The sequence below is a fragment of the Miscanthus floridulus genome, chromosome 9, assembly GCF_019320115.1.
Source record: "Miscanthus floridulus cultivar M001 chromosome 9, ASM1932011v1, whole genome shotgun sequence".
Classification (NCBI taxonomy): domain Eukaryota; kingdom Viridiplantae; phylum Streptophyta; class Magnoliopsida; order Poales; family Poaceae; genus Miscanthus; species Miscanthus floridulus.
The window spans coordinates 58,709,828-58,854,006 of NC_089588.1; the positions used below are offsets into that span (position 1 = coordinate 58,709,828).

The window sequence follows — 144,179 nt, forward strand, 5'->3', positions numbered from 1 at the left end:
TCTACAAATGATAAATCTTGTAAAACCTAGCCAAATAAGTTACTGCCTCCTGTCAACAAATAACAAGCGGCATTTTGTACATCTCAGTGCGGTCTTATCGTGATCTCTGCTAGTGCTTTTTTTGTAAAATATTTATAAAAATAGAAAATTTATTTACTCTTGCAAAACTACAATTCGAGGAAAATCTATTCATATTATTTGCAATAATTAAATTCGACTATTTAAGTTTATTATTGTTGACTTTTACCTAATTAAAAACATCGCTTATTCGTGCCTAGATTAATGTAATATTTCTGAATGGAGGAAGTAAATTAGTTACAAAATGATATATGCATGCCAATGATCTTAATAGGATATTAATTGCATGACAGCAACAGAGTCAAATGAAACAAAAACTGGACTGCACATCTGTCGATCGAGCAGCAGCCGGCGGCTCCGGCGGTTAACTAACCACCCTGATGACGATGAAACTTTGTGTTGTGGGTGTGTGATGCAACTATACTCGAAAACCGACCAAATGGAGCACACCTACGTACCTGCGAGACTCCCAAGCACGAAACCTCTAGTAGAAAATATAAATTCACCGATCGAGCTGATGCATGCAACAAGGTCTAACTAGGACGCACCACCAGCTCAGCATGTACAGCAATTGCTCGCCAGTTGATCGTCTGCAATTTGGCGACCATCACAAGCAATTCCTTCGCAGCATTGACTAGCTAGCGATCGATCCCCAAGTCATCTCACAAGATTGATTTTTCTCGTCCTCATCCAATCATATCAGAGCTGCTATAGAAATTCTTATTGTGAAGTCGAACGCATGAAGCGATATCAGTGTTGTTGTAACCATCACTGCCAGTTAGAGCCATGAGCCAACAGTGTTGGACTGCTCAACACTGCCAGCTTGAGCCATGAACCGACAATGTTCTCTTGCTCGACACTGCCGGTTTGAGCCATGAACCAATAGTGTTGGACTGCTCAACACTGCCGGCTTGAGGCATGAACCGACAGTGTTCTCTTGCTCCGCACTGCCGGTTTGAGCCATGAACCAACAATGTTGTCTTGATCAACACGCCTACTTCAGCCATCAACCGACAGTGTTGGTTTGCTCAACACTGCCGGCTTGGGTCAAGAACCGACAGTGTTATCTTGATCAACACTGCCGGCTTGAGCCATAATCCGACAGTGTTGGCTTGATCTACACTGCCGGTTTGGGCAAGAACTGACACTCTTGAAGCAAACGTCACTGTCGGTGAGGACTACAAACCGGCAGTGTTATTCAACTAGACACTATCGGGTGGAGCCACGAACCGACACTATTGTCTATAAATCAGTGTCGGTTTTTAAGAATCGACAGTGATGTCAACCCCACATCACTGCCGGTATGCCACTGTCGGTTCAAAATCCGGTAGTGAAGGGGGTTTTTGAACCAGCAGTGATGTCCAGATCTAGGGTAGTGTTCTGTTTGAACCAAGAAATGAAATCGGACATTCCATTTTCCGCACCCTCTCTAAGATGGGTCGAAGTTTCCTGCGGGGTAGATTCCCTTGATTCACGCCAGAATCGTTCATGAAATTTCCTGTACCAACGAGAAACAAGGGAGTTGGACACATAATTGTGACTACTTGAGAAAAAGTTTGTTGAGAACTTACAGCATGTACGGCTCCACTTCAGATAGGTTGGTTAACACATATAGCATAATAGTGCGTCACTCTTCATGTTTCAAGGTCTTGTTAGTCGCACCAGTTGCACTTCCTAGTTGCCCTCGGAAAATGCTAAGGTTCCATTCATCTTCGTCATCATTGTAACAAGGGGGTGGATTATACACGCTAGGAAGGTTGTCAGCATAGTATTTTATTGTGAAGTTTGACACCTCCTCTAGAATGTATGCCTCTGCTATGGATGCTTTAATTTTGCATTTCATCTAAAACAATAAGGCATCGCAAGAGAAATCATTTCAGATAGTAAAAATGACATTAACCTGAATGACAGAGAAGACGTGGTAAACAAAAATCCATAGGAAAGGACAAATTGGCAACACCATCATACCAGCAAGATCATGCATATATACTGGCATAAACATGTCCAGTCGTCCACAACAACTCTGACAATCATAACCAATAATAATGATGTAACAGTGTTTGCAGATTGTACTCAACCCCATAGCAGAACAACATAGCGTTGGCACAGGTGCTACGAAGCTTTACTGAATTTACATAGAGGTATCTACTGATTCCAACAAATTCCATCTAATTGAAATTGTCTTGAACTAGCCTCAATCTGAATAGGAGTTAGGAAGTTCCTAATGAATTCCCTGGATTCTCTTATTGCATCTACTACTTCAGAATGACATCTAGCAAGCAAAATTACTAAGAACAGATCATGCAAGATCAAACAGCTTCACCAAGCAGAGGCAGGGGCGGAGATCACTTGCGTGGCTTGTGGTAGGCGGGGTAGAGCTCGCCCATGTGGCGCGCGGGGCCCAGGGGCGGCAAGGGAGGCCGGGCGCCGGAGCCTGCGTTGTCGGTGCGCGATGGCCGAGTGTCGGGTGTGGGACGCCGAGGGTCGGCCGCGAGGCGTCAGGAGCCTGCGTCGTAGGTGCGCGGGGGTGGGCACCGGGGACCGGGCACGGGTCACCGGGAGCCTGCTTCGTCGGCATGCGAGGGCGGGCGCCGGGTGCGGGACGTGGGGGGCCGGTCGTGGGGCACCGGTAGGCTACGTCGTCGGCGCACGGGGGTGGACGCTGGGGGGCCGGACGCGAGGCGCGGTACCGGCGGCGGGGCCGGTGGTATGGTCTGGTTTGGGCGCGACAAAGTGTTTGAGTGTGTGCGTCTGTGTGTTGCGGGGTGCGGGACTTGGGGTGGTTACGAGGGAGGTTTGCCGAGTGCCCGCGATCTAGCACTCGGCAAACCCCCGTTTTGTTTTCTTCATTTTCAAAACATAAATGACTGTGCTTGTGTGGGGCCCGTAAGGCTGTTTGTCGAGTATCCCAGTTCTGACTCTTGGCAAACTACAGGTTTGCCGAGTGCTATATAGCGGGCACTCGGCAAACACGTTTTATTTTTTTCCCTATTTCCAAATCCTAAACTACTATGCGTGTGTGGGGCCTGTAAGGCTATTTGCCAAGTGTCACAGTTCTGACACTTGGTAAAATACAGGTTTGCCGAGTGCTAGATCGCGGGCACTCGACAAACACGTTTTATTTTTTTCCCATTTCCAAATCCTAAACTACTGCACGTGTGGGGTCCGTGAAGCTATTTGCCGAGTGACCTAGGTCTGACACTCGGTAAACACTAAATTCCTTAAAAATTAATAAATTAAATAAATATAGCAAACGGATCCAGAAATATACCAAATCTTTACATGGAGTACCACATGTTGTATGTAGAGAGTAAAAAAAGTTTCATGGCCAGAAGTGAAAAAAAAACTTATTATTTCATGCAGTTGTAGCTCAAATTCAATGTATATCAATTAAAATTCTATAATTGCTCTTAATAAATTAAAATTATCAAATGGATCAAAAAATTTACCAAAATTACACATGAATCAATCTATGTTCACTATTGCTTATACAAAAAGCTTTGAAGTCAAACCCTAATTCGACCGTCACTTTGACTCCAAATCTTACCGAATCCTTCTCAACGCTACAATTCTTCTTCTGAGATACTTCAGTTTGTAAACCTCGTACATGACAGATTTTCTAAAACCTTCTCAAATTTTTACCACGACCTCCACGTATGATATCAGGAGATCTTGACAAATCTCATGATTTTCAGACTTCGTTTGCTTTTATTAGAATCTAAAAACCATTCGGCCACACGTTCGTGGTCGTGTTTCCTGAACAAGATGTTCAAAATTTGTTTTTATGTCCTGGGTAAGGCCTCACACCAGACTCAATAACATGGATATCATTTTTATACTCAATTTATTCTATTATTTGAATCACTTGCCGTTTAAATTTGACTTATACTAAAAAATTCCTTGAAAAGCAATAAATTAATTAAATATAGCAAATGGATCTAGAAATATACCAAATTTTAACATGGAGTACCACATGTTGTATGTAGAGAGTAAAAAAAGTTTCAAGGCCAAAAGTGAAAAAAACTTATTATTTCATACAGTTGTAGCTCAAATTCAATATATATCAATTAAAATTCTATAATTGCACTTAATAAACTAAAATTATCAAACGGATCAAAAAATTTACCAAAATTACACATGAATCAACCTATGTTCTCTATGGCCTATACAAAAAGCTTTGAAGTCGAACCCCAATTCGACCGTCACTTTGACTCTAAATCTTACTGAATCCTTCTCAACGCTACGATTCTTCTTAAATACTTCGATTTGTAAACATCGTACATGACAGATTATGCGAAACCTTCTCAATTTTTAACCATAGCCTCCACGTATGATATCAGGAGATCTTAACAAATCTCATGATTTTTAGACTTTGTTTGTTTTTTTTAGAATTTAAAAACCATTCGGCCACACGTTCGTGGTTGTGTTTCCTGAACAAGATATTTGAAATTTCTTTTCATGTCCTGGGTAAGGCCTCCCACCGGAATCAATAACATGAATATCATTTTTCTACTCATTTTATTCTATTATTTGAATCACTTGCAGTTCAAATTTGACTTATACCAAAAAATCCTTGAAAAGCAATAAATTAAATAAATATAGCAAATACATCCAGAAATATACCAAATCTTAACATGGAGTACCACATATTGTATGTAGAGAGTAGAAAAAGTTTCAAGGCCAGAAGTAAAAAAACTTATTATTTCATGCAGTTGTAGCTCAAATTCAATGTATATCAATTAAAATTCTATAATTGCACTTAATAAATTAAAATTATCAAACAGATCCAAAGATTTACCAAAATTACACATGAATCAATCTATGTTCTCTATTATCTATAGAAAAATCTTTGAAGTCAAACCCCAGTTCGACCGTCACTTTGACTCTAAATCTTACCGAATTCTTCTCAACGAAACGATTCTTTTTCTGAGAGACTTCGGTTTGTAAACATCGTACACGACAGATTGTCCAAAACCTTCTCAATTTTTTACCACGGCATCCACGTATGATATCAGGAGATCTTGACAAATCTCATGATTTTCAGACTTTGTTTGCTTTTTTAGAATTTAAAAACCATTCGGCCACATGTTCGTGGTCGTGTTTCCTGAACAAGATGTTCGAAATTTCTTTTCATGTTCTGGGTAAGGCCTCACACTGGACTCAATAACATGAATATCATTTTTCTACTCATTTTATTATATTATTTGAATCACTTGCAGTTCAAATTTGACTTATACCAAAAAAATTCTTGAAAAGCAATAAATTAATTAAATATAGCAAACGGTTCTAGAAATATACCAAATCTTAATATGGAGTTCCACATGTTGTATGTGGAGCGTAGAAAAAGTTTCAAGGTCAGGGGAGGCAAAAAACTTTTTAATTTGCCGAGTGTCAAAATAAAACACTTGGCAAACGAACCAATTTGTCGAGTGCCAGATAAAAACACTGGGCGAGTGTCACTAACCGACACTCGACAAAATTCTAATGGCCAACACCCTGGTTGACGGCCATCACATGTGGCGGTCTTTTACCGAGTGTTTATTCTTTGTCGAGTGTCTTGTTGTTGTTTGCCGAGTGTTTTATTTCCTGCACTCGGCAAATAAGTTTTTTGCCGAGTATATTTATTTTGCCGAGTTTTTACCTATAGGAACTCGGTAAAGATACTGTTTGTCGAGTGCCCGAAGGAATGCAGTCGGCAAACCACCAGGCACTCGTCATATATACTGTTTCCGGTAGTGATTCTATATTCAGTTTTGTTCTACAAATGATAAATCTTGTAAAACCTAGCCAAATAAGTTACTGCCTCCTGTCAACAAATAACAAGTGGCATTTTGTACATATCAGTGCGGTCTTACCGTGATCTCTACTAGTGCCTTTTTTGTAAAATATTTATAAAAATAGAAAATTTATTTACTCTTGCGAAACTACAATTCGAGGGAAATATATTCATATTATTTGCAATAATTAAATTTGACTATTTAAGTTTATTATTGTTGACTTTTACCTAATTAAAAACATCGCTTATTCGTGCCTCGATTAATGTAATATTTCTGAATGGAGGAAGTAAATTAGTTACAAAATGATATATGCATGCCAATGATCTTAATCGGATATTAATTGCATGACAGCAACAGAGTCAAATGAAAGAAAAACTGGACTGCACATCTGTCGATCGAGCAGCAGCCGGCGGCTCCGGCGGTTAACTAACCACCCTGATGACGATGAAACTTTGTGTTGTGGGTGTGTGATGCAACTATACTCAAAAACCGACCAAATGGAGCACACCTACGTACCTGCGAGACTCCCAAGCACGAAACCTCTAGTCTCCTATAACTAAAAAGAACAAAGCGTGAATATTTTTTGGTGCGACATTCCAACGTTTCATGTCGTCGTCCTGCCGTCCCCGTGCCGACAAGTGGGCCCTGACGTGCGCGCAACTCCCCGCTCCCCATCCCAGCGCCGTTCGAATCTCCCCCGCCTCCTCTCGACCTTGCGACATCGCAGGCGCCACCGGTCCGACGCTCTGCCTCCCCCGCCTCCCTCGACGTTGCGATGCCGCCGGGCGTCACCGGGCTGACGCTACGCCTCTCCCAGCACCGTGCACTCCACCCTTCCCTCTTCTCTTCGCTGCTGGCCAGACGCTGTCACGCTGCCCGCATCGTCCTATCCCAAGGAGGCGGAGGGCGCGACGAGGCCGGGGACGTGGAGGGCGACGACCAACAGCGGCCCCTTCCTCCCTGGGTGCGGCTTCCTCAACGGTGCCCCCACCCCCAGTTTGACGCGTGCGCCGCGCGCCTTCCCGGCCTCCGCCCATGGCATACGGTGGCGGGTTTTTTCGCGAAGTATACCTGCCCGTCCGTACCCACCGTTCGCGCGCCGCCACTTCCGCACACGTCGCCCCCTCTGCGCTAACGTCGGTTTCTTCCCCGCGTGTTGCCCCTCCGCGCTGGTGGCCTCCGCTCGGCGAGGCCGCTTTCGGCGCGTGAGACTTGGCGGCGCTGCCCCTCCCGGATGCGGCAATCACAGGTCAGATTTATTAATGATTTCTTGTTTCTTCATGGACTTGTAGGATTCTGAATGGAACCCCTTTTTGAACTCTGCAGCTTCGAAGATGACCTTATTGCTGCTGTTGGAAAAGGAGAGCCTGCAGTAGTGATGTTCGAGTATGAATTTAGGTAATTCTTCATGTTGCTATTACAATCAGGGGTCAGATTTATTGTGTGAATTCCTCATGAGTTATCTGTATCCATAGAAAAGTTTTGTCCATAGATCAATATGCATCATATTATAAAAATATTGACCCCATGGATCCTTTCAAGACTTGAAAAGTTTGGCAAGCAGACAATTACATGTCTGCGAAAGGGCACCCATCATATGATGTTTATTCAGAGCGAGTTAATGGAGTGTTTGTTGTCGGTGATCCTATTGACTGGGGAAGAGATCTACATGTACTTCTTTCATGTATGTGCTTCACTAATAGAAAGCCTTCTTGGGCTTCATCTGTTTCATTTTCACATAATATCTTAATGTGTGATCTATAAACATCTTTGATGATCTTGAATACAAGGTAAGATGATATGTCAAGAATGGTGCTATGGGATGGGTGCTTTCAGGATAGCGTTGGAAAGCATCTTCAATCAGTATGCCATTTTTATATTTATGATATATACTTCAAATTTATAAGCATGGATGCGCAGCCACCTTAATCATTTTCTGCTCGCTTAAACAGCTAAGTCCAAACAGGTTTCCAACTGTTTTACTGGTCTGCAGGCCATCGAGTCGAGGAGAAAATCTAAGTGGTTTCCTTCCCTATTGGTGCACTTTTACTTTGTCAAATTAGTCAAACATGTTCAAAAATTATATTTATTTATCTGCACAAATCTTAGTAGATGACATGCAGGTTCTTTATCTGCATAAATCTTAGTAGATGGCATACAAGTTACGTAGAAGTTCAAACTGTTTGATTTGTAATTGACAACCCGTATAAAGAATGATTTTTGCTACTTCATATTCCAGAGATATGACAAATCTGCAAAAAAAACTATTTATGCTGGTATACAATTGAGAAAGGGATGTAATAGATTAATGTTTTTTTTTCATAGCCATGGACTTAGATTTTGGATAAAACTGACGAGTCTTATACCCTGTATTCAGTTCAATAGATCAAAGCTACCAATTTATGTTCATTTGAACCTTGCTCACTAGCGCTTAAAAACTTATTTTTTCTCATAACTTGGGAAAAAACATTTCAACCTTGTCATTCAGTAGCATTCTTTTGACAAAAATGCCTTGAAAAATATTATCTCATTGTACATAAGAGACTAGAAGGGCGGGCCTCGTGCAAGCGGTAGAGTCTTACCGCCTGTGACCGGAAGGTCCCGGGTTTGAGTCTCGGTCTCCTCGCATTGCACAGGCGAGGGTAAGGCTTACCACTAACACCCTTCCCTAGACCCCGCATAGAGCGGGAGCTCTCTGCACTAGTTACACTCTTTTTATTGTACATCAGAGACTACCTACTATAGATAATCAGATGCTTCTGTATCTAAAAAAAGGGTGTACCCAGTGCAGAGAGCTCCCGCTCTGTGCGAGGTCTGGGGAAGGGTGTTAGTGGCAAGCCTTACCCTCGCCTGTGCAATGCGAGGAGACCGCGACTCAAATCCAGGACCTTCCGGTCACAGGCGCTAAGACTCTACCAGTTGTACCAGGCCCGCCCTTCGTGCTTCTTTAACTCACTGGTCCAAATTTTTTTTGGATTCCATATGATATGCTAATTGTTGAGATACCGGGATATCTGGCTAATAAAGGAACAAAAAATCCATTCATGCTTTAACATGATAAACAGTATGTGCGCCTTATGATTTAGGTGTGTTGACCTCCATGCACATATCATATGTATTTCAGAATTGTTAACCGTTTTCTTTATAATTTGCAATTGGCAGAGCTTGATCATAAATATGCTTTTGGAGGCAGACCAAAGCTTTACTTAAATGATACATGGTCCGTAGTTGTTAAAAGTCAAATCCTTGCTGGCAACTGAGGGAGGGCTCACTACCGGAAACCGGCACTTTGCCGAGTGCCGACATGGTCCGTAGTTGTTAAAAGTCAAATCCTTGCTGGCAACTGAGGGAGGGCTCACTACTGGAAACCGGCACTTTGCCGAGTGCCTGCGGCACTCGGCAAAGCCCGAAATACACTCAGCAAAGGCTTTGTCGAGTGCCGCACTCTGCAAAAAATTAATCGGCAAAGAAGCCTTTGCCGAGTGCTTTTTGTCGGGCACTCGGCAAAGCCTTTGCCGAGTGCCGGAAAAAGCACTCGGCAAAATGAAAATACGAAAAAACCCGAAAAATAATAGCAATTTTTTTTCGAGGGAGGCCGCCACCGGCCAGCGCCCGTCCGTCTAGCGCCACCGGCCATCGAAGTCGCTGCATTTTTTATGCAAAATTCGCGGCTAATGCGGCCGGCGGGATTCGAACTCACGACCTCTCCCTCACGTATCTGCTGCTCTACAACTACACTACACTGTCACTTGTGTCTAGATTCCGTTATCTATCCTCATATATTATACTAAGCCGAGAGTAAATTGCTTGTTTGAGGTCCTAAACGAATTCAAATCAAAAAGTGGTCAACTACAAAGTTTCATAACTTTTCGAGATCTACAATTTTTATTTAGGAAGTTTTTCCATCCAAGGTAATTTGAAAAATTCGAATTTCAAATTTGAGAGATTTAAACGTAGTTTTGCATGATAAGATGATCTCAAATCAAAAAGTTGTCAACTACATAGTTTCATAACTTTTGGAGATCTACAATTTTCATTTAGGAAGTTTTTCCATCCGAGGTCTTTTGAAAAATTCAAATTTTAAAATTTTCAAATTCAAACGTCGTTTTTGCATGACAAGATGATTTCAAATCAAAATGTTGCCAACTACAAAATTTCATAACTTCTCAAGATCTACAGAGTTTATTTTGGTTATTTGTTCATCCGACATAGTGGTAGTAACATTATTCACAAATCATATATATCTCTTTTCTACTTTCATTAAACTAATATGAGAGATGTAGATTTTATGAACAACGTTATTGTCGCTTTGTCAAATGAAAAAATAACCAAAATAAACTTTGTAGATCTTAAGAAGTTATACAACTTTGTAGTTGAAAAGTTTTTCATTTGAATTCATTTAGGGCCTCAAAAATTGCTTTAAAAAATGATTTGCCGAGGGCAAAAAAAAATGGACACGGCAAAATGCCTCTTTGCCGAGTGCAAAAAAAAGGCACTCGGCAAAGACGCATTTTGCCGAGTGCCAAAAAATGGCACTCGGCAAAATACATCTTTGCCGAGTGCCGAAAAAAACACTCGGCAAAGCTATCTTTGCCGAGTGCAAAAAAAAAAACACTTGGCAAAGCCGTCTTTACCGAGTGCTCGATAAAATACACTCGGTAAAGCTTTCGGCACTCGGCAAAGTGCCGATTTCCGGTAGTGGCTGGGAACTTTCAAAAGTGGGCTGAAAGGACCTATAGCAAGTACTTGAATTCATTATGTATTGCTGGCATGATAGATGTGATTTGACGAAGGAAAAAAACTATAGCAGTTCTTCCTAGAATTTTAGATTTCTTGCCTGTCATCCGTTGCTATTTGGGGTGCAATCCTGTTGTTACTGTTTCACATATGAACATAATAAGAATGAAAAACAAAGAGAAACTGGATACATGTGGTACTTTGTGTTTTCACATAAGAGTCTGAACTACCTATTATTGACATACTAACTCAAGTGCAGAAAGGTCAAAAACTTGTAAATGAAAAGATGGAGAACCCACATGACGGAGAACACGGAGGAGGTGGAGAGGAGCCCAAGGGTGCAGTTGTTGCGGATGACTGTAAACATTGAAGCTATGCCGAATCATAAGCGACAGTGGTACCAAGTCCGCTCCAAGGCTTAGGGATAGAACACACCTGTTTTCTCAATCATTCTTATACTTTTCTTGTGAAACATAATTTATTGAATGTGTGTATGTAATCCTTTTGCCATGAATAAATTTGTATGGTACACGTGTGTTATAAGGTGGACAAAGCTTTATTTTGTGGTTTCCTAAGAAGATAGTTTTCCTTGTGATATGGTTTGAAGTTTACTCTAGAAAATTTCCCCTAAAATGGCATTATTTACTCTACTTGTGCATTTATTTCCATGTGTATTAACATTTGCTTCTATTTTCATTGTAATCCATTTATCTGAACAATGTTTGAGGTGATGGCATGGTTACAGTTTTTAGTAGCTTTGCGATTTTGTTCGAAGCTATGAGATGATTGATGTCTTGCAATGATCCTTTTATTAATTTAGTTTTCTATCTATGTTTAATTGTTTATTCAATCTATTTTATAGGCACGCCACGCCGGTAGATAGTGGATGACAAAATTCAAGCATCCATAATTTATCTCCTTGACTTTGAGCATGAATTTTATTTTATTTTTTAATTGATATATTGTCCTTTTGTTTTTAATATAGCGTTAGCACGGGCATGCACGAAAAACAAAGATGTCTTTACATTACAGAAATCTTTCAAGAAGATCATGCATAGATTATTCTTGTATTGAATATTATATATATACAATCACCTAATTATTCTAATTAAACTACAAAATTTTGAATTAGGATACGAGGTAAGACATGCAAACAGATATTTCAAAACTACCTCTGGAGTCCAAAGAACTTAATAAATAAATCCTTCTGAAGGCTATGCAAATTCTCTCTAATCTTTCATTTGGTGTAGTTAGTGTTATCATAGTACATGCATGTATTCATGGGAAATAAATCGTGGACACTTTTTGGTGCGACATTCTAACATGGGTCCATCGTCCTGCCTCTGTGTGATCCGATGTGCGGCATGCGACAATCGTACAAGGCTTCCACCAAAGGTTAGGCAACTCCTTCAACCCTAGAAATTATATCAATTAATTGTTGAAGAGAACGATGTAGGGTAGAGATGCCAATATCCTTGAGGTAGATCACATAAAGGATGAGAGTCCCGACTCAAACTTATATCTGATCATGGTAATGTTGAATTGCTTTGCATCAAAAGCATCGGCAATGATAAATGGGGACGTAGGTTTTAGTATGCATAGTGGAGGAAAACTCAACCTTGGCCTTCTCAGCAGCTTTTCTGAGCCTTTACAGTGCTAACTTGTCTTTACTCACATAGTCGAGTGGTGCATCATAAAATTATGCAACACTAAGAAAAGTGTCACCATTAATTGCATTGACCTGAAAAATGTGTCGAAATTAAGAATTACAACACCTAATTCAACATATTGGAACAGACACTCAAGTGGATACCTTATTCTACAATATATGTCTGTGTGGAATAGTCCTAAAGCCACACATATTTATACGGTGAGTATAACATACTTTGTTTTAAGATTTTATGAGAGATTTTTAAGACACGCAGTATTATCTATGTGACAGGCACTAATATTTACATATATACTCGAACATGTGTGTACAGGATTATATGAAGATGCAGTGAAACTTATTCATCAATTTATTGGCGCATGAAAGAAATGGATATCGGAGAATTCTTTCTGCCGATATAAAATATTATCTTAACCGTATCACGAAAAAGTCTATACCGTAGAGTTTGTGAGCCTGCGACGTCGCGCTCTCCGTGACTGTTTTAATTTCATGAACTTTGCTTTTTAAATTAAATGTAACTTTAACGTCGATATTTAATTTAATAGTATTGTTATCTTATCGTACGATCCATGTGTTTTTAATATAAAAGATTTAGTTGTTCCGTAGCAATGCATGGGCACAGGCTCGCTACCTAGTAGAAAATATAAATTCACCGATCGAGCTGACGCATGCAGCAAGGGCTAACTAGGACGCACCACCAGCTCAGCATGTACAGCAATTGCTCGCCAGTTGATCGTCTGCAATTTGGCGACCATCACAAGCAATTCCTTCGCAGCATTGACTAGCTAGCGATCGATCCCCAAGTCATCTCACAAGATTGATTTTTCTCGTCCTCATCCAATCATATCAGAGCTGCTATAGAAATTCTTATTGTGAAGTCGAACGCATGAAGCGATATGGGAGATCGGCCGGATGTATAAATACATGTACATGCTAACCATGCAAGATATTCGGGAGTAGCCGTACTGCAACTGCAATTAGTCTAGCTCTGCAAGAAGAGCATTTTGATAATATTTGGCATTTTGGCAGCAAGCATCTAGCCATGCCGTCGCTTCAAGCGGTGATGGTGCACGGCGGCGAGGATAAGAAGGTCGGCGACACGAATGGAGCGCCGCCCACCTACACGCTGCATACTCTGGTGAGCCTCCTCCGGGCGCGGTCGGAGCGGAGCACCAAGGCCGAGGAGAAGGTGGAGTGGGTGCGGTCGCAGCTCGTCGGCCACGACGCCGAGTTCGAGACGCCGTTCGGCCGCCGCGCGCTCCTCTACGCCGACCACACCGCCACCGGCCGCAGCCTCCACTACATCGAGGACTACATCCTCAAGAACGTCCTCCCCTTCTACGGTCAGCGTGCATGCCTCTTCACTCCCCAAGCAACACCGTCGATGCATGAGCATGGGCATGGCCGCATGCGTCTCGATCATCATAAACAGGAAGATGTTGTCGACACTACATGACAGATGCATGGCTGTGTGTGCAGGGAACACGCACACGGAGGACAGCTACGTGGGCAGCAAGACGACGCGGATGGCGAGGAAAGCGGCGAGCTACATCAAGCGGTGCATGGGCGCGGGCCCCGACGACGCGCTGCTCTTCTGCGGGTCGGGCGCCACGGCGGCGGCGAAGCGGCTGCAGGAGGCGATCGGGGTGGCGTGCCCGCCGGCGCTGCTGCGGGCGCGCGCTGGCGCCGGCTCCAGCGCCGCGCAGCAGCTGCTGCGCGCGGAGGAGCGGTGGGTTGTGTTCGTGGGGCCCTACGAGCACCACTCCAACCTGCTGTCGTGGCGGCAGTCCCTGGCCGACGTCGTGGAGATCGGCGCGGGTGCGGGCACCGACGGCGACGACGGGCTCGTCGACCTCGCCGCGCTGCGGCGCGCGCTGGCGTCGACCGAGTACGCCAACCGCCCCATGCTGGGCTGCTTCTCGGTGTGCAGCAACGTCACCGGCGTGCTCACCGACACCCGCGCCATCGCACGCCTCCTGCACCAGCACGGCGCCTTCGCCTGCTTCGACTTCGCCGCCAGGTACGTGTTGTACTCTCTAGGTGCCTGTCCACGATGTATAGAATAGTAGTTTGATTTGAGGTATAAACTTCGATCAAGTTCTTTTTAACATATATATGTATATACTTCTAAAATTCACGGTTGCACCTCAGCTAGAAATTAAGAATTGTTCAGGTTTTCTTTGTTTGTAGCCGTGAATTTCTAGGCTCGTACGTGACAGTCGTGACAATATATGAAGTATGAACACACCACTTAATAGTCTGACACGCATGCATGATGGCCACAATTAAAGTCCTTGCAGCTATACAGTTCAATTCCAAATGCAGGCAGCAACTCTCGTTTTGTCAATGTGCTATAGAATATACACGTGAGGTTTGAAACTTGACGCCATAGAACAATTAATGCAAATGTAAGCACCTGTATCAGAACGAAATTCAGTCCACACTGCATTTCTGCAGCTTGATCCATTCAGCGGTCCGGACCTGATGAACAGAAAAATCAAGCGTCATTCTTTGAATAGTAATAACAACTAGGCCAATTTGATTTCGAGATTTGATTTCCTCACCTGCACCTAGGAATGAAAACGGACGGAAACGGGCGGAAAAACTCCTCTCATATTTCCGTTTCTATATTTTTAGCGGAAAAGTGATTGGGTTCAGGAAAAAAAAACGGAATTAAAAACGGATGGGGATATGTGGAAATACGGAAACAGACAAATACGAACGGAGAGCCAGAAAAATAAGTTAGAATAACATGATCAAATATTCTTAAGTATATATGAACAAAGTCACAAAATAATATACACGTACGAAATTATCGGTCTAATATTCACTAGTATACCATATGTTGACATGTTAACATGCATAATTTATGATTAGTAGATCTATGAACATATCAATTTCTAGACATATCTCACGTAGATTAAAAACAGGATGAAAAACGGAATAAATACGGGTCAATTCTGGATAAAAACGGGATCTTGCGGAAACGGACGGAAAAAACCCCTTTCCCGTTTCCGTAAATACAGAAATGGAATCCCACAAATATGAAAATGGACGGAAGAAAGTAGAAAACGGAACGGATCGGAACGGGATTTTTTCCATCCGTTTTTCAACCTTACCTGCAGCTGCAGGCGCGCCCGTTTAATTCATCACACGTTATATAGTAGTTAGATGAAGTTGCTGAAATGTTTTTGCGTCTGGTTTCCGCATCGTTGAAGCAATCTCATACATATTTTCCTTGCCCGGCTTTGTTTTGTTAATTTTATTTCCAAGCCAATTAGAAGGAAACTGAGCCAGAGGTCAGCATCGCAAGTCCAGTTCGTAGCTCATCCGACAGCGAAAGCCATTGACCTCTACCTGCTACATGCATACGCGTCACAACTCAGAACAGAAAACCGATCAGAACATAGCCTCGCTCTCTCAAGAAACCACAAAGGCCTTCAATGGCCGGTGTTGCATTGCATACGCCGCGTCAGAACTCAGAACGCGACACATCTCAATATTGTTGTTTCTGCACCGACACAACTACGAAAACCAAGATATATACGCAGTACGAAAATAAATAAATAAATAAATAAGATGGCATTTCTACTTGTATATTGTACATGCGTCAGCAGTGTACCTGTGCTCACGTTTCTGAACAGCGGGCCCTACGTTGACATCCCCGTGTGTCTGAACAGCGGGCCCTACGTTGACATCGACATGCGGTCGGGGGAGATGGACGGCTACGACGCGGTGTTCCTCAGCCCGCACAAGTTCGTCGGCGGGCCGGGCACGCCGGGGATCCTGCTCATGAACCGGGCGCTCTACCACCTCGCCGGCATGCCGCCGTCCACCTGCGGCGGCGGCACCGCCGCCTATGTCAACGGATTCAGCGAGGAGGTGAGTGAGACCACCAACGACAATCGAGCCGCCGTGTGCTTCTGTACTTAGCCCGTGTTTAGTTCAAAAGAAGTTCCAAAAAAGTGCTTAGGTCACGAGTTCACTGCGACAGGGCTTCACTTAGGCCACGAGTTCACTGCGACAGGGCTTCTCTTAGGCCACAAGTTCCACTACGACGAGGCTGGATCATGAGGCTCATTGGATGCTGCCGATTGATGCTGCACAAAGAAGAAGAGATTGGCATGTGTGAGACAAGATTAAACAACACTAGTAGTCTTTTTTTCCTCAACTGTGAAGGCTAACAGCAGCTAATGATGCAACGGAATCACAATATTACAAATTACAAAAAACAAAAACCCAAATCCTTCACACAAATGGACTGGTGATGGCATAGCTTTGTACCACTCAAATGAAACTTTACATGATAATTCAGACACAGAAAAACTTAAACATGGCAACCAGCACACACGTGTACCACTGACTACCCCAAATTTTCTGAAACTCAACGAACCTGGTTTATCATGTAAAGTTTCATTTGAGTGGTACAATGCTATGTCATCACCAGCCTATTTGTGTGAAGGATTTGGGTTTTTGTTTTTTGTAATTTGTAATACTGTGATTCCGTTGCGTCATTAGCTGCTGTTAGCCTTCACGGTTGAGGAAAAAAAAGACTACTAGTGTTGTTTAATCTTATCTCACACATGACAATCTCTTCTCCTTTGTGCAGCATCAATCGGCGGCATCAAATGAGCCTCATGACCCAGTCCCGTCGCAGTGGAACTCATGGCCTAAGTAAAGCCCTGTTGCAGTGAGCTCGTGGCCTAAGTACTTATGATTTTATTTGTATTGTGGATTACCTGTGACTACTTGTGGTCATGAATGAACCTACTTGTGATTCTGAAGTTTATTTACATCTATGTGTTGTCGATATATCTATATGAACTGTCTGTTATGCCTATTTTGATATATTTCATTTCAGTTCCTTAATCCACTTGCTAGACTGATCTGGAACAAAGCTAATGCATAGCTGTTTATATTATTTTACTGCTGCATCGTATCAATATAATATTCAGTTGATAGGTAACAACTACTCCGCGCCACGCCGACCGGCAGGCTCTTGCATGACCTCAGAGCTCTGAATCTTTCTCAGAGTAAACGCAGCATGGCCATGGCAAGCAAGCAACCAACCAACCATTAACACTCGTTCATGCCGGTCTGCCACATGCCATGCGTATGCTTGAATTTTTGCAGCACACTGCTGACTCGATCTCTCGCTTGCAGATCACACTATCCAGGTCACGCTACACACCTGTTATAGTATAGTAATCAAAGCTGCTTTCTCCAGATAAGAGAGATACGTGCGTGTACGAAACAAGTCGGCCGGCCGCTAGAAAAACAAAGCAGTTTTCTGGAAACTTGGGAAATTTTTTACTGAAACGATACCATCGGAGTTGGTACTTGGAAGAGTGAGGAGAAGGGACCGGTGATTTCATCCAGTGCCGTCATCACGGCATGCGACCTCAACGGGTGCCTTCTTCCAGGATGTTTGAAACTTTGAATGGTTCGGGTTTTTCTTTCAAACAAATGCTTTGAACCGTTCGCTGCTCAGATTACTCAATTATATTGTGCCCGAAAAAGAGTGAACCGATCGTCACTGTCGGCCGTCGTCGCTGCTGGTTTGTATGAAACGGTTGTGATAAATCTTCAGTGCCGATTCTTAGCTTTAAAATCATAAAATAATTGGGGTCCAAAAAACCGGCAGTGAAGGTCATCATCAGTGCCGCCTAGTGGCTCGAATCGGCAATGATACATCACTGCTGGTCCGTGGCTTGAGCCGGCAGAGATAGCTGCACACTACAAAAGACGACGTCCTCTTCCCTCATCCCTCCCACTCCGAGCACACTCAGCTAAGGAGGCGCCTTTTTCCACCTCTCCCTCCATTGTTGTGGTCATTTTTCACCAAAATACTAATGGAATGTCTTGGACTTTGAAGCATAGATATGATCTTCTTGCTTTAAGGTTAGTAACAAGTATCTGCTCCTTTGAACTTGTAGCTTTTCAATTTTTTATGGATAGATTGATTGATTCTCATGCTACTTACTTCTCCAGCTTGGAGAGCACTTTTCAATTGGATTTTGAGGAAGGAATTCAAATCACGGTGAATCCATCTTTTAAAATGTTGGTGTCTATGAACCTAGTTTAGTTTCTAGCAAATTACATGGTGGTTTTGATGATTGTTAGTATGTGATGCTTTAGTTCTTGTATGTCCTAGAGTTGAGTTTTTTCAATAGGGCTACCAATTTTTATTTTTACGAGCACATCCATGTGACACCTAGTAACCCATTATTTTTAGCTACAATTATTGTTCATGAAGGCTCCAATTTTTATTCTCCTATAATTAGTCTCTCTATTTTTTTGTGACACGAAGTAGAATAATTGTTCTTCAAGAGGGGGCTACCAATTCCAATTTGATGAGCACATCCATGTGACTCCTAGCAACCCATTGTTTTGAGCTACAATTGTTGTTCAATTTTCCTATAATTTTTCTGTGCAGAGATGGATCAAGGGTAGATGTACGGTCTGCCATCTGCAAATCTGCAGTACTTGACGGGCATCAACACCTTCATCACAGCTGCCAAAGCTTATGCTAGAAATGGACAGCTTGTATTCTACCCATGCAGAGATTGCAAAAATCTCAGGAAATTTGTTAACGTGGAGCAAATAATATTGCACTTGGTTACTAGGTGGTTCGTGAAAGACTACATGATATGGAGTAAGCATGTGAAGGTGAGAATGTTCGGCAACAAACCTTTGATGATGTGATCATACATGACGTAGCCCCCTAAGGCTATTACTAACGAGGAAATGGGTGTCAACACGAAACCTATGGCTATCAATGATGACACCCACTTCTAGAATAAATTAGCTGACGATATGACGATGGCCATCACTACCACAAAACAGAATAGCCTTGAGGGTCGAAAACCCTCATGGAAAGTAGGAAAACCGCCAAGAAAATAATTCCTGGTGACCAACACTCAAGGAAGGACTGTCAAAAGATTTGTCGAGTGTAACACTTGATAAACAACACACGGCATCTACAGTGTCGGCAAATGCCTCTTTGCCGAGTGTTTTCTATTGGACACTCGGCAAACACTTTGCCAAGAGCTAAAACCGACGCTCGGTGAAAAAAAAGTAACACGACGGCGCGGAGACCGTCACGGCGCCTTTACCGAGTGTCAACTCCCAGACACTCGGCAAACCTACATCCTTTGCCGAGTGCCAAATCCCAGACACTTGGCAAACTTTCCTCATTTTGCCATCTGTCAAATTCCAGGCACTCAGCAAAGCTTTCTCCTTTGCCGGGTGTCAACTCCTAGACACTCGGCAAAGATTCCTCCTTTTGCCATGTGTCAAAATCCCCAGCACTCGGCAAAGTTTCCTTCTTTGTTGAGTGTCAACTCTGAGACACTCGGCAAAGGCTGGCCCAGAACGTACTAATGTTGGCTTCTTTGCCGAGTGTCACAGTGCAGACACTTGGCAAAGAAGCCTTTTTGTCCCGGAAAGCACAGATTTTTGCCACATGTCTCTTTTTGCCGAGTGTATTTTCATGACACTCGGCAAATAGGGCTTTTGCCGAGTGTAACACTCGGCAAAGCTACCACAAATAATCAGTTTATTTATTTCGGTCATAATCACATGCCACATTCAAATAAACATCACATCCATCACAGATAGTTCACAATAGGCATCACAGACATTTCATATAGATATATCGACAACACATTAATGCAAATAAACTTCAGAATCACTAGTAGGTTCATTCACAACCACAAATAATCACAGGTAATCCACAAATGCAAATAAAATCACAAGTCTACTTAGGCCACGAGTTCCACTACGACCACATTGGGTCATGAGGCTCATTTGATGTCGTCGATTGATGCTGCACAAAGGAGAAGAGATTGCATGTGTGAGTCAAGATTGCACAAAGGAGAACAGATTGCTACACAACTAGTTGGTAACAAACATATAGCATTAGTCACTAAGTTTCTAGTGCCTGGGCATTTTTGTAAGATTGATTCTGCATAAACTAGAAACGGAGATTATAAGGTTGTAAAGCGACTCACAGTGTCTAAAATAGTGTTTGGAGTAGGTTGAGGAGTAGGGATTGACATTGGTGGTGGAGGTTGACCGATTGCAGCATAAACACCCCTCATATATTCAAACATCTGTTGCTCATAAGTTTCTAGTGTCTGGGCATTTTTGTAAGATTGATTCTGCATAAACTAGAAACAGAGATTGCTACACAACTAGTTGGTAACAAATATATAGTATTAGTCACTAAGTTTCTAGTGTCTGGGCATTTTTGTAAGATTGATTCTGCATAAACTAGAAACGGAGATTATAAGGTTGTAAAGGGACTCACAGTGTCTGAAACAGTGTTTGGAGTAGGTTGAGGAGTAGGGATTGACATTGGTGGCGGAGGTTGACCGATTGCAGCGTAAACAAACCTCATATATTCAAACATCTGTTGCTCCATTCTCTACCGCTCTACCTCCATCCTCTGTCATTCTACCTCCATCTTTGCCTCTAGCTCCTCCCGACGCCTTGTTTCTTGTTCTAGCTGAGCCTACAATATTTCATCCCAATGTTACAATGCAATGCAAAAGTATGTAAAATGAATGAATGATGAATAAAATAGAAATAACCTGGAGAGTGTAAATCTGGAACAGTGTAGAGTCCGGCCGTGGGCGTATCGCCGCACTGGAACCCATGCTCCGTGCTCTAATCTAGGAGAGAGTAGGAGTACTGGCCGTGTTGATTGTGCCATCGCCAATCCAGAACCGGCCATGCTTCTTGCCTCCTTCTGCCCTCATGACCACTTCTCCATCAAGGTCATGGGCGCTCGGATCATACTCTAGGCCATGGACCACCCTTGCCATCGATGGGTATCCATTGAGGCGGCTGTGGATGGACTCGTTGTTGTACGTCGAGGGCGGGTCCTCCGGGTTGTAGGCGACATTGGACGTCGCCTTCCCCTTGTGGGCCAAAGCATATGACACAAACTGGGAGGAAGGCTTGCCACCATGTGCCACCGACTGCAAAAAAAGCAATATGATTATAAATTATGTAGATTTCAGCGTTAGAATAAAGAAATGAATTCACGTACCCATCTAGCCGCGTATTCTGAGTGGTTGAGGTTGCCTTGATGGTGTGGTGCACCCAGCATCAACAAACACCGCTCTCGGCAAGCGTTGTGATTCTCCTCCCACGCGGGGATGCACAACCTATCCACCATCTAGGCCCAGCACTGCAGATCGTAGGCGCACCACCATGGAGGCACCTATGTCATCAAGTATATGACATATAAGAAGATGAAATAAGCGTAATTAATCTTAGAAAAAATAAGTATTAATCTTCTATATTTACCTTCTGGTATTGTTCTGAGGTTAGGCTCATGGTTCTTGCCGCCCTTTTAGGGATCCTCTCTCTAAAAATTTCCGCGTGGTATTGGATCATGGCCTGGATGTGCGCCTCGTAGTGCATGTCCTTGATGAGTTTCTTGGTGGCTTTATCAGCCATAGCATCCACCTTGGCCTCATATCCCTCCTCGCATCTATAGAAATCCTGCATATATATAGACGTGATGTATCCTGTCATTATTTCAAGAATATCCGATCAATGCGATGTATTGAGCAATGTAGTGTGAGAAAGATTTACCCAAAGGTCGGCCTTGACACGCTGCGCCTTGTCGGCGAATACCCAGCCATCCCGATCAGGGGTGTCGGGGACGACGGCATAGTGAGCCCACGTGTAGGTTGGCTCGACGGTTCTGCCAAACTGCACCAGGCCAGAGAACTTTTCCTTGATCAAAAGACCAAGGATGCCATTCACATGGCGTGCGTGATGACCCCCATCGACCTTCCTCCAACCCATGCCTAAGTGATTAGATAAATTATTAGTTTCTATTGTAATTTTGAACATATCAAATGAAAAATTAGTGATAACATATAAAGTTACTTACTTGTCTCCATCGGGTAGAATCAGCGGTCGTCTCAAGAGGTATCGGTCGCCTTGGGAGGGTCAAGGGACCTCGCAACCACACACACGACGAATTTGAGGAAGAGGTACCCCCTGTCTCCTCCTCCTCCACCCTTGTCTCCTCCTCCACCCCTACCTGCTCCTCCTCCACCTGTACCTCCTCCTCCTTAGAGGATGAGTGAGCGGAAGGTAACTCAGACGGCGACGAAGGTACATGCAATGGTGGCCTCGTCTTGCCTCCACCCTTCCCTCGACCTCTGGGTCTACCCTGAGGTCTCTTCCCGGATCCCTCAGCTACATCAGACCCTTTACACGTCGTTGTCGCTTTTGAGTAAAGCGACGCTATCCTCTTTGTATCGCCCACCATTATTCAATTACCTATAATTAAAAAGAGTAAACCAATTAGCACAGATAATACATTAAAATAGATTCAAAATAAACAAAACATACTTAGAAAATAGCATGGTATGACAAATAATTAATCAATTAGCATGGATCATACATGTATTAGAAATAATCATCATGATCGGGATTAGCTGGATCATAAGTCTCATCATCACTATCATGCATGTCGATATAATCATCCTCGTGTTCTGAAGAAGGAATGTGGTCATCGCCATCATTGCTTAGATGTAATCGCTGAAGTAATTCTAAGTCCTTCACATTCTAAACCTCGTCTCTGGCGTCCTCGTCAGCACCACTTTCATTGTCTACTTCCATACCCTGAGCTTCGGTTAAGTCTATCTAAAAACTCCCTTCGAGCCCATCTTCTTGAAAGAACTCTCCGTCATATGTGTTGGGGTCTATGTTGTAATCTTGATTGTTTGGAACAGGTAGTTTACCGTGTGGCGATACCTTGTACACAACATCCCAACCCTTAAGATAGTCAATAGTTTAGCACGGGTATGAGAGATAATAAACTTGCGTGGCCTATTGAGCCACAATATAGATATTATCTCCTGGTAAGATGGATGATTGTCGAATTTGGACTAGCCCAAGATTAGGGGTCCTCCTCACTACTTCGGGATCAAACCAATGGCATTTGAATATAACGGGATTAAGAGGTTTGCAACCATAAAACATGAGTTTATATATTTCTTCAATTCTTCCATAATACTCAACCCCATCTAAGCCTTGCGTAAAAACTCTGGTATTTGTTGTTCTTCGATTGGGCCGACTCTGCTCGTGTCTTGTTGTGTGAAAGAGATATCCATTCAGGTCATAACCGATAAATGACCTGACCCTATAGGCACAATCATCAGGAACCTGTCCCAACTCGGCACTCATAGACACATCAGTTTGTCCCTACAAATTCAAGCAGGGTAGTTCGTTATATTAGTCGCATGTAAGAGCAACTTGTAATGTCTAACTAAGTACGAGCCAAATTGGATAGTACCTTCCACTACGCCAGATTTGCACATCACTGTCGGCCTCATCACTGCCGGATTTGTGAGAACCGACAGTGATGTACTTTCACTGCCGGTTATGAGCTTGAAAATGAAAAAATGATTGGGGCTAGACTAAAACCGGCAGTGAAGGATCACATCACTACCGGTTTGTGGCTTGAACCGGTAATGTTTTGGCAGGTACTCATCACTGCCGGTTTAAACCAAGAGCCGATAGTGATTGGGCACTATCACTGTCGGTTCTAGCCAAGAGCCGATGGTGATAAGTCTACAACACAAAAAGGCTACAGCCATCCTCTTCTTCCTCCCCTCTTCCATCCCGAGAACAGAGGCGTGCTTTTGGGCCCTTCCCTCCATTGTTGCGGCTGCTCTTCACCATGAAGCTAGTGCTTGGATTTTGAAGAATGGCTTGATCTTTTTGCTTTAAGGTTAGTAACAAACATCCACTCCTTTGATTTTGTTGCTTAATTAGCTTTGTTTTGATGGCTATATTGCTTGATTCTCATTCTAGTTCTTTCTACATTCTAGAGAGCACTTTTCCATTTGGACATTTGTGCAAGGCTCAAATTGTGGTGAATCCATCATCCAAAAGGTTGGTGTCTATGAACACATTTAAATTCCTAGCTAATTATTCCATGGTGGTCAAGATCATCATTGTTAGTATGTGATGCTATATTTAGTTCTTAGAAGTAGAGTAGAGTAGTTGTTCTTCAATATTGTGCAATAATTGTTTTTTACTATGATTTTCAATTTATAGGGTTCGGGGCTGCCAATTTCAATTTTTCAATAATTAGTGTACAATAATGTTTTCCAAAAATGGTACTTTCGAGCTACAATTGTTGTTCATGAAGCTCGATTTCTTATTAATTCTTTGTAATTACTGTCTCAGTATTTTTTTGTGCAGAGATGGATCGAGAGTGGATGCATCTGTCCTGAACGGACAAGCGGTACACGCATGGCGTTAGCCAGTTTATCACCGATGCCAAAGCCCATGCTAGGAATGGGAACCCTGTCTTCTGCCCATGCAAAGATTGCAAGAATCATAGGAACTTTCGTCAAATTGAGTCTATATGATCACACTTGATTACCAAGGGGTTCATGCCAAACTATACGATATGGACTATGCATGGCGAGGTTGGTGTGAATGTTCTGCAGGAAAACGATGATGATGTGGACATGCTTGACGTAGACATCCACGATGCTGACGAGGAACCCGGTGTCCACACGGAACCTATGGCCATAGTTAATAATGTGTTTAGGAACACGCTAGCTGACGACACCGAGGATAACGATGGCATTTCTCAGCTGCTACATAATGTAGAGGTCGGATGTCTTAGTGAAAGATAACTGAGAAAGCTAGAGAAAATGAGACAAGATGGCAAAACACCATTGTACAGGAATTGTCCAATAAGCAAACTAGAAGCCGACATCATGCTGTTAGAGTTCAAATCGACAAACGGATTGAGCGATAAAGGCTTCGATCAGTTGTTAGCTATAATAAGGAAAATACTCCTAGAAAAAAACGAGTTGCAAGAAAAGACATACTTGGCCAAGCAAATGATCTGCCCCATCAGCCTCGAGGTTGAAAAAATCCACGCATGTTCCAATGATTGCATATTGTACCGTGGAGAAAAATACAAAGACTTGGACAAGTGCCCCAAGTGTGAAACTCCACGGTATAAGGAAGGACCATCAGATGAGGGTACCAAGACCAGAGGAGGTCCCGTAAAGGTCGTTTGGTATTTCCCTATAGCTCCCCGGGTGCATAGGCTGTTTGCATGTGCAAAGTCAGCCAAGCTATTGCGCTGGCATGGCGAAGAGCGTAAGAAAGATACAATGATGAGGCACCCCGCCGATGGGCATGACTGGAGGACTGTCAATACTATGTTCTATAAGGACATCGGTGGAGAGGTAAGGCACCTTTGGTTTGCTTTGAGCACAGATGGGATGAATCCTTTCGACCAGGTTAGAAGCTAATCATAGCACCTGGCTAGTGACGCTCTATATACAACCTTCCACCTTGGGTCTATATGAAGCGGTCGTACATCCAGATGCCACTACTGATCCAAGGGCCAAGACAACCTAGGAATGACATCGATGTGTTTCTGGAACCAGTGATCGATGAACTAGTGGAGATGTTTGAAAAGGGTGTGCCAGATGTTTGGGACGAGTACAAAAAGGAACATGTCACGATCAAGGGAGTACTTATCGCTACAATCATCCGACCTGCCAGGTCGAGGTTCGTTGTCCGAAGAGAAGACAAAAGGCTATACTGGATGTGTCGAGTGCTTGGACGACACCGATGCGGTAAATCTGCCAAATAACTCAAAGACAATTTATATGGGACACTGTAGGTTCCTACCTAAGGATCACCCTTACCGCAGGAACAGAAAAGATTTCAACGGTACTATTGAGAAATGCTTAGCTCCAAAATATCGAGATGGGCTTGTGATACTTCGAGAACTCAACAAACTGGAGGTTGTCCTTGGGAAGGGGGATAATGCAGTAGTAGTGCCTGATGGGAGCATTTGGAAGAAAAAATTGGTTTTCTGGAAACTACCTTACTAGCCATTTATGAGTGTATGCCACTGTCTTGATCCCATGCACATCACTAAAAACATATGCGCTAACACTCTTAACACCTTGATGGACACTGGGGGGACATCGAAGGATTCACTAGCCACACATCTAGACATGCAACACTTGGGAATCAGGAAGGAGTTGCATCCTGTGGAGCTAGAGAATGGCTAGTTCGAACTTCCGGTTGCATCATGGACATTGAAGAAGGAAGAAAAGTGTGCGCTTATTTCTTTCTTCAATGAACTCAAAGTCCTGACGGGCTACTGTGCGAACCCGAAGAGGCTAGTGAACATGAGAGAACTCAAGTTCAACTATGGCCCTATGAAGGCCCATGACTGTCATGTCATTACGACTCAGCTGCTCCCTGTTGCCCTGCGTGGTATCCTCCCCCCAAAGGTCCGCGCCCCAATCATAAAGCTTTGCTCGTTCTTCAACATGATCTCAAAAAAGGTCATTGATGTGTCCGCGCTAGAGCAGCTGCAGCGGGACATAGCCGAAACTCTCGTTAGGCTTGAGATGCATTTCCCGCTGACTTACTTTGATATCTCATTGCATCTGCTCATTCATCTTGTTGACCAAATTAGAGCCCTTGGCCCAATGTACCTGCATCAGATGTTCCCTTTCGAAAGATTGATGAAAGTTTTAGGAGGTATGTTAGGAACAGATTCAGGCCAGAAGGGGGCATGGTTGAAGGATGGTCAATGGAGGAGGCCATTGAGTTCTACACATATTATCTGGACATCAAAAGGGTCGGAGTTCCAGAATCTCGTCATGAGGGAAGACTACGTGGCAAAGGAACGGTCGGGGAGAAATCTGTTATAGTAGACGACTTTGTTTCTTTCAGACAGGCATAGTTTGCTATTCTCTAGCAAGTCGAGGGTGTGATGCCATACATTGACGTGCATAGGCAATCGCTGCAAACTCTATATCCGAGCAAGTCACAGGATTGGCTGGATAAAAAACATAAGGAGGAATTTGTCAGCTGGTTGCGACATCGCTTGCTTGGAATAAAGTTGGGTAATCAACTGGATGCCATAGCCAAGGGACCTTCGAGTACATATCTTAAGTACCAAGGGTATGAGATCAATGGATTCACATTTTACACAAAAAAACAAGATGGAAAGAGCACATACCAAAATTGTGGTGTTCGTTTTGATGCTCATGACGAAAATGGCAATGTGTAGGCGACATACTATGGTTTCATAGAGGAGATATGGGAGCTAGCCTATGGTCCATTGAAGGCAGCTCATTTTTGCTGCCAGTGGGTCCGGCTCGAGGAAATCAACACTGACAGCGAAGGGTTTACTACCGTTGATCTCATGAAGACCGCATACAGAGACGACCCGTTCGTCCTTGCAAGAGATGTTATGCAAGTCTTCTATGCAAGGGACAACAAGACAAAAGGAAGGCTAAAAGTAGTCCTAGAAGAGAAAAAAAGATTGTCGATGTCGATGGAGTGATGGACGAAGAAGACTATAGGGGCTATCAGGAAATGCCTGTATTCAGGGCGAACGTACCCCTACCTATCCTTCAAGAGGGTGACGAACCTGCTTAAATACGAATTGATCACAATGAGGCCCTCATTTTTGATGCACCTAAAGATAGTTAGATTATTATTAACTATTTAATCATTATGCAGACGTTGTATCAGTAATTCACACTGAATATTTAATTTATATTTTGTGCGCACCTCTACAATTTAATTATTGACTATGTAATCAAATATTAAGATGATGTTCACAAACACTATTATTTTATAATTATAGACCATTAATTTATTATCATAGAATTAAATAATCAAGACACAAATTTTTGTGTTATTTTAGAATATAAACTAACTGCATTATTTCTATTAATAAATAAATAAAGATAAGTAAACTAAGTGAACTCCCTATTCTAGCTCAGCGGTTAAGGCCGCGCACTCTATACTTTGAGACCCGCGCTCGAATCCCAGGTGGGCCAAACTTTTTTATATATTTTACATAAGGCTGCGATGACAGGCTCCAAACCGACACTATTTTTTTTATATTTTTTTACCTAAAGTTGGCCGCAGGGCCCTTCACTGCCGGTTTTGGGTTCAAAACCGGCAGTGATATCTTCTATCACAGTCGGTTGCTCAAACCGACACAGAAGGCCCAATTCACTGTCGGTTTTTAAACTAAAACCGACAGTGATGTGTAGATGCTCCTCACATGCCAACAGTGCTCCCATGACCAAAACCATTGGAACACTGCTCCCACCTACCCCGACAACTTTAGTTCAGAAATAAAAATGTACCACGACTGCTAGCCCCTATAAAATGGCCCTCGGCCAGGAGCTAGCCTCTCCATGCATGTTGGTTTCAGCTAGGCCTTATCAGCCATGATACAATGTTTTCCTCTCACAACAAATCATAGATATCATTATGCATCGTAGTCCACCAAAATGATGCACACATGAGGTACTAGAAGAATGCTACTGAAGATAGAGCAACACCGAAGATTGGAGATGCCACGAGGTTCATAGAGCCATCCGCTGTGGTGCGCTCTGGACTATATGTCTAGAGAGACCTGGTGTGCTCTGGGCAATTTCCCGTCTCGGAGCGGCATTGGTTCATCGGTGCGGTGCCGAGCTGAATCCGATGTGCTTTGGACTGTATCGAGAAAAAGGCCATGTACAGCAGAGGCATGGATTCATCGATGCCACCTTGTCATCTCTGACCGGTATAGCTCGTAGACCACCTCGGTGTTGTTGTTTGACCCTAGTTGGTGCTAGAAGAATGCTATTGAGGTGGCTAAATTATAATGTGTTGATACACATTGATGGTAACATTGACCTGTACGCAAATAGGTCTTTGTTATCGTATATGAAATTTTAGTGTAAGGTCTTTGTTATCGTATATGTAACTTATTTCTAATTTTTTTGTAATTTTTTTATGTATTTCATTACTATCTAAATAAATATATCATTGTTGTTAAAACTTTCCCACTGTAATATCTAAATAAATATATCCTTTACTTATATGCACATTCATTGTCGGTTCTATTTAGAAACCGGTAGTGATAGTCACCTTCACTGTCAGTTCTATTTAAAAACCGGTAGTGATAGTCACCTTCACTGTCGGTTCTATTTAAAAACCGGTAGTGATGTCCATGCCCCCTATATAAAACAAACTGCTGGCCACATACATCGATCCCACCCACCCACGAACTCTCTCAGTCTCATTTCTCACGTTTCACTCTCACTTCTCAAGACATCCACTCTCTCTCTACGTGATTTGGTCATGGCTCCTGCATTTTTCAATGGTATTGATATGTTGTCTTCTCCAATATTCTATCTATATTCATTTGATCTATATTTATATTCATGTTTCTTTGCATTCTACATTTATATATATTCTTATTCCTTGCATTCGAACTATATTTAATTATGTTGCCACATTTTACTTGGAGGAATTTTTTGTGCATATATTTTAAGTTCATTTTTTTTACATTTTATCGATCAGGTGGTATGAACAACGGACCTCCCCCACCACAAGAACCAGGTTTCCACCCTGGCGATGAGCCATTCACTCCTAACGTGGCCATTCCACGGTTCCCTGTTCTAGCTATTCTATGAAATATTTTCTAACATCTTTTGTTTTTTATGCTAACAAATAACTGTAATTAGTTTAATATCATTGTTGCATGCATATATATGTCGCAGACTATATCCCCAATGGATTGGCTGCGAACAGCACTTAGCTGGTTCTTTATCTCGGACATCATTGAGAATACGACATCTAATGCAAGTGGTCGGCTATGGACGTGTGAAGTCAGTTTTTTCATCCCTGTGAGGGGTTCAAATCATCGGAACCATATCCACGGGACCAGAATACCGAGCTCGGACATGATAAGCGCCCAATTAACTGCTGTGCACATTTGTTTAGAGGCACTTCGACGTATTTGCTATGATATGCCTGATTTCTCGCACTTCAAGGCACTTGCTCTGAATGCTGATGATATCCCTATCCCGCAAGCAAGCGAATGGTTTGCAAGCTACAACCATGCGGATGTGGTAAAATGGTCACTTATACCTGAGTCGTGGTTATTTGTTGTTTAATATTGTAACAACATTCTCTAATTTTTTTCTTTTTCTCCATATATAGATTGCGCTACAGGACCTTACCTATGCTGCATGTGGCTTGTGGGCCGTTCTAGACCAAGCTACGGAGCAACTCGGGTACAATTGGGAGTTCTGTAATGGAAATCTCGGCCAGCTCACTACAGAAGGACGCCAGTACTACATAAGGATTACTAACAGGGGCAGTGGTCGTTCAGTAGATTACATCTATGGCCAACCATTTTTTCGGTATTGTGAGGCACGAGAGAGTGCACTCATACGGGCATTGGACTTCATCGATACAAGCAGATACATAATCCGTGACATCAATTACCATATGTGGCTACAGAGGCATGTTAGTGTGCGTGGCCCGATCGATCCCGGCAGTGATTCTGATAGTAATTAATGTTTATTTAGTAGGTTTTCAAGGTCGTAGTTTAATTGGATTCTAATTTTAATATGTACGGCTTTGTGTGTTTAATTACTGTCATGCATGTAATTCGTGTAACATTTGTTGTGCAACTAGAAATATACATTCTGGTATCGTATTTGTCTCAAAAATTTTCTCAGGCTTGCACGTGCCATGTGTGAAGTAAACACCAAGTTTGGGATTTTCCAGAGATGGTTTGCTACTTTCTGAGGTTTAATTGAATTTCCGTGCGACGAGACCGTTTAATTATAGGTTGAACTGAGTCCTACCCACGAAAAGATCCGGAATGGTGCCAAACTTTTACACAGTCTCTAATGTGCCCTAGGGATAAGAATTTTGTGGGGGTGGATGAAAAAATCTATTGGGTCCAAGATGAAATTCACCCTCTTTTGTCTCATTGGGCACAGAGAAAAATATAATAAATAAAAAATAATCAGAAAAACCTAAGATCCTGTGTGTGGTCTTAATTTGGGTGTACAAGTTTGCCAAAAAAAATTTCCAAGCCATTTCAACATAGGTGGTGTATACATGCTTCACAGAGGTACATGTGCCCTTTCCTCGAACCATGACTATACATATAGGTTATCAAGGTTTCTGTGGTTCATATGCATTCTGGTGTCGTATTGGTCTCAAACTTTTTCTCAGGCTTGCACATGCCACGTGTGAAGGAAACACCAAGTTTTGGATTTTCTGGAGATGGTTTGCTACTTTCTGAGGTTTAATTGAATTTCCGCGCGACGAGACTGTTTAATTATAGGTTGAACTGAGTCTACCCACGAAAAGATCTGGAATGGTGTCAAACTTTTACACAGGCTCTAATGTACCCTAGGGATAAGAATTTTGTGGAGGTGGATGAAAAAATCTATTGGATCCAAGATGAAATTCACCCTCTTTTATCTCATTGGGCACAGAGAAAAATATAATAAATAAAAAAATGATCAGAAAAACCTAAGATCCTGTGTAGGGGTCTTAATTTGGGTGTACAAGCTTGTCAAAAAAATTTTAAGCCATTTCAACATATGTGGTGTATACATGATTCACGGAGGTACATGTGCCCTTTCATCGAACCATGACTATACACATAGGTTATCATGGTTTATGTGGTTCATATGCATTCTGGTGTCGTATTGGTCTCAAACTTTTTCTCAGGCTTGCACGTGCCACGTGTGAAGGAAACACCAAGTTTTGGATTTTCCGGAGATGGTTTGCTACTTTCTGAGGTTTAATTGAATTTCCGCGCGACGAGACCATTTAATTATAGGTTGAACTGAGTCTACCCATGAAAAGATTCAGAATGGTGCCAAACTTTTACACAGGCTCTAATGTGCCCTAGGGATAAGAATTTTGTGGGGGTGGATGAAAAAATCTATTGGGTCCAAGATGAAATTCACCCTCTTTTGTCTCATTGGGCACAGAGAAAAATATAATAAATAAAAAAATGATCATAAAAACCTAAGATCCTGTGTGGGGTCTTAATTTGGGTGTACAAGCTTGCCAAAAAAATTTCAAGCCATTTCGACATAGGCGGTGTATACATGCTTCACGGAGGTACACGTGCTATTTCATCGAATCATGACTATACACACAGGTTATCAAGGTTTCTATGGTTCATATGCATTCTGGTGTCATATTGGTCTCAAACTTTTTCTCAGGCTTGCATGTGCCACGTGTGAAGGAAACACCAAGTTTTGGAATTTTTCGGAGATGGTTTGCTACTTTTCTGAGGTTTAATTGAATTTCCGCATGACGAGACCGTTTAATTATAGGTTGAACTGAGTCTACCCACAAAAAGATCTGGAATGGTGCCAAACTTTTACACAGGCTCTAATATGCCCTAGGGATAAGAATTTTGTGGGGGTGGATGAAAAAATCTATTGGGTCCAAGACAAAATTCACCCTCTTTTGTCTCATTGGGCACAGAGAAAAATATAATAAATAAAAAAAATAATCATAAAAACCTAAGATCCTGTGTGGAGTCTTAATTTGGGTGTACAAGCTTGCCAAAAAAATTCAAGCCATTTCGACATAGGAATACATATGCTTCTATTTATTTAGTATGTAATATAATTTTTTTAATATATATAAACATTACTATCGGTTTCAATAAACCGGTAGTGATGAGAAAAAACCGACAGTGATGCTTTTTATCACTGTCGGTTGATTTTGAAAACTGGCAGTGATAAATAAAAAATTAAAAAATAATTGTGCCAGCCCTCGGGCTTGAGCTTGGGTCTCGGACTACAAAGTTCAGACACTTAACCGCTGCGATAGTATAGGATGTGTGTCTAGTTTATTTATTTTGTCTTTTTCACCTTTACACCGCTTAATAAATAATAAAATTATACCAAAAAATTGGGGTGCCTGGGATTCGAAACACGGGTATCGGGGGCTAAGTTGCGGGGTCTTAACCGTTGTGCCAGTAGGAGGTATTCGAAAGGAGATGAAAAGATAATTTACTTATGCTGTAACTGCTACACTGAAATCACTGCCGGTTTAAAGAATGGCTTGGTAGTGATGTACTCCCATCACTGCTAGAACACAAACATGCTGCAACACGGTATTTCTCAGCACCAAGGTGAAGATGATCAAATAAAGGATTCGACGGCATAGTTTTTTGAGCACCAGTAAATTATTACATTGTCCTAAGACATAGATTAATCACTAGTGCTACTAATTATTGCCGGTGCTGCCTGCGTCATTGTCCCCTGCTGGCGGTGCTCCTCTTCGCGCTTCTTTCGCTCAGCCCTGCGCCAGTGCCGTTCCGCATCCATCGCGAGACGCCGCTCGGTCTCCTGCTCCTGGTGGCGGCGGCGCTCCTCCTCATCACGGCGGCGCTCCTCCTTGGAGATCTCAACGACGCGCTTCAGGATGCAGTCGTCGGTCTCCTTCTGTGTGATGGCGCAGAGGTGCCTGTCCTCCTCCTCCTTTCGAGCTGTCTCCAATGAGTTGAAGACGACCTCCTCCACCGGAAGAGGTTCCGGTTCCTCCTCCGATGCGGTCTCATAGTCCGGATCGTCTTCGAGGTTCGCCTCGAGGTCCGATTCGGACGACGGCGTCAGTGGAGGCATCGGAGGGCAGCGTGAGGATGACGGGTTCAGCATCACCCATGTTGTCTTCAAGCGACGAGGCATTGTGGCGGCGGGTGGTCGTCAAGGGCCGGAGCGAGGTGTGCGTGGGAAGGGTGTGCTTCGCTTTCTTGACGTGCTGTGGTGCAATGGCGGCCGACTGCGTGCATGGTGGCCTGGCTTATATAGGCGTGTTTGTGGGTGGAACTGATCACGGTGCAATAACTCCCACCCCTTGGAAGACGGAGCGCGCCTGCGTTGGGAACGCCATTGAACCGCCATTGCGCATGCGTTGGGAAGATGGAGCGCGCGCGCCTGCGTATGGGAACCGGTGCGAGCAGCGTGTCCGGGGAGTAAACGTGGCGTCTCTTCATGGGGAACTGAAGGGCCATGACCAGTCCAAGGATGGCGTCTCTTCGTGGGGACTCCTCGATAAACAACGGCGCTTCAATCTTCATGGGAACCGTGCGACCAGTGTGGCGGGGGAGTTGAAGGGCCTATGTGCAAAGCAGGGACAAATAATCACTCAAAGGAATAAATTCCTTCAAACTCTCCGAAATCTGGTAATATCTCAATGGTTTGTCCGCTGCTCTAGAACTTGTAGGTTTCGGTTCGAATCAGGGATGCAACACAATTTTTTTGCATTTTCTTTCAATTTATATTCCTGCATCACTGCCGGTTTAAAGAATGGCCCGGCAGTGATGTACCCATAACAGTGTCGGTTCCTCGTTAAAACGACAGTGATGGGGGTATATGACTGCCGGTTCTAGTTAGAACCGGTAGTGATGAGATCTGGTATAAAAGGCCACCGCTGGTTGAAATTATCCAAATTTCAACCTCCCGCCAACCGTTCCCCGCGCTCCTGTTCTTCGACACCGACGCCCGTGCACCGCCCCACGCCGGATCACCCGTCCACCGCCCCCCGCGCCGCTGTTCCCAGCCCCGCGCTCCTCTTCTTCGACGCCGAGGCCCGTGCACCGCCCCACACCGGAGCAACCGTCCACCGCTCCCCGCGCCGCCGTTCCCAGCCCCGCGCTCCTCTTCTTCGACACCGACGCCCGTGCACCGCCCCATGCCAGAGCACTCCCCACGCCATCCACCGCCCGACACCGAAGCACCGCTGAGGCCTTTAGGAGCGTCCGCGGACAGCTGCTTTACCACCCACATGGTGAGTGCGTGGCTCACTGCCCGCTAAGTGTTAGATGAAATGCCCGCTAAGTGTTCTATTTGTGTAAGAGTTAGATAAGAATTTCTGGCTGATTTGTCCCACAACTGCTTACTTGAATCAGTAGAGGCTTTTCATTTACCAAGTACTACAACTTATTGTTTGATATGATAATTTACTTGCCATAATTTATGTTACTGCTACTTTATTGCAATGCTAGCATACAGTTTGATCATGAATGTCTAGTCTGTAGTGCCACCGATGCTCAATGTTTTTGGATGTGAGGATGGAGTATATATATTTTAGACCTATAGAACTAATTTTTTTAAATAGTTTTAAAGATGAAGAATGTATGCAACTCTAATATTTTGATAGGGTCCTACTTTATTTGACTGGTCATGTTGGTTAATTACAATGACTTGCCTATTTCTTTCTGTTGTAGATGTTTTGCTTTGACCTTTCATCTAATATTTTCTTATATATACTACAAGAAATTATTTATTTCTTGTATAAGTTTTAGTATATTTTAAAAATAATGCTATTTTCAGAGACCTGTTGTCATAGTCCTAGACCGCCAAATTACACTATAGCAATATTTGATTGTTTGGGGATTCAATCTTAGGGGGAATGTATAGCATGCTTAAAAAAAGGCATCTATAGATGTTTGTTCTAGAAAAAAAGTTAAAAACAACTTTTAAAATTGGTTTGACAGTAGCAGCAAGTATGATTACTAAACCATATTGATCTCCGAATAATAAACAGTCCAATTATTGAGGTAATTTTTATCATTTCGAGGATAAAGAACATTAAATAGAATTAGTTTGGCCATATAACTTGAATAATAACTCTTGTTCAGTGAGTTACCATTACCACTTACCGCATGCCTAATTTACTTAAATGTATAGGCAACCATGGCATGGTATGTAGTGCATGTTGGTCACATGCCTGGGATTTATCGAACCTGGGAAGATTGCTATGCTCAAGTCAATCATTACCCTGGTAATTTGCATAAAAAATACCACACAGAAGTTGAAGCTTTTAGAGCCTACTATAGTCATCCGGCCTACCTTGCAAACCATGGGCAACCGACCTACTATGGTCCAATGAATGCAAACCATGGCCATCCGCTGGCACTGGATATCGAAGAGAAGCCACCCACCGGAGGTGTGAAGATTAGGAGAATTGCTCATTGGTCTTGGAAAGATGTCATGCTTTTATTTAAGGCTATGGTCATTGCTTTTCTTATTTGGAAGTTGATGTAGGCTTAGTTTCGTAGAAGAGTAGGTGGACTTTATTGTATGTGGTCAATCAAACAATGAATTTGTTCTAGGTGAACATATGCTATTATTAACTTTGTTGTATGTGGACTTATTATTAGACTTTGCATTAAACATATTATATATATACATATGAACATATGCTATTAGTAGTTGTCCGCGGCCAAAACTAACCACGATCGTGTCACAGCCATGACTCATCGTCGCCTGTTACCCCATCGCCAAAGAACTAATCGGCAACAAGAAGCGGTAGATATCGCTGGGACGGGAGAGCCGCATGATCCGACAAATGGTGGCGGTGTCAATCAGGTCGGTAAGAACGAGCAGCCATGGACCCCATCCAGCCTGCTCGATCTGGGTCAAAATGACCAAGATGGCTAGGTAACTTTGGTATCATGTCACTATGTAGCCACACATGCTAATCAATTGAGAGGGTCATAGCTTACTTGGTGTCTCTAGCAGGAGTCCTCCACCGGCCAAGGAGCCAGAGGGTTCGGGTAGCAGGAAGGCCAGATCCAAGCGAGGCGTGTCAAAGGTTCCTATTGGTAGGAATGCACACTGGCACATTACTGAGTTCGATGAATTCGGGGATCCACTCTCACCGCCTATAGCTTTGACCAAATACAAGACCATCCTCGGGTTACTTGTTAGGGACTTCATCCCGATTAAGTACAGAAAGTTGATTGGGAAAGATGATGACCGGTGGAGGGTTCCCAAAAGCGAGAAGGATTACATATGGGATGTCAAGATCCCAGAGTATTTCACTTTCCCAGCCGAGTATGACAGGGAGTTAGTCAAGAAAAAAGCAAAAGAAATCATGGGAACATGCTTCAAGAATTTCAAGGGGACATTGCACAGGAATTTTGTCCTCCAAAATAAAGAGCTAGATTTTGATGGTGGACAGTTTAGCAAGCAGAAGGACTTCTGGTAGGCTTTCAAGGAATACAGGTTATCCAAGGACTACTTAGAACTGAGCAGGAAGAATAAGGAGAATTCACAGAAAGCGACAAATCCTCATCATCTCGGCTCTTGTGGCTATGCCAAAAAGATGCTAGAATTTGAAGCAGAACTTCAAAAGATGGATCACCTTGCTGAGGAAGGCATTCAGGTTGAGACCGCCGATTGGGAGCCTAGATCGGTAATATACTGTATGGGGAGGAATGTATGGCACGGGAGCTTTAGCTCCTCAAATGTACCCATGAGCGAACTCAAACAAAGGATCTCCTAGGTAACTAAGGAGGTGAGGCAAGGGACTCGCACTTTTAAAAGGGAGAAAGATGTGCTCACCCAAGTGCTCAGAACCAAGGAGCACCCTGGTCGCACTAGAGGAACCGGTGTTGTTCCTTGGAAACTAGCATTCCCCCAAGAATCTAAGACTTACCGGAGCCGCTCAAGGGGTAGAGAGGAACATGAGACAGAGTATTTGAGGAGACTAAAAGAGATGGAAGACAGAATGGAAGCACGGATTGAGGCGACCGTTAAAGCGTGAGTCGAGCAAATTTTACTATCCAAGGGGTCAGCAGTACCATAAAACCCTACTCCTACTGCCTTTAGCCCACAGTTTAGGGGTCGTAGCAGCTGCGGATTGACCCCGCTCGATGAAGAAGAGGCGAATGTGCCTCATCTGGTGGACGGCATCACTGAACCCGTCAATGTTAGGTTGTACATTCATCAGGAATGGACAAAGGACAAGGTGGCGCTTGGCCAGGCCTGGCCTATGGGAGACGGGACAATGAATGGCTACCCAATTCCACTAGGGTACGCTCGCTTCACCATTGATAGAATACTTGATAAGAAGTATAATAAGATACCCATTGAGTACCCCATAGCGGAAGACATGCTGAAACTTGGTCATAACAAGGGCTCTCAAGTGGCCTAGCACAAGCGCTTCATTAAGCTTGACCACCAATTGTCCTCTGATGATAAGGACGACTACAAGTCTTCACCCACCTACGATGATAACTCACCATCTCCCAACAGAAATCACTCCCCTCCTCATCCGGAGCCATCACCCCTGAGAAGACAGAGGTCTCCTTCTATTCCTCCTCGTCCGACTCCATCTTCATCAGCCCCGAGAAAAGAGACTCCTCCTCCTCCTCCTCCTCCTCCTGCTCCTCGTCCAACTCCATCTTCATCAGTGCCGGGAAAACATAATTCTCGTCGTCATCCTCCTCCTCCTCCTCCACCTCAGCCCAAAACAAGATCAAGGACATCCTCGCAGTCACAGAAAAGGTCCTTGGATTCAGTCGCTATTGCTCCCAAAGTGGACCAACAGAAAAGAAAAAGGTCGTTCAATGGTAGCGTTACCTCCTTGATGGAAGAAAAATTTACAGAACATGTCAAGAAGGAAGATTGTATTAGTTTCTTCAATCTTTGTGCCTCACTGCCTTCGTTTATGTTGAAGTCCGAATTCGAAAGGCAAACACAGAATAAATATGCTACAACAAGAGATGAAGAAATACATAATAAAGATTTAAGGAACATACAGAAGTACGTCGAAGACAACCTAGGATTAACCATGGAAGAGGACACGACCATCTATTATGATGTACAATGGACGGCAACACCAGCAATGAAGTATGTAAGGGGCAATTTTTTGGTTCACGATCATGAGTATAAAAATCTGACAACATATATGCACCATTTACATGAATATTACATGGCTCAAGCAACAGAGACGGACAACTTTGGTTTTGAGGTTATTATCCGTTCGCCACATGTTTTCAATTATCCTGAAGAAGAGAAGTTCGATGTCGAGTGGGAGTGCTTGTTCCAGCTATACCAGAAACGCGATCTCAATGTTCAACTGTTGACGCTGTGGACTATGTAAGTATCCTACACGCACGATATTACAATTAACTACTCTCTCGATACACAAATTATTAACTTTTGAGCACTTTCCATGATTTTATGTAGGTGTATAGAGAAATTTTGCATTCTAAAAAGCAAATGGGATTACATAGGCTTCTTGGACCCCATGCGAGTCAATGAGAGGACATGTCTAGGCCTCTATGGATGTGATGTGGAAGACCTGAAACAGAGATTGATTGCTGTTTTCGATGAATTCACGTTGAAGAAGAAAACCCACATACTTCTAGCCTACAACTGTGAGTATGTGTTCTCGGCTTTTAATTTTATGCTTCTTTTTTCATTAAGATTATTCGATAATTAGGATTCTGTGATTGCAGCAACCATTTCATCTTCATTTGTGTTAATCTTGCCAAAAATCTGCTCGAGGTGTGGGACTCAAAGAAAAACCATTTCATCATCTGGATGCACTGGTGTCAGTGCTGAATTAGTAAGCGATCCTAATAACATATTATTTTCTAATCACATATACCTGCTTTCTAATGTTTCTCCTTTTAATGTTGCTCAGTGTCTAAAGAAACCATATCGGTGGGAAGCCGGTCCCATTCAAGGTTGTCGAAATGGAGGGGAAGTACCTATCACAGTCGGCGGGAAACAATGAATGCGGGTTTTATGTAATGTGGGCAATGCTTCGCTACATCGGCGGGAAATTGGAAGAAGCCGATAAGTTGGTGTGTATAATCCCCATTTCATTTATGTCTGTTAATAATTCAACAAAATGATTTACTGTTCCTCTTTGGATATCATCTTTTTTGAACGACAGCGTAAGAAATTTAAGCACGAAAGGCTCCTAGAGATGGAGATTGTTGCACTACAATCGGAGCTGTCAAAATTCATCTTAGCCGAGGTATTGAAAAAAAGATGGACTATTTTCCATTGCACAATCCATGAAGTACAAGGACCAGTATGGCCCAGAGCGGCTCGCCAGATTATTGTAAGAAGTCTGAGAACATTTCTTTTTTGTTTTGAGGGATCGAGATCTAGATATAACATTTGAACTGTAACTGTAACGTTTGTAATGTTTAATATTTATGGGCCTATCGTCTACGTAGCGTATATAAAGCGAAACCCGATCCCACGAAAAAATATAAATTAAAATAAATTATAAAACAATAAAATGCAAATGGGCCATCACCATCGGTTAGCAACAAACCAGCAGTGTTGTTGTAACCATCACTGCCAGTTAGAGCTATGAACCAACAGTGTTGGACTGCTCAACACTGCCAGCTTGAGCCATGAACCGACAGTGTTCTCTTGCTCGACACTGCCGGTTTGAGCCATGAACCAATAGTGTTGGACTGCTCAACACTACCGGCTTGAGGCATGAACCGATAGTGTTCTCTTGCTCCGCACTGCCGGTTTGAGCCATGAACCAACAATGTTGTCTTGATCAACACGCCTACTTCAGCCATCAACTTATAGTGTTGGTTTACTCAACACTGCCGGCTTGGGTCAAGAACCGACAGTGTTATCTTGATCAACACTGCCGGCTTAAGCCATAATCCGACAGTGTTGGCTTGATCTACACTGCCGGTTTGGGCAAGAACTGACACTCTTGAAGCAAACATCACTGTCGGTGGGGACTACAAACCGGCAGTGTTATTCAACTAGACACTGTCGGGTGGAGCCACGAACCGACACTATTGTCTGTAAATCAGTGTCGGTTTTTAAGAACCGACAGTGATGTCAACCCCACATCACTGCCGGTATGCCACTGTCGGTTCAAAATCCGGTAGTGAAGGGGGTTTTTGAACCAACAGTGATGTCCAGATCTAGGGTAGTGTTCTGTTTGAACCAAGAAATGAAATCGGACATTCCATTTTCCGCACCCTCTCTAAGATGGGTCGAAGTTTCCTGCGGGGTAGATTCCCTTGATTCACGCCAGAATCGTTCATGAAATTTCCTGTACCAACGAGAAACAAGGGAGTTGGACACAGAATTGTGACTACTTGAGAAAAAGTTTGTTGAGAACTTACAGCATGTACGGCTCCACTTCAGATAGGTTGGTTAACACATATAGCATAATAGTGCGTCACTCTTCATGTTTCAAGGTCTTGTTAGTCGCACCAGTTGCACTTCCTAGTTGCCCTCGGAAAATGTTAAGGTTCCATTCATCTTCGTCGTCATTGTAACAAGGGGGTGGATTATACACGCTAGGAAGGTTGTCAGCATAGTATTTTATTGTGAAGTTTGACACCTTCTCTAGAATGTATGCCTCTGCTATGGATGCTTTAATTTTGCATTTCATCTAAAACAATAAGGCATCGCAAGAGAAATCATTTCAGATAGTAAAAATGACATTAACCTGAATGACAGAGAAGACGTGGTAAACAAAAATCCATAGGAAACGACAAATTGGCAACACCATCATACCAGCAAGATCATGCATATATACTGGCATAAACATGTCCAGTCGTCCACAACAACTCTGACAATCATAACCAATAATAATGATGTAACAGTGTTTGCAGATTGTACTCAACCCCATAGCAGAACAACATAGCGTTGGCACAGGTGCTACGAAGCTTTACTGAATTTACATAGAGGTATCTACTGATTCCAACAAATTCCATCTAATTGAAATTGTCTTGAACTAGCCTCAATCTGAATAGGAGTTAGGAAGTTCCTAATGAATTCCCTGTATTCTCTTATTGCATCTACTACTTCAGAATGACATCTAGCAAGCAAAATTACTAAGAACAGATCATGCAAGATCAAACAGCTTCACCAAGCAGAGGTAGGGGCGGAGATCACTTGCGCGGCTTGTGGTAGGCGGGGTAGAGCTCGCCCATGTGGCGCGCGGGGCCCAGGGGCGGCAAGGGAGGCCGGGCGCTGGAGCCTGCGTTGTCGGTGCTCGATGGCCGAGTGTCGGGTGTGGGACGCCGAGGGTCGGCCGCGAGGCGCCAGGAGCCTGCGTCGTAGGCGCGCGGGGGTGGGCACCGGGGGCCGGGCACGGGTCACCGGGAGCCTGCGTCGTCGGCATGCGAGGGCGGGCGCCGGGTGCGGGACGTGGGGGGCGGTCGTGGGGCACCGGTAGGCTACGTCGTCGGCGCACGGGGGCGGACGCTGGGGGCCGGACGCGAGGCGCGGTACCGGCGGCGGGGCCGGTGGTATGGTCTGGTTTGGGCGCGACAAAGTGTTTGAGTGTGTGCGTCTGTGTGTTGCGGGGTGCGGGACTTGGGGTGGTTACGAGGGAGGTTTGCCGAGTGCCCGCGATCTAGCACTCGGCAAACCTCCGTTTGTTTTCTTCATTTTCAAAACATAAATGACTGTGCTTGTGTGGGGCCCGTAAGGCTGTTTGTCGAGTATCCCAGTTCTGACTCTCGGCAAACTACAGGTTTGCCGAGTGCTATATAGCGGGCACTCGGCAAACATGTTTTATTTTTTTCCCTATTTCTAAATCCTAAACTACTATGCGTGTGTGGGGCCTGTAAGGCTATTTGCCGAGTGTCACAGTTCTGACACTTGGTAAAATACAGGTTTGCCGAGTGCTAGATCGCGGGCACTCGACAAACACGTTTTATTTTTTTCCCATTTCCAAATCCTAAACTACTGCACGTGTGGGGTCCGTGAAGCTATTTGCCGAGTGACCTAGGTCTGACACTCGGTAAACACTAAATTCCTTAAAAATTAATAAATTAAATAAATATAGCAAACGGATCCAGAAATATACCAAATCTTTACATGGAGTACCACATGTTGTATGTAGAGAGTAAAAAAAGTTTCATGGCCAGAAGTGAAAAAAAACTTATTATTTCATGCAGTTGTAGCTCAAATTCAATGTATATCAATTAAAATTCTATAATTGCTCTTAATAAATTAAAATTATCAAATGGATCAAAAAATTTACCAAAATTACACATGAATCAATCTATGTTCACTATTGCTTATACAAAAAGCTTTGAAGTCAAACCCTAATTCGACCGTCACTTTGACTCTAAATCTTACCGAATCCTTCTCAACGCTACGATTCTTCTTCTAAGATACTTCAGTTTGTAAAACCTCGTACATGACAGATTTTCTAAAACCTTCTCAAATTTTTACCACGACCTCCACGTATGATATCAGGAGATCTTGACAAATCTCATGATTTTCAGACTTCGTTTGCTTTTATTAGAATCTAAAAAACCATTCGGCCACACGTTCGTGGTCGTGTTTCCTGAACAAGATGTTCAAAATTTGTTTTTATGTCCTGGGTAAGGCCTCACACCGGACTCAATAACATGGATATCATTTTTCTATTCATTTTATTCTATTATTTGAATCACTTGCCGTTTAAATTTGACTTATACTAAAAAATTCCTTGAAAAGCAATAAATTAATTAAATATAGCAAACGGATCTAGAAATATACCAAATCTTAACATGGAGTACCACATGTTGTATGTAGAGAGTAAAAAAAGTTTCAAGGCCAAAAGTGAAAAAAACTTATTATTTCATGCAGTTGTAGCTCAAATTCAATATATATCAATTAAAATTCTATAATTGCACTTAATAAATTAAAATTATCAAACGGATCAAAAAATTTACCAAAATTACACATGAATCAACCTATGTTCTCTTTGGCCTATACAAAAAGTTTTGAAGTCGAACCCCAATTCGACCGTCACTTTGACTCTAAATCTTACTGAATCCTTCTCAACGCTACGATTCTTCTTAAATACTTCGATTTGTAAACATCGTACATGACAGATTATGCGAAACCTTCTCAATTTTTAACCACGGCATCCATGTATGATATCAGGAGATCTTGACAAATCTCATGATTTTTAGACTTCGTTTGCTTTTTTAGAATTTAAAAATCATTCGGCCACATGTTCGTGGTCGTGTTTCCTGAACAAGATGTTCGAAATTTCTTTTCATGTCCTGGGTAAGGCCTCACACCGGAATCAATAACATGAATATCATTTTTCTACTCATTTTATTCTATTATTTGAATCACTTGCAGTTCAAATTTGACTTATACCAAAAAATCCTTGAAAAGCAATAAATTAAATAAATATAGCAAACACATCCAGAAATATACCAAATCTTAACATGGAGTACCACATATTGTATGTAGAGAGTAGAAAAAGTTTCAAGGCCAGAAGTGAAAAAAACTTATTATTTCATGCAGTTGTAGCTCAAATTCAATGTATATCAATTAAAATTCTATAATTGCACTTAATAAATTAAAATTATCAAACAGATCCAAAAATTTACCAAAATTACACATGAATCAATCTATGTTCTCTATTATCTATAGAAAAATCTTTGAAGTCAAACCCCAGTTCGACCGTCACTTTGACTCTAAATCTTACCGAATTCTTCTCAACGAAACGATTCTTTTTCTGAGAGACTTTGGTTTGTAAACATCGTACACGACAGATTGTCCCGAAACCTTCTCAATTTTTTACCACGGCATCCACGTATGATATCAGGAGATCTTGACAAATCTCATAATTTTCAGACTTCGTTTGCTTTTTTAGAATTTAAAAACCATTCGGCCACATGTTCGTGGTCGTGTTTCCTGAACAAGATGTTCGAAATTTCTTTTCATGTCCTGGGTAAGGCCTCACATCGGACTCAATAACATGAATATCATTTTTCTACTCATTTTATTATATTATTTGAATCACTTGCAGTTCAAATTTGACTTATACCAAAAAAATTCTTGAAAAGCAATAAATTAATTAAATATAGCAAACGGTTCTAGAAATATACCAAATCTTAATATGGAGTTCCACATGTTGTATGTGGAGCGTAGAAAAAGTTTCAAGGTCAGGGGAGGCAAAAAACTTTTTAATTTGCCGAGTGTCAAGATAAAACACTTGGCAAACGAACCAATTTGTCGAGTGCCAGATAAAAACACTGGCGAGTGTCACTAACCGACACTCGGCAAAATTCTAACGGCCAACACCCTGGTTGACGGCCATCACATGTGGCGGTCTTTTACCGAGTGTCTATTCTTTGTCGAGTGTCTTGTTGTTGTTTGCCGAGTGTTTTATTTCCTGCACTCGGCAAATAAGTTTTTTGCCGAGTATATTTATTTTGCCGAGTTTTTACCTATAGGAACTCGGTAAAGATACTGTTGTCGAGTGCCCGAAGGAATGCAGTCGGCAAACCACCAGGCACTCGTCATATATACTGTTTCCGGTAGTGATTCTATATTCAGTTTTGTTCTACAAATGATAAATCTTGTAAAACCTAGCCAAATAAGTTACTGCCTCCTGTCAAAAAATAACAAGTGGCATTTTGTACATCTCAGTGCGTCTTACCGTGATCTCTACTAGTGCCTTTTTTGTAAAATATTTATAAAAATAGAAAATTTATTTACTCTTGCGAAACTACAATTCGAGGGAAATATATTCATATTATTTGCAATAATTAAATTTGACTATTTAAGTTTATTATTGTTGACTTTTACCTAATTAAAAACATCGCTTATTCGTGCCTCGATTAATGTAATATTTCTGAATGGAGGAAGTAAATTAGTTACAAAATGATATATGCATGCCAATGATCTTAATCGGATATTAATTGCATGACGCAACAGAGTCAAATGAAAGAAAACTGGACTGCACATCTGTCGATCGAGCAGCAGCCGGCGGCTCCGGCGGTTAACTAACACCCCTGAATGACGATGAAACTTTGTGTTGTGGGTGTGTGATGCAACTATACTCGAAAACCGACCAATGGAGCACACCTACGTACCTGCGAGACTCCCAAGCACGAAACCTCTAGTCTCCTATAACTAAAAAGAACAAAGCGTGAATATTTTTTGGTGCGACATTCCAACGTTTCATGTCGTCGTCCTGCCGTCCCCGTGCGATCCCCGCGCCGACATGTGGGCCATGACGTGCGCGCAACTCCCCCGCTCCCCATCCCAGCGCCGTTCGAATCTCCCCCCGCCTCCTCTCGACCTTGCGACGTCGCAGGCGCCACCGTCCGACGCTCTGCCTCCCCCGCCTCCCTCGACGTTGCGATGCCGCCGGGCCGTCACCGGGTGACGCTACGACCTCTCCCAGCACCGTGCACTCCACCCTTCCCTCTTCTCTTCGCTGCCGGCTAGACGCTGTCAACGCTGCCCGCATCGTCCTATCCCAAGGAGGCGGAGGGCGCGACGAGGCCGGGGACGTGGAGGGCGACGACCAACAGCGGCCCCTTCCTACCTGGGTGCGGCTTCCTCAACGGTGCCCCCCACCCCCAGTTTGACGCGTGCGCCGCGCGCCTTCCCGGCCTACCGCCCATGGCAATACCGGTGGCGGGTTTTTTCGCGAAGTATACCTGCCCGTCCGTACCCACCGTTCGCGCGCCGCCCACTTCCGCACACGTCGCCCCCTCTGCGCTAATGTCGGTTTCTTCCCCGCGTGTTGCCCCTCCGCGCTGGTGGCCTCCGCTCGGCGAGGCCGCTTTCGGCGCGTGAGACTTGGCGGCGCTGCCCCTCCCGGATGCGGCAATCACAGGTCAGATTTATTAATGATTTCTTGTTTCTTCATGGACTTGTAGGATTCTGAATGGAACCCCTTTTTGAACTCTGCAGCTTCGAAGATGACCTTATTGCTGCTGTTGGAAAGGAGAGCCTGCAGTAGTGACGTTCGAGTATGAATTTAGGTAATTCTTCATGTTGCTATTACAATCAGGGGTCAGATTTATTGTGTGAATTCCTCATGAGTTATCTGTATCCATAGAAAAGTTTTGTCCATAGATACATATGCATCATATTATAAAAATATTGACCCCATGGATCCTTTCAAGACTTGAAAAGTTTGGCAAGCAGACAATTACATGTCTGCGAAAGGGCACCCATCATATGATGTTTATTCAGAGCGAGTTAATGGAGTGTTTGTTGTCGGTGATCCTATTGACTGGGGAAGAGATCTACATGTACTTCTTTCATGTATGTGCTTCACTAATAGAAAGCCTTCTTGGGCTTCATCTGTTTCATTTTCACATAATATCTTAATGTGTGATCTATAAACATCTTTGATGATCTTGAATACAAGGTAAGATGATATGTCAAGAATGGTGCTATGGGATGGGTGCTTTCAGGATAGCGTTGGAAAGCATCTTCAATCAGTATGCCATTTTATATTTATGATATATACTTCAAATTTATAAGCATGGATGCGCAGCCACCTTAATCATTTTCTGCTCGCTTAAACAGCTAAGTCCAAACAGGTTTCCAACTGTTTTACTGGTCTGCAGGCCATCGAGTCGAGGAGAAAATCTAAGTGGTTTCCTTCCCTATTGGTGCACTTTTACTTTGTCAAATTAGTCAAACATGTTCAAAAATTATATTTATTTATCTGCACAAATCTTAGTAGATGACATGCAGGTTCTTTATCTGCATAAATCTTAGTAGATGGCATACAAGTTACGTAGAAGTTCAAACTGTTTGATTTGTAATTGACAACCCGTATAAAGAATGATTTTTGCTACTTCATATTCCAGAGATATGACAAATCTGCAAAAAAAACTATTTATGCTGGTATACAATTGAGAAAGGGATGTAATAGATTAATGTTTTTTTTCATAGCCATGGACTTAGATTTTGGATAAAACTGACGAGTCTTATACCCTGTATTCAGTTCAATAGATCAAAGCTACCAATTTATGTTCATTTGAACCTTGCTCACTAGCGCTTAAAAACTTATTTTTTCTCATAACTTGGGAAAAAACATTTCAACCTTGTCATTCAGTAGCATTCTTTTGACAAAAATGCCTTGAAAAATATTATCTCATTGTACATAAGAGACTAGAAGGGCGGGCCTCGTGCAAGCGGTAGAGTCTTACCGCCTGTGACCGGAAGGTCCCGGGTTTGAGTCTCGGTCTCCTCGCATTGCACAGGCGAGGTAAGGCTTACCACTAACACCCTTCCCTAGACCCCGCATAGAGCGGGAGCTCTCTGCACTAGTTACACTCTTTTTATTGTACATCAGAGACTACCTACTATAGATAATCAGATGCTTCTGTATCTAAAAAAAGGGTGTACCCAGTGCAGAGAGCTCCCGCTCTGCGAGGTCTGGGGAAGGGTGTTAGTGGCAAGCAAACTAGAAGCCGACATCATGCTGTTAGAGTTCAAATCGACAAACGGATTGAGCGATAAAGGCTTCGATCAGTTGTTAGCTATAATAAGGAAAATACTCCTAGAAAAAAACGAGTTGCAAGAAAAGACATACTTGGCCAAGCAAATGATCTGCCCCATCAGCCTCGAGGTTGAAAAAATCCACGCATGTTCCAATGATTGCATATTGTACCGTGGAGAAAAATACAAAGACTTGGACAAGTGCCCCAAGTGTGAAACTCCACGGTATAAGGAAGGACCATCAGATGAGGGTACCAAGACCAGAGGAGGTCCCGTAAAGGTCGTTTGGTATTTCCCTATAGCTCCCCGGGTGCATAGGCTGTTTGCATGTGCAAAGTCAGCCAAGCTATTGCGCTGGCATGGCGAAGAGCGTAAGAAAGATACAATGATGAGGCACCCCGCCGATGGGCATGACTGGAGGACTGTCAATACTATGTTCTATAAGGACATCGGTGGAGAGGTAAGGCACCTTTGGTTTGCTTTGAGCACAGATGGGATGAATCCTTTTGACCAGGTTAGAAGTAATCATAGCACCTGGCTAGTGACGCCTTGGGTCTATATAAAGCGGTCGTACATCCAGATGCCACTACTGATCCAAGGGCCAAGACAACCTAGGAATGATATCGATGTGTTTCTGGAAGCAGTGATCGATGAACTAGTGGAGATGTTTGAAAAGGATGTGCCAGATGTTTGGGACAAGTACAAAAAGGAACATGTCATGATCAAGGGAGTACCTATTGCTACAATCATCGACCTGCTAGGTCAAGGTTCGTTGTCCGAAGAGAAGACAAAAGGCTATACTGGATGTGTCGAGTGCTTGGACGACACCGATGCGGTAAATCTGCCAAATAACTCAAAGACAATTTATATGGGACACTGTAGGTTCCTACCTAAGGATCACCCTTACCGCAGGAACAGAAAAGATTTCAACGGTACTATTGAGAAATGCTTAGCTCCAAAATATCGAGATGGGCTTGTGATACTTCGAGAACTCAACAAACTGGAGGTTGTCCTTGGGAAGGGGGATAATGCAGTAGTAGTGCCTGATGGGAGCATTTGGAAGAAAAAATTGGTTTTCTGGAAACTACCTTACTAGCCATTTATGAGTGTATGCCACTGTCTTGATCCCATGCACATCACTAAAAACATATGCGCTAACACTCTTAACACCTTGATGGACACTGGGGGGACATCGAAGGATTCACTAGCCACACATCTAGACATGCAACACTTGGGAATCAGGAAGGAGTTGCATCCTGTGGAGCTAGAGAATGGCTAGTTCGAACTTCCGGTTGCATCATGGACATTGAAGAAGGAAGAAAAGTGTGCGCTTATTTCTTTCTTCAATGAACTCAAAGTCCTGACGGGCTACTGTGCGAACCCGAAGAGGCTAGTGAACATGAGAGAACTCAAGTTCAACTATGGCCCTATGAAGGCCCATGACTGTCATGTCATTACGACTCAGCTGCTCCCTGTTGCCCTGCGTGGTATCCTCCCCCCAAAGGTCCGCGCCCCAATCATAAAGCTTTGCTCGTTCTTCAACATGATCTCAAAAAAGGTCATTGATGTGTCCGCGCTAGAGCAGCTGCAGCGGGACATAGCCGAAACTCTCGTTAGGCTTGAGATGCATTTCCCGCTGACTTACTTTGATATCTCATTGCATCTGCTCATTCATCTTGTTGACCAAATTAGAGCCCTTGGCCCAATGTACCTGCATCAGATGTTCCCTTTCGAAAGATTGATGAAAGTTTTTAGGAGGTATGTTAGGAACAGATTCAGGCCAGAAGGGGGCATGGTTGAAGGATGGTCAATGGAGGAGGCCATTGAGTTCTACACATATTATCTGGACATCAAAAGGGTCGGAGTTCCAGAATCTCGTCATGAGGGAAGACTACGTGGCAAAGGAACGGTCGGGGAGAAATCTGTTATAGTAGACGACTTTGTTTCTTTCAGACAGGCATAGTTTGCTATTCTCTAGCAAGTCGAGGGTGTGATGCCATACATTGACGTGCATAGGCAATCGCTGCAAACTCTATATCCGAGCAAGTCACAGGATTGGCTGGATAAAAAACATAAGGAGGAATTTGTCAGCTGGTTGCGACATCGCTTGCTTGGAATAAAGTTGGGTAATCAACTGGATGCCATAGCCAAGGGACCTTCGAGTACATATCTTAAGTACCAAGGGTATGAGATCAATGGATTCACATTTTACACAAAAAAACAAGATGGAAAGAGCACATACCAAAATTGTGGTGTTCGTTTTGATGCTCATGACGAAAATGGCAATGTGTAGGCGACATACTATGGTTTCATAGAGGAGATATGGGAGCTAGCCTATGGTCCATTGAAGGCAGCTCATTTTTGCTGCCAGTGGGTCCGGCTCGAGGAAATCAACACTGACAGCGAAGGGTTTACTACCGTTGATCTCATGAAGACCGCATACAGAGACGACCCGTTCGTCCTTGCAAGAGATGTTATGCAAGTCTTCTATGCAAGGGACAACAAGACAAAAGGAAGGCTAAAAGTAGTCCTAGAAGAGAAAAAAAGATTGTCGATGTCGATGGAGTGATGGACGAAGAAGACTATAGGGGCTATCAGGAAATGCCTGTATTCAGGGCGAACGTACCCCTACCTATCCTTCAAGAGGGTGACGAACCTGCTTAAATACGAATTGATCACAATGAGGCCCTCATTTTTGATGCACCTAAAGATAGTTAGATTATTATTAACTATTTAATCATTATGCAGACGTTGTATCAGTAATTCACACTGAATATTTAATTTATATTTTGTGCGCACCTCTACAATTTAATTATTGACTATGTAATCAAATATTAAGATGATGTTCACAAACACTATTATTTTATAATTATAGACCATTAATTTATTATCATAGAATTAAATAATCAAGACACAAATTTTTGTGTTATTTTAGAATATAAACTAACTGCATTATTTCTATTAATAAATAAATAAAGATAAGTAAACTAAGTGAACTCCCTATTCTAGCTCAGCGGTTAAGGCCGCGCACTCTATACTTTGAGACCCGCGCTCGAATCCCAGGTGGGCCAAACTTTTTTATATATTTTACATAAGGCTGCGATGACAGGCTCCAAACCGACACTATTTTTTTTATATTTTTTTACCTAAAGTTGGCCGCAGGGCCCTTCACTGCCGGTTTTGGGTTCAAAACCGGCAGTGATATCTTCTATCACAGTCGGTTGCTCAAACCGACACAGAAGGCCCAATTCACTGTCGGTTTTTAAACTAAAACCGACAGTGATGTGTAGATGCTCCTCACATGCCAACAGTGCTCCCATGACCAAAACCATTGGAACACTGCTCCCACCTACCCCGACAACTTTAGTTCAGAAATAAAAATGTACCACGACTGCTAGCCCCTATAAAATGGCCCTCGGCCAGGAGCTAGCCTCTCCATGCATGTTGGTTTCAGCTAGGCCTTATCAGCCATGATACAATGTTTTCCTCTCACAACAAATCATAGATATCATTATGCATCGTAGTCCACCAAAATGATGCACACATGAGGTACTAGAAGAATGCTACTGAAGATAGAGCAACACCGAAGATTGGAGATGCCACGAGGTTCATAGAGCCATCCGCTGTGGTGCGCTCTGGACTATATGTCTAGAGAGACCTGGTGTGCTCTGGGCAATTTCCCGTCTCGGAGCGGCATTGGTTCATCGGTGCGGTGCCGAGCTGAATCCGATGTGCTTTGGACTGTATCGAGAAAAAGGCCATGTACAGCAGAGGCATGGATTCATCGATGCCACCTTGTCATCTCTGACCGGTATAGCTCGTAGACCACCTCGGTGTTGTTGTTTGACCCTAGTTGGTGCTAGAAGAATGCTATTGAGGTGGCTAAATTATAATGTGTTGATACACATTGATGGTAACATTGACCTGTACGCAAATAGGTCTTTGTTATCGTATATGAAATTTTAGTGTAAGGTCTTTGTTATCGTATATGTAACTTATTTCTAATTTTTTTGTAATTTTTTTATGTATTTCATTACTATCTAAATAAATATATCATTGTTGTTAAAACTTTCCCACTGTAATATCTAAATAAATATATCCTTTACTTATATGCACATTCATTGTCGGTTCTATTTAGAAACCGGTAGTGATAGTCACCTTCACTGTCAGTTCTATTTAAAAACCGGTAGTGATAGTCACCTTCACTGTCGGTTCTATTTAAAAACCGGTAGTGATGTCCATGCCCCCTATATAAAACAAACTGCTGGCCACATACATCGATCCCACCCACCCACGAACTCTCTCAGTCTCATTTCTCACGTTTCACTCTCACTTCTCAAGACATCCACTCTCTCTCTACGTGATTTGGTCATGGCTCCTGCATTTTTCAATGGTATTGATATGTTGTCTTCTCCAATATTCTATCTATATTCATTTGATCTATATTTATATTCATGTTTCTTTGCATTCTACATTTATATATATTCTTATTCCTTGCATTCGAACTATATTTAATTATGTTGCCACATTTTACTTGGAGGAATTTTTTGTGCATATATTTTAAGTTCATTTTTTTTACATTTTATCGATCAGGTGGTATGAACAACGGACCTCCCCCACCACAAGAACCAGGTTTCCACCCTGGCGATGAGCCATTCACTCCTAACGTGGCCATTCCACGGTTCCCTGTTCTAGCTATTCTATGAAATATTTTCTAACATCTTTTGTTTTTTTATGCTAACAAATAACTGTAATTAGTTTAATATCATTGTTGCATGCATATATATGTCGCAGACTATATCCCCAATGGATTGGCTGCGAACAGCACTTAGCTGGTTCTTTATCTCGGACATCATTGAGAATACGACATCTAATGCAAGTGGTCGGCTATGGACGTGTGAAGTCAGTTTTTTCATCCCTGTGAGGGGTTCAAATCATCGGAACCATATCCACGGGACCAGAATACCGAGCTCGGACATGATAAGCGCCCAATTAACTGCTGTGCACATTTGTTTAGAGGCACTTCGACGTATTTGCTATGATATGCCTGATTTCTCGCACTTCAAGGCACTTGCTCTGAATGCTGATGATATCCCTATCCCGCAAGCAAGCGAATGGTTTGCAAGCTACAACCATGCGGATGTGGTAAAATGGTCACTTATACCTGAGTCGTGGTTATTTGTTGTTTAATATTGTAACAACATTCTCTAATTTTTTTCTTTTTCTCCATATATAGATTGCGCTACAGGACCTTACCTATGCTGCATGTGGCTTGTGGGCCGTTCTAGACCAAGCTACGGAGCAACTCGGGTACAATTGGGAGTTCTGTAATGGAAATCTCGGCCAGCTCACTACAGAAGGACGCCAGTACTACATAAGGATTACTAACAGGGGCAGTGGTCGTTCAGTAGATTACATCTATGGCCAACCATTTTTTCGGTATTGTGAGGCACGAGAGAGTGCACTCATACGGGCATTGGACTTCATCGATACAAGCAGATACATAATCCGTGACATCAATTACCATATGTGGCTACAGAGGCATGTTAGTGTGCGTGGCCCGATCGATCCCGGCAGTGATTCTGATAGTAATTAATGTTTATTTAGTAGGTTTTCAAGGTCGTAGTTTAATTGGATTCTAATTTTAATATGTACGGCTTTGTGTGTTTAATTACTGTCATGCATGTAATTCGTGTAACATTTGTTGTGCAACTAGAAATATACATTCTGGTATCGTATTTGTCTCAAAAATTTTCTCAGGCTTGCACGTGCCATGTGTGAAGTAAACACCAAGTTTGGGATTTTCCAGAGATGGTTTGCTACTTTCTGAGGTTTAATTGAATTTCCGTGCGACGAGACCGTTTAATTATAGGTTGAACTGAGCCTACCCACGAAAAGATCCGGAATGGTGCCAAACTTTTACACAGTCTCTAATGTGCCCTAGGGATAAGATTTTTGTGGGGGTGGATGAAAAAATCTATTGGGTCCAAGATGAAATTCACCCTCTTTTGTCTCATTGGGCACAGAGAAAAATATAATAAATAAAAAAATAATCAGAAAAACCTAAGATCCTGTGTGTGGTCTTAATTTGGGTGTACAAGTTTGCCAAAAAAAATTTCCAAGCCATTTCAACATAGGTGGTGTATACATGCTTCACAGAGGTACATGTGCCCTTTCCTCGAACCATGACTATACATATAGGTTATCAAGGTTTCTGTGGTTCATATGCATTCTGGTGTCGTATTGGTCTCAAACTTTTTCTCAGGCTTGCACATGCCACGTGTGAAGGAAACACCAAGTTTTGGATTTTCTGGAGATGGTTTGCTACTTTTTGAGGTTTAATTGAGTTTCCGCGCGACGAGACTGTTTAATTATAGGTTGAACTGAGTCTACCCACGAAAAGATCTGGAATGGTGTCAAACTTTTACACAGGCTCTAATGTACCCTAGGGATAAGAATTTTGTGGAGGTGGATGAAAAAATCTATTGGATCCAAGATGAAATTCACCCTCTTTTATCTCATTGGGCACAGAGAAAAATACAATAAATAAAAAAATGATCAGAAAAACCTAAGATCCTGTGTAGGGTCTTAATTTGGGTGTACAAGCTTGTCAAAAAAATTTTAAGCCATTTCAACATATGTGGTGTATACATGATTCACGGAGGTACATGTGCCCTTTCATCGAACCATGACTATACACATAGGTTATCATGGTTTATGTGGTTCATATGCATTCTGGTGTCGTATTGGTCTCAAACTTTTTCTCAGGCTTGCATGTGCCACGTGTGAAGGAAACACCAAGTTTTGGATTTTCCGGAGATGGTTTGCTACTTTCTGAGGTTTAATTGAATTTCCGCGCAACGAGACCATTTAATTATAGGTTGAACTGAGTCTACCCATGAAAAGATTCAGAATGGTGCCAAACTTTTACACAGGCTCTAATGTGCCCTAGGGATAAGAATTTTGTGGGGGTGGATGAAAAAATCTATTGGGTCCAAGATGAAATTCACCCTCTTTTGTCTCATTGGGCACAGAGAAAAATATAATAAATAAAAAAATGATCATAAAAACCTAAGATCCTGTGTGGGGTCTTAATTTGGGTGTACAAGCTTGCCAAAAAAATTTCAAGCCATTTCGACATAGGCGGTGTATACATGCTTCACGGAGGTACACGTGCTATTTCATCGAATCATGACTATACACACAGGTTATCAAGGTTTCTATGGTTCATATGCATTCTGGTGTCATATTGGTCTCAAACTTTTTCTCAGGCTTGCATGTGCCACGTGTGAAGGAAACACCAAGTTTTGAATTTTTCGGAGATGGTTTGCTATTTTCTGAGGTTTAATTGAATTTCCGCATGACGAGACCGTTTAATTATAGGTTGAACTGAGTCTACCCACAAAAAGATCTGGAATGGTGCCAAACTTTTACACAGGCTCTAATATGCCCTAGGGATAAGAATTTTGTGGGGGTGGATGAAAAAATCTATTGGGTCCAAGACAAAATTCACCCTCTTTTGTCTCATTGGGCACAGAGAAAAATATAATAAATAAAAAAAATAATCATAAAAACCTAAGATCCTGTGTGGAGTCTTAATTTGGGTGTACAAGCTTGCCAAAAAAATTCAAGCCATTTCGACATAGGAATACATATGCTTCTATTTATTTAGTATGTAATATAATTTTTTTAATATATATAAACATTACTATCGGTTTCAATAAACCGGTAGTGATGAGAAAAAACCGACAGTGATGCTTTTTATCACTGTCGGTTGATTTTGAAAACTGGCAGTGATAAATAAAAAATTAAAAAATAATTGTGCCAGCCCTCGGGCTTGAGCTTGGGTCTCGGACTACAAAGTTCAGACACTTAACCGCTGCGATAGTATAGGATGTGTGTCTAGTTTATTTATTTTGTCTTTTTCACCTTTACACCGCTTAATAAATAATAAAATTATACCAAAAAATTGGGGTGCCTGGGATTCAAACACGGGTATCGGGGGCTAAGTTGCGGGGTCTTAACCGTTGTGCCAGTAGGAGGTATTCGAAAGGAGATGAAAAGATAATTTACTTATGCTGTAACTGCTACACTGAAATCACTGCCGGTTTAAAGAATGGCTTGGTAGTGATGTACTCCCATCACTGCTAGAACACAAACATGCTGCAACACGGTATTTCTCAGCACCAAGGTGAAGATGATCAAATAAAGGATTCGACGGCATAGTTTTTTGAGCACCAGTAAATTATTACATTGTCCTAAGACATAGATTAATCACTAGTGCTACTAATTATTGCCGGTGCTGCCTGCGTCATTGTCCCCTGCTGGCGGTGCTCCTCTTCGCGCTTCTTTCGCTCAGCCCTGCGCCAGTGCCGTTCCGCATCCATCGCGAGACGCCGCTCGGTCTCCTGCTCCTGGTGGCGGCGGCGCTCCTCCTCATCACGGCGGCGCTCCTCCTTGGAGATCTCAACGACGCGCTTCAGGATGCAGTCGTCGGTCTCCTTCTGTGTGATGGCGCAGAGGTGCCTGTCCTCCTCCTCCTTTCGAGCTGTCTCCAATGAGTTGAAGACGACCTCCTCCACCGGAAGAGGTTCCGGTTCCTCCTCCGATGCGGTCTCATAGTCCGGATCGTCTTCGAGGTTCGCCTCGAGGTCCGATTCGGACGACGGCGTCAGTGGAGGCATCGGAGGGCAGCGTGAGGATGACGGGTTCAGCATCACCCATGTTGTCTTCAAGCGACGAGGCATTGTGGCGGCGGGTGGTCGTCAAGGGCCGGAGCGAGGTGTGCGTGGGAAGGGTGTGCTTCGCTTTCTTGACGTGCTGTGGTGCAATGGCGGCCGACTGCGTGCATGGTGGCCTGGCTTATATAGGCGTGTTTGTGGGTGGAACTGATCACGGTGCAATAACTCCCACCCCTTGGAAGACGGAGCGCGCCTGCGTTGGGAACGCCATTGAACCGCCATTGCGCATGCGTTGGGAAGATGGAGCGCGCGCGCCTGCGTATGGGAACCGGTGCGAGCAGCGTGTCCGGGGAGTAAACGTGGCGTCTCTTCATGGGGAACTGAAGGGCCATGACCAGTCCAAGGATGGCGTCTCTTCGTGGGGACTCCTCGATAAACAACGGCGCTTCAATCTTCATGGGAACCGTGCGACCAGTGTGGCGGGGGAGTTGAAGGGCCTATGTGCAAAGCAGGGACAAATAATCACTCAAAGGAATAAATTCCTTCAAACTCTCCGAAATCTGGTAATATCTCAATGGTTTGTCCGCTGCTCTAGAACTTGTAGGTTTCGGTTCGAATCAGGGATGCAACACAATTTTTTTGCATTTTCTTTCAATTTATATTCCTGCATCACTGCCGGTTTAAAGAATGGCCCGGCAGTGATGTACCCATAACAGTGTCGGTTCCTCGTTAAAACGACAGTGATGGGGGTATATGACTGCCGGTTCTAGTTAGAACCGGTAGTGATGAGATCTGGTATAAAAGGCCACCGCTGGTTGAAATTATCCAAATTTCAACCTCCCGCCAACCGTTCCCCGCGCTCCTGTTCTTCGACACCGACGCCCGTGCACCGCCCCACGCCGGATCACCCGTCCACCGCCCCCCGCGCCGCTGTTCCCAGCCCCGCGCTCCTCTTCTTCGACGCCGAGGCCCGTGCACCGCCCCACACCGGAGCAACCGTCCACCGCTCCCCGCGCCGCCGTTCCCAGCCCCGCGCTCCTCTTCTTCGACACCGACGCCCGTGCACCGCCCCATGCCAGAGCACTCCCCACGCCATCCACCGCCCGACACCGAAGCACCGCTGAGGCCTTTAGGAGCGTCCGCGGACAGCTGCTTTACCACCCACATGGTGAGTGCGTGGCTCACTGCCCGCTAAGTGTTAGATGAAATGCCCGCTAAGTGTTCTATTTGTGTAAGAGTTAGATAAGAATTTCTGGCTGATTTGTCCCACAACTGCTTACTTGAATCAGTAGAGGCTTTTCATTTACCAAGTACTACAACTTATTGTTTGATATGATAATTTACTTGCCATAATTTATGTTACTGCTACTTTATTGCAATGCTAGCATACAGTTTGATCATGAATGTCTAGTCTGTAGTGCCACCGATGCTCAATGTTTTTGGATGTGAGGATGGAGTATATATATTTTAGACCTATAGAACTAATTTTTTTAAAATAGTTTTAAAGATGAAGAATGTATGCAACTCTAATATTTTGATAGGGTCCTACTTTATTTGACTGGTCATGTTGGTTAATTACAATGACTTGCCTATTTTCTTTCTGTTGTAGATGTTTTGCTTTGACCTTTCATCTAATATTTTCTTATATATACTACAAGAAATTATTTATTTCTTGTATAAGTTTTAGTATATTTTAAAAATAATGCTATTTTCAGAGACCTGTTGTCATAGTCCTAGACCGCCAAATTACACTATAGCAATATTTGATTGTTTGGGGATTCAATCTTAGGGGGAATGTATAGCATGCTTAAAAAAAGGCATCTATAGATGTTTGTTCTAGAAAAAAAGTTAAAAACAACTTTTAAAATTGGTTTGACAGTAGCAGCAAGTATGATTACTAAACCATATTGATCTCCGAATAATAAACAGTCCAATTATTGAGGTAATTTTTATCATTTCGAGGATAAAGAACATTAAATAGAATTAGTTTGGCCATATAACTTGAATAATAACTCTTGTTCAGTGAGTTACCATTACCACTTACCGCATGCCTAATTTACTTAAATGTATAGGCAACCATGGCATGGTATGTAGTGCATGTTGGTCACATGCCTGGGATTTATCGAACCTGGGAAGATTGCTATGCTCAAGTCAATCATTACCCTGGTAATTTGCATAAAAAATACCACACAGAAGTTGAAGCTTTTAGAGCCTACTATAGTCATCCGGCCTACCTTGCAAACCATGGGCAACCGACCTACTATGGTCCAATGAATGCAAACCATGGCCATCCGCTGGCACTGGATATCGAAGAGAAGCCACCCACCGGAGGTGTGAAGATTAGGAGAATTGCTCATTGGTCTTGGAAAGATGTCATGCTTTTATTTAAGGCTATGGTCATTGCTTTTCTTATTTGGAAGTTGATGTAGGCTTAGTTTCGTAGAAGAGTAGGTGGACTTTATTGTATGTGGTCAATCAAACAATGAATTTGTTCTAGGTGAACATATGCTATTATTAAACTTTGTTGTATGTGGACTTATTATTAGACTTTGCATTAAACATATTATATATATACATATGAACATATGCTATTAGTAGTTGTCCGCGGCCAAAACTAACCACGATCGTGTCACAGCCATGACTCATCGTCGCCTGTTACCCCATCGCCAAAGAACTAATCGGCAACAAGAAGCGGTAGATATCGCTGGGACGGGAGAGCCGCATGATCCGACAAATGGTGGCGGTGTCAATCAGGTCGGTAAGAACGAGCAGCCATGGACCCCATCCAGCCTGCTCGATCTGGGTCAAAATGACCAAGATGGCTAGGTAACTTTGGTATCATGTCACTATGTAGCCACACATGCTAATCAATTGAGAGGGTCATAGCTTACTTGGTGTCTCTAGCAGGAGTCTCCACCGGCCAAGGAGCCAGAGGGTTCGGGTAGCAGGAAGGCCAGATCCAAGCGAGGCGTGTCAAAGGTTCCTATTGGTAGGAATGCACACTGGCACATTACTGAGTTCGATGAATTCGGGGATCCACTCTCACCGCCTATAGCTTTGACCAAATACAAGACCATCCTCGGGTTACTTGTTAGGGACTTCATCCCGATTAAGTACAGAAAGTTGATTGGGAAAGATGATGACCGGTGGAGGGTTCCCAAAAGCGAGAAGGATTACATATGGGATGTCAAGATCCCAGAGTATTTCACTTTCCCAGCCGAGTATGACAGGGAGTTAGTCAAGAAAAAAGCAAAAGAAATCATGGGAACATGCTTCAAGAATTTCAAGGGGACATTGCACAGGAATTTTGTCCTCCAAAATAAAGAGCTAGATTTTGATGGTGGACAGTTTAGCAAGCAGAAGGACTTCTGGTAGGCTTTCAAGGAATACAGGTTATCCAAGGACTACTTAGAACTGAGCAGGAAGAATAAGGAGAATTCACAGAAAGCGACAAATCCTCATCATCTCGGCTCTTGTGGCTATGCCAAAAAGATGCTAGAATTTGAAGCAGAACTTCAAAAGATGGATCACCTTGCTGAGGAAGGCATTCAGGTTGAGACCGCCGATTGGGAGCCTAGATCGGTAATATACTGTATGGGGAGGAATGTATGGCACGGGAGCTTTAGCTCCTCAAATGTACCCATGAGCGAACTCAAACAAAGGATCTCCTAGGTAACTAAGGAGGTGAGGCAAGGGACTCGCACTTTTAAAAGGGAGAAAGATGTGCTCACCCAAGTGCTCAGAACCAAGGAGCACCCTGGTCGCACTAGAGGAACCGGTGTTGTTCCTTGGAAACTAGCATTCCCCCAAGAATCTAAGACTTACCGGAGCCGCTCAAGGGGTAGAGAGGAACATGAGACAGAGTATTTGAGGAGACTAAAAGAGATGGAAGACAGAATGGAAGCACGGATTGAGGCGACCGTTAAAGCGTGAGTCGAGCAAATTTTACTATCCAAGGGGTCAGCAGTACCATAAAACCCTACTCCTACTGCCTTTAGCCCACAGTTTAGGGGTCGTAGCAGCTGCGGATTGACCCCGCTCGATGAAGAAGAGGCGAATGTGCCTCATCTGGTGGACGGCATCACTGAACCCGTCAATGTTAGGTTGTACATTCATCAGGAATGGACAAAGGACAAGGTGGCGCTTGGCCAGGCCTGGCCTATGGGAGACGGGACAATGAATGGCTACCCAATTCCACTAGGGTACGCTCGCTTCACCATTGATAGAATACTTGATAAGAAGTATAATAAGATACCCATTGAGTACCCCATAGCGGAAGACATGCTGAAACTTGGTCATAACAAGGGCTCTCAAGTGGCCTAGCACAAGCGCTTCATTAAGCTTGACCACCAATTGTCCTCTGATGATAAGGACGACTACAAGTCTTCACCCACCTACGATGATAACTCACCATCTCCCAACAGAAATCACTCCCCTCCTCATCCGGAGCCATCACCCCTGAGAAGACAGAGGTCTCCTTCTATTCCTCCTCGTCCGACTCCATCTTCATCAGCCCCGAGAAAAGAGACTCCTCCTCCTCCTCCTCCTCCTCCTGCTCCTCGTCCAACTCCATCTTCATCAGTGCCGGGAAAACATAATTCTCGTCGTCATCCTCCTCCTCCTCCTCCACCTCAGCCCAAAACAAGATCAAGGACATCCTCGCAGTCACAGAAAAGGTCCTTGGATTCAGTCGCTATTGCTCCCAAAGTGGACCAACAGAAAAGAAAAAGGTCGTTCAATGGTAGCGTTACCTCCTTGATGGAAGAAAAATTTACAGAACATGTCAAGAAGGAAGATTGTATTAGTTTCTTCAATCTTTGTGCCTCACTGCCTTCGTTTATGTTGAAGTCCGAATTCGAAAGGCAAACACAGAATAAATATGCTACAACAAGAGATGAAGAAATACATAATAAAGATTTAAGGAACATACAGAAGTACGTCGAAGACAACCTAGGATTAACCATGGAAGAGGACACGACCATCTATTATGATGTACAATGGACGGCAACACCAGCAATGAAGTATGTAAGGGGCAATTTTTTGGTTCACGATCATGAGTATAAAAATCTGACAACATATATGCACCATTTACATGAATATTACATGGCTCAAGCAACAGAGACGGACAACTTTGGTTTTGAGGTTATTATCCGTTCGCCACATGTTTTCAATTATCCTGAAGAAGAGAAGTTCGATGTCGAGTGGGAGTGCTTGTTCCAGCTATACCAGAAACGCGATCTCAATGTTCAACTGTTGACGCTGTGGACTATGTAAGTATCCTACACGCACGATATTACAATTAACTACTCTCTCGATACACAAATTATTAACTTTTGAGCACTTTCCATGATTTTATGTAGGTGTATAGAGAAATTTTGCATTCTAAAAAGCAAATGGGATTACATAGGCTTCTTGGACCCCATGCGAGTCAATGAGAGGACATGTCTAGGCCTCTATGGATGTGATGTGGAAGACCTGAAACAGAGATTGATTGCTGTTTTCGATGAATTCACGTTGAAGAAGAAAACCCACATACTTCTAGCCTACAACTGTGAGTATGTGTTCTCGGCTTTTAATTTTATGCTTCTTTTTTCATTAAGATTATTCGATAATTAGGATTCTGTGATTGCAGCAACCATTTCATCTTCATTTGTGTTAATCTTGCCAAAAATCTGCTCGAGGTGTGGGACTCAAAGAAAACCATTTCATCATCTGGATGCACTGGTGTCAGTGCTGAATTAGTAAGCGATCCTAATAACATATTATTTTCTAATCACATATACCTGCTTTCTAATGTTTCTCCTTTTAATGTTGCTCAGTGTCTAAAGAAACCATATCGGTGGGAAGCCGGTCCCATTCAAGGTTGTCGAAATGGAGGGGAAGTACCTATCACAGTCGGCGGGAAACAATGAATGCGGGTTTTATGTAATGTGGGCAATGCTTCGCTACATCGGCGGGAAATTGGAAGAAGCCGATAAGTTGGTGTGTATAATCCCCATTTCATTTATGTCTGTTAATAATTCAACAAAATGATTTACTGTTCCTCTTTGGATATCATCTTTTTTGAACGACAGCGTAAGAAATTTAAGCACGAAAGGCTCCTAGAGATGGAGATTGTTGCACTACAATCGGAGCTGTCAAAATTCATCTTAGCCGAGGTATTGAAAAAAAGATGGACTATTTTCCATTGCACAATCCATGAAGTACAAGGACCAGTATGGCCCAGAGCGGCTCGCCAGATTATTGTAAGAAGTCTGAGAACATTTCTTTTTTGTTTTGAGGGATCGAGATCTAGATATAACATTTGAACTGTAACTGTAACGTTTGTAATGTTTAATATTTATGGGCCTATCGTCTACGTAGCGTATATAAAGCGAAACCCGATCCCACGAAAAAATATAAATTAAAATAAATTATAAAACAATAAAATGCAAATGGGCCATCACCATCGGTTAGCAACAAACCAGCAGTGTTGTTGTAACCATCACTGCCAGTTAGAGCTATGAACCAACAGTGTTGGACTGCTCAACACTGCCAGCTTGAGCCATGAACCGACAGTGTTCTCTTGCTCGACACTGCCGGTTTGAGCCATGAACCAATAGTGTTGGACTGCTCAACACTACCGGCTTGAGGCATGAACCGATAGTGTTCTCTTGCTCCGCACTGCCGGTTTGAGCCATGAACCAACAATGTTGTCTTGATCAACACGCCTACTTCAGCCATCAACTTATAGTGTTGGTTTACTCAACACTGCCGGCTTGGGTCAAGAACCGACAGTGTTATCTTGATCAACACTGCCGGCTTAAGCCATAATCCGACAGTGTTGGCTTGATCTACACTGCCGGTTTGGGCAAGAACTGACACTCTTGAAGCAAACATCACTGTCGGTGGGGACTACAAACCGGCAGTGTTATTCAACTAGACACTGTCGGGTGGAGCCACGAACCGACACTATTGTCTGTAAATCAGTGTCGGTTTTTAAGAACCGACAGTGATGTCAACCCCACATCACTGCCGGTATGCCACTGTCGGTTCAAAATCCGGTAGTGAAGGGGGTTTTTGAACCAACAGTGATGTCCAGATCTAGGGTAGTGTTCTGTTTGAACCAAGAAATGAAATCGGACATTCCATTTTCCGCACCCTCTCTAAGATGGGTCGAAGTTTCCTGCGGGGTAGATTCCCTTGATTCACGCCAGAATCGTTCATGAAATTTCCTGTACCAACGAGAAACAAGGGAGTTGGACACAGAATTGTGACTACTTGAGAAAAAGTTTGTTGAGAACTTACAGCATGTACGGCTCCACTTCAGATAGGTTGGTTAACACATATAGCATAATAGTGCGTCACTCTTCATGTTTCAAGGTCTTGTTAGTCGCACCAGTTGCACTTCCTAGTTGCCCTCGGAAAATGTTAAGGTTCCATTCATCTTCGTCGTCATTGTAACAAGGGGGTGGATTATACACGCTAGGAAGGTTGTCAGCATAGTATTTTATTGTGAAGTTTGACACCTTCTCTAGAATGTATGCCTCTGCTATGGATGCTTTAATTTTGCATTTCATCTAAAACAATAAGGCATCGCAAGAGAAATCATTTCAGATAGTAAAAATGACATTAACCTGAATGACAGAGAAGACGTGGTAAACAAAAATCCATAGGAAACGACAAATTGGCAACACCATCATACCAGCAAGATCATGCATATATACTGGCATAAACATGTCCAGTCGTCCACAACAACTCTGACAATCATAACCAATAATAATGATGTAACAGTGTTTGCAGATTGTACTCAACCCCATAGCAGAACAACATAGCGTTGGCACAGGTGCTACGAAGCTTTACTGAATTTACATAGAGGTATCTACTGATTCCAACAAATTCCATCTAATTGAAATTGTCTTGAACTAGCCTCAATCTGAATAGGAGTTAGGAAGTTCCTAATGAATTCCCTGTATTCTCTTATTGCATCTACTACTTCAGAATGACATCTAGCAAGCAAAATTACTAAGAACAGATCATGCAAGATCAAACAGCTTCACCAAGCAGAGGTAGGGGCGGAGATCACTTGCGCGGCTTGTGGTAGGCGGGGTAGAGCTCGCCCATGTGGCGCGCGGGGCCCAGGGGCGGCAAGGGAGGCCGGGCGCTGGAGCCTGCGTTGTCGGTGCTCGATGGCCGAGTGTCGGGTGTGGGACGCCGAGGGTCGGCCGCGAGGCGCCAGGAGCCTGCGTCGTAGGCGCGCGGGGGTGGGCACCGGGGGCCGGGCACGGGTCACCGGGAGCCTGCGTCGTCGGCATGCGAGGGCGGGCGCCGGGTGCGGGACGTGGGGGGCGGTCGTGGGGCACCGGTAGGCTACGTCGTCGGCGCACGGGGGCGGACGCTGGGGGGCCGGACGCGAGGCGCGGTACCGGCGGCGGGGCCGGTGGTATGGTCTGGTTTGGGCGCGACAAAGTGTTTGAGTGTGTGCGTCTGTGTGTTGCGGGGTGCGGGACTTGGGGTGGTTACGAGGGAGGTTTGCCGAGTGCCCGCGATCTAGCACTCGGCAAACCTCCGTTTTGTTTTCTTCATTTTCAAAACATAAATGACTGTGCTTGTGTGGGGCCCGTAAGGCTGTTTGTCGAGTATCCCAGTTCTGACTCTCGGCAAACTACAGGTTTGCCGAGTGCTATATAGCGGGCACTCGGCAAACATGTTTTATTTTTTTCCCTATTTCTAAATCCTAAACTACTATGCGTGTGTGGGGCCTGTAAGGCTATTTGCCGAGTGTCACAGTTCTGACACTTGGTAAAATACAGGTTTGCCGAGTGCTAGATCGCGGGCACTCGACAAACACGTTTTATTTTTTTCCCATTTCCAAATCCTAAACTACTGCACGTGTGGGGTCCGTGAAGCTATTTGCCGAGTGACCTAGGTCTGACACTCGGTAAACACTAAATTCCTTAAAAATTAATAAATTAAATAAATATAGCAAACGGATCCAGAAATATACCAAATCTTTACATGGAGTACCACATGTTGTATGTAGAGAGTAAAAAAAGTTTCATGGCCAGAAGTGAAAAAAAACTTATTATTTCATGCAGTTGTAGCTCAAATTCAATGTATATCAATTAAAATTCTATAATTGCTCTTAATAAATTAAAATTATCAAATGGATCAAAAAATTTACCAAAATTACACATGAATCAATCTATGTTCACTATTGCTTATACAAAAAGCTTTGAAGTCAAACCCTAATTCGACCGTCACTTTGACTCTAAATCTTACCGAATCCTTCTCAACGCTACGATTCTTCTTCTAAGATACTTCAGTTTGTAAACCTCGTACATGACAGATTTTCTAAAACCTTCTCAAATTTTTACCACGACCTCCACGTATGATATCAGGAGATCTTGACAAATCTCATGATTTTCAGACTTCGTTTGCTTTTATTAGAATCTAAAAACCATTCGGCCACACGTTCGTGGTCGTGTTTCCTGAACAAGATGTTCAAAATTTGTTTTTATGTCCTGGGTAAGGCCTCACACCGGACTCAATAACATGGATATCATTTTTCTATTCATTTTATTCTATTATTTGAATCACTTGCCGTTTAAATTTGACTTATACTAAAAAATTCCTTGAAAAGCAATAAATTAATTAAATATAGCAAACGGATCTAGAAATATACCAAATCTTAACATGGAGTACCACATGTTGTATGTAGAGAGTAAAAAAAGTTTCAAGGCCAAAAGTGAAAAAAACTTATTATTTCATGCAGTTGTAGCTCAAATTCAATATATATCAATTAAAATTCTATAATTGCACTTAATAAATTAAAATTATCAAACGGATCAAAAAATTTACCAAAATTACACATGAATCAACCTATGTTCTCTTTGGCCTATACAAAAAGTTTTGAAGTCGAACCCCAATTCGACCGTCACTTTGACTCTAAATCTTACTGAATCCTTCTCAACGCTACGATTCTTCTTAAATACTTCGATTTGTAAACATCGTACATGACAGATTATGCGAAACCTTCTCAATTTTTAACCACGGCATCCATGTATGATATCAGGAGATCTTGACAAATCTCATGATTTTTAGACTTCGTTTGCTTTTTTAGAATTTAAAAATCATTCGGCCACATGTTCGTGGTCGTGTTTCCTGAACAAGATGTTCGAAATTTCTTTTCATGTCCTGGGTAAGGCCTCACACCGGAATCAATAACATGAATATCATTTTTCTACTCATTTTATTCTATTATTTGAATCACTTGCAGTTCAAATTTGACTTATACCAAAAAATCCTTGAAAAGCAATAAATTAAATAAATATAGCAAACACATCCAGAAATATACCAAATCTTAACATGGAGTACCACATATTGTATGTAGAGAGTAGAAAAAGTTTCAAGGCCAGAAGTGAAAAAAACTTATTATTTCATGCAGTTGTAGCTCAAATTCAATGTATATCAATTAAAATTCTATAATTGCACTTAATAAATTAAAATTATCAAACAGATCCAAAAATTTACCAAAATTACACATGAATCAATCTATGTTCTCTATTATCTATAGAAAAATCTTTGAAGTCAAACCCCAGTTCGACCGTCACTTTGACTCTAAATCTTACCGAATTCTTCTCAACGAAACGATTCTTTTTCTGAGAGACTTTGGTTTGTAAACATCGTACACGACAGATTGTCCGAAACCTTCTCAATTTTTTACCACGGCATCCACGTATGATATCAGGAGATCTTGACAAATCTCATAATTTTCAGACTTCGTTTGCTTTTTTAGAATTTAAAAACCATTCGGCCACATGTTCGTGGTCGTGTTTCCTGAACAAGATGTTCGAAATTTCTTTTCATGTCCTGGGTAAGGCCTCACATCGGACTCAATAACATGAATATCATTTTTCTACTCATTTTATTATATTATTTGAATCACTTGCAGTTCAAATTTGACTTATACCAAAAAAATTCTTGAAAAGCAATAAATTAATTAAATATAGCAAACGGTTCTAGAAATATACCAAATCTTAATATGGAGTTCCACATGTTGTATGTGGAGCGTAGAAAAAGTTTCAAGGTCAGGGGAGGCAAAAAACTTTTTAATTTGCCGAGTGTCAAGATAAAACACTTGGCAAACGAACCAATTTGTCGAGTGCCAGATAAAAACACTGGGCGAGTGTCACTAACCGACACTCGGCAAAATTCTAACGGCCAACACCCTGGTTGACGGCCATCACATGTGGCGGTCTTTTACCGAGTGTCTATTCTTTGTCGAGTGTCTTGTTGTTGTTTGCCGAGTGTTTTATTTCCTGCACTCGGCAAATAAGTTTTTTGCCGAGTATATTTATTTTGCCGAGTTTTTACCTATAGGAACTCGGTAAAGATACTGTTTGTCGAGTGCCCGAAGGAATGCAGTCGGCAAACCACCAGGCACTCGTCATATATACTGTTTCCGGTAGTGATTCTATATTCAGTTTTGTTCTACAAATGATAAATCTTGTAAAACCTAGCCAAATAAGTTACTGCCTCCTGTCAAAAAATAACAAGTGGCATTTTGTACATCTCAGTGCGGTCTTACCGTGATCTCTACTAGTGCCTTTTTTGTAAAATATTTATAAAAATAGAAAATTTATTTACTCTTGCGAAACTACAATTCGAGGGAAATATATTCATATTATTTGCAATAATTAAATTTGACTATTTAAGTTTATTATTGTTGACTTTTACCTAATTAAAAACATCGCTTATTCGTGCCTCGATTAATGTAATATTTCTGAATGGAGGAAGTAAATTAGTTACAAAATGATATATGCATGCCAATGATCTTAATCGGATATTAATTGCATGACAGCAACAGAGTCAAATGAAAGAAAAACTGGACTGCACATCTGTCGATCGAGCAGCAGCCGGCGGCTCCGGCGGTTAACTAACCACCCTGATGACGATGAAACTTTGTGTTGTGGGTGTGTGATGCAACTATACTCGAAAACCGACCAAATGGAGCACACCTACGTACCTGCGAGACTCCCAAGCACGAAACCTCTAGTCTCCTATAACTAAAAAGAACAAAGCGTGAATATTTTTTGGTGCGACATTCCAACGTTTCATGTCGTCGTCCTGCCGTCCCCGTGCGATCCCCGCGCCGACATGTGGGCCCTGACGTGCGCGCAACTCCCCGCTCCCCATCCCAGCGCCGTTCGAATCTCCCCCGCCTCCTCTCGACCTTGCGACGTCGCAGGCGCCACCGGTCCGACGCTCTGCCTCCCCCGCCTCCCTCGACGTTGCGATGCCGCCGGGCGTCACCGGGCTGACGCTACGCCTCTCCCAGCACCGTGCACTCCACCCTTCCCTCTTCTCTTCGCTGCCGGCTAGACGCTGTCACGCTGCCCGCATCGTCCTATCCCAAGGAGGCGGAGGGCGCGACGAGGCCGGGGACGTGGAGGGCGACGACCAACAGCGGCCCCTTCCTCCCTGGGTGCGGCTTCCTCAACGGTGCCCCCACCCCCAGTTTGACGCGTGCGCCGCGCGCCTTCCCGGCCTCCGCCCATGGCATACGGTGGCGGGTTTTTTCGCGAAGTATACCTGCCCGTCCGTACCCACCGTTCGCGCGCCGCCACTTCCGCACACGTCGCCCCCTCTGCGCTAATGTCGGTTTCTTCCCCGCGTGTTGCCCCTCCGCGCTGGTGGCCTCCGCTCGGCGAGGCCGCTTTCGGCGCGTGAGACTTGGCGGCGCTGCCCCTCCCGGATGCGGCAATCACAGGTCAGATTTATTAATGATTTCTTGTTTCTTCATGGACTTGTAGGATTCTGAATGGAACCCCTTTTTGAACTCTGCAGCTTCGAAGATGACCTTATTGCTGCTGTTGGAAAAGGAGAGCCTGCAGTAGTGACGTTCGAGTATGAATTTAGGTAATTCTTCATGTTGCTATTACAATCAGGGGTCAGATTTATTGTGTGAATTCCTCATGAGTTATCTGTATCCATAGAAAAGTTTTGTCCATAGATCAATATGCATCATATTATAAAAATATTGACCCCATGGATCCTTTCAAGACTTGAAAAGTTTGGCAAGCAGACAATTACATGTCTGCGAAAGGGCACCCATCATATGATGTTTATTCAGAGCGAGTTAATGGAGTGTTTGTTGTCGGTGATCCTATTGACTGGGGAAGAGATCTACATGTACTTCTTTCATGTATGTGCTTCACTAATAGAAAGCCTTCTTGGGCTTCATCTGTTTCATTTTCACATAATATCTTAATGTGTGATCTATAAACATCTTTGATGATCTTGAATACAAGGTAAGATGATATGTCAAGAATGGTGCTATGGGATGGGTGCTTTCAGGATAGCGTTGGAAAGCATCTTCAATCAGTATGCCATTTTTATATTTATGATATATACTTCAAATTTATAAGCATGGATGCGCAGCCACCTTAATCATTTTCTGCTCGCTTAAACAGCTAAGTCCAAACAGGTTTCCAACTGTTTTACTGGTCTGCAGGCCATCGAGTCGAGGAGAAAATCTAAGTGGTTTCCTTCCCTATTGGTGCACTTTTACTTTGTCAAATTAGTCAAACATGTTCAAAAATTATATTTATTTATCTGCACAAATCTTAGTAGATGACATGCAGGTTCTTTATCTGCATAAATCTTAGTAGATGGCATACAAGTTACGTAGAAGTTCAAACTGTTTGATTTGTAATTGACAACCCGTATAAAGAATGATTTTTGCTACTTCATATTCCAGAGATATGACAAATCTGCAAAAAAAAACTATTTATGCTGGTATACAATTGAGAAAGGGATGTAATAGATTAATGTTTTTTTTCATAGCCATGGACTTAGATTTTGGATAAAACTGACAAGTCTTATACCCTGTATTCTGTTCAATAGATCAAAGCTACCAATTTATGTTCATTTGAACCTTGTTCACTAGCGCTTAAAAACTTATTTTTTCTCATAACTTGGGAAAAAACATTTCAACCTTGTCATTCAGTAGCATTCTTTTGACAAAAATGCCTTGAAAAATATTATCTCATTGTACATAAGAGACTAGAAGGGCGGGCCTCGTGCAAGCGGTAGAGTCTTACCGCCTGTGACCGGAAGGTCCCGGGTTTGAGTCTCGGTCTCCTCGCATTGCACAGGCGAAGGTAAGGCTTACCACTAACACCCTTCCCTAGACCCGCATAGAGCGGGAGCTCTCTGCACTAGTTACACTCTTTTTATTGTACATCAGAGACTACCTACTATAGATAATCAGATGCTTCTGTATCTAAAAAAAGGGCGTACCCAGTGCAGAGAGCTCCCGCTCTGTACGAGGTCTGGGGAAGGGTGTTAGTGGCAAGCCTTACCCTCGCCTATGCAATGCGAGGAGACCGCGACTCAAATCCGAGACCTTCCGGTCACAGGCGCTAAGACTCTACCAGTTGTACCAGGCCCGCCCTTCGTGCTTCTTTATCTCACTGGTCCAAATTTTTTTTGGATTCCATATGATATGCTAATTGTTGAGATACCGGGATATCTGGCTAATAAAGGAACAAAAAATCCATTCATGCTTTAACATGATAAACAGTATGTGCGCCTTATGATTTAGGTGTGTTGACCTCCATGCACATCTCATATGTATTTCAGAATTGTTAACCGTTTTCTTTATAATTTGCAATTGGCAGAACTTGATCATAAATATGCTTTTGGAGGCAGACCAAAGCTTTACTTAAATGATACATGGTCCGTAGTTGTTAAAAGTCAAATCCTTGCTGGCAACTGAGGGAGGGCTCACTACCGGAAACCGGCACTTTGCCGAGTGCCGACATGGTCCGTAGTTGTTAAAAGTCAAATCCTTGCTGGCAACTGAGGGAGGGCTCACTACTGGAAACCGGCACTTTGCCGAGTGCCTGCGGCACTCGGCAAAGGCTTTGTCGAGTACTGCACTCAGCAAAAAATTAATCGGCAAAGAAGCCTTTGCCGAGTGCTTTTTGTCGGGCACTCGGCAAAGCCTTTGCCGAGTGCCGGAAAAGCACTCGGCAAAATAAAAATACGAAAAAACCCGAAAAATAATAGCAATTTTTTTCGAGGGAGGCCGCCACCGGCCAGCGCCCGTCCGTCTAGCGCCACCGGCCATCGAAGTCGCTGCATTTTTTATGCAAAATTCGCGGCTAATGCGGCCGACGGGATTCGAACTCACGACCTCTCCCTCACGTATCTGCTGCTCTACAACTACACTACACTGTCACTTGTGTCTAGATTCCGTTATCTATCCTCATATATTATACTAAGTCGAGAGTAAATTGCTTGTTTGAGGTCCTAAACGAATTCAAATCAAAAAGTGGTCAACTACAAAGTTTCATAACTTTTCGAGATCTACAATTTTTATTTAGGAAGTTTTTCCATCCAAGGTAATTTGAAAAATTCGAATTTCAAATTTGAGAGATTTAAACGTAGTTTTGCATGATAAGATGATCTCAAATCAAAAAGTTGTCAACTACATAGTTTCATAACTTTTGGAGATCTACAATTTTCATTTAGGAAGTTTTTCCATCCGAGGTCTTTTGAAAAATTCAAATTTTAAATTTTTCAAATTCAAACGTCGTTTTTGCATGACAAGATGATTTCAAATCAAAATGTTGCCAACTACAAAATTTCATAACTTCTCAAGATCTACAGAGTTTATTTTGGTTATTTGTTCATCCGACATAGTGGTAGTAACATTATTCACAAATCTTATATATCTCTTTTCTACTTTCATTAAACTAATATGAGAGATGTAGATTTTATGAACAACGTTATTGTCGCTTTGTCAAATGAAAAAATAACCAAAATAAACTTTGTAGATCTTAAGAAGTTATACAACTTTGTAGTTGAAAAGTTTTTCATTTGAATTCATTTAGGGCCTCAAAAATTGCTTTAAAAAATGATTTGCCGAGGGCAAAAAAAAATGCACACGACAAAATGCCTCTTTGCCGAGTGCAAAAAAAAAAGGCACTCGGCAAAGACGCATTTTGCCGAGTGCCAAAAAATGGCACTCGGCAAAATACATCTTTGCCGAGTGCCGAAAAAAACACTCGGCAAAGCCATCTTTGCCGAGTGCAAAAAAAAAAAACACTTGGCAAAGCCGTCTTTACCGAGTGCTCAATAAAATACACTCGGTAAAGCTTTCGGCACTCGGCAAAGTGCCGATTTCCGGTAGTGGCTGGGAACTTTCAAAAGTGGGCTGAAAGGACCTATAGCAAGTACTTGAATTCATTATGTATTGCTGGCATGATAGATGTGATTTGACGAAGGAAAAAAACCATAGCAGTTCTTCCTAGAATTTTAGATTTCTTGCCTGTCATCCGTTGCTATTTGGGGTGCAATCCTGTTGTTACTGTTTCACATATGAACATAATAAGAATGAAAAACAAAGAGAAACTGGATACATGTGGTACTTTGTGTTTTCACATAAGAGTCTGAACTACCTATTATTGACATACTAACTCAAGTGCAGAAAGGTCAAAAACTTGTAAATGAAAAGATGGAGAACCCACATGACGGAGAACACGGAGGAGGTGGAGAGGAGCCCAAGGGTGCAGTTGTTGCGGATGACTGTAAACATTGAAGCTATGCCGAATCATAAGCGACAGTGGTACCAAGTCCGCTCCAAGGCTTAGGGATAGAACACACCTGTTTTCTCAATCATTCTTATACTTTTCTTGTGAAACATAATTTATTGAATGTGTGTATGTAATCCTTTTGCCGTGAATAAATTTGTATGGTACACGTGTGTTATAAGGTGGACAAAGCTTTATTTTGTGGTTTCCTAAGAAGATAGTTTTCCTTGTGATATGGTTTGAAGTTTACTCTAGAAAATTTCCCCTAAAATGGCATTATTTACTCTACTTGTGCATTTATTTCCATGTGTATTAACATTTGCTTTTATTTTCATTGTAATCCATTTATCTGAACAATGTTTGAGGTGATGGCATGGTTACAGTTTTTAGTAGCTTTGCGATTTTGTTCGAAGCTATGAGATGATTGATGTCTTGCAATGATCCTTTTATTAATTTAGTTTTCTATCTATGTTTAATTGTTTATTCAATCTATTTTATAGGCACGCCACGCCGGTAGATAGTGGATGACAAAATTCAAGCATCCATAATTTATCTCCTTGACTTTGAGCATGAATTTTATTTTATTTTTTAATTGATATATTGTCCTTTTGTTTTTAATATAGCGTTAGCACGGGCATGCACGAAAAACAAAGATGTCTTTACATTACAGAAATCTTTCAAGAAGATCATGCATAGATTATTCTTGTATTGAATATTATATATATACAATCACCTAATTATTCTAATTAAACTACAAAATTTTGAATTAGGATACGAGGTAAGACATGCAAACAGATATTTCAAAACTACCTCTGGAGTCCAAAGAACTTAATAAATAAATCCTTCTGAAGGCTATGCAAATTCTCTCTAATCTTTCATTTGGTGTAGTTAGTGTTATCATAGTACCTGCATGTATTCATGGGAAATAAATCGTGGACACTTTTTGGTGCGACATTCTAACATGGGTCCATCGTCCTGCCTCTGTGTGATCCGATGCGCGGCATGCGACAATCGTACAAGGCTTCCACCAAAGGTTAGGCAACTCCTTCAACCCTAGAAATTATATCAATTAATTGTTGAAGAGAACGATGTAGGGTAGAGATGCCAATATCCTTGAGGTAGATCACATAAAGGATGAGAGTCCCGACTCAAACTTATATCTGATCATGGTAATGTTGAATTGCTTTGCATCAAAAGCATCGGCAATGATAAATGGGGACGTAGGTTTTAGTATGCATAGTGGAGGAAAACTCAGCCTTGGCCTTCTCAGCAGCTTTTCTGAGCCTTTACAGTGCTAACTTGTCTTTACTCAGATAGTCGAGTGGTGCATCAGAAAATTATGCAACACTAAGAAAAGTGTCACCATTAATTGCATTGACCTGAAAAATGTGTCGAAATTAAGAATTACAACACATAATTCAACATATTGGAACAGACACTCAAGTGGATACCTTATTCTACAATATATGTCTGTGTGGAATAGTCCTAAAGCCACACATATTTATACGGTGAGTATAACATACTTTGTTTTAAGATTTTATGAGAGATTTTTAAGACACGTAGTATTATCTATGTGACAGGCACTAATATTTACATATATACTCGAACATGTGTGTACAGGATTATATGAAGATGTAGTGGAACTTATTCATCAATTTATTGGCGCATGAAAGAAATGGATATCGGAGAATTCTTTCTGCCGATATAAAATATTATCTTAACCGTATCACGAAAAAGTCTATACCGTAGAGTTTGTGAGCCTGCGACGTCGCGCTCTCCGTGACTGTTTTAATTTCATGAACTTTGCTTTTTGAATTAAATGTAACTTTAACGTCGATATTTAATTTAATAGTATTGTTATCTTATCGTACGATCCGTGTGTTTTTAATATAAAAGATTTAGTTGTTCCGTAGCATGGCACAGGCTCGCTACCTAGTAGAAAATATAAATTCACCGATCGAGCTGACGCATGCAGCAAGGTCTAACTAGGACGCACCACCAGCTCAGCATGTACAGCAATTGCTCGCCAGTTGATCGTCTGCAATTTGGCGACCATCACAAGCAATTCCTTCGCAGCATTGACTAGCTAGCGATCGATCCCCAAGTCATCTCACAAGATTGATTTTTCTCGTCCTCATCCAATCATATCAGAGCTGCTATAGAAATTCTTATTGTGAAGTCGAACGCATGAAGCGATATGGGAGATCGGCCGGATGTATAAATACATGTACATGCTAACCATGCAAGATATTCGGGAGTAGCCGTACTGCAACTGCAATTAGTCTAGCTCTGCAAGAAGAGCATTTTGATAATATTTGGCATTGGCAGCAAGCATCTAGCCATGCCGTCGCTTCAAGCGGTGATGGTGCACGGCGGCGAGGATAAGAAGGTCGGCGACACGAATGGAGCGCCGCCCACGTACACGCTGCATACTCTGGTGAGCCTCCTCCGGGCGTGGTCGGAGCGGAGCACCAAGGCCGAGGAGAAGGTGGAGTGGGTGCGGTCGCAGCTCGTCGGCCACAACGCCGAGTTCGAGACGCCGTTCGGCCGCCGCGCGCTCCTCTACGCCGACCACACAGCCACTGGCCGCAGCCTCACTACTGGATTCAGGTTCTTGCCGAGTGCCTGAGGCACTCGGCAAAGGCCAGATTACACTCGGCAAAGAACACACGGCAAAAAATTGATTGGTAAAGCCCTCTTTGCCGAGTGTATTTTATCGGGCACTCGGCAAAGGCTTTGCCGAGTGCCCCGGGGACACTCGGCAAAGAAAAGCTACCGTCACGGCGCCGGTCCCGTTGACGGTCACTTTGCCGAGTGCCAATCCTGTAGGCACTCGGCAAAGAATTTTTTATTTTTTTAAAAAAATTCTTTGCCGGGTGCCAACCAGTGAGGCGCTCGGCAAAGATTTTTTTTTTTTTTTAAATCTTTGTCGAGTGCCATCCCGTGAGGCACTCGACAAAGAGCTTTTATTTTTTTTTGAAAATTTTCTTTGCCGAGTGCCAACCCACCAGGCACTCGGCAAAGATATTTTATTTTTTAAAAAAAAAATCTTTGCCGAGTGCCAACCCGGAAGGCACTCGGCAAAGAGCTTTTATTTTTTTTTTGAAAATTTTCTTTGCCGAGTGCCAACCCGTGAGGCACTCGGCAAAGATTTTTTATTTTTTTAAAAAAATTTCTTTGCCGAGTGCCAACCCGGAAGACACTCGGCAAAGAGCTTTTATTTTTTTTTTTTGAAAATTTTCTTTGCCGAGTGCCAACCCTCCAGGCACTCGGCAAAGATTTTTTTTAAAAAAAAAAAAATTTGCCGAGGCACTCGGCAAAGAGCTTTTATTTTTTTTGAAAATTTTCTTTGCCGAGTGCCAACCCGCTAGGCGCTCGGCAAAGATTTTTTATTTTTTTAAAAAAAAATTCTTTGCCGAGTGCCAACCCGGAAGGCACTCGGCAAAGATTTTTTATTTTTTTAAAAAAAATTCTTTGCCGAGTGCAAACCCGAAGGCACTCAGCAAAGAGCTTTTATTTTTTTTTGAAAATTTTCTTTGCCGAGTGCCAACTGCTAGGCACTCGGCAAAGTTTAAAATTTTTTTTATTAATTTCTTTGCCGAGTGTTATAGTAACAGCACTCGGCAAAGCTGGAAAATCTGCTTTCTGGTGGCCCATTGTGCCAGCTTTGCCGAGTGTTGTGACCATGGCACTCGGCAAAGGGGTCCTTTGCCGAGTGCAACACGCGGCAAAGTGACCCAAAACGGCAAATTTTAATTTTTTTTACATTACATCATGACAAATAAATTCATACAATCATATATCACATATATATCTCATCCATCACATATATATCTCATCCATCCACACATCCATCGGCACATATCACATCCATCACAATATATATCACATATATAATAATAAGTGCTCAAGTCCATCCAAATAAATCCACAAGCTGACATATATATGCATATACGTGGCAAACCAACCACTAGCTGACATATAGCACTGTAAATTGTATTTTTGATATATTAGTGCTCACGAAAAAAGAATACATGCGATAAACATATAAGATACATATGCAAGAGACCAGGTCCACTTAATTCGAAAGGGTAATAAATGGTAGCAAAATGTAACAATAACAACATGATCACCCCATGAGTCCAATGGCTGATTAGATACACACACGACTTGAAGCTCAAACGAAATAAAATGTTTTGAAAAACCAGTTACAACCAGTAGACTAAACTAGCTACATTATATATTGCCAATTCTACACTTGAAATGATCCTAGAATAAAATCGCACATACAAAAGAAACCATACTTGATGTGCCACAAAGAGACAATGGATCCATTAATCGATAGCCATATATAGGGCCCAACATCACTCAGTAATCAATACCTGAAAAAGTTTGATCGCACAAAATAAGCTTAGATAAAAGTTACATGAGGAGAAACAAAAAGTTTCAGGTACTCTACATGGAAACTTCAAATAAAATAATAGGATTCTAAGGATGGGCAATTGATGACCAGCAGCATGAAGTTATAATCTGAAAAAGTTCTACAAAAATGGAGTCAATTGGATATTATGATTAGTAGTTTGGGAGAGTTTTCTAGTTATGTCAATTAGCAATTTCTAATGCATCTGCAGAAATTTGATTATTCTTTAAAGCCAAACAATCAGTTAAACGTGTCTGTGCAAAATCACGATCTTAACAAAATAAAGTAAAATCACAATGGACAAAAAATTGTCCCTAAGTTAAACTTTCAGCTTTTTATGCAAAAAATTCAAGGTAAATCTGATAATTTTTGTGGAGTTCAGTACCATGGATGCTTCAGCAGAACTGCGAAAGTTTAACATGGTTGGGACGTTGGGTGTCAACAGTAACTCAGTTTTCTGTTGTTAATCATATTTGTGTGATAACTAGTTTGATGCTTTGATGTTCTATAAAACCAAGGAAAGGTTTGTGATCTTTGTTTTCTCAATAAACATGAGCAGCGTTAATTAGGATAGGTTCTTCTGCATCAAACGTGGGTGAATAACAGAAGTACATGGTTAGAAAGGATGCATGGTACCTTATAGTTGAATGTGTAATCTTAATGTTCTATATGTTGTGACGCCGACTGCAAATCGCAGGAGGTCAGGTTTGGTACAACCGTGCAATTGCCAAACTATTGCCCTTCTTTTCAACAATAAATTGCTTATCACTCTGAACCTTTAATATGCAAAACAAATGATAAGGTGGGTAGCTAGTGAATGATCAGCTGAAAGTGGCACTGAAAGAAGGAAGGCCTTATGACTTTCCTGTACAATCAGCAGGTGAGCCGCGATTTATTGGACTAATGCCAGCACAACCGTCAATTGAAATGGCAAATTAGAAAGTTAGAAAACAAACATTCAGATATTGGATAGATGGAAAGGAGGTAAATGTAAGGAAACAAAGAAAAACAGAAAGTGGCATTTTATTTTAATGATTTTGTTTGCAGACCCTATACGTCACTATTCTGGCATCATAATCTAGAAGTATGGGTTAAGTGTAGAAAAATACTGAACCTAGACTTACGTACAGGATTGACATCCCTGCAAGATAGATGGCTTTTCCCTATTTTTTGCATGGTACAACTGGAACTGACACTAACATGTACTCAGTTCCAGTATATACACGAAGGCAATGCCATGAAAATGTAAAGTAATACTTAGAGCAATCAGATTTCAGAGTCAATTAGCCCAGCTGAATGCATCAAGCATATACATAGGAAGGGCATACCCTGAATTAATAAACAGGTAATAGTGCAATAGTATATAAACGTCGAATAGGCACATGGGTACGTGCTTTGAAGAAAAAATAGTACACTGCAAAAGAGATTGTGTAGCAAAAAAAAAGAATGGATTTGTACCTTCATCTTAGCATCGTGATTGGGGAACGTCGCTTGAGCAGACCTGATTAATGGATCTGTAGAAAAATCATGATGAGATAAACAGATAAGGACAATAACATGGATGCTTGTTATCTCTGCATTATTAATTCTGTGCGGCCACACGAAGGTCAGCAAAGACCTGTAGAAACACATCTGTGACCAACTCAGGATCCCTCCAGCACCGGTCATAACGAAATGCATCAAAATAGATATGCATGACAATAGTAAGGATCATTCAGCAGGATTACTACTGAACTCCATTCGTGATGATAGGTAAGACAACAGGGCATAGATGCATAATTTGGAAATACATAGGAGCCCTGACCTGACTTTGCATAGATGTCGTGCGATAAAAAAATAGGGTCTCCATCGGTAAGACAGGCCTATAATATTGATCTGAATCCATTCATATTTGATCATTCCCAATCCGCTTCAACGTTCGAATCCTGGAAAGTAGGTGCGGATTAGCAACCAATCCGTCCATACTTCATATAAGCTGAAGCAAAACAAATACTAATCGGACGTAGTTCATATAAGTTGAAGCAAAACAAACGGTGCCGGCGACGCTGGTTCACTGTGAACAGGGCAGTATGGATGGATTGGGCAGTACCACCTGCGAGCGACGCAGAGGCATGGGCGGGGCCGGGTTTGAGGCCGGCATCGCATCTCACGGCCGCAGCTCCCGCTATTGTGGTCGTCGTGGCTACGGCGATTGGAGGCGAGGAAGCAGAAGGAGACGGCGTGCTTCAGACGCAGATCGGGTAGGGGTCGCTGACCTCGATTCGTCGGCTGGGGAAGACGAAGGTAGCGATGGGGTGGCGCTCTGCGGCGCGCGGCGCGCGGCGCGGGGAAGGGCGGCGGCGCGCGGCGTCGGCGTCGGCCCGGTGGCTGGTGGGCGCGGGGGCGGCCGCGGGCGCGGCGCATGGGGAGGGGAGGGCGGCGCACAGCGCGGGGGCGGGCCAGCGTTGGCGGGTGGCGGCGCGGGGACGGCCGGAGCGGCGGCGTGGGGGCTGTCTGTCTGTGGTTTGACTGTCCGACCGAATTCGGTTAAGTGTCCCCACCCGCCCCTTGCCGAGCGCCGGATCAGATGCACTCGGCAGAGAGGCAACTTTGTCGAGTGTCCAGATCTAGCACTCGGTAAAGATTTTTTTTTGAAATGTCTTTGTCGAGTGTCTCTGTGGAGGCACTCGGCAAAGAGCAAATTTTTTAAAAAAATTCAGAATCCTCTTTGTCGAGTGCCTTATTTTTGGCACTCGGCAAAGACCCCTTTGCCGAGTGCTATGCCCTGACACTCGGCAAAGTTTTTTATTTTTTTTTTATTTTGCCTCTAAATTTTTTGTGCAGCCCTTTTAAAGTAACAGGACTCCTAATTAGAATTTTAGGATTTTTTATGGCTTTTTGATATATTTAGTTACTTTATTTTGTTTACTTAAATTTTTTCGAAAAATATAAATTTGAGCTGCACGTGGCACGAATAATGGAATTTAATGATTCAAAAAATGATAGTCATGTTACTGAATGTAGTTTGAGGCCGTATCCACGAACGGACCCGAAATTTCGGACATCTTATTCACAAAACATGACCGCGAACTTGCGTGTGCAGTGTTTTTAAGTTCTATAAAAAGCAAACAAAGTCCGAAAATCATAAAACTTGTTGAGATGTCGTGATATCGTATGTGGAGGCTATGATAAAAATTTGAGAAGATTTGGTGTACGTTGTCACGTACGATGCATACAAACCAGGACATCTCCACATGTGATATCAGATATCACATGTAGAGATGTCCTGGTTTGTAAGCATCGTACGTGACAACGTGCACAAAATCTTCTGAAATTTTTATCATAGCCTCCACATATGATATCACGACATCTCAACAAGTTTCATGATTTTTGGACTTCGTTTGCTTTTTATAGAATTTAAAAACACTCCACACGCAATTTCGCGGACATGTTTCGTGAACAAGATGTCCAAAATTTCGGGTCCGTTCCTGGATACGGCCTCTCACAACACTCACTAACATGACTATCAATTTTTGAATCATTAGACTCTATTATTCGTACCACGTGCAGTTCAAATTTCTAATTTTCGAAAAAATTCAAGTAAACGAAATAAAGTAACTAAATATAACAAAAAGCCACAAAAAATCTCCAAATTGTAACTAGGAGTTCCTGGTGCTTTAAAAGGGCTGCACAAAAAAATTGGAGGCTAAAAACAAAAAAACAAAAAAAAACTTTGCCGAGTGCCAAACATCAGGCACTTGGCAAAGAGTGTTTTAATTTTTTTAAAAAAATTTACTCTTTGCCGAGTGCATCCACAGGAACACTCGGCAAAGAAATTATAAAAAAAATTAAATCTTTGCCGAGTGCCGTGCTAGGGGCACTCGGCAAAGTAATTTTTTTTAAAAAAAATTTCTTCGCCGAGCGCCATATCTGAGACGCTCGGCAAAGAATTTTTTTAAAAAAAAATTAAATCTTTGCCGAGTGCCAGATCTGGCGCACTCAGCAAAGAATTTTTTTTAAAAAAAAACAAATCTTTGCCGAGTGCCTAACAGCAGACGCTCGGCAAAGAAGGCCGTGATCGAACGCTGTTTCGCGGGCAGCCTATGCCGAGTGTAGAAATTTTGTCGAGAGTCTAACACTCGGCAAAGAAGTCCTTTGCCGAGTGTCCGTGTTTGCCGAGTGCCCGGCACTCGGCAAAGAACTCTTTGCCGAGTGCAATTCTTTGCCGAGGTCTTTGCCGAGTGCCTGATTTTTGACACTCGACAAAGAATTTTGCACTCGGCAAAGTCTGTGTTTCCAGTAGTGCCTCCACTACATCAAGGACTACATCCTCAAGAACGTCCTCCCGGTCAGCGTGCATGCCTCTTCACTCCCCAAGCAACACCGTCGATGCATGAGCATGGGCATGGCCGCATGCGTCTCGATCATCATAAACAGGAAGATGTTGTCGACACTACATTACAGATGCATGGCTGTGTGTGCAGGGAACACGCACACGGAGGACAGCTACGTGGGTAGCAAGACGACGCGGATGGCGAGGAAAGCGGCGAGCTACATCAAGCGGTGCATGGGCGCGGGCCCCGACGACGCGCTGCTCTTCTGCGGGTCGGGCGCCACGGCGGCGGCGAAGCGGCTGCAGGAAGCGATCGGGGTGGCGTGCCCGCCGGCGCCGCCGCCGCGCAGCAGCTGCTGCGCGCGGAGGAGCGGTGGGTTGTGTTCGTGGGGCCCTACGAGCACCACTCCAACCTGCTGTCGTGGCGGCAGTCCCTGGCCGACGTCGTGGAGATCGGCGCGGGTGCGGGCACCGACGGCGACGACGGGCTCGTTGACCTCGCCGCGCTGCGGCGCGCGCTGGCGTCGCCCGAGTACGCCAACCGCCCCATGCTGGGCTGCTTCTCGGCGTGCAGCAACGTCACCGGCGTGCTCACCGACACCAGCGCCATCGCACGCCTCCTGCACCAGCACGGCGCCTTCGCCTGCTTCGACTTCGCCGCCAGGTACGTGTTGTACTCTCTAGGTGCCTGTCCACGATGTATAGAATAGTAGTTTGCATTGAGGTATAAACTTCGATCAAGTTCTTTTTTACATATATATGTATATACTTCTAAAATTCACGGTTGCACCTCAGCTAGAAATTAAGAATTGTTCACGTTTTCTTTGTTTGTAGCCGTGAATTTCTAGGCTCGTACGTGACAGTCGTGACAATATATGAAGTATGAACACACAACTTAATAGTCTGACACGCATGCATGATGGCCAAAATTAAAGTCCTTGCAGCTATACAGTTCAATTCAAATGCAGGCAGCAACTCTCGTTTTGTCAATGTGCTATAGTGAGGTTTGAAACTTGACGCCATAGAACAATTAATGCAAATGTAAGCACCTGTATCAGAACGAAATTCGGTCCACACTGCATTTCTGCAGTTTGATCCATTCAGCGGTCCGGACCTGATGAACAGAAAAATCAAGCGTCATTCTTTGAATAGTAACAACAACTAGGCCAATTTGATTTCGAGAATTTAATTTCCTCACCTGCAGCTAGGGATGAAAATGGACGGAAATGGGCGGAAAAACTCCTCTCCCATTTCCGTTTCTATATTTTTAGCGGAAACAGGATCGGGTTCAGGAAAAAAACGGAATTAAAAACGGACGGAGAGACGGAAAAATATGTTAGAATAACATGATCAAATATTCTTGAGTATACATGAACAAAGTCACAAAATAATATACACGTACGAAATTATCGGTCCAATATTCACTAATATACCATGTGTTAACATGTAACATGCATAATTTATGATTAATAGGTTGATGAACATATCAATTTCTAGACATATCTCACATAGATTGAAAATGATGAAAAACGGAATAAATACGGGTCCATTCTAGATAAAAACGGGATCTTGCGGAAACGGACGGAAAACCCATTTTCCGCATCGTTGAAGCAATCTCATACATATTTTCCTTGCCCGGCTTTGTTTTGTTAATTTTATTTCCAAGCCAATTAGAAGGAAACTGAGCCAGAGGTCAGCATCGCAAGTCCAGTTCGTAGCTCATCCGACAGCGAAAGCCATTGACCTCTACCTGCTACATGCATACGCGTCACAACTCAGAACAGAAAACCCATCTGAACATAGCCTCGCTCTCTCAAGAAACCACAAAGGCCTTCAATGGCCGGTGTTGCATTGCATACGCCGCGTCAGAACTCAGAACGCGACACATCTCAATATTTCTACTTGTATATTGTACATGCGTCAGCAGTGTACCTGTGCTCATGTTTCTGAACAGCGGGCCCTACGTTGACATCCCCGTGTGTCTGAACAGAGGGCCCTACGTTGACATCCACATGCGGTCGGGGGAGATGGACGGCTACGACGCGGTGTTCCTCAGCCCGCACAAGTTCGTCGGCGGGCCGGGCACGCCGGGGATCCTGCTCATGAACCGGGCGCTCTACCGCCTCGCCGGCATGCCGCCGTCCACCTGCGGCGGGCCGGGCACGTGTGCCGTACCGTACACCCGCATGCATTGCAGGACACGGTGTACTACGACGACATCGAGGAGCGGGAGGACGCCGGCACGCCGCCCATCGTGCAGAAGGTGCGCGCGTCGCTGGCGTTCTGGGTCAAGGAGCACGTCGGCAGCGACGCCGTCGCGCTGCGGGAGCAGGTCTACGCGGAGGCGGCCATGGCGCGGCTGCTCAGCAACCCCAACGTCGAGGTGCTCGGCAACGTCGCCGCGCGCCGCCTGCCTATCTTCTCCTTCCTCGTCTACCCGGGCGGAGAAGGAGATGACACCTCCTACGCGTCAGCGACCGGGAGCCCGCGGCGGCGGCGGCTGCCCCTGCACGGCTGGTTCGTCGCCAAGCTCCTCAACGACCTGTTCGGGATCCAGGCCAGGGGCGGCTGCGCGTGCGCGGGGCCCTACGGCCACGCGCTCCTCGGCGTCGGCGAGGACCTCTCGCTCCGCATCCGCGACGCCATCGTCAGGGGGTACCACGGCGTGAAGCCCGGGTGGACGCGGGTCAGCTTCGCCTACTACCTCTCCCGCGACGAGTTCCGCTTCGTGCTCGCCGCCATCGACTTCGTGGCCACGCACGGCCACCGCTTCGTCCCGCTCTACAGCTTCGACTGGGCCACGGGAAACTGGGCGTTCCGCCGACGGACGTTCAAGCACCACGTCATGAGGGAGGAGCTGCTGCGCGATCACCGTGGCCGCCGCACCTCCACCACCACCGTCGTCGACGCCGATTCGGACGACGACGACGAGCTGTACTACCCGAAGAAGAAGACCACCGCCGCGGATCAGCAGCAGGCTGCTGGCCTGACCACCGACAAGTTTGAGAGCTACCTGGACACTGCCACCAAGATCGCGCTGTCGCTGCCGGACACGTACCATGAACTCGTTGCGAGCGTGCCCAAGGGATTGGACCCCAACGTTATACTCTTTCGAGTGTGATTATTAACTAATAAATAGTATTAATTGGAGCCAAATAAACCGATATCGATCGACAGGGTGTGCTCTAATCACTATACTGTATTGTGTATATATATAACACAGAGTTTTTTTATTTGGAAACCAAAAGTATAGAGAGTTAAGTTTTTACGACTATAGTTCCTTATGTATGAAACGCCGTATTATATAATAATAATAAATATATATTAATCCCTCGACCATGAATAAAATGGAGACCATCCAGGGCCTCATGTACTGTCCAGAGATGGACTGAACTGCTTGCAAGGTACACCAATTGAATTGCAGTTGTATACTCCCTCGGTTCTTTAAAATAATCAATTCCACAGAGTTTTTCTAAGTCAAATATTTTTAAGTTTGATCAAATTTATGAAAAAGAGCACCTAGATTTATAGCACCAAATTAATATTGTTAGATACACAATGAAATATATTTTCATCATTGTTTATTTTATGTCATAAATATTGTTGTATATTTTTTATAAATTTGACCAAACTTAAAAAATTGATTTAACATAACTCTAGGAATTGATTCATTTCAGTTCCTTAATCCACTTCCTAGACTGATCTGGAACAAAGCTAATGCATAGCTGTTTATATTATTTTACTGCTGCATCGTATCAATATAATATTCAGTTGATAGGTAACAACTACTCCGCGCCACGCGGACCGGCAGGCTCTTGCATGACCTCAGAGCTCTGAATCTTTCTCAGAGTAAACGCAGCATGGCCATGGCAAGCAAGCAAGCAACCATTGACACTCAGTTCCTTAATCCACTCTGAATTTTTGCAGCACACTGCTGACTCGATCTCTCGCTTGCAGATCACCTGTTATAGTATAGTCATCAAAGCTGCTTTCTCCAGATAAGAGAGATACGTTCGTGTACGAAACAAGTCGGCCGGCCGCTAGAAAAACAAAGCAGTTTTTCTGGAAACTTGGGAAAATTTTTACTGAAACGATGCCATCGGAGTTGGTACTTGGAAGAGTGAGGAGAACGGACCGGTGATTTCATCCAGTGCCGTCATCACGGCATGTGACCTCAACGGGTGCCTTCTTCAAGGAGGTTTGAAACTTTGAATGGTTCGGGTTTTTCTTTCAAACAAATGCTTTGAACCGTTCGCTGCTCAGATTACTCAATTATATTGTGCCCGAAAAAGAGTGAACCGACCGTCACTGCCGGCCGTCGTCGCTGCTGGTTTGTATGAAACGGTTGTGATAAATCTTTGGTGCCGATTCTTAGCTTTAAAATCATAAAATAATTGGGGTCCAAAAAACCGGCAGTGAAGATCATCATCAGTGCCGCCTGGTGGCTCGAATCGGCAATGACATGTCACTGTGGGTCCATGGCTTGAGCCGGCAGAGATAGCTGCACACTACAAAAGACGACGTCCTCTTCCCTCATCCCTCCCATTCCGAGCACACTCAGCCAAGGAGGCGCCTTTTTCCACCTCTCCCTCCATTGCTGTTGTCATTTTTCACCAAAATACTAAAGGAAGGTCTTGGACTTTGAAGCATGGGCATGATCTTCTTGCTTTAAGGTTAGTAACAAGTATCCGCTCCTTTGAATTTGTAGTTTTTCAATTTTTTTATGGATAGATTGATTGATTCTCATGCTACTTACTTCTCCAGCTTAGAGAGCACTTTTCAATTGGATTTTGAGGAAGGAATTCAAATCATGGTGAATCCATCTTTTAAAAAGGTTGGTGTCTATGAACCCAGTTTAGGTTCTAGCAAATTACATGGTGGTTTTGATGATTGTTAGTATGTGATGCTTTAGTCTTGTATGGCGTAGAGTTGAGTTTTTTCAATAGGGCTACCAATTTTAATTTTGACAAGCACATCCATGTGACACCTAGTAACCCATTATTTTTAGCTACAATTATTGTTCATGAAGGCTCCAATTTTTATTCTCCTATAATTAGTCTCCCTATTTTTATGTGACATGAAGTAGAATAATTGTTCTTCAAGAGGGGGCTACCAATTTCAATTTGATGAGCACATCCATGTGACACCTAGCAACCCATTGTTTTGAGCTACAATTGTTGTTCCATTTTTCCTATAATTTTTCTGTGAAGAGATGGATCAAGGGTTGATGTACGGTCTGCCATCTGCAAACCTACAGTACTTGACGGGCATCAGCACCTTCATCACAGCTACCAAAGCTTATGCTAGAGATGGACAGCATGTATTCTACCCATGCAGAGATTGCAAAAATCTCAGGAAATTTGTTAACGTGGAGCAAATACGATCGCACTTAGTTACTAGGGGGTTCATGAAAGACTACACCATATGGAGTAAGCATGTGAAGGTGAGAATGTTCCGCAACAAACCTTAGATGATGTGATCATACACTACGCCAGATTTGCACATCACTGCCGACATCATCACTGCCGGATTTGTGAGAACCGGCAGTGATGTACCTTCACTGCCGGTTATGAGCTTGAAAATGAAAAAATGATTGGGGCTGGGCTAAAACCGGTAGTGAAGGACCACATCACTGTCGGTTTGTGGCTTGAACCGACAGTATTTTGGCGGCCACTCATCACTGCTGATTTAATCCAAGAGCCGACAGTGATTAGGCTCTATCACTGTCGGTTCTAGCCAAGAACCGACGGTGTTAAGCCTACAACACAAAAAGGCTGCAGCCGTTCTCTCCTTCCTCCTCTCTTCCACCCCAAGAACAGAGGCGCGTGTTTGGACCCTTCCCTCCATTGTTGCGGCTGCTCTTTACCATGAAGCTAGTGCTTGGATTTTGAAGAATGGCTTGATCTTTTTGCTTTAAGGTTAGTAACAAACATCCACTCCTTTAATTTTGTTGCTTAATTAGCTTCATTTTGATGGCTACATTGCTTGATTCTCATTCTAGTTCTTTCTCCATTCTAGACAACACTTTTCCAATTGGACATTTGTGCAAGGCACAAATTGTGGTGAATCCATCATCCAAACGGTTGGTGTCTATGAACACATTTTAATTCCTAGCTAATTATTCCATGGTGGTCAAGATCATTATTGTTAGTATGTGATGCTATAATTAGTTCTTAGAAGTAGAGTAGAATAGATGTTTTTCATTATTGCGCAATAATTGTTTTTTACTACGATTTTCAATTTACAGGGCCGGACTACCAATTTTAATTTTTCAATAATTAGTGTACACTAATGTTTTCCAAAAATGGTACTTTCGAGCTACAATTGTTGTTCATGAAGCTCAATTTCTTATTAATTATTTGTAATTACTGTCTCAATATTTTTTTGTGCAGAGATGGATCGAGAGTGGATGCATCTGTCCCGAACGAACAAGCGGTACATGCATTGCGTCAGCTAGTTTATCACCGATGCCAAAGCCCATGCTGGGAATGGGAACCCTGTCTTCTACCCATGCAAAGATTGCAAGAATCATAGAAACTTTCGTCAAATTGAGTCTATACGATCGCACTTGATTACCAAGGGGTTCATGCCAAACTATACGATATGGACTATGTATGGCGAGGTTGGTGTGAATGTTCTGTAGGAAAACGATGATGATGTGGACATGCCTGACGTAGCCATCCATGATGCTGACGAGGAACCCGATGTCAATACGGAACCTATGGCCACAGTTAATAATGTGTTTAGGAACACGCTAGCTGACGACACCGAGGATAACGATGGCATTTCTCAGCGTAATGTAGAGACCGGATGTCTTAGTGAAAGACAGCTGAGAAAGCTAGAGAAAATGAGACAAGATGGCAAAACACCATTGTATAGGGATTGTCCAATGAGCAAACTGGAAGCCAACATCATGCTGTTAGAGTTCAAATCGACAAACAGATTGAGCGATAAAGGCTTCGATCAGTTGTTAGGTATAACAAGGAAAATGCTCCCAGAAAAAAACGAGTTTCCAGAAAAGACATACTTGGCCAAGCAAATGATCTGCCCCATCGACCTCGAGGTTGAAAAAATCCACGCGTGTTCCAATGATTGCATATTGTACCGTGTAGAAAAATAAAAAGACTTGGACAAGTGCCCCAAGTGTGAAGCTCCACGGTATAAGGAAGGGCCATTAGATGAGGGTACCAAGACCAGAGGAGGTCCTATAAAGGTCATTTGGTATTTACTAAGGGCTTGTGTTATATCTTCCAAAGGTTCATGGGAAAAATGGTTACCTTTAGCTGAGTTCTCCTACAATAACAGTTATCAAGCAAACATCAAGATGGCTCCATTTGAAGCCTTGTACGGCAGAAAATGTAGAACTCCATTGAACTAGATTGAGCCCGGTGAAAAGAGATACTTTGGTATTGACTTTGTCAATGAAGCTGAAGAGCAAGTGCGTATTATCCAACAGCATATAAAGGCAGCTCAATCGAGACAAAAGAGTTATGCTGATGAAAGAAGAAGACCACTGACTTTTGAAGTGGGTGACTATGTATACTTGAAAGTATCACCCATGAAGGGGGTGAAGAGATTTGGAATGAAAAAGAAGCTTGCGCCTAGATACGTAGGGCCATACAAGATTATGGAACAGAAAGGGAATGTTGCCTATAAGTTACAACTTCCACCAGAGATGAGTGCAATATTTGATGTCTTCCATGTTTCTCAGTTGAAGAAATGTCTTCGTGTATCGGAAGAAGCTATTGCACCCACCAACATAAAACTTCAATCGGATTTGACTTATGAAGAAAAGCCAGTCCGAGTGTTAGAAGAGATGAACAGAGTAACACGGAGTAAGATCATTAAGTTCTATAAGGTGGTGTGGAACAATCACAGTGAATAAGATGCTACGTGGGAACGAGAGGTTTATCCCGCCTTTTTCCAAGAATGGTAGGTCTTGTAAATCTCAGGACGAGATTTTTATAAGGTGGAGGGGTTGTAACACCCTAGGTGTTAGCCTTGCATAAATTGACTTGCATTGCATGAGTATCAAGCATTCATATTTAAGCTTTTACAAGTGAAACATTTGATTGAAACATATGCAACATTGCTTGTTATTTTATGTTTCTTTATATATATGCATATGATCATGAGTGAATACATGTAAATGGTTCGTGTGAGTCACTAAAACATATTAGCTACACTTAGGTTAACAAATGGAACATTGTTCATAAAGGTCACCTTTCATGATCAAGTACTTAAGTGATGTTATATGTGTTGACCTGGATAGCCCTATGTGTGACCAATGAATGAAATGAGTGTGTGACCTTACAAATAGCTTAAACATGTTTAGAAGATCATGATGAACAACTTTGGTATTCATGGTTAGGGGTAATTTGGTCACTAAGCCATAGTTTGAGTGTATACCATCATTTGAATGTAGCATGTTTGACCAAGTTTGAACTATATGCTAGAGACTTTGCATGGAGGTGGTCACTAAAGCAAAGTTGTAGTGTTTGGCAAGAGGAACAACTTTTATTTTTGGGTCATAGACTGGTTTAGCTCCTAACATGCTTGAATTGGACTCACAAAAATCATCAATTCACTGTTTTTAAGCACTTAGAAAAATTTTACAAGTGTTTGCGCTGACAGTTCTGACACGCTCACCTTTGAGCTGGTTTTTCTCTTCGACCTTTGAGAATTGGGTCTTGATCGTTTAAGAAGATTTGTAGGTGGTATGTAGGTCTACCACTTTGGTTTAGATCATAGGCAAGCCCCGGAGCATTATAAGTCTCTCAGTATTTTACAAAATATTACTCACGTCCTTATGATTGATGCATTAGGTTATAAGAGTTGATTGGAACCACTTGATGCATATAAATTCCTTGCTCAAATATATACACCTTTAACCCTGTGTAGGTCTAGGATCGAATATATGCTTAGCCATGCTTAGACCGGTAGAAGTCGGGTGATTTCCTATCACCTACGAGATATAGGTGGATACCGCAGCACGGTTGGCTATATTTGCTATCGTGGAAAAGAACCATGGGGTAAAAATAAATCAAGGCCGGGCGGAGTCTATGCGTAGGTTGACTCATGTGATTCCGTCTGTATCGATTAAGGACCGTACCATTGTTGGCGCTCCTGACAAGATTGAACGCTTGCCTATCACTTAGCTGGCCGGATAACTCGTTCCGACCGTGAAACCAAGTAGCTCAACTCAGGCTGGGTCCCGCTCTGTAAGAGTGCGCACTCTGGATGGTAGTAAGGATGTGCGGAGAGCTAGACTAAGCCCAAGGGCAGGCTGGGCCTGAACGTCCTAGCATTTGGTTGTCCCTGATTGTGCGGCGCTAGGCGAACCCACGAAATGTGTACTTGAGTTGTACCAAAGTTGACCTAAGGCTACCGTGGCTGGTAGACCCGGGTTTGTGTTAGGAATAAATTCCTAGCTGGTTGAAATTGATTTGAATCGCCGTCTCTCCCGGATAGTGAGAAACTTGGCTAGTCCCAACATTATAGTAACTGTATTATGGAACATGTTGGTTCGGATAAACATGGATTTACAATACTGGCTATGGTTACTATTGTATGCTCTTAAAATGATATACCACATGTTTGGCACAGGATAGTTGCTAATCTAGAGATGGGTAGTCATAATTAACTTGATAACATAATTCTAATTGTATAATTTAGTTAATTGCTTTTTATGCAAAATGTTGCCAAGCTATATCCACTTATACAGCCTTGCATGATCCTTGGAGTCATTTTATTTCTAGTTTATGACGGGTAAGTCTAGCTGAGTACCTTCTCGTACTCAGGGTTTATTTCCCATTATTGCAGATGGCACTGTGTATCATGGTTATTGCAAGAGTTGCTTCTATCCCGCTGTGATGAAGAGTAAGCCTTGGGCAGGCTTCCTTATTAATCGCTCTACATGCTTTTGTGGACTGTGTTCGTATGTTGGCACTGTATCAAACTATGTTGGCAAATGCTACTTTCAAACTTAATTTGCTTCCGCTTTTGTTTATCAAACTTGGTTTGTAATAACTTTGTTTCATACTCTGATGATGGAAATGTATCTGCGAACTTTATGTAATATGTGACATGTATGTTGAATCCTATACGATCTTGGTTGTTGTAAATCGTTTATCGAGACCCATCGTGGTACTCGACAGACTATCGGGTTTATATGGGTTCAAGTATGACAGTGCGACCGCTTGCGGGCTGCCATTGTACTTGTACTCTTATAAATTGGTCGGTTCTGCGACTACTGGCATCAGAGCAAGGTTCAACGTTAATTGTCACATGTGTATTTAAAATAAAAGTTTTTGTTTTCCAAAACCCTTCTCTAGCAACTAATAGCTATATAAATAGGTATTTGAAATCTAAAGTGTGCCAGTGATCACTTTCCTTATGCCCAAATTAAGGACTATTAGGTGGCTATTTAAGTACTAACATGGGGGTTTTCAATTTCGTCGTCCATACGGCGTGCTATTGTAAGGATGCCATTCACTTGAATGGTAATGTATGGATCAAATGCCTCTATGCCAAGGTAAGTTGATGAGTGGCATGACCGCAAGATGTGAGCGTGCGGTCGGGGAGAGTTAGCTTTGGTATGACTATGTATGCATGCTTGCATGTGTATGTGGTGTGTATTTAATTGTGGGTATAAACTGTTATTGTGTAGCTTTGATACGAAAGTATATGTATGGGTATACATATATGGAAGTATTTAGATTTACATTCTGCATATTTCATTATGGGTTTGGGCTAAAATGATACTTTTATGTAGGTACACTAACAACGAAATGTGTAGCTCGACTAGTTATGCTATATATGAGAGAACGTATGTATGCCACCCTGTATGCCGTTAGAAATAATTTTTTTTCTAAGTTTGTGAGGACATACGGAACGAGCATGCATCATGATAATTACCAATTACATAATTACATTGTTCCTCCCCTTATAAATTTCTTACTCGGTTATGTAACTCTTATCCATTATGGCCTTATCTCACACAAAGTTGTACATGTTGATGGTACAGATGGCAGCCCCAGCTGGATGTGAGAATTTCCTGATGGTTTTCGGAACGCCTACCCTACTATGGAGAGTTTTGCACTTTGTGGGGTACCATGAACCGCCCCTTTATCATTGGAATGAAGAGTACTTGGAGGGACAGTCATGGTACGAGGTGCGGCTAAATATACCAGCCCACACACAAACGCCCTTCTGGCAGGAGTGGAAGGCGGAATCAGAAGGGAAAACTCCTTGGGAGGCTGCCCAACTCATGGCCTTTGAGGTTTTGAGTCAAATCTGCCAGCAGCATGGGGATGCCCTTACCGGCAGTGCAACGGGTATGTTTCCTTGGGTGGACCCGTCCACAACAATATGGGAACAACGCAACCAAAATGCATTGATCAGAGATCAGGATGAGCGAGCCAATAGCTCTAGTCTCGCCATGAGTGCAATGTTTACAGTGATGAAGATATTTTGTACACGCCATGACACCAGGGATTTCTGGCAGGAATCATACACCACTTGCATGGACAAGCTCATGAGAGCTAAAGCTGCACAGCATAAGCTCAAGAAGTGTGTGCGCAAGCAAAAGAAAGCCGCAAGTAAAGCCCGATGGGAATTCGACCAAGCCTATGCAGCTTTGGGCACTCTCCATGCCCAAATGGAGCAAGTGGATCAACAGAGAGCAGCAACCCAAGAAGCAAGAGCTAATGACCAAGCATTGCTTGCAGGATTACGGGAGCAGTTGGAGGCCGCCCGTGCTGAGGTGTCCACAGCTAGACGCCAGCAAGATGCAATAGAAAACCGTGTCGCTGTAGTAAGGATAGAATGGGATAGGCACCACGGCATGAGTAACGCCAGGACCATGCCAAAAGGGGCTTACGTCAGCAGCTTGCACAGGCTCAACTTCAAGTGATGAACCTTCAGCATGAAGTGCACTATTTGAACAACCAGCTGAACCCAATCCTTGATGGGGAAGAAGATGGTCCAAATATGGAGGAGGATAAGGACGAGGAAGAGGAAGAAGTGGAGCCTGAGGAAGGAGATGATCCTATCTCTGACCTCGATAGTGATCATGATGAGGATTAGATCACTTAGTACTTAGTAGAAGTGCTTAATGTATCATCGTGGGTTATGTAATGGACCTGTAGTTTGAATTTAGTGTTGATGATTGGACTATCATGTAATATTGTTATTTGCATGACTATCGCACGTTTGGTTAAACGCTAATACAAATTCTAGTTGATTTATCAGAGATCATGATTTGTATATTAACGTGCTATGAGTCCGATAAGTTATCAAATTGGTGGTGTCATGTTGTGAGAATGAATTATTATGCCTCTATTTTGATTGTATGAATTTGAGATTTTCTCCAGTAATTTTAGTTTGGCATGATTATAAATTCATCTGCAATCTTTTGACATCAACCAATAATCGCTTATTGTTGCAAATTCGTAGATGACTCGCACCCATGCAGGAGCTTGTAGTAGCCATGATGGCAACGACGGTGACTTACCACCACCGCCACCGCCGTCTGCTCAGGAGTTCTTTGCCCAATTCTTGGGAAGCCAAAGGACAATGGAGGAAGCTCTGCGCCTCATCGCGCAGAACACCGCTCGTGGCCACCGACAGCAACCAGGGCCCGAGCCAAATCAGCACAGTACCTTCAAGGAATTTTTGGATACAAAGCCTCCTATCTTCAAGGTGGCAGAGGAACCACTACAGGCAGATGAGTGGCTCAACACCATTGAGCAGAAGTTTCGTCCGCTAAGAGTCACCGAGCACCTGAAGGTTGAGTATGCGTCCCACCAGTTGTAGGGACCAGCAGGGATCTAGTGGACACATTTCTTGTCCTCTCTACCTGCTAATGCGCGAGTAACATGGGAGCAGTTCAAGTTGGCTTTTCGGAGGCATCACATTCCTCCAGGCCTAATGCGCATGAAAGCGGCTAAATTTATGAGGCTCACTCAAGGGACAAAGACCCTCATAGAATATATTCACACATTCAATAACCTATCTAGGCATGCTCTAAGTTTTGTGGATACCGAGGAGAAGAAGATAGAGAGCTTCAAGCGGGGTCTGGGCACCAAACTGATGAAGACTATGGCAAATTCCAAGTGCACCACCTATAACGAGTTTATTACTGATGCTCTGACCCAGGAAAACCATAACAACATGCATGCGACAGCTAAAGGTCGCAAGAGGGCCTTTGAGGCAGGTGCTTCCGAATCTTTATAGTCCAGAGCTCCTATAACAGCTATTCCATAGTTCCGTCCACCTGCACCTAAGTTCAGGCCCCCACCACCAAAAGCTCAGAACAGCAGGCCTCAAAAAGCATTCCGTAAGGCATTCACTTTTGCCTTACCCAGAGGAAATGGTGGTCAGGGAAGCTCCACAGGACCTAGGAGTAATCAACCCTGTTTTAACTGCAATCAAGTGGGGCATTGGGCCAAGGAATGCCCCCACCCAAAGAAGAATGGCAACCAGAATTAGAACAATCAGAGGCAGGCGAACTCAAGGGCACGACCTGGATACGTGCATTATACAGCTGTTGAGGAAGTGCCCACAGGAGAAGTTGTCATGGCTAGTATGTTTCTTGTCAACAAGCATCCCGCTATTGTTTTATTTGATTTGGGAGCTTCTCATTCATTTATGAGCCAAGCATTTGCATCTAGACATGATCAGAAAATCATTGAAGTAAGCAAGTGTGGTTATAATATAAGTTTGGCTAGGGCTACTATTTCTACAAATAAGATAGTCAGAAATGTGCTCATCTCTATACTAGAGAGGGAGTATACAACGGATTTGATAATATTGCCCGGGTTATCCATAATTGTAATCTTAGGCATGAATTGGATGAAGGATCATGGTGTTCTCATTGACACTAGCACACTCGTACTATTATGTTGAGAGAACCTAAGGGAGGGAATGCTTTTCTAGTACCACTCTCCAGCAACTTTGAACTCCAACACTTAGCTTGTGCTATCCTAACCACTACCCTTTGTGATATCCCTGTGGTTTGTGAGTTTTTGGATGTATTTCCAAAGGAGTTACCAGGTTTACCACCTGATAGAGATGTGGAATTTAAGATTGAGTTAGTGCCAAGTACGGCACCTATCTCAAGAAGGCCGTATATAATGCCACCAAATGAGTTAGCAGAACTTAAGATTCAGTTACAGGATCTGTTGGACAAGGGTCTTATTCAACCTAGTTCATCTCCGTGGGGATGTCCAGCATTGTTTGTGAAAAAGATGAACAAATCCTTGAGAATGTGTGTAGATTATAGACCACTCAATGCTGTGACCATCAAGAACAAGTACCCGTTGCCTCGCATCGACATCTTGTTCGATCAGTTGGCGAAGGCAAAGGTATTCTCCAAGATTGACTTGAGATCAGGCTATCATCAGATAAAGATCAGGCCAGAGGATATACCTAAGACTGCTTTCTCTACTAGGTACGGCTTATATGAGTATTTGGTTATGTCTTTCAGACTAACAAATGCTCTTGCCTACTTCATTTACCTAATGAATTCGATATTCATGCCCAAGCTTGACAAGTTCGTGCTCGTGTTTATTGATGATATATTGATTTATTTGAAAAACAAGGTGGATCATGAAGAGCATCTGAGGATTATTCTATCCAGATTGAGGGAGCATAAGCTATATAAAAAATTTAGCAAGTGTGAATTTTGGTTGAGCAAAGTACCATTCTTAGGTCATATCTTATCAAGAGATCGAATCTCTGTAGACCCATCAAAAGTACAAGAGATTATGGATTATTAGGCCCTGACTTCGGTTCATGAAGTTCGGAGTTTTCTAGGGTTAGCAGGGTATTATTGTCGTTTCATTCTGGATTTTTCCAAAATAGCTAAGCCCATGACTAGGCTACTTCAGAAAGATGAAAAGTTCAACTGGACACCAGAATGTGAAGCAGCTTTTCACACCCTTAGGACTCTGTTAACTACAGCTCCTGTTTTAGCACAACCCAACATTGAGAAGCATTTTGATGTATTTGTGATGCATCAGGTATAGGTTTGGGGTGTGTGCTCATGCAAGAAGGGAGAGTTATTGCATATGCTTCTCGGCAGTTGAGAAAACATGAAGTCAACTACCCTACACATGATTTAGAACTCACAACAGTAGTACATGCATTAAAGATATGGAGACATTATTTGTTGGGCAATGTATACTGACCACAAAAGTCTCAAGTATATCTTTACCCAACCAGAGCTGAACATGAGACAACGAAGATGGCTAGAGCTGATTAAGGATTATAATTTGGAAGTGCATTACCATCCTGGGAAAGCCAATGTTGTAGCCGATGCACTCAGTCAGAAGTCTCATTGCAACACTATGGAAGCATTGTTGGAAGATGGCTTCAATTTGTTACATCCTCTTGTACTGCACAATATCACTATCAATTATTCACTTGAGAGCAAAATCATAGAGCTGCAGCAAACGGATGTAGGTATAAGTCGCATCAAGAGAAAGATGCGAGAGCAAGAAACCAAACATTTCAGATTGGATGAAAGGGGTGTGTTATGGTTTGAGGACCGACTTGTGGTACCGAAAGACCATGAGCTTAGAAATCAAATTCTAGAGGAAGCTCATTCGTCCAAATTGTCTATCCATCTAGGTAGTAGTAAGATGTATCAAGATTTGAAAACCCATTTTTGGTGGACTAAGATGAAGAAAGAGATCGTAGCCTACATCGCTAGGTGCGATAACTGCAGCAGAGTAAAAGCTATTCATATGAAATCTGCCGGATTACTTTAACCATTGCCTATTCTAGGTTGGAAATGGGAAGAAATCAATATGGACTTTATCACAGGCCTTTCATTGACACAACAAGGTCATGATTCAATATGGGTCATTATAGACCGTCTCACCAAGTCAGCATATTTTATACCCATGAACACAAGGTATATAGTTGGGAAGTACGCCGAGCTATATGTTTCTCAGATTATGAGGCTACATGGAGTACCCAGAACCATAATCTCAGATCAAGGACCACAGTTCATAGCTTGTTTCTGGGAACACTTGCATTAGGCTTTGGGGACCAAATTGATCAGAAGTTCAGCATACCATCCACAAACTTCAGGATAGACTGAACAATTGAACCAGATCTTAGAAGATTTACTAAGGGCTTGTGTTATATCTTCCAAAGGTTCATGGGAGAAATGGTTACCTTTAGTTGAGTTCTCCTACAACAACAGTTATCAAGCAAGCATCAAGATGGCTCCGTTTGAAGCCTTGTATGGCAGAAAATGTAGAACTCCGTTGAATTGGATTGAGCCCGGTAAAAGGAGATACTTCGGTATTAACTTTGTCAATGAAGCTGAAGAGCAAGTGTGTATTATCCAACAACATATAAAGGTAGCTCAATCGAGACAAAAGAGTTATGCTAATAAAAGAAGAAGACCACGGACTTTTGAAGTAGGTGACTATGTATACTTGAAAGTATCACCCATGAAGGGGGTGAAGAGATTTGGAATGAAAAAGAAGCTTGCGCCTAGATACGTAGGGCCATACAAGATTATGGAACAAAAAGGGAATGTTGCCTATAAGTTACAACTTCCACCAGAGATGAGTGCAATATTTGATGTCTTCCATGTTTCTCAGTTGAAGAAATGTCTTCGTGTACCCGAAGAAGCTATTGCACCCGCCAACATAAAACTTCAATCGGATTTGACTTATGAAGAAAAGCCAGTCCGAGTATTAGAAGAGATGGATAGAGTAACAAGGAGTAAGATCATTAAGTTCTATAAGGTGGTGTGGAACAATCACAGTGAACAAGATGCTACGTGGGAACGAGAGGATTATTTATGAGAGGTTTATCCCACCTTTTTCCAAGAATTGTAGGTCTTGCATGGAGGTAGTCACTAAAGCAAAGTTGTAGTGTTTGGCAAGAGGAACAACTTTTATTTTTGGGTCATAGACTGGTTTAGCTCCTAACATGCTTGAATTGGACTCACAAAAATCATCAATTCACTATTTTTAAGCACTTAGAAAAATTTTACAAGTGTTTGCGCGGACAGTTGTGACACGCTCACCTTTGAGCTGATTTTTCTCTTCGACCTTTGAGAATTGGGTCTTGATCGTTTAAGAAGATATGTAGGTGGTATGTAGGTCTACCACTTTGGTTTAGATCATAGGCGCTAATTCTTCACGGTTTCGAAGATCAAGCTTCATGAATTATCGCTGTCAGGCTTTGTTTCAGGCGCTGATGGCCGAACTGAATCAGCATTCAACGGTCAACCTGCACCAGGCTTAGGTCGCCGCGTGGAGCCACTGGCGAAGCCGCGCGTCGCTGGTGCCCTGCATAGCAGGGCCACGTCGGGCCAGAGCACACCCTTATCAGCCCCATCGCCCACCTGTTATGCCCGCGCTCACATTTTAACTTTCTGGCCTCCTCCTTCGCTGTCCGCAGTAGCCGCAGCAGCACCAAGCTCACCGCCGTCGCTTGCCAGCCACCAGCTTGCCTCGCCTCGCTTCTCCACCACCGCAACCACTCCACCATCACCCCAAGACTCGCCGTGCCCGCCCGTGCTCACTGACCACGCCCGGTCTGCCGCTGAGCCCCGTCACCGTGGCTGGGGCACCTCCGTCCACCATTCCCGGTGTTAGCTTGCGCGCTAGGTTCGCTAGGGTTAGTAGATGCTCATCCGAGCTTTGTCTTGAGTTGCCATGGTCACCGCCGGCGTAGCGCCATTGACCCGCACCCCTGAGCCGCCATGGCCACCACCGTCATCCTTTGCGTCGCAGATCAGTCCACCTAGCTATCCTAGCGTGTGCGCTAGGTCGAGGGGTTCGTAGTAGTCGAGGTTCCATTGCCGAAGAGGTCACCGTCGGCGAACATCAGCCGACCCACGTTGAACAGTGCCGCCTCCCCTGTTTTCAGTCGCTGACGCGTGGGTCTGTCTGACCAGTGGACCCCGTCTGTCAGTGACTCAGTTCAGAAAGCTAGTCCATTTATTCCTGTTTTTGTGTGTAACTTTGGAAATTGATAAGTTGAGCTATAGAGATCCAAAATTTGTGAACCAAATTTTGTAGTGTTCCTTAGGAAGTGTAGTATTTATGAAAAATATGATATTGGCATTTGTAGTAGAATTTCTAGAAGATTTAAAATGAAACTTGAAATGTGTTTTTAAATGTATGCAAACTTGTTTATTTTATATCTAGAGTTTCTATGCTCCAAAAATTATAAAATTTATGTGGTGAGCTGTTCTTGACAAATATAAGCTCTAGTAAAAATTTGAGGGTCAGTGCATGTATGGATTTATAGTTATAGATTTTCCTTTTATAATTAGGTGATCCTTGTATGAATTTTTATAAATTATTTATGAATCCAATATGCATGAAATTTGTTGGAGGTTGTCCTAGTACCATATGGATGCTAATAAAAATATAAAATCTATTGGTTGACACTTTTCATTAGGGCTTTCTATTTATGCTATTTTAAGCCTTTATGCCTTGTCATTTTTATGTAGTGTGTTTTACTTGCTAAAATGAAATGAAACTTTTACAGTAGTCTATTGGTAGCACTAGTAAGCCACTGTAAATTTCTAAGAATTTATGATGTACATTTAGTATATGTTTATTATTTAACCCAAGTATCTAAATAAAATAATAAAGGCATTTAAATAAATAGTTTGGCTTTACCATTATGTTTTCTTGAGTATAATTGGTATTCTTGAACTGTTGGTAAACTTGGTGTTGTCAAAATTTGAATGCTTACATGTAGTAGAAATATTGTTGCTTTATAATTCGGGTGAAAAGGGTTTTTGGACAGATTCTGTGATTTGGTATGTTGCATAGTAAAAATGATGAATGCTGTAAAAATGATTAATAACAAAGTTGTAGATAACTTCTTCATTTATCTTGTGTTAAAATTTCAGAGCAATAGGCCAAAGGGTTATAGCTGTTTAAAGTTAGTATCCTGAAATGCTTGCTCTCTAAAATTTCTGGACATCACTGGATTGATTGTCTGTTTTGGTTAAGATAAATTGTGAATTAGCTTTTGGTGATTAAATAAGAGATGTAGACAATTTTATAAGATTTCGAGAAAGTCCAAGATCACAACATTTGGATAAGTAGAACTTCAGTTATGAGTAAAATAAGTAGCTGCTGTTTTGTAGTGTAGTAAATGAATTGTTGAAGTGCTTGATTTAGTAATTAAGAAGAGATATGCACATACTCAGTAAAATGTGATACACTTGTTATTACTTTAACAACATGTTGTTAAGAATACTTACAAGAATGCATTCTTCATGTAGCATCATACTATACTTGTCAACATGTATGCATTCGCATTATCTCATGTCACACTCATGCATCTAGGGTCGACGGAAGAGATAACGTTGCTGGAGTTTGACGACGGAGAGGAAGGGCACCAGCAGGAGATTCCTCAAGCCGCAGCACCCGAAGACAAGGAGTAGAACCTAGAAGAGCTTCCGGAGTGCCCTGATCATCGCCCCACTTCCTTTCTAAAAGGCAAGCCCCGGAGCATTCTAAGTCTCCTAGTATTTTACAAAATATTACTCACGTCCTTATGATTGATGCATTAACTTATAAGAGTTGATTGGAACCACTTGTTGCATATAAATTCCTTGTCCAGATATATACACATTTAACCCTGTGTAGGTCCAGGATCGAATATATGCTTAGCCATGCTTAGACCGGTAGAAGTCAGGTGATTTCCTATCACCTGCGAGATATAGGTGGATACCACAGCACGGTTGGCTATATTTGCTACCGTGGAAAAGAACCATGTGGTTAAAGTAAATCAAGGCTGGGCAGAGTCTATGCATAGGTTGACTCATGTGATTCCGTCTATGCCGAGTAAGGACCGTACCGTTGTTGGCGCTTCTGACAAGATTGAACGCATGCCTATCACTTAGCTAGCCAGATAACTCATTTTGACCACGAAGCCGAGTAGCTCAACTCAGGCCAAGCCCTGCTCTGTAAGAGTGCGCACTCTAGATGGTAGTAAGGATGTGTGGGGAGCCAGACTGAGCCCAAGGGTAGGCTAGGCCTGATCGTCCTAGCATTTGGTTGTCCCTGATTGTGCGGCGCTGGGCGAACCCGCAAAATGTGTACTTGAGTTGTACCAAAGGTGACCTAAGGCTACCGTGGCTGGTAGACCTAGGTTTGTGTTAGGAATAAATTCCTAGCTGGTTGAAATCGATTCGAATCGTCGTCTCTCCCGGATAGTGAGAAACTTGGCTAGTCCCAACATCATAGTAGATGTATTATGGAACATGTTGGTTCAGATAAACATGGATTTACAATACTAGCTATGGTTACTATTGTATGCTCTTAAAATGATATACCACATGTTTGGCACAGGATAGTTGCTAATCTAGAGATGGGTAGTCATAATTAACTTGATAACAGAATTCTAATTTTATAATTTAGTTAATTGCTTTTTATGCAAAATGTTGCCAAGCTATATCCACTTATACAGCCTTGCATGATCCTTGGAGTCATTTTATTTCTGGTTTATGACGGGTAAGTCTAGCTGAGTACCTTCTCGTACGCAGGGTTTATTTTCCATTGTTGTAGATGGCACTGTGTATCATGGTTATTGCAAGAGTTGCTTCTATCCTGCTGTGGATGCGGAGTATGCCTTGGGCAGGCTTCCTTATTAATCCCTCTACATGCTTTTGTGGACTATGATCGTATGTTGGCGCTGTATCAAACTATGTTGGCAAATGCTACTTTCAAACTTAATTTGCTTCCGCTTTTGTTTATCAGACTTGGTTTGTAATAACTTTGTTTCATACTCTGATGATGGAAATGTATCTATGAACTTTATGTAATATGTGACATGTATGTTGAATCCTGTACGATCTTGGTTCTTGTAAATCATTGATCGAGACCTGTCGTGGTACTCGACGGACTACCAGGTTTATATGGGTTCAAGTATAACAGTGTGACCGCTTACGGGCTGCCATTGTACTTGTACTCTTATAAATTGGTCGGTTCTGCGACAGTACTTATCGCTACAATCACTGACCTACTAGGTCAAGGTTCGTTGTCTAGAGAGAAGACAAAAGGCTATACTGGATGTGTCGAGTGCTTGGACGACACTGATGCGGTAAATCTGCCAAATAACTCAAAGATAGTTTATATGGGACACCATAGGTTCCTACCTAAGGATCACCCTTACCGTAGGAATAGAAAAGATTTCAATGGTACTATTGAGAAACGCTTAGCTCCAAAATATCGAGACGGCCAGCGATACTTTGAGAACTCAACAAACTGGAGGTTGTCCTTGGGAAGGGGGACAATGCAGTAGCAGCGCCTGATGGGAGCGTTTGGAAGAAAAAATATTTATTCTGGAAACTACCTTACTAGCCATTTCTGAGTGTACGCCACTGTCTTGATCCCATGCACATCACTAAAAATATGTGCGCTAACACTCTTAACACCTTGATGGACAATGGGGGGACATCGAAGGATTCACTAGCCACACGCCTAGACATGCAACACTTGGGAATCAGGAAGGAGCTGCATCTCGTGGAGCTAGAGAATGGCCAGTTCGAACTTCTGGTTGCGTCATGGACATCAAAAAAGGAAGAAAAGCATGCGCTTATTTATTTCTTCAGTGAACTCAACGTCCCGATGGGCTACTGTGCGAACCCAAAGAGGCTAGTGAACATGAGAGAACTCAAGTTCAACTATGGCCCTATGAAGGTCCATGACTATTATGTCATTATGACTCAGCTGCTCCCTGTTGCCCTCCGTGGTATCCTCCCCCCAAAGGTCCACGCCCCATTCATAAAGCTTTGCTCGTTCTTTAATGTGATCTCAAAAAAGGTCATTGATGTGTCCATGCTAGAGCAGCTGCAGCGGGACATAGCCAAAACTCTCGTTAGGCTTGAGATGCATTTCCCACCGACTTACTTTGATATCTCATTGCATCTGCTCATTCATCTTGTTGACCAAATTAGAGCCCTTGGCCCAATGTACCTACATCAGATGTTCCCTTTCGAAAGATTAATGAAAGTTTTCAGGAGGTATGTTAGGAACAGATTTAGGCCAGAAGGGGGCATGGTTGAAGGATGGTCAACAAAGGAGACCATTGAGTTCTACACATATTATCTAGACATCAAAAGGGTCAGAGTTCTAGAATCTCGTCATGAGGGAAGACTACGTGGCAAAGGAACGATTGGGGAGAAAATCTGTTATAGTAGACGACCCTATTTCTTTCAGACAGGCACAATTCGCTATTCTGTAGCAAGCTGAGGGTGTGATGCCATACATTGATGAGCACAGGCAATCACTGCAAACTCTGTATCCGAGCAGGTCACAGGCTTAGCTAGATAAAAAACATAAGGAGGAATTTGTCAACTGGTTGTGACGTCGCTTGCTTGGAATAAAGTTGGGTAATCAACTGGATGCCTTAGCCAAGGGACCTTCGAGTACATATCTTAAGTACCAAGGGTATGAGATCAATGGATTCACATTTTACACAAAAAGCAAGATGGAAAGAGCACATACCAAAATTGTGGTGTTCATTTTGATGCTCACGACGAAAACAGCAATGTGCAGGCGACATACTATGGTTTCATAGAGGAGATATGGGAGCTAGCCTATGGTCCGTTGAAGGTAGCTCTTTTTCGATGCCAGTGGGTCCGGCTCGAGGAAATCAATACTAACAGTGAAGGGTTCACCACCGTTGATCTCACTAAGACCGCATACAGAGACGACCCCTTTGTCCTTGCAAGAGATGTTATGCAAGTCTTCTATGCAAGGGACAACAAGACAAAAGGAAGGCTAAAAGTAGTCCTAGTAGGGAAAAGGAAGATTGTCGGTGTCGATGGAGTGACGGACGATGAAGACTACAGGGGCTATCAGGAAATGCCTCCATTCGGTGTGAACGTACCCCTACCTATCATTCAAGAGGGTGACGAACCTGCTTACGTACGGCTTGATCACAATGAGGCCCTCATTGTTGATGCACCTAAAGATAGTTAGATTATTGTTAACTATTTAATCATTATGCACATAACCGTGAAGGATGTTTGATCCTGATGAAACTCTCATCTCCTCTCTCCTCCTCGTTAATACTCTGCCAACTCAGCAAATATGCCGACGTATCATTTCTAAACTTTACTCTCTGAATTTAAACACCAGCTAAATATAAAATATAAATATATATGTCTAGACTTTCGATAGAAGGACATTGGGGCGGCCATTCTCTTTTGAGCTACTACTAGTAGTGAGGGATCCATAGCTCCTCGGCGCCACTAGTCTAGCCCGGCGTCGAGGAGCTATGGATCCCTCACTACTAGTAGTAGCTCGGAAGAGAATGGCCACCCCAATGTCCTTCTATCAGAAGTCTAGACATATATATTATAAAATTGAAACAAAAAATTTAAAATTTGGGCCGCCCAGGACTCAAACACGGGTCTCGGGGGCTAAGTTATGGAGTCTTAACCGTTGAGGTAGTTGGAGGAATTCGAAAGGAAGGGAAAAGTTATACTACTTAACCCCTAACTGGTACAGCCATATCACTGCCGGTTTAAGGAATGGCCCGGCAGTGATGGTTCCTCATGACTTTTAGTTTAGAATTACAACCGGCAGTGATGAGCAATTTCTCAAAGTCATTTAATAATTTATAAAATTGAAACAAAAAATTTGGGCCACCTAGGACTCGAACAAGGGTCTCAGGGGCTAAGCTACGGAGTCTTAACCATTGAGCCAGTGGGTGGTATTCAAAATAATTGGAAAAGTTATCCTACTTAACCCTTTGCTACTACACCCAGATCACTGCCGGTTTGATGATTCACCCGACAGTGATAATTCCTCATCACTGTCAGTTTAGAGTAAAAAACCGACAGTGATAACTCCATTCATTGTCGGTTTTTAAACTAAAACCGATAGTGATGTGTAGATGCTCCTCACATGCCAACAGTGCTCCCACTGACCACAACAGTTGGAACACTACTCCCACCTACCCCGACAACTTTAGTTTAGAAATAAAAATGTACCACGACTGCTAGTCCCTATAAAATGGCCCTCGACCTGGAGCTAGCCTCTCCATGCATTTTGGTTTCAGCCAAGCCTTATCAGCCACGATACAATGTTTTTCTCTCACAACAAACCATAGATATCGTTATGCGTCGTAGTCCACCAAAATGGTGCACACAAGAGGTACTAGAAGAATGCTACTGAAGATAGAGCAACGCCGAAGATTGAAGATGCCACGAGGTTCACAGAGCCATCCATTGCGGTGCGCATCTGGAAAAAGGCCATGTACAGATAAGGCGGATTCATCGATGCCACCTTGTCATCTCCAACCGGTATAGCTCGTAGACCACCTTAGTCTTGCCTTTTTGCCCCTAGTTGGTGCTAGAAGAATGTTACTGAGGTGGTTACATTATAATGTGTTGATACACATTGATTGTAACATTGACCTGTACGCAAATAGGTCTTTGTTATCGTATATGGAATTTTAGTGTAAGGTCTTTGTTATCATATATATAATTTATTTCTAATATTTTTGTTATTTTTTGATGTATTTCATTACTATTTAAATAAATATATCATTGTTGTTAAAACTTTCCGACTGTACTATCTAAATAAATATATCATTTACATATATGCACCTTCACTGTCGCTGCTACTTAAAAACCGGCAGTGATGTCCATGCCCCCCTATATAAAACAAATCGCCGGCCACATACATCGATCCCACCCACCCACGAACTCTCACAGTCTCATTTCTCACGTTTCACTCTCACTTCTCAAGAAATCCACTCTCTTTACGTGATTTGGTCATGACTCCTGCATTTTTCAATGGTATTAATATGTTGTCTTCTCCAATATTCTATCTATATTCATTTGATCTATATTAATATTCATGTTTCTTTGCATTCTATATTTATATATATTCTTATTCCTTGCATTCGATCTATATTTAATTATGTTGCCACATTTTACTTGGAATAATTTTTTGTGCATATATTTTATGTTCATATTTTTTGGCATTTTATCGATAAGGTGGTATGAACAATGGACCTCCCACACCATAAGAACCAGGTTTACACCCTGGTGATGAGCCATTCGCTCCTAATGTGGCCATTCCACGGTTCCCTATTCTAGCTATTGTATGAAATATTTTTCAACATATTTTGTTTTTTTATGCTAACAAATAAGTGTAATTAGTTTAATATCATTGTTGCATACATATATGTCATAGACTATATCCCCAATAGATTGGCTGCGAACAACACTTAGCTGGTTCTTTATCTCAGACATTGTTGAGAACACGACATCTAATGCAAGTGGTCGGCTATGGACGTGTGAACTCAGTTTTTCCATCCTTTGAGGGGTGCAAATCATCGGAACCATATCCACGAGACAGGAAGACAGAGCCCGGACATGATAAGCGCCCAATTCAGTGCCATGCACATCTGTTTAGAGGCACTTCGACATGTTTGCTATGATGTGCTTGATTTCTCACACTTCAAGGCACTTGCTTTGAATGCTGGTGATATCCCCGTCCCGTAAGCAAGCGAATGGTTTGCGAGCTACAACTGTGTGGATGTGGTAAAATAGTCGCTTATACCTAAGTCGTGGTTATTTGTTGTTTATTATTGTAATAACATTCTCTAATTTTTTTTCTTTTTCTTCGCATGCAGATTGCGCTCTAGGACCTTACCTATGCTGCATGTGGCTTGTGGGCCGTTCTAGACCAAGCTATGGTGCAACTCGGGTACGATTAGGACTTCTGCAATGGTAACCTCGGCCAGCTCACTGTAGAAGGACGCTAGTACTGCATAAGGATTACTAACAGGGGCAGTGGTCGTTCAGTAGGTTACATCTATGGCTGACCATTCTTTCGGTATTGTGAGGCACGAGAGAGTGCACTTATACGGGCATTGGACTTTATCGATACAAGCGGATACATAATCCATGACATCAATTACCATATGTGGCTACAGAGGCATGTTAGTGTGAGTGGTCCGATTGAACCCGGCAGTGATTCTGATAGTAATTAATGTTTATTAGGTTGGTTTCAAGGTTGTAGTTTAATTGGGTTCTAATTTTAATTTGTACGGCTTTGTGTGTTTAATTATTGTCATGCATGTAATTCGTGTAACATTTGTTGGGCAACTAGAAATATACATTCTGGTGTCGTCTTTGTCTCAACCTTTTTCTTAGGCTTCCACGTGCCATGTGTGAAGAAAACACCAAGTTTGGGATTTTTCAGAGATGCTTTGCTACTTTCTGAGGTTTAATTGAATTTCCGTGCGACGACACCGATTAATTATAGGTTGAACTGAGTCTACCCACAAAAAGATTCGGAATGGTGCCAAACTTTTACACAGGCTCTAATGTGCCATAGGGACAAGAATTTTGTGGAGGTGGATGACAAAATCTACTGGGTCCAAGATGAAATTCACCCTCTTTTGTCTCATTCGGCATAGAGAAAAATATAATAAATAAAAAACTGATCAGAAAAACCTCAGATCCTGTGTGGGGACTTAATTTGGGTGTACATGCTTGTCAAAAAAATTTCAAGCCATTTTGATATAGGCGGAGTATACATGCTTCACAGAGGTATATGTGCCTTTTTTATCGAACCATGACTATACACATAGGTTATCAAGGTTTCTATGGTTCATAGGCATTTCGATGTTGTATTCATCTCAATTTTTTTCATAGGCTTGCACTTGCCACATGTGAAGGAAACACCAAGTTTGGGATTTTTCAGAGATGATTTGCTACTTTCTGAGGTTTAATTGAATTTTCGCGCGACGACACCGATTAATTATAGATTGAACTGAGTCTACCCACGAAAAGATCTAGAATGGTGCCAAACTTTTCCACATGCTCTAATGTGCCCTAGGGATAAGAATTTTGTGGAGGTGGATGAAAAAATCTATTGGGTACAAGATGAAATTCACCCTCTTTTGTCTCATTCAGCACATAGAAAAATATAATAAATAAGAAAACTAATCAGAAAAACCTAAAATCCTGTGTGGGGTCTTAATTTGGGTGTACAAGATTGCCAAAAAAATTTCAAGCCATTTCGACATAGGAATACATATGCTTCTATTTATTCAGTATATAAAAGAATTTTTTAATATATATAAACATCACTGTTGGTTTCAAAAAATCGGCATTGATGAGAATAAACCGATAGTGATACTGTTTATCATTGTCGGTTTATTTTGAAAACCGGCAATGATATATAAAAAATTTTAAAAAAAAATGTGCTAGCCCTCGGGTTTGAGTGCGGGTCTCGGGCTGCAGATTTTAGAGACTTAACCGCTGCGCTAGTATAGGATATGTCCCAAGGGTTATTTACTTTTTTCTTTTGACCTTTTGGCCGCTTAAAAAATTATAAAATAGAATAAAAAAATTTGGGCCACCTGGGACTCGAACACGGGTCTCGGGGGGCTAAGTTGAGGGGTCTTAACCGTTGTGCCAGAAGGAGGAGTTTGAAAGAAAACGAAAACTTATCCTACTTAACACCTAACTGCTACACCACATCATTGCCGATTTAGGGAATGACCCGGCAGTGATGTACCCCATCACTGTCGGTTTACAAGCAGAACTGGCAGTGATGAGCTACTGGTATAAAAATAGTGTGGGTTCAAATTATCCAAATTCATTTCAACCCCGTGCCAACCCCTCCCCCCGCATCACCGGAGCACCACCCTGCGCCGTCCACCGCCCCAAGCTGGAGCACCGTGCCGTCCGAAGCACCGCCGAGGCCTTTAGGAGCGCGCGGACAGCTGCTTTCCCACCCCCACGGTGAGTGCGTGGCTCACTACCCGCTACATGTCTGATAAAATGTCCCACAACTGCTTACTTGAATCAGTAGAGGCTTTTCATTTACCAAGTACTATAACTTATTATTTGATATGATAATTTACTTGCCATAATTTATGTTACTGCTACTTTATTGCAATGCTAGCATACAGTTTGATTATGAATGTCTAATCTGTAGTGCCACCGATGCTCAATGTTTTTTGATGTGAGGATGGAGTATATATATTTTAGACCTATAGAACTAATATATGCATATCTTAGCATGGACCAGATGGGTACAAGTAGAACTACAACCAATTTCTAAAAGATTTGGGTCTTCTTACTCCTTTCACAAATCTCATTCCTAGAGCTGATTATGAGTCACTTCAAGTTTCAAGCTTGTGCAAAAGCCAAGATAAAGAAAAGTTAATTGGACTGAGGCTAACTACAAGCAAACGAGGGTTGTTCGATCAGTATCAGGTAGGAAGAAACAATCATTATCAAAGAATATTGGAATTTAAAAAGATGCTTACCTGCACCTCGCGCCGATGGTTGGGGGATTTATAGTGAGACTGAAGACTCTGAGACATCTCTAGGATTATATCCAAAAGTCTTAAACAGGCTCTCTAAATCATCATTTGGTTTTTAATGAATAAAAAAATATTCTTTATATCTTTCCTACATCTAACAACTTTTCTTTATCTTGTACGCATTGTAGACGGTTCAATGCACTTAGACTAAGGTTATGATGACTTAATATATTAATTAGACTGAGCTATGGTCATGTGCAATGATGATATAATCATAAGTTGTAGTAACTATTACTGAGGCACGTGAATAGCTGTTTTCCAAACACTCCTATCTATGCAATGGTTGTGTGTTATTCATAAATATATTAAATTTTATAAGAATACATCATGTTTGAATGACAACCTAATTTACTTAAATGTATAGGCAACCATGGCATGGTATGTAGTGCATGTTGGTCACGTGCCTGGGATTTATCAAACCTAGGAAGATTGCTATGCTCAAGTCAATCGCTACCCTAGTAATTTGCACAAAAAATACAACACAGAAGCTGAAGCTTTGAGGGCCTACTATAGTCATCTAGCCTACCTTGCAAACCATGGGCAACCGTCCTACTATGGTCCAATGAATGCAAACCATGGCCATCCGCTAGCACTGGAGATTGAAGAGAAGCCACCCGCCGGAGATGCGAAGATTAGGAGAATTGCTCCTTGGTCTTGGAAAGATGTCATGCTTTTATTTATGGCTATGGTCATTGCTTTTCTTATTTGGAAGTTGATGTAGTCTTAGTTTCGTAGAACAGTAGGTAGACTTTGTTGTATGTGGTCAATCAAATAATGAATTTGTTCTAGGTGAACATATGCTATTATTTCACTTTGTTGTATGTGGACTTATTATTAGACTTTGCTTTAAACATATTAATATATTTATATATATATGAACATATGCTATTAGTAGTTGTTTGCAGCCAAAACTAACCACGATCATGTCATAGCCATGACTCATCATCGATTGTTTACCCCATCGCCGAAGAACAGATCGGCAACAAGAAGTGGCTAATATCGCTAGGATAGGAGAGCCGCATGATCCGACAAACGGTGATGGTGTCAATCAGGACGGTGAGAACAAGCAGCCATGGATCCCGTCCGACCTGTTTGATCTGGGTCAAAATGACCAAGATGGCTAGGTAACTTTGGTATCATGTGACTATGTAGCCACACACGCTAATCAATTGAGAGAGTCATAACTTACTTGGTGTTTCTAGTAGGAGCCTCTGCTGGTCGAGGAGCCAGAGGGTTCGGGTAGCAGGAAGGCCAGATCCAAGCGAGGCGTGTCAAAGATTCTTGTTGGTAGGAATGCACATTAACACATTACTGAGTTCGATGAATTTGGGGATCCACTCTCACCGCCTATAGCTTTGACCAAATACAAGATTATCCTCGGGTCACTTGTTAGGGACTTCATCCTGATTAGGTATAGGAAGTGGATTGAAAAAGATGATGACCCGTGGAGGGTTCCCAAAAGTGAGAAGGATTACATATGGGATGTCAAGATCCTAGAGTATTTCACTTTCCCAACCGAGTATGATAGGGAGTTAGTCAAAAAAAGCAAAAGAAATCATGGGGACATGCTTTAAGAATTTCAAGGGGACATTGTACAAGAATTTTGTCCTCCAAAATAAAGAGCCAGATTTCGATGGTGGATAGTTTAGCAAGCAGAAGGACTTCTGACAGGATTTCAAGGAATATAGGTTATCCAAGGAGTACTTAGCACAGAACTGGAAGAATAAGGAGAACTCGCAGAAAGTGATGAATCCTCATCATCTCGGCTCTCATGGCTACGCCAAAAAATATGCTAGAATTTAAAGCAGAACTTCAAAAGATGGACCACCTTGCTAAGGAAGGCATTCAGGTTGAGACCGCCGATTGGGAGGCTAGATCAGTATTATACTATATGGGGAGGAATGTATGGCACATCGAGGATGGGAGCTTTAGCTCCACAAATCAACCTATGAGCGAACTCATCCAGAGGATCTCCCAGGTAACTGAGGAGGTGAGGCAAGGGACTCACACTTCTAATAGAGAGAAAGACATGCTCACCCAAGCACTCGAAACCAAGGAGCACCCTGGTCACACTAGAGGAACTAGTGTTGTTCCTTGGAAACTAGCATTCCCCCAAGAATCTAACACTTACCGAAGCCGCTCGAGGGGTAGAGCGGAACATGAGGCAGAGTATTTGAGACGACTAAAAGAGATGGAAGATAGAATGGAACCACGGATTAAGGCAACTGTTGAAGCGTGAGTCAAGCAAATTTTGCTATCCAAGGAGTCAGGAGTACCACAAAACCCTACTCCTACTGCCTTTAGCCCATAGTTTAGGGGTCGCAGCAGCTATGGATCGACCCCGCTCAACGAAGAAGAGGCGAATGTGCCTCATCTGGTGGACGACATCACTAAACCTATCAATGTCAAGTTGTACATCCATCAGGAATGGACAAAGGACAAGGTGGCGCTCATCCAGGCCTGGCCTATGAGAGACAGGACAATTAATGGCCGCCCAATTCCACAGTGGTATGATTGCATCACCATTGATAGAATACTTGATAAGAAGTATAAAAAGATACCCATTGAGTACCCAGTAGTGGAAGATAGGCTGAAATTTGGTCAAAACAAGGGCTCTCAAGTGGCCTGGCACAAGCGCTTCATTAAGCTTGACCATCAATTGTCCTCTAATGATGAGGACGACTGCGAGTCTTCACCCACCCACGATGATCACTCACCATCTTCCAACAAAGATCACTCCCCTCCTCATCTGGAGCCATCACCCCTAAGAAGACGGAGGTCTCCTTCTATTCCTCCTCGTCCGACTCCATCTTCATCAGCCCTGAGAAAAGAGACTCCTCCTCCTCCTCCATCTTCATCAGCGCCAAGAAAACAGAATTCTCGTTGTCATCCTCCTCCTCCTCCTCCTCCTCCTCCTCCTCTACCTCAGCCCAAAACAAGATCAAGGACATCCTCACAGTCGCAGAAAAGGTCCTTGGATTCGGTCGCTAATGCTCCCAAAGTGGACCAACAGAAAAGAAAAAGTCATTCAGTGGTAGCGTTACCACCTTGATGAAAGAAAAATTTATAGCACACATCTCGAAGGAAGATTATGTTAGTTTCTTCAATCTCTCTGCCTCATTGCCTTCATTTTTGTTGAAGTCCAAATTCGAAAGGCAAATATAGAATAAATACGCTACAACAAGAGACGAAGAAATACACAATAAAGACTTAAGGAACATATAGAAGTACATCGAAGACAACCCAGGATTAACCATGGAAGAGGCCGTAAACATCTATTATGATGTACAAGGGACAGGAACACCAGCAATGAAGTATGAAAGGGGCTATCTTTTAGTTCCCAATCATGAGTATAAAAATTTGACAACATATATGCGCCAGTTACATGAATATTACATGGCTCAAGCAACAGAGACGGATGACTTTGGTTTTGAGGTTATTATCCGTTCGTCACATGTTTTCCATTATCTTGAAGAAGAGAAGTTCGATGTCGAGTGGGAGTGCTTGTTCCAGCTATACCAGAAACGCTCTCTCAATGTTCAAATATTGACGCTGTGAACTATGTAAGTACCCTACACGTACGATATTACAATTAACTACTCTCTCAAGACACAAATTGTTAACTTTTGAGCACTTCCCATGATTTTATGTATGTGTATAGCAAAATTTTGCATTCTAAAAAGCAAATGGGATTACATAGGCTTCTTGGACCCCTTGTGAGTCAATGAGAGGACATGTCTAGGCCTCTTGCTGTTTTTGATGAATTCACAATGAAGAAGAAAACCCACATACTTCTAGCATACAACTGTCAGTATGTGTTCTCGGCTTTTAATTTTATGCTTCTTTTTTCGTTAAGATTATTCGATAATTAGGATTCTGTGATTGCAACAAACATTTTGTCTTCATTTGTGTCAATCTTGCCAAAAATCTAATCAAGGTGTGGGACTCGAAGAAAAAACCATTTCATCATCTGTATGCATTGGTGGCAGTGCTGAATTAGTAAGTGATCCTAATAACATATTATTTTCTAATCACACATATCGCTTTCTAATGTTTCTCCCTTTAATGTTGCTCAGTGTCCAAAGAAGACATATTGGTGGGACGCCGGTCCCATTCATGGTTGTCGAAATGGAGGGGAAGTACCTATCACAGCTGGTGGGAAACAATGAATGCGAGTTTTATGTAATATGGGCAATGCTTCGCTACATCGGCGGGAAATCGAAAGAAGCCGATAAGTTGGTGTGTATAATCCCCATTTCATTTATGTCTGTTAATAATTCAACAAAATGATTTACTGATCCTCTTTGGATATCATATTTTTTTAACGACAATGCAAGAAATATAACCACCAAAGGCTATTAGACATGGAGATCGTCGCACTGCAATCGGAGCTCGCAAAATTCATCTTAGTCGATATATTGGAAAAAGATGGAGTATTTTCCATTGCATAATCCGTGAAGTACAAGGAACTAGTATGGCCCAAAGCGGCTCACTAGATTATTGTAAGAAGTCCAAGAAGCATTGCATAATCTATGAAGTCCGAGAACATTTCTTTTTTATGTTGAGGGATCGAGATCTGGATAAGAACATTTGAACTATAACCGTAACATTTGTAATGTTTAATATTGATGGACCTGTCGTCTACGTAGCGTATATAAAGCAAAACCCAATTCCACAAAAAATATAAATTAAAATCAATTATAAAACAATAAAATGCGAACGTGCCATCACTGCCGGTTAGCAATGAACCGGCAGTGTTGTCGTAACCGTCACTGTCGGTTATCAACAAACCGATAGTGTTGTCTTGCTCAACACTGCCCGCTTGAGCCATGAACCAATAGTGTTGGCTTGCTCAACACTGCTGGCTTGAGCCATGAACCGACATTGTAGGCTTTTTCAACACTATTGGCTTAAGCCAAGAATCGACACTCTTGATGCAACCATCACTGTCGGTTGGGACTACAAACCGGCAGTGTTGTTCAACTAGACACTGTCGGGTGGAGCCAGGAACCGACACTGTTGCCTATAGATCAGTGTCGGTTTTTAAGAACCGATAGTGATGTCAACCCCCCATCACTGCCGGCATGCCACTGTCAGTTCAAAATCCAACAGTGAAGGGGGTTTTGAATCGACAATGATGTCCAGATCTAGGGTATTGATACATGACGTAGCCCCCCTATTCTCTTACTAACGAGGAAATGGTGTCAACACGAAACCTATGGCTATCAATGATGACACCCACTTCTAGAATACATTAGTTGATGATATGGCGATGGCGATCACTACCACAAAACAGAATAGCCTTGAGGGTCAAAAACCCTCAAGAAAAGCAAGAAAACCGCCAAGAAAATAATTCTTGGCGGCCAACACTCAAGGAAGGACTGCCAAAAGATTTGCCGAGTGTAACACTCGGTAAACAGCACACGACATCTACAGTGTCGGTAAACGCCTCTTTACCGAGTGTTTTCTATCGGACACTCGGCAAACACTTTGCCGAGAGCTGAAACTGATGCTCGACAAAAAAAAGTAACATGACGGCGCAGAGACCATCACGGTGCCTTTGCCGAGTGTCAACTCCCAGACACTCGGCAAACCTGCATCCTTTATCGAGTGCCAAATCCCAGACACTCGGCAAACTTTCCTCATTTTGCCGTGTGTCAAATTCTAGGCACTCAGCAAAGCTTCCTCCTTTGTTGGGTGTCAACTCCTAGACACTCAGCAAAGATTCCTCCTTTTGTCATGTGTCAAACTCCTCGGCACTCGGCAAAGTTTCCTTCTTTGCCGAGTGTCAACTCTGAGACACTCGGCAAAGGCTGGCCTAGAACATTCTAATGTTGGCTTCTTTGCGGAGTGTCATAGCGCATACACTCGACAAAGAAGCCATTTTAGTCCCAAAAAGCATAGATTTTTGCCACGTGTGTCTCTTTGCCGAGTGTATTTTCATGGCACTAGGCAAATAGGGCTTTTACTGAGTGTAACACTCGGCAAAGCAGCCACAAATAATCAGTTTATTTGTTTCAGTCATAGCCACGTGCCTCATTCAAATAAACATCACATCCATCATAGATAGTTCACAATAGGCATCACAGGCAGTTCATATAGATATATCGACAACACATTAATGCAAATAAACTTCAGAATCACTAGTAGGTTCATTCACAATCACAAATAATCATAGGTAATCCACAAATGCAAATAAAATCACAAGTCTACTTAGGCCATGAGTTCCACTGCGACCACGCTGGGTCATGAGGCTCATTTGATGCCACCGATTGATGCTGCACAGAGGAGAAGAGATTGCATGTGTGAGTCAAGATTGCACAAAGGGGAAGAGATTGCTGCACAACTAGTTGGTAACAAACATATAGCATTAGTCACTAAGTTTCTAGTGTCTGGGCATCTTTATAAGATTGAATCTGCATAAACTAGAAACTGTGATTATAAGGTTGTAAAGTGACTCACAGTGCCTGAAACAGTGTTTGGAGCGAGTTGAGGAGGAGCTATTGGCATCGGTGGCGGAGGTTGACCGATTACAGCGTAAACACCCCTCATATATTCAAACAACTGCTGCTCCATCCTCTACCGCTCTACCTCCATCGTCTGCCGCTCTACCTCCATCTTCACCTCTAGCTCCTCCCGGCGCCTCGTTTCTTGTTCTAGTTGAGCCAACAATATTTCATCTCAATGTTACGATGCAATGCAAAAGTATGTAAAAATGAATGAACGATGAATAAAACAGAAATAACGTAGAGTGCGTTCATCCGGAACCATGTAGAGTCCGGTCGTGGGCGTATCGCCGCACTAGAACCCATGCCCCGTGCTCGAATCTAGGAGAGAGTGGGAGTACTGGCCGTGTCAATTGTGCCGTCGCCAATCCAGAATTGGCCATGCTTCTTGCCTCCTCTCACCCTCGTGACCACTTCTCCATCAAGGTCATGGGCGCTCGGATCACACTCTAGGCCATGGACCACCCTTGCCATCGATGTGTATCCATTGAGGCGGTTGTGGACGGAATTGTTGTTGTACGCCGAGGGTGGGTCCTCTGGGTTGTAGGAGACGTCGGACGTCGCCTTCCCCTTGTGGGCCAAAGCATGTGCCACGAACTAGGAGCAATGCTCGCCACCATGTACCGCTGACTGCAAAAAAACAATATGATTATAAATTATGCAGAGTTGAGCGTTAGAATGAAGAAATGAATTCGTGTACCCATCTAGCCGCGTATTTTGAGAGGTTGAGGTTACCTTGATTGTGTGGTGCACCCGGCATCAGCAAACGCCGCTCTCGGCAAGCGTTGTGATTCTCCTCCCACGCGGGGTCGCACCACCTATCCACCATCTAGGCCCAGCACTGCAGATCATAGGAGCACCACCACGGAGGCACCTACGTCTTCAAGTATATGACATATAAGAAGATGAAATTAAGCGTAATTAATCTTAGAAAACATATGTATTAATGTTCTATATTTACCTTCTGGTATTGTTCCAAGGTCAGGCTCATGGTTCTTGCCACCCTTTTAGGGATCCTCTCTCTAAGAATTTCCGTGTGGTATTGGATCACGGCCTGTATGCGTGCCTTGTAGTGCATGTCCTTGACGAGTTTCTTGGCGGCTTTGTTAGCCATAGCATCCGCCTTGGCCTCGTATCCCTCCTTGCATCTAAAGAAATCCTGCATATATATAGACATGATGTATCCAGTCATTATTTCAAGAATGTCCAATCAATGCGATGTATTGAGCATGTAGTGCGAGAAAGACTTACCCAAAGCTTGGCCTTGACACGCTACGCCTTGTCGGTGAATACCCTGCCATCCTGATCAGGGGTGTCGGGGACAGCCACATAGTGAGCCCACGTGTAGGCCGGCTCGATAGTTTTGTCGAACTACACCAGGCCAGGGAACTTTTCATTGATCAAAAGACCAAGGATGCCGTTCACATGGCGTGTGTGATCACCCCCACCGACCTTCCTCCAACCCCTACCCAAGTGATTAGATGAATTATTAGTTTCTATTGTAATTTTGAACATATCAAACAAAAAATTAGTGATAACATATAAAGTTACTTACTTGTCTCCATCGGGTAGAATCAGCGGGAGTCTCTCAAGAGGTATCGGTCGCCTCCGGAGGGTCGAGGGACCTCGCAACCACACACGCGATGAACTTGAGGAAGAGGTACCCCCTGTATTCTCCTCCTCCACCCATGCCTCCTCCTCCTCCACCCATGCCTCCTCCTCCACCTGTACCTCCTCCTCCTTAGAGGATGAGTGAGCGGAAGGTAACTCAGACGACGATGAAGGTACAGGCGATGGTGGCCTCGTCTTGCCTCCACCGTTCCCTCGACCCCTGGGTCTACCTCGAGGTCACTTTTTGGATCCCTCAGCTGCATTGGACCCTTTATGCATCGCTGTCACTTTTGAGTAAAGCAACGCTATCCTCTTTGTACCGCTCACCATTATTCAATCACCTGCAATTAAAAAGAGTAAACCAATTAGCACAGATAATACATTAAAATAGATGCAAAATAAACAAAACATACTTAGAAAATAACATGGTATGACAAATAATAAATCAATTAGCATGGATCATACATGTATTAGAAATAATCATCATGATCGGGATTAGCTAGATCATAAGTCTCATCATCACTATCATGCATGTCGATATAATCATCCCCGTGCTCCGAAGGAGGAATGTCGTCGTCACCATCATTGCTTAGATGTAATCGCTAAAGTAATTCTAAGTCCTTCTCATTCTGAACCTCGTCTCCGGCGTCCTCATCAGCACCACTTTCATTGTCTACTTCCATACCCTGAGCTTCGGTTAAGTCTATCCCAAAACTCCCTTCGAGCCCATCTTCTTGAAAGAACTCTCCGTCATTTGTGTTGGGGTCTATGTTGTAATCTTGATTGTTTGGTACAGGTAGTTTACCGTGTGGCGATACCTTGTACACAATATCCCAACCCTTAAGATGGTCAATAGTTTAGCACGGGTATGAGAGATAATAAACTTGCGTGGCTTGTTGAGCCGCAATATAGATATCGTCTCCTGGTAAGACGGATGATTGTCGAATTTCGACTAGCCCAAGATTAGGGGTCCGCCTCACTTCTTTAGGATCAAACCAATGGCATTTGAATATAACAGGATTAAGAGGTTTACAACCATGAAACATGAGTTCGTATATTTCATCAATTCTTCCGGAATACTCAACCCTATCTAAGCCTTGCGTAAAAACTCTAGTATTTGTGGTTCTTCGATTGGGCCGACTCTGCTCGTGGCTTGTTGTATGAAAGCGATATCCATTCACGTCATAACCGATAAATGATCTGACCCTATAGGCACAACCATCGGCAACCTGTCCCAACTCGGCACTCATAGACGCATCAGTTTGTCCCTACAAATTCAAGCAGGGTAGTTTGTTATATTAGTCGCACGTACGAGCAACTGTAAAGTCAAACTAAGTACGAGCCAAATTAGACAGTACCTTCTGTTTGAACCAAAAAATGAAATCGGACATTTCATTTCCCGCACCCTCTCTAAGAAGGATCAAAGTTTTTTGCGGGGTAGCTTCCCTTGATTCACGTCAGAATCGTTCTTGAAATTCCCTGTACCAACGAGAAACAAGGGAGTTGGACACAAAATTGTGACTACTTGAGAAAAAGTTTGTTGAGAACTTACATCATGTACGGCTTCACTTCGGATAGGTTGGTCAACACATATAGCATAATAGTGCGCCACTCTTCATATTTCAAGGTCTTGTTAGTCGCACCAGTTGCACTTCCTAGTTGCCCTCGGAAAATGCTAAGGTTCGATTCATCTTCGCCAGCATTGTAACGAGGAGGTGGATTATGCACGCTAGGAAGGTTGTGAGCATAGTATTTTGTTGTGAAGTTTGACACCTCCTCTAGAATGTATGCCTCTGCTATGGATGCTTCAATTTTGTATTTCATCTAAAACAATAAGGCATTACAAGAGAAATCATTTCAGATAGTAAAAATGACATTAACCTGAATGACAGAGAAAACGTGGTAAACAAAAATCCATAGGAAAGGACAAATTGGCAACATCATCATACCAGCAAGCTCATGCATATATACTGGCGTAAACATGTCCAGTCGTCCACAACAACTCTGACAATCATAACCAATAATAATGATGTAACAGTGTTTGCAGAATGTACTCAACCCCATAGAAGAACAGCAATAGCGTTGGCACAGGTGCTACGGTTGTCGACTGAATCCAAGCTTTACTGTATTTACATATATAGAGGTATCTACTGATTCCAACAAATTCCATCTAATTGAAATTGTCTTCAACTAGCCTCAATCTGAATAGGAGTTAGGAAGTTTCTAATGAATTCCCTGTATTCTCTTATTACATCTACTACTTCAGAATGACATCTAGCAGGCAAAATTACTAAGAACAGATCATGCAAGATCAAACAGCTTCACCAGGCGGAGGCAAGGGCGGAGATCACCTACGCGGCTTGTGGCAGGCGGGGTTGAGCTCGCCCGTGCGGCGCGCGGGGGCCAGGGGCGGCGAGGGAGGCTGGGCGCCAGAGCCTGCGTCGTCGGCGCGTGGTGGCCGGGCGCCAGGTGCGGGACGCCGGGGGCCAGGCGTGGGGCGCCGGTAGGCTGCGTTGTCGGCGTGCGGGGGCGGATGCCGAGGGCTGGGCGCGGGGCGCGGGGCCAACGATGGGGCCGGGGGCGTGGTCTGGTTTGGGCGCGGCAAAGTGTTTGAGTGTGTGCGTGTGTGTACTGCTGGGTGCGGGACTTGGGGTGGTTACGAGGGAGGTTTGCCGAGTGCCCACGATCTAGCACTCGGCAAACCCCCATTTTGTTTTTCTTCATTTTCAAAACATAAACGACTACGCGTGTGTGTGGCGCCGGTAAGGCTGTTTGTCGAGTGTCCTAGTTCTAACACTCGGCAAACTACAGGTTTGCCGAGCGCTATATAGCGCGCACTCGGCAAACACGTTTTATTTTTTTTCCCATTTCCAAATCCTAAACTACTGCGCGTGTGTGGGGCCTGTAAGGTTGTTGTCGAGTGTCATAGTTCTGACACTCGGTAAAATACGGGTTTACCGAGTGCTAGATCGTAGCACGTGTGGGGTCCGTGAAGCTGTTTAGTGTCCTAGATCTGACACTCAGCAAATACCAAATTCCTTAAAAAGCAATAAATTAAATAAATATAGCAAACGGATCCAGAAATATACCAAATCTTAACATGGAGTACCACATGTTGTATGTAGAGAGTAGAAAAAGTTTCAAGGCCAGAAGTGAAAAAACTTATTATTTCATACAGTTGTAGCTCAAATTCAATGTATATCAATTAAAATTCTATAATTGCACTTAATAAATTAAAATTATTAAACAGATCCAAAATTTTATCAAAATTACACATGAATCAATCTATGTTCTCTATTGCTTATACAAAAAGCTTTGAAGTCAAACCCCAATTCGACCATCACTTTAACTCCAAATCTTACTGAATCCTTCTAAACGCTACGATTCTTCTTCTGAGATACTTCAGTTTGTAAACATCATACGTGACAGACTGTCCGAAACCTTCTTAATTTTTTACCACAGCCTCCACGTATGATATCAGGAGATCTTGACAAATCTCATGATTTTAAGACTTTGTTTGCTTTTTTTAGAATTTTAAAAATATTCGGCCACACGTTCGTGATCGTGTTTCCTGAACAAGATGTTCGAAATTTCTTTTCATGTCCTGGGTAAGGCCTCACACCGGACTCAATAACATGAATATCATTTTTCTACTCATTTTATTCTATTATTTAAATCACTTGCAGTTTAAATTTCACTTAAACCAAAAAATTCCTTGAAAAGTAATAAATTAATTAAATGTAGCAAACGGATCTAGAAATATACCAAATCTTAACATGGAATACCACATGTTGTATGTAGAGAGTAGAAAAAGTTTCAAGTCCAGAAGTGAAAAAAACTTAGTATTTCATGCAGTTGTAGGTCAAATTCAATGTATATCAATTAAAATTATATAATTACACTTAATAAAGTAAAATGATGAAACAGATCCAAAAATTTACCAAAATTAGACATGAATCATCTATGTTCTCTATTACTTATACAAAAAGCTTTAAAGTCAAACCCAATTCAACCGTCACTTTGACTCCAAATCTTACTGAATCCTTCTCAACGCTACAATTCTTCTTCTAAGATACTTCGGTCTGTAAACATTGTATGTGACAGATTGTCCAAAACTTTCTCAATTTTTTACCACGGCCTCCACGTATGATATCAGGAGATCATGACAAATCTCATGATTTTCAGACTTCGTTTGCTTTTTTCAGAATTTAAAAACCATTCGGTCACAAGTTCATGTCGTGTTTCCTAAACAAGATGTTCGAAATTTCTTTTCATGTCCAGGGTAAGGCCTCACACCGAACTCAATAACATGAATATAATTTTTCTACTCATTTTATTCTATTATTTGAATCACTTGCGGTTCAAATTTGACTTATACCAAAAAATTCCTTGAAAAGCAATAAATTAAATAAATATAGCAAACGGATCCAGAAATATACCAAATCTTAACATGGAGTACCACATGTTGTATGTAGAGAGTAGAAAAACTTTCAAGGCCAGAAGTGAAAAAAAATATTATTGTTTCATGCTGTTGTAGCTCAAATTTAATGTATATCAATTAAAATTCTATAATTGCACTTAATAAATTAAAATTATCAAACGGATCCAAAAATTTACCAAACTTACACATGAATCAATCTGTGTTCTCTATTGCCTATAAAAAATTTTGAAGTCAAACCCCAATTCAACCATCACTTTGACTCCAAATTTTACCGAATTCTTCTCAACGCTACGATTTTTTCTGAGATACTTCGGTTTGTAAACATTGTACATGACAGATTATCCGAAACTTTCTCAAAATTTTACCATGGCCTCCACGTATGATATCAGGAGACCTTAACAAATCTCATGATTTTCAGACTTCGTTTGTTTTTTTTAGAATTTAAATACCATTCGGCCACACGTTCGTGGTCGTGTTTCCTGAACAAGATGTTCGAATTTTTTTGTCACGTCCTTAGTAAGGCCTCACACCGGACTCAATAACATGAATATTAATTTTCTACTCATTTTATTATATTATTTGAATCACTTGCAATTCAAATTTGACTTATACCAAAAAATTTCTTAAAAAGCAATAAATTAATTAAATATGGCAAACGTATCTAGAAATGTACCAAATCTTAATATGGAGTACCACATGTTGTATGTGGAGCGTAGAAAAAGTTTCAAGGTCAGGGGAGGCAAAAAACTTTTTAATTTGTTGAGTGTCAAAATAAAACACTCGGCAAACGAACCTATTTGTCGAGTGCCAGATAAAAACACTCGGCAAAGATTCTCTTTGCCGATTGTCACTAACCGACACTCGACAAAGTTCTAATGGCCGTCACCCTGGTTGACGGCTGTCACATGTGGCGGTCTTTTACCGAGTGTCTTTTCTTTGCCGAGTGTCTTGTTGTTGTTTACCGAGAGTTTTATTTCCTACACTCGGTAAATAAGTTTTTTGCCGAGTGTATTTATTTTGCCGAGTTTTTACCTGTAGGAACTCGGTAAAGATACTGTTTGCCGAGTGTCCGAAGGAATGCACTCGGCAAACCACCAGGCACTCGGCATATATACTGTTTCCGGTAGTGATTCTATATTCAGGTTTGTTCTACAAATGATAAATCTTGTAAAACCTAGCCAAATAAGTTACTGCCTCCTGTCAACAAATAACAAGTGGCATTTTGTACATCTCAGTACGGTCTTACCATGATCTCTATTAGTGCCTTTTTTGTAAAATATTTATAAAAATAGAAAATTTATTTACTCTTGCGAAACCACAATTCAAGGGAAATCTATTCATATTATTTGCAATAATTAAATTTGACTATTTAAGTTTATTATTGTTGACTTTTACCTAATTAAAAACATCGCTTATTTGTGCCTAGATTAATGTAATATTTCTGAATGGAGGAAGTAAATTAGTTACAAAATGATATATGCATGCCAATGATCTTAATCGGATATTAATTGAATGACAGCAACAGAGTCAAATGTAAGAAAAACTGGAGTGCACATCTGTCGATCGAGCAGCAGCCGGCGGCTCCGGCGGTTAACTAACCACCCTGATGACGATGAAGCTTTGTGTTGTGGGTGTGTGATGCAACTATACTCGAAAACTGATCAAATGGAGCACACCTACGTACCTGCGAGACTCCCAAGCACGAAACCTCTAGTCTCCTACAACTATACAACTAAAAAGAATAAAACGTGGACATTTTGACCAAATGGAGCACACCTACGTACCTGCGAGACTCCCAAGCACGAAACCTCTGGTCTCCTACAACTATACAACTAAAAAGAACAAAACGTGGATATTTTTTGGTGCGACATTCCAACGTTTCACGTCGTCGTCCTGCCATCCCCGTGCGCAGTGCCGGCCCTAAGGGTAGGCCACGAGGTGCGACGGCCGAGGGCTCAAGCGGAGGAGGGGCCCAAGCCCAGGTATACAAACCCTCAGGTCCTATAGTCCATTATACATTAGTAAACTAATAAGAAGAGAGACATAGAACTGGCTAGGCGGTCCAAAAAGACAACATTGACATTTATTTCCTAGTGTCCTTTCCCCATGGCCCTCGAGTAGAGATGAGGTGAGGAGTCACGTTGCACACAACACACTCTGATCGTGAGTTCGGGACCTGCACCTTACATGCGTGGAGCTGGCGAGCTGCGCCGCCGCGAAGAGCTAGACTACCGGAGACATGGACACGGCGTACGAGGACGGCGACCAGGCATGGCTCCACGACAACAACATCTTGATTCTTTGCTTCTTATGAATTGCGATCACCGATTAGTTGTTTAAGCCCAAGGTATTTTTTTTCTTTTTTATTTTTAATTCAAATTAATTATTTGTATAGTATTGCAGACTTCTAGTACTTTGTACCCATATAGTCATATTTGTCTTCTAATCTACATGTTAGAATTTTATAATGTTACCTAAGAAATATTTGTCATGGGTGAGAAAAGAAAACGAATATATTATTTTTTAATCTACATTATTCCTCGATAATTATCATACATCTACAAATATATTCCTTAATCTATATTGTTCCTTGATAATTATGAGACATGTTAAATTAAAAATATGTTATTGAATTTGCTTTCATTTTGCAAGTAAAATTAGCGCCTATATATTATAAGATTTTATACATGATCAAGAGGGGCCGTTACGACGAGATCACCGGAGGGCCCTTAAAATCCTAGGACCGGCACTGCCCGTGCGATCCCCGCACCGACATGTGGGCCCTGACGTGCGCGCAACTCCCCGCTCCCCATCCCAGTGCCTTCCGAATCTCCCCCGCCTCCTCTCGACCTTGCGACGCCGCCGGCGCCACCGGTCCGACGCTCTGCCTCCCCCGCCTCCCTCCCTCGACGTTGCGACACCGTCGGGCGTCACCGAGCCGATGCTACGCCTCTCCCAACGCTGTGCGCTCCACCTTTCCCTCTTCTCTTTGCTGCCGGCCAGACGCTGTCACGCTGCCCGCATCGTCCTATCCCAAGGAGGCGGAGGGCGCGACGAGGCCCGAGATGTGGAAGGCGACGACCAGCAGTGGCCCCTTCCTCCCTGGGCGCGGCTTCCTCAACGGCGCCCCCAGCCCCAGTTTGACACGTGCGCCGCGCCCCCTCCCGGCCTCCGCCCATGGCGTGCGGTGGCGGTTTTTTTTGTGAAGTATACCCGCCCGCCTGTACCCACCGTTCGCGCGCCGCCACTTCCGCGCATGTCGCCCCCTCTGCGCTAACGCCAGTTTCTTCCCCACGTGTCGCCCCTCCGCGCCGGTGGCCGGTTTTTATAATATGATGCATCAATTGGCGCGTGAGGCTTGGCGGCGCTGCCCCTCCTGGATGTGGCAATCACGGGTCAGATTTATTAATGATTTCTTGTTTCTTCATGGACTCGTAGGATTCTGAATGGAACCCCTTTTTGAACTTTGCAGTTTCGAAGATGACCTTATTGCTGCTGTTGGAAAAGGAGAGCATGTAGTAGTGATGTTCGAGTACGGATTTAGGTAATTCTTCATGTTGCTATTACAATCACGGGTCAGATTTATTGTGTGAATTCCTCATGAGTTATCTCTATCCATAGAAAAGTTTTGTCCATAGATCAATATGCATCATATTATAAAAATATTGACCCCATGGATCCTTTCAAGACTTGGAAAGTTTGGCAAGCAGACAATTACATGTCTACCAAAGGGCACCCATCATATGATGTTTATTCAGAGCGAGTTAATGGAGTGTTTGTTGTCCGTGATCCTATTGACTGGGGAAGAGATCTACATGTACTTCTTTCATGTATGTGCTTCACTAATAGAAAGCCTTCTTGGGCTTCATCTGTTTCATTTTCACATAATATCTTAATGTGTGATCTATAAACATCTTTAATCATCTTGAATACAAGGTAAGATGATATGTCAAGAATGGTGCTATGGGATGGGTGCTTTCAGGATAGCGTTGGAAAGCATCTTCAATCAGTATGCCATTTTTATATTTATGATATATTGTACTTCAAATTTATAAGCATGGATGCGCAGCCACCTTAATCATTTTCTGCTCGCTTAAACAGCTAAGTCCAAACAGGTTTCCAACTGTTTTACTGCTCTGCAGGCCGTCAAGTCGAGGAGAAAATCTAAGAGGTTTCCTTCCCTATTGGTGCACTTTTACTTTGTCAAATTAGTCAAACATGTTCAAAAATTATTTTTCTTTGTCTGCACAAATCTTAGTAGATGACATGCAGGTTCTTTACCTGCATAAATCTTAGTAGATGGCATACAAGTTACATAGAAGTTCATACTGTTTAATTTGTAATTGACAACCCGTATAAAGAATGATTTTTGCTACTTCATATTCCAGAGATATGACAAATCTGCCAAAAAAACTATTTATTGCTGGTATACAACTGAGAAGGGGATGTAACAGATTAATGTTTTTTTCATAGCCACGGACTTAGATTTTGGATAAAACTGACAACTCTTATACCCTGTATTCTGTTCAATAGATCAAAGCTACCAATTTATGTTCATTTGAACCTTGTTCACTAGCATTCTTTTGCTTAAAAACTTATTTGTTTCTCATAACATGGGAAAAAACATTTCAACCTTGTCATTCAATAGCATTCTTTTGACCAAAAACGCCTTGAAAAATATTATCTCATTGTACATCAGAGACTAGAAGGGCGAGCCTGGTGCAAGCGGTAGAGTCTTACCGCCTGTGACCGGAAGGTCCTAGGTTCGAGTCGCGGTCTCCTCGCATTGTATAGGCGAGGGTAAAGCTTGCCACTAACACCCTTCCCTAGACCCCGCACAGAGCGGGGGCTCTCTGCACTGGGTATGCTCTTTTTATTATACATCAGAGACTACCTACTATAGATAATCAGATGCTTCTGTATCTAAAAAAAAGGGCATACCCAGTGCAGAGAGCTCCCGCTCTGTGCGGGGTCTGGGGAATGGTGTTAGTAGCAAGCCTTACCCTTGCTTGTGCAATGCGAGGAGACCGCGACTCGAATCCAGGACCTTCCAGTCACAGGCGGTAAGACTCTACCGCTTGCACCAGGCCCGCCCCTCATGCTTCTGTATCTCACTGGTCCAAATTTTTTTTGGATTCCATATGATATGCTAATTGTTGAGATACCAGGATATATGGCTAATAAAGGAACAAAAAATACATTCATGCTTTAACATGATAACCAGCATGTGCGCCTTATGATTCAGGTGTGTTGACCTCCATGCACATCTCATATGTATTTCAGAATTGTTAACCGTTTTCTTTATAATTTGCAATTGGAAGAGCTTGATCATAAATATGCTTTTGGAGGCAAACCAAAGCTTTACTTAAATGATACATGGTCCGTATAGTTGTTAAAAATCAAATCCTTGCTGGCAACCGAGGGAGGGCTATGAACTTTCAAAAGTGGGCTGAAAGGACTATAGCAAGTACTTGAATTCATTATGTATTGCGGGCATGATAGATGTGACTTGACGAAGGAAAAAAAAACTATAGCAGTTCTTCCTAGAATTTTAGATTTCTTGCCTATCATCCGTTGCTATTTGGGGTGCAATCCTGCTGTTACTATTTCACATATGAACATAATAAGAATGAAAAACAAAGAGAAACTTGATACATGTGGTACTTTGTGTTTTCACATAAGAGTATGAACTTCCTATTATTGACATACTAACTCAAGTGCAGAAAGGTCAAAAACTTGTAAATGAAAAGATGGAGAACCCACATGATGGAGAACACGGAGGTGGAGAGAGGAGCCCAAGGGTGCAGTTGTTGCGGATGACCGTGAAAGCTATGCCGGATCATAAGCGCCAGTGGTACCAAGTCCGCTCCAAGGCGTAGGGATAGAACACACCTGTTTTCTCAATCATTCTTATACTTTTCTTGTGAAACATAATTTATTGAATGTGTGTATATATTCCTTTTGCCGTGAATAAATTTGTATGGTACACGTGTGTTATAAGGTGGACAAAACTTTATTTTGTGGTTTCCTGATAAGATAGTTTTCCTTGTGATAAGGTTTGAAGTTTACCCCAGAAAATTTCCCCTGAAATGGCATTATTTACTCTACTTGTGCGTTTATTTCCATGTGTATTAACATTTGCTTCAATTTTCATTGTAATCCATTTATCTGAACAATGTTTGAGGTGAGGGTATGGTTACAGTTTTTAGTAGCTTTGCGATATTGTCCGAAGCTATGAGATGATTGATGTCTTGCAATGATCCTTTCATTAATTTAGTTTTCTATCTATATTTAATTGTTTATTCAGTCTATTTTATAGGCACGCCGGTAGATAATGGATGACAAAATTCAAGCATCCATAATTTATCTCTTTGACTTTGACTTTGAGCATGAGTTTTGTTTTATTTTTCAATTGATATATTGTCCTTTTGTTTTTAACATAGCGTTAGCACGGGCATGCACGAAAAACGAAGATGTCTTTAGACTACAGAAATCTTTCAAGAAGATCATGCATAGATTAGTCTTGTATTGAATATTATATATATAATCACCTAAATATTCTAATTAAACTACAAAATTTTGAATTAGGATACGAGGTAAGACATACAAACAGATATTTCAAAACAACCTGTAGAGTCCGAAGAACTTAATAAATAAATCCTTATGGAGGCTGTGCAAATTCTATCTAATCTTTCATTTGGTGTAGTTAGTGTTATCATAGTACCTGCATGTATTTATAGGAAATAAATCGTGGACAAAACGTGGATACTTTTTTATGCGACATTCTAATATTGGTCCATCGTCCTGCCTCTGTGCGATCCAACGCACGGCATGCGACAATCGTACAAGGCTTCCTCCAAAGATCAGGCAACTCCTTCAACCCTAGAAATTATATCAATTGATTGCTGAAGAGAACGATGTAGGGTAGAGATGCCAATATCCTTGAGGCAGATCACATAAAGGATGAGAGTCCCTCTATGAGATTGCTCACGAGAGACTCAAACTTATATCTGATCATGGTAATGTTGAATTGCTTTGCATCAAAAGCATCGGCAATGATAAACGGGGACGTAGGTTTTTGTATGCATAGTGGAGGAAAACTCAACCTTGGTCTTCTCAGCAGCTTTTCTGAGCCTTTACAGTGCTAACTTGTCCTTACTCAGATAGTCAAGAGGTGCACCATAAAATTATGCACCACTAAGAAAACTGTCATCATTGGTTGCCTTGACCTGAAAAATATGTCGAAATTAAGAATTACAACACCTAATTCAACATCTTAGAATAGACACTTAAATGGATACCTTATTCTACAATATATGTCTGTGTAGAATAGTCCTAAAGCCACATATATTTATACGGTGGGTATAACATACTTTGTTTTAAGAGTTTGTGAGAGATTTTTTAAGACACAGTATTATCCATGTGACAGACACTAATATTTATATATATACTCGAACCTGTGTGTACAGGATTATATGGAGATGCAGCGAAACTTATTTATGGATTTATTGGCGCATGAAAGAAATAGATATTATCTTAGCCGTATCACGAAAAAGTCTATACTGTAGAGTTTATGAGCCTGCGACGTCGCGCTCTCCGTGACTGTGTTAATTTCATGAACTTTGCTTTTTAAATTAAATATAACTTTAATGTCGGTATTTATTTTAACAGTATTGTTATCTTATCATACGATCCGTATGTTTTTAGTACAAAAGATTTAGTTGTCCGTAGCAACGCACGGATACGCTATAGAAAATATAAATTCACTGATCGAGCGGATGCATGCAACAATTTCTAACTAGGACGCACCACCAGCTCATCATGTACAGCAATTGCTCGCCATACTACTAGAAACAGTAGGTTTGCCGTATGCCATAGGCACTCGACAGAGCCCAACAAACACTCGGCAAATGATTTACCGAGTGTAACACTCGGCAAAGAGCACATGTCATCTACAGTACCGGCAAACAGTAGCTTTTCCGAGTGTTTTCTGTCGGGCACTCGGCAAAGACTTTGCCTAGAGCTGAAAACGACGCTTGGCAAAAAAAGGTACGTGACGGAGTGGAAACGGTCATGACGCGTTTGCCGAGTGTCAAATATTAGGCACTTTGTAAAGCTGGCCTTTTTGCCGTGTGTCAAAGATTGGGCACTCGGCAAATCTGGCCTTTTTGCCGTGTGTCAAAGTGTGAGCACTCGGCAAAGCTTGCTTTTTTGCCGTGTTTCAAAGTATGGGTACTTGGCAAACATGGCTTTTTTTGTCGTGTGTCAAAGTGTGGGCACTCGGTAAAGTGTATTTTCTTTTGCCGTGTGTCAAAGAGAGGGCACTCGGCAAAGTGACTTCTTTTGCCGTGTATCAAAGTATGGGCACTCGGCAAAGACCGTTCTAAAATCCACAGAATTTGGCTTCTTTGCCGAGTGTCATAGGGCAGACACTCGGCAAAGATGCCATTTTAGTACCAGAATGCATAGAATTTTGCCACGTGTCCACTTTGCTGAGTGTTTTACATCTGCACTCGGCAAAAGTCCTCTTTGCCGAGTGTTACACTCGGCAAAGCTAACACAAATAATTAGTTTATTAGGTTCGGTCACAGCCACATACCACATTCAAATAAACATCACATCCATCACAGATAGTTCACAATAGGCATCACAGGCAGTTCATATAGATATATCGACAACACATAGATGCAAATAAACTTCAGAATCATAAGTAGGTTCATTCACAACCACAAGTAGTCACAGGTAATCCACAAATGCAAATACAACTAAAATCACAAGTGCTTAAGCCACGAGTTCACTGCGACAGGGCTTCACTTAGGCCATGAGTTCACTGCGACAGGGCTTCTCTTAGGCCACGAGTTCCACTGCGACAGGGCTGGGTCATGAGGCTCATTCGATGCCGCCGATTGATGCTGCACAAAGAAAAAGAGATTGGCATGTGTGAGACAAGATTAAACAACACTAGTAGTCTTTTTTTCCTCAACTGTGAAGGCTAACAACAGCTAATGACGCAACGGAATCACAATATTACAAATTACAAAAAAAAACCCCAAATCCTTCACACAAATGGACCGGTGATGGCATAGCTTTGTACCACTCAAATGAAACTTTACATGATAATCCAGACATAGAAAAATTTAAACATGGCAACCAGCACACAAGTATACCACTGACTATCCCAAATTTTCTGAAACTCAATGAACAACTGTAAAATTTGGGGTAGTCAGTGGTATACGTGTGTGGTGGTTGTCATGTTTAAATTTTTCTGTGTCTGGATTATCATGTAAAGTTTCATTTGAGTGGTATAAAGCTATGTCATCACCAGTCTATTTGTGTGAAGGATTTGTGTTTTTGTTTTTTGTAATTTGTAATATTGTGATTCCGTTGCGTCATTAGCTGCTGTTAGCCTTCACAGTTAAGGAAAAAAAAGACTACTAGTGTTGTTTAATCTTATCTCACACATGCCAATCTCTTCTCCTTTGTACAGCATCAATCGGCGGCATCGAATGAGCCTCATGACCCAGTCCCGTCGCAGTGGAACTCGTGGCCTAAGTAAAGCCCTGTCACAGTGAACTCGTGGCCTAAGTACTTATAATTTTATTTGTATTTGCATTTGTGGATTACCTATGACTACTTGTGGTTGTGAATGAACCTACTTGTGATTCTAAAGTTTATTTGCATCTATGTGTTGTCGATATATCTATATAAACTGCCTGTGAAGCCTATTTTGATATATTTCATTTCAGTTCCTTAATCCACTTCCTAGACTGATCTGGAACAAAGCTAATGCATAGCAGTTTATATTATTTTACTGCTGCATCGTATCAATATAATATTCAGTTGATAGGTAACAACTACTCCGCGCCACGCGGACCGGCAGGCTCTTGCATGACCTCAGAGCTCTGAATCTTTCTCAGAGTAAACGCAGCATGGCCATGGCAAGCAAGCAAGCAACCATTGACACTCGTTCTTGCCGGTCTGCCACATGCCATGCATATGCTTGAATTTTTGCAGCACACTGCTGACTCGATCTCTCGCTTGCAGATCACACTATCCAGGTCTCGCTACACACCTGTTATAGTATAGTCATCAAAGCTGCTTTCTCCAGATAAGAGAGATACGTGCGTGTACGAAACAAGTCAGCCGTCCGCTAGAAAAACAAAGCAGTTTTCTGGAAACTTGGGAAAATTTTTACTGAAACGATGCCATCGGAGTTGGTACTTGGAAGAGTGAGGAGAACGGACCGGTGATTTCATCCAGTGCCGTCATCACGGCATGTGACCTCAACGGGTGCCTTCTTCCAGGAGGTTTCAAACTTTGAATGGTTCGGGTTTTTCTTTCAAACAAATGCGTTGAACCGTTCGCTGCTCAGATTACTCAATTATATTGTGCCCGAAAAAGAGTGAACCCACCGTCACTGCCGGCCGTCGTCGCTGCTGGTTTGTATGAAACGGTTGTGATAAATCTTCAGCGCCGATTCTTAGCTTTAAAATCAGAAAATGATTGGGGTCCCAAAAAACTGACACTGAAGATCATCATCAGTGCCGCCTAGTGGCTCGAATCGGCAATGATATGTCACTACTGGTCTGTGGCTTGAGCCGGCAGTGATAGCTGCACACTACAAAAGACGACGTCCCCTTCCCTCATCCCTCCCATTCCGAGCACTCTCAGCCAAGGAGGCGCCTTTTTCCACCTCTCCCTCCATTGCTGTGGTCATTTTTCACCAAAATACTAATGGAAGGTCTTGGACTTTGAAGCATGGGCATGATCTTCTTGCTTTAAGGTTAGTAACAAGTATCCGCTCCTTTAAATTTGTAGCTTTTGAATTTTTTTTATGGGTAGATTGATTGATTCTCATGCTACTTACTTCTCCAGCTTAGAGAGCACTTTTCAATTGGATTTTGAGGAAGGAATTCAAATCATGGTGAATCCATCTTTTGAAAGGTTGGTGTCTATGAACCCAGTTTAGTTTCTAGCAAATTACATAGTGGTTTTGATGATTGTTAGTATGTGATGCTTTAGTTCTTGTATGGCGTAGAGTTGAGTTTTTTCAATAGGGCTACCAATTTTAATTTTGACAAGCACATCCATGTGACACCTAGTAACCCATTATTTTTAGCTACAGTTATTGTTCATGAAGGCTCCAATTTTTATTCTCCTATAATTAGTCTCTCTATTTTTATGTGACATGAAGTATAATAATTGTTCTTCAAGAGGGTGCTACCAATTTCAATTTGATGAGCACATCCATGTGACACCTAGCAACCCATTGTTTTGAGCTACAATTGTTGTTCAATTTTCCTATATTTTTTCTGTGCAGAGATGGATCAAGGGTAGATGTACGGTATGCCATCTGCAAACCTGCAGTACTTGACAGGCATCAACACCTTCATCACAGCTGCCAAAGCTTATGCTAGAGATGGATAGCTTGTATTCTACCCATGCAGAGATTGCAAAAATCTCAGAAAATTTGTTAACGTGGAGCAAATACGATTGCACTTGATTACTAGGGGGTCATGAAAGACTACACGATATGGAGTAAGCATGTGAAGGTGAGAATGTTCCGCAGCAAACCTTCGATGATGTGATTATACATGACGTAGCCTCCCTAAGGCTATTACTAACGAGGAAATGGGTGTCAACACGAAACCTGTGGCTATCAATGATGATACCCACTTCTAGAATACATTAGCTGACGATATGACGATGGCGATCACTACCACAAAACAGAATACCCTTGAGGGTCAAAAACCCTCAAAGAAAGCAGGAAAACCGCCAAGAAAATAATTCCTAGCGACCAACACTCAAGGAAGGACCGCAAAGGGCAGAGAGTCAGAGAAATAGCTATTATCTTTAGGGTTGGCCGCCCCAAATCAATTCCTTGAGGGTTGAGCTGTCAAGGAAATAAATCAGTGGTCAAATTTTTAACACCGTCAAGGAAATGCAATAACACCCAAGGATATCCATTTCCTTGAGTGCCGATGACACCCAAGGAAATGTAACAACACCCAAGGATATACGTTTCCTTGGGTGCCGATAACACCCAAGGAAATGTAACACCCAATGATATATGTTTCCTTGAGTGGGTTTGTTGTAGCTAGGAATCAAACTTGCGACCTGAGATTTCGCGTGAAACTCATCTACCACTACACCAAGAAGTCTTTTGCGACTAAGTGAATGTTTCTTTCTTTTTGTTTTCACTTTAGTGGATCTTGTAATGAATACTAGAGAGCCTAAACAATTTCAATTGAAAAAAGTTTGAACTGAAAAGTGTTATATCTCGTCGAGTACTAGAACTTTGGTTTAGGTTGTATCTCCATTTGAGGTCATTTGAAAGATTGAAAAACTCGAAATTCAAAATTCTAAGGACTTAAAACATAGTTTGTGGACTTTGAATGATTTCAAATATAAAAATACATCAACTACGAAGTTGTACATCTCTTCGAGCTCGACAACTTTGATATAAACTTTGCCTCCATACAATATTAGTATGCTACATGTTAGCTTTAAAGCTAACTAGGCATCTCAAGCTAAGTGCCACTATATGCATTCTCTAATGCATAACAACACAAAAATATACTTTTTGTTTGATTAATGTACTAAGAAAAAAATGTATTTCATTTCCCAAACATGTCAATTGAGCATTTGTATCTATAAAATGCAACGTCTAACTAACAAAAATGCAATGAGTTCAATATATCAGTGGTTAAGAGGAATATGACTATAAACTGAATTTTTTCCCTTGGTGGCTACAATAATTTACTTGAGGGTTTACACCCAAGGAAACCAGCACTTCCTTGGCGGTTTCTAGTTACACCCAAGGAAATGTGAATTACCTTGGCGGTTTGTAACAACACTCAAGAAAACATAGAATTGCCTTGGCGGTTCAGACTAACACTTAAGGAAATATGGATTTAACTTGGCGGTTTAGGTGAGCACTCAAGAATATACATTTCCTTGGAGGTTTCATATGACCCCAAGGTAATGATATATCCTTGGGGGTTCAATTTCGCCCCTCAAGGAAATTGTTAGCCCCTAAGGATATCCGGTTTTCTGGTAGTGGATGGCCTTTCTCAGTTGCTATGTGACGTACGTAGAGGGTTGATTCCTTAGTGCTAGATAGTCGAAAAAGCTAGAGATACCGAGAAAGGATGGATAAACACCATTGTATCCCGGTTGTCTAGTGAGCAAATTGCAAGCAGACCTCATGCTATCAGAGTTGAAATTTATGCACAGATTGAGCGATAAAGGCTATGATGACTTGTTATGTGTACTGAGAAAACTACTACGAAACCATAACGAGTTGCTAGAAAAGATATACCTAGCCAAGCAAATGATCTGCCCAATGGGCCTTCAGGCTAAGAAAATCTATGCGTGTACCAATAATTGCATATTGTGTCGTAGAGATAAATACAAGGACATGGATGCATGAGTGTAAAGCTCCACGGTACAAGCAAGGCCCGTCAAATGAGGGTAGCAAGACTAGAGGAGGGCCCGTAAAGGTCATTTGGTATTTTTCTATATACTTTTACATATATACACATTATATATGTATTCAGAATTTGGAATATCAATTTTCAATTTTGATGAAAAAATATTTCTAGAATCGGCTAGGAAGAAATCATTTTTTATAGGTGACTGGGATTCTCAATCGCTTCTGAAAATATAGTTCTAGAGGCGTCTAGGAACAACGGTTCTCTAAAATTTATTTGTAGAGGCGGCTCGTGTTCTCGGCCATCTCTAAAATCGATTTCCAGGGACTGCTAGACAGTCTTCTAGAGACACAAAGGTAGAGGCTGCTGGCTCAACCACCTCTATAGAGGCTTTCCAGTTGTCTCTAAAAATCTTTCATATAGCAATGCCTCCTCCTATTATAGTTATAAAACTCATTTAAAATTGAAAAGAAGACTTCATATTTATTGTAACTTTGTCAATCTAAAGATGTACCGGTACAATCGTTTTAGAGAAATTTATAGGGTTTATGATGTGTGTATGTGAGTGTGTGCACATATATATGTGAGTTATATTTCATTTAAAAAAAGGGAATACGAGAACATATATTACTTACCAATTTTTTTGAGCAACATATATTCCTTACCAATTTTTTTGAGCAACATATATTCCTTACCAAATATTTTAGCCATGGATGAATTTATGAAGTTTAAGCCCAATTGTCCACTGCAGATCCAATCGGCAAGGTCAACCTTGGCAAGTAGCTAGCAGATGGGATAGCCAGGGGCTGTGCGTTCTTCTCTCCAAGTTGACTTTCGCAGTTTCGCTCTGCGTTCGTTGGCAACACGTCGCTGCCGTGTTTTTACTTCACGCGGAGACTTCACCGGGATTGGAAGAAACAACATTATCGCGTCTTGTTTTATGCAGGCCGTGCACTGCCTGCCGGCTGCCGCCTGTTGCATTGGTACGGTGCTCCACACGTACGAACAGAGAATACGTAGCTGGTATTGTCATAACCCTAATACATTTTAGAACGTTGCGCCTCGCAGATTTATGTAATGGTTACGTCATGTATTCCAATACGCATTGGAACTATACTTTGTATGATCGTTGCGTAGCTCTAACTCGTATGAGTACGAGTTATCAGTCTAAAACAAAAAAAGGGACCGTAGAGCCACGAGGGCTTTCTGCGGTGTAAAAGAGGAGACCATGGATGGATCTCATCACTTTTTAATATTATAGCAAACATGCACATACGTTGCAATAGAACCTACATGGAACTTGCTTCTTACCCATTTGCCCCATTCCAATTCATTTTTAGAATAGGACTCAATATCATGTGTGGTCGCGTGCTGATGTAACTTATATGAGCATGTTTTGTCTTAGGATCATGATCTACACAGTAATTGCATCATCAATCACTAGTACAGAGACGGGCTTTACTCCCGGTGGGGAACCCCCTCTAGTCCCGGTTCCCCACCCGGGAGCAAGCATCCGGGACTAAAGGGGGGGTCCTTTAGTCCCGGGTGAGGAACCGGGACTAAAGGAGGACCTTTAGTCCCGGTGGGTAACACCAACCGGGACTAAAGGTGCCTCCTGACATGCCACGATGGCCGGCACCTTTAGTCCCGGTTGGTAATACGAACCGGGACTAAAGGTTTTTTTCTTTTTTCTTTTCTTTTCATTTTTTTGTTTTCTTTTCAAAATAGGTTTTCGAAGTCGTATTGTACGCTGCTAATTATACATTTATACGCGCATATAGTATGTTTCGGTTCAAGCACAATGAACGTATTAAATCACACAATTCAAGCATAGAAATATATATATATATATATATATATATATATATATATATATATATATATATATATATATATATATATATATATATATATATATATATGCATGCATGCATCATATATATATTTACATGCATGCATGCATATGTGTATTTTACATTATATTATTTCATGTGCATATATTACAAAAGATTGCATTATAGTTGTTGTGACATAACAAGTTTCTTCTCATCCTCTAGCTTGGCTTCAATGGCAGTGTTGGGTCGAAGTAGAACTCGCCCTTGGAATCGATGACCTGCTCATTAAAAAATCCGGCTATAGACTCTTGAATTGCTTTGATTTGGTCTTGCCGTATGACCTTTTCCTCCAACCATCGAGTCTACAGGTTTGAATTAAAGGAAAATAAATTAATATATGTACATATATATATAAAGACATAGTAACACAATCAATAATAATAATTAAATGAATATATAGTGTATTTTTAACATACTTTGAGTCTCTCTGTAGGAGTTCTTTGGGAGAGCACCTTGATAAACTTACAAACATAGTAACCACAGTAGTTGTTCCCCTGTTCCTGCCTCAGACACCACTTTACGAGAAAAAGATTTGTCATCCAATCTGGTGATCCGGTGAAAGCTATATGTTTAATTAATAAAGATGATGCGATTCAGGGGACTTACTTTCAATGGGATTACATTCAGTGGCGCTTTGCATTTTTCCATGTGTTGCTTCTCAATAAAGGTTTTCCAAACACTGCCCAATGAAAAATTTGCCACGTCATCAGATATAGTTAATCATCATGTTTGTGTGTATATATAGTTGCTAGAGATCCCGAAATTACCTCTGGATAATATCTATCATATCTTGGTAGTCTTGTTGTGGTTTTCTCATCGAGTCATAGATTATCAAGTGACTTTTCACCAGATCGATGTCCATCAATATCCAGTGATTGCTGCATGTGTTTATAGGATATAACGCATAACACTCATTAATTAACTAGAATCAACATATGAGCCATTAAGGCTATGATCGACATGATTAACACTCACTTGAAGTTATAGGGAAAGAGTATATCCTTCTTGTGGCGTTGGTTCACTAAGAAGTTCATGAGATTACTCTCTGACTCAGACTTCCAATTAGTCATTGGAGTAATTGGGTCTTTGAATACTATATGGGGATCAACAAAACCAATTTCATTGCAGCCTTCCTTTCTGAGCTCTGTCATTGTAAATCTGCATATATATAGTACTTGTTAGGATAATTTATATGCATATACACACATATGATGAGTTTAATAATAGATCGAAAGAATTATTACTTACAGGCAATAGCAGCTAATGATAACTTTGTCGAGAGAGGTCAGGTGGCATAGTTGATGAAATTCTGCAAAGTCAACATACATAACATCATCGCCACGGAACCAATGTTCGTCTCTAATTCTGACACCAACGCAGAAGTCTCCACTGGTAGACGCCTGCATGTACCACTTGTTTAGCAGGTACATTTGCGTCCCCAGATCAGATAAGGCTTGAGGGTTGTATAGACTCTGGCCTAGTACAAATTTTTTCTTCCAAATATCAACCTCCGCCGCACTCTCAATGTTTCCATCACCAAACATCTGGTAAAGGTCGAGACCAGTCTCATCAAGAAATTCACCAAGGTGATCCAAATCGACATCCGGAGGTATGTTTGCCTGATGCATTAATCCTAAATTCGAACCATATTCATTACCAACAACTAGCGGGGGGATTGATTGGTGCGCTTGTTGTCCGAGTTGGGCAACTCCTTTCCCTGCCCGCTTCTTTTTCTATGCCGCCTCAATTGACTTGGTGAGAGTGCGGTCATAGTCTGATAACGTTGATTTGGACGGCTTACGAGATTCCCGCTGTTGTTGCTGGTAAGAAGTCACCTTTTTTCTTAAAATATCCGGAGCTACGAAGAAGTACGGTTTCTCTGGGTTTCTCCTTGCTTCTTGATTCATTTTAAGTTTGTCATAGAATCTAGACATGTCTTTTTTATATGCATCAGTACCTTCTTCCTTCTCTTCAGATATTATTTTGGGAATAGCCCTTGGTTTCACGGTGGCTTTCTTTGCAGGCGGGGACTGGTTCTTCATTTGAGGGGCTGGCCTCTTGCTAGGCTTCTTGATAGGCGGGGGCGGGGGAGGCGTTGGAGACCTCCTTGGAGGTGTTGGCAGCGGCGTTGGAGACCTCCTTGGAGGTGGAGGCTGCGGCGTTGGAGACCTCCTTGGAGAGGGTGTGGATGCAGCCTCGTCTTCCAACACAATGTCATCGTACAGAGCACTATGATGATCTGGCGATTGAACAATTGGATTTAGGTTGGGGGAGGATCTGCTACAAAAAAAGGAATGACATATTATTATGAGCAGATTGTTAATTATTTAAGCCAATACAAATTAATGATGTAGTGTTTTCATCCGCACGTACCTATGGTGAGGTAGTTCAGGAGGAGGTGGAGCCGACATCCCTGGAATGATGATGTAGCGCTTGCGCCATAGAATGAATGTCTTCTCCGCTTCTCCTAGAGTCTTCTCGCCATCACCTCCAGGAATGTCAAGAGGCAAATCACTAAAACCTTTTTCAGCTTTATCTACCGAGATGGTGGCATATCCTTCTTGGATTATATTCCCATGAATCCTTGGTGTCTTGGTTCGGTCGATAGGATTAACAAGACCGATAGCCACCTTGATTGTGGAATTCTCCTTCGGAATGTGTAGCTCACACGTTGTACAAGGTTCAGTGACGTCATCCACAGGGAAGCGCAGTCCTGTGTCCCCTTGATTTGGTATCTCCGTGGAAGCGCAGCTGCTTTTCAACTGAACAGATTGGCTAATGTTGATTCCTGGCTCTGATGCCTGCTTGCTTGCACTCACTGCTATTTGCACTTGCCTTTTGATTTCCTCCTGCATTCTCGCTTCAAGGTTTTTTTCCCGCTCCTGTGCTTCATGCACGGCTTCCTCCAACCTCTGGAGCCGTTGTGCCTCTTCTTCCTTCTTTCTCTGGCGACTTCTGTAGGAAGGTCTGTCCTGAGGGAATCCATGCTCCCACGAGACACTTCCTTTGCCTCTAGTTCGGCCACCATGTTCAATAGTCCTGATGGCGTATGTCAGCTCATCCTTCTCTCTGTTGGGCCTGAACGCACCACTAGCAGTAGCTCTCTGAGCATAAAACAATCTTTCTGCTGCTTCTTGCAGTCTTGCGCCATAAACGCACTTCCCTGTCTCCTGGTCTAGTGTTCCCCCATGAGCGAAAAACCAATTCTTTGCACGTTCTCCCCACTCGAGTGATTCTGGTCTGATACCCTTGGCAAGAAGGTCTGCTTCCATTTTGTTCCACTTCTTAATGGCAGTCGGGTAGCCACCTGATCCCAAGGTATGGTGGTATGTCTTCTGTTGGGCATTATGTTGGTTCTTTATCACCCGACTCACACCCTCTTCCGAAGTCTTGTACTGTACAAACTCATCCCAATAGGGCCTCTGCTTTGAGATCGGGCCTGGGACAGTAAAATCTGGTGCTATGTTCTTCTTGACATACGTAGTGTATAGGTGTTTCTTCCAAGTCTGAAACTGGGTGGCCATCTTCTTCATTGCCCAATCCCTAACTCGCTCCTTCAATTCATCACCATCTATTATATCATCATAATCATCTGTTTGGAGCGTGAAATGTACCAAGACATCATTCCAAATTAACGCCTTGTCACGATCGGAGACAAAACTGATATGAGGAGCATTGGTCTTCTTCTTCCATTCACGGGTACTAATCGGGAGCCGGTCCCGTACAAGGTAACCACAGTGGTGCACAAATTTCATTTTATTCGGCCCCCCCGGTTCTCCTGTATCCACATTGAACTCCGAGATGATGAAGCGACCCTCCAATGGCTTTTTGGGACCTCGAACATTTTTACTCTTCGTTGTAGTTGTTGATGTCGATCCAGAGGGCTACAAAACATAAACATTATTTTTAATGTCATGAGCACACATAAGACATATGATAATATATATATATATAGCTAATAATAAAAAATATATACTTGGCCAATATGTTGTTGCTCATTTTGTTCAAGAGCTAAGTACTGACTCCCGTCATCTACATCCTCTTGCACGTTATTTTTAGCACCATCATCGCCGGCAACTTGAGTGCCAGTGTTGATCAAATTCATCATCAACTCCTCCTCATCCATATTTCTCGGGTCGGCCATCTAGCTTCAAAAAACAAAACCAATATATAGTACGTCAAATCTTTGCTTATTACATGCGTAAAATCTACAAACAATATGCATTATTAAATCTTGCCCCTCGATCACGGACGCAATTCGCCACACTAGGACGAACTACGTCGGTACTAGGGCGAATTAGGGCATGAGAAAGGGCGGTGTGACAAGAGTGGCGGTGCTCCACTCCGCCGTATATATGTCTGTACACATGGGTGAACGAGGGCGGCGGTGCTCCGCCGTATACATAGAAACGCATGGACGAAATGCATATGAATACAAATGACGTATATATACGTGTCGACGCGGTGGCCGATGTGCTGACGACGACGACGTGAGGCGGGCCGGCGTGCTGACGACGACGACGACGTGAGGCGGGCCGGGGCGGTGTCGGTGCGTGATGTTGTGATCCTATGTACCATGTGATCAACCATGTAGTCATTCATCATATGAGAAAATTCTATGTTAATAATATAAGTATAAGTCATTATGAAATGTAAGTATATGTGTCTTATTGCTCATATAACCATTACTATTTCCGAAATGATAAGAATTTATTTTCTTCTTCTACAGGCGATCTCTGATGCTATGATATAAAGTTTGAAGATAGTCTTCCCGGAAAAAAATATGTAATGCTCATATTACTTTAGCAACATTAATATATTATATCTGTATATTCAAAGTTCACAAATGAAGAAACATGTGATATTTTTGATAAACTAAAAAACGCTTAGTTTACAAACTGGGTATCAAAATTGAGTTCCTATTTGACCATTATATATCCTACAACAAATCCTTCAAAAAAAAAGACCCTACATGAATATATTTGGATAAAATTTCGTTAACAAACATTGATCTATGAAGATAGAAAAAATTCTTCTATTGAAATTGCATCTTGAAATAATGGCATATCATATAGTGATGAATATATGGCGGTTGATGGGCTGGATCATTAGCGGATGGTTCGTAGCGTTGTTTCCAAATAATATATAGCGTGTTTATTATACAAGCCATGGATTTACATCGATCTAATTAATTTCTAAAGTAATTTCATTGGTGATCCTAAATTATACTTGTCATTTAGAGTTCCAAATATTCAAAACTTGCCTTAAGATATGTTTTTATTTAAAATCATTTAGAGTTCCAAATATTCATTTTTAGTTTCTAGATTTTGTGATTCAAAATTTGGAATTTTCAATCGACCTCGACCGTTGACATGGCTTACACCAAAGTTGTAGTTTTCGACGTGATCTATAACTCGGCAGTGGAGGGCTCGGACGAATGTACAAAGAGATCGACGAATATATCACCTCGAAGCTCGGCAGTGTACGTACTGGAGGGCCTCGGGCCGGCGCGGTGGGGCAACGCGTGGTGGAGGGCCTCGGGCGCGGAGGATGGCGCGGTGGAGAGCCACGGGCAAGCGCGGAGGAGGGGCACGGGCGCGCGCGGTGGAGGCCGCACGAGGAAGAAGACGGCGGCGCCGGTGTCACGGAAGACGAACGGACGCGGCGCGAGGAAGAAGAGGGCGGCGGTGTTCGACGAGGAAGAAGACGAGCGGATCGATCTGCCAGGCGCTGGAGGTTATATAGCAGAGGAGAATTACTCCCGGTGCCAGCCACCAACCGGGAGTAAAAACCCTTTACTCCCGGTGCGTATTACCAAC

At 42.4% G+C, this 144,179-nt stretch overlaps 1 protein-coding gene and 1 long non-coding RNA gene across 4 annotated transcripts; one reads left to right on the forward strand and one right to left on the reverse strand.

Moving 5' to 3' along the window:
- The first annotated feature begins 13,246 nt into the window (after positions 1 to 13,246).
- Positions 13,247 to 85,239, forward strand: LOC136481990 (uncharacterized). Its single transcript, XM_066479248.1, has 4 exons — positions 13,247 to 13,604; positions 13,741 to 14,281; positions 15,942 to 16,143; positions 84,316 to 85,239. The coding sequence occupies exons 1-4, from the start codon at positions 13,304 to 13,306 to the stop codon at positions 85,237 to 85,239; spliced, it is 1,968 nt and encodes a 655-aa protein (XP_066335345.1). The 5' UTR covers positions 13,247 to 13,303.
- LOC136481989 (uncharacterized) lies at positions 77,545 to 80,118 on the reverse strand. Of its 3 annotated transcripts, XR_010764933.1 has the most exons (5): positions 79,899 to 80,118; positions 79,611 to 79,731; positions 79,265 to 79,320; positions 78,443 to 78,582; positions 77,545 to 77,768 (listed from the first exon to the last, which is right to left on the reverse strand). It is a non-coding gene; the product is annotated as an uncharacterized lncRNA (long non-coding RNA). The 3 variants fall into 3 exon arrangements; XR_010764932.1 differs by lacking the exon at positions 78,443 to 78,582; XR_010764931.1 differs by lacking the exon at positions 77,545 to 77,768 and having other exon boundaries at positions 77,854 to 78,582.
- Positions 85,240 to 144,179: the final 58,940 nt, after the last annotated feature.

Coding starts and splice junctions, on each gene's coding strand:
- LOC136481990 (XM_066479248.1), top strand. CDS start 13,304: ATGCCGTCGCTTCAAGCGGTGATGGTGCACGGCGGCGAGGATAAGAAG. Junction 14,282..15,941: donor TGCTTCGACTTCGCCGCCAG/GTACGTGTTGTA, acceptor GTGTCTGAACAG/CGGGCCCTACGTTGACATCG. Junction 16,144..84,315: donor TCAACGGATTCAGCGAGGAG/GTGAGTGAGACC, acceptor CATGCATTGCAG/GACACGGTGTACTACGACGA.